Source organism: Periplaneta americana, chromosome 8 (genome assembly GCF_040183065.1).
Source record: "Periplaneta americana isolate PAMFEO1 chromosome 8, P.americana_PAMFEO1_priV1, whole genome shotgun sequence".
Classification (NCBI taxonomy): domain Eukaryota; kingdom Metazoa; phylum Arthropoda; class Insecta; order Blattodea; family Blattidae; genus Periplaneta; species Periplaneta americana.
In genome coordinates, this window is record NC_091124.1 from 155,922,343 (window position 1) to 156,066,521 (window position 144,179).

The 144,179-nt window shown below is 36.6% G+C and overlaps 1 protein-coding gene and 1 non-coding gene across 2 annotated transcripts; both read left to right on the forward strand.

Moving 5' to 3' along the window:
- Positions 1-5,962: 5,962 nt before the first annotated feature.
- TRNAN-AUU (transfer RNA asparagine (anticodon AUU)) lies at positions 5,963-6,035 on the forward strand. The gene has a single exon. It is a non-coding gene; the product is annotated as a tRNA-Asn (tRNA).
- A 14,795-nt stretch (positions 6,036-20,830) lies between these two features.
- Positions 20,831-109,978, forward strand: LOC138705176 (juvenile hormone esterase-like). The gene is made up of 10 exons (XM_069833881.1): positions 20,831-21,051; positions 35,684-35,812; positions 35,909-36,065; positions 39,520-39,705; positions 70,801-70,982; positions 85,535-85,694; positions 86,064-86,251; positions 96,877-97,033; positions 102,131-102,260; positions 109,525-109,978. Exons 1-10 carry the CDS (start codon positions 20,860-20,862, stop codon positions 109,742-109,744), a joined length of 1,701 nt encoding a protein of 566 aa, XP_069689982.1. The 5' UTR covers positions 20,831-20,859; the 3' UTR covers positions 109,745-109,978.
- The last annotated feature ends 34,201 nt before the right edge of the window (positions 109,979-144,179 follow it).

Below are 144,179 nucleotides of genomic sequence, written 5' to 3' on the forward strand. Positions count from 1 at the left end.
ATAACTAGGAATGACATTGGAGTTAGGTTAGTCAACTTTGGCACATCAAAAAATTTAATTGTCAAAAGTACAAAATTCCCCCATAACGATATAAATAAATATACTTAGACTTCTCCAGATGGATTGACACATAACCAGATAGATCACATCTTGACAGATAAAAGAAGACATACTAATATAGTAGACATTCGAACCTTCAGGGGGGCAGACTGTAATTCTGACCATTATTTGGTAATGGAGAACTAAGAGAAAGACTATGAGTAGCCAAGCGAGTAGAGCAACAAGTTAACATTAGAATATTCAATATTCCGAAATTAAAGGATGAGGAAACTAAGCAAAATTACCAGGTCGAAATTTCAAATAGGTTTGCCGTATTAGCAAATTCCGTCTAAAATGAGGACGAGTTAGATGTTAATGTCATGTGGAAAAATATCCGTGATAATATCAAAATTGCAATTGTGGAAACTATAGGTTATTATGAAACTAAGAAAAAGAAACCGTGGTTTGATGAAGATTGTTTCATGGTAGTAGAAAGAAGGAAACAGGCAAAATTGAAATTCGTACAGGGTCCAGTTGAAGCGAATAGAGATAATTATTTCAATAAAAGACGGGAAGCAAATCGTACACTTAGGAATAAAAAGAGAGATTACTTGAAGGATAAACTGAATGAGGTAGAAACAAAATAGTAAAAATAAAAACATTAGAGATTGATATAAGGGCATAATGGAATTCAAAAATAGATATCAGGCAAGGGTAAACGTGATCAAGGATGAGAATGGTGACTTGCTTGCAGACGCTTATTCAATCCTGAACAGATGGAAAAACTATTTTGGGTAACTACTAAATATATGTACGTAGGCCAAATAGAAATGATCGGGACGAAATTCAAATACAAACTGTTGAGCCATTTATACCTGAACCCACACTTTCTGAAGTCGAAATTGCGATAGGAAATCTTAAAAATTATATCTCCAGGTATTAATCAAAATTTCAGCACAATTAATACAAGAGGGTGGAAGCGCATGATCTAACGAAATTTTATAAGCTTGTACTTGCTATTTGGGAAAAGGAAATTGTACCAGAACAATGGAAGGAGTCCATAATCGTACCTATCTTTATGAAGGGGGACAAGACTAACTGTAGTAACTTTCGAGGAATATCACTTTTGTTTACGTCGTACAAAATTTTGTCCAATATTCTTTTGAGAAGATTAACTCCATATGCAGATGAAATTATTGGGCATCACCAGTGAGGATTTAGGCGTAATAGATCAACTATTGACCAGATATTTTGTATTCGACAGATAATGGAGAAAAAATGGGAGTATGAGAGTACAGTGCATCAGTTATTCATGGATTTAAAAAAGGCATATGACTAGGTTAAGAGGGAAGTATTATATGATATTCTTATTGAATTTGGTATTTCCAAGAAACTAGTTCGATTAATTAAAATGTGTCTCAGTGAAACATACAGCAGAGTCCTTATAGGTCAGTTTCTATCTGATGCTTTTCCAATTCACTGCGGGCTAAAGCAGGGAGATGCACTATCACCTTTACTTTTTAACTTTGCTCTAGAGTATGCCATTAGGAATCTCCAGGATAACAGAGAGGGTTTGGAATTGAACGGGTACATGAGCTGCTTGTCTATGCGGATGATGTGAATATGTTAGGAGAAAATACACAAACGATTAGAGAAAACACGGGAATTTTACTGGAAGCAAGTAAAGAGATAGGTTTGGAAGTAAATCCCGAAAAGACAAAGTATATGATTATGTCTCGTGACGAGAATATTGTATGAAATGGAAATATAAAAATTGGAAATTTTTCTTTTGAAGAGGTGGAGAAGTTCAAATATCTTGGAGCAACAGTAACACTTAATGCTCAACAAAATTTCGCCTCAAAAAGCTAAGATTTCTATCAGTAAAGCTAAGCCTGTATGGCGACTACAGATGTATCTAAAATTCCAAAAACATTTCCTAAAATTTCATGAAGATACAATAAATCTTTGTACCAGATATCATATGCTTACCTTTAGTAATAAGCCTGTAATGTAATTACAAACATCCACAAAATTTGTATGCTTGAGAAGTCGACGCCAACTTGCTCTCTCCAAACATAAAAGCTCACTGAAAGAACTACAATAGTCACACAAAGCTTAGGTGTATGTTTCTGGAAACTGGACAACATATGCAATCCCTTGTCGGAAATTTGGATCTCGTAACGCCATTGGTTAGTTCACAAAAGAGGAAAGAAAAAGTATCACGAAATAACCACTGCCACGAAATTACCAATGTTTACCCTATTTAAAATATTGCACTTGTTCTAATACATAATCATATATTACTATCTTAGTCTTTACGGGATATTTTTCTTTCAAGGCATGGTTTTTTATTTTTATCGATATTCTAAAAACATATATCTTGCTGTTTTATTTCAGATATGTACTTATTTCAGGAGCTTGTCTTCACCGTCTTGAATTTTTACTTTATCAACTGCGTATAAAAGGGAGATTAGGAAAGTATTTTTGTGGTAAATTCCTCGGTCAGCATAAGATTTTCATGTCCGAAACGTGTCGTCAATGTATATGTTAAAAAGGGTTGGCGTTATGCTGCAGCTCTGTCTCACATCTTTGTTTGTGGGATTTTCTTGTCAGTTTTCCTTCTAAGACTAGTCTTATGCAAGTTTCTTTGTAAAGGCTTTTTATAGCTTTCAGAAGGTGTTTAGGATATCCTATTTTTGCAAGAATGTCCTAAAATAATTGTTACCCTTTCGTTTAGCATTCTTGCATAAATCTTATAGGTTGTATCTAACAGGGTTATTCCTCTACAATTATTTGGATTTTTACTATCTCCTTTCTTAAAAAGCGAAATGACCTTTGCTTGGCGCCATTTTTCTGGAATTTGACAATGTTTCCAACACATATTATAGAAACAGAAAAGGCAAAGATGAAATATTGTGTTTGCATATTTCAATAGTTCGTTATTTATGTTGTTGATACTAAGGTTTTTCGGTTATTTTTACTTCTGTAGCTCTTTTAGACGTTCCTCTATATTTGTTCATACGTTTCAGTTGTTTCTACTATTCCCTCCTTATACCACAATTTTTGTAATGTTCTAACCAGACCTTCTTTTCGATGGCGTTGATTTCGACATTATCTTTTTCACTTCTATTAAGTGATTTTGTTACTTTATAGACTAATGACTGTCGGCCGTACACGTCATGTTCAATATATCCTATAAATTATTCGCACGAGTCTTTATGTGCTTTCTTAATCATCGTTTTTGCTTTGATCCTGACTTGCTTGTATTCTTCTCTGTTATCTGCTGTGAGATTATTAAGGTTTTTAGGTTTTGTTTTTATATTTACATATTCTTCTATTTCTTCACTCCATATCTTTAGTTCTTTTTTTATATTTACATATTCTTCTATTTCTTCACTCCATATCTTTAGTTCTTTTCTTTTCCTAAACTTTTTCTTCAGTCCCACAGCTTCTTGTGCTGCCAGACTCACTATTTTCTGGATGTTTTTCCATTCTTCCTCAATGTCATCACTTGTAGTAGCTATAAGTTTGAGTGAATGAATTGATTCTTTGCTAGTAGAGATTTCGTATACTTTCATTTTCCAATAAAAAATATATATATATATATATATATATATATATATATATATATATATACATATATATTATTAAAAACTTCGTCATCGTATTTTTCTTTTGCTTGTGAATACATTCTAAAGTAAAAATATATTTAGGCCCTATCGCCGGTAACAAAAACGCAAAATTGAAGAATAAGCAATACACGAAATTTTACATAAAAAAGCAATACGACCGAGTTCATGTCTTGTGATAATGGAGAACTAAATTTCAGAGCGAAGCCTTCTTGAAAATATAAGTGTTTATGTTCCTATCTCACTAGTTTTCATACAATTAGAACAAGAAAATAATATTAAGCAGTCTCTAATTTATCTTATTTTCGTGCAAGTCCTTCAATCTCATGTTACAGACTATATTCATTATCACAGAGATAAAATCTGTCACTTGTAGGAGGGAGAAGATTAGGCAGAAGTGTAAATATGATGAAGGAAACAATCTTATTTTTACCTCCGAGGTTTACAGTATCGAATTGAAATATTCTAATAAATGAAGCGACATATTTCAGTGTGTAAATAAATAAATTAATTAATTCGATTTATTAACTTATGGTCTAATTATAAGTTCTTATCCATATATAATAAAGCATCGATGCTGTTGATTTCAGGTCTCCAACTCCACCTGGTGGTGATGTGCCGCAAGGTGTTGAGTGGCAGCCAATTGATGTTAATGACACTCACACTGCGTACCTGGAGTTCGGCAATGCTGCACCACCGTCTGTTCCATCGTATGGAATTATGCCTCTCAACATCAGTATGCAACAAGATATGTTGAAAGAACGTATGGAATTTTGGGGTTCTCTTCCTCTTAAAGAAAATGAAATGTCAGAGATTAATATAAGTGCAGGGTATTTCTAGAATGTACGGTTTTCCCCCCACTATTGCAGTAACTATTAACAACTTTTGTTGGTAATAAAATCATAAATAATTAATGTAGTATTATGTATGGCTGAAATAGTATTAATTCTGAAGGTGACTGACACTTGTAATTAAAGGCAGCTTGAATAAAAAACTGTGTAACTTCATGATCATAAATAATTATTCAATGCAGAGAGCGTAAGTTCTTAGCTGTCAACAGAGATGACAGTGGTAAATAAACCTAAACATAAGCATCATGATTATCATCATCATCACTTCACTGGCCGTCCCTGCCTTCTCATTCTTTGTCATCTTCCTTTCTTTCTTTAGGTAGTCCATTATATTTTTGACAGAGCCGTGTTGTACCTTATGTGAATTATTTTAGAACATTCCACATTTATAAACGCTTATGAAAGAAAAGACGAGAAAGTTAATGATTTGCTCAAATGAAATCTATGTGTTACCTTTTCCTATATTAGTGGTTGTTACCTATTGTAAATAGGTAGAAGTAAAACTTTCTCGTTAATTGCAATTGAAATTTCGCTATCAATAAAATTGTGTGTTCATTTCATTTACTCGAACCAAGTCATATTATTAGCAAGTGCATTTAATTGACGTATATATAACAAAAAATTAAAACTAGGTCTGTGTGTGGAAATATACTGTAAAGTGGGGCTACATTGATCATACAAGAAAAACATACGATGGTACCTATCAGGCGTTAAGCAATAAAGAAAGATAATGAACTCTAAAAATATACGAAATGCATGTGATATCGTGGTTCAATATTTTGGGGGAGAGTTAAGTTTACCCCAGCTGTCAAATTTATCCTAGTTTATGCATGAAAAATATTTCATTTGATAAGGAATAGGAAAGGAGTACGAATACGATGTCCGGTACCCTGTAAGTCCTTGCGTAATAAATCTTGTTCTTCCACGTAAAAATTAAAATTGCGCCCCTCATTTTTTAGAATCTAATGTCTATTCTATGCATATGATCTCTTCCTTCCTTTAGGTAATTTATCTTTTTAATAAGAAGGACACTATTTGAGATATTTTCTAAAGATATCAAATTGTTAGCGTGCACTCGAAGTTGGTTGCTTGACGGTTGTCAGCCCACTATGAGGTCTGTGGATATAGAGGGAAAAATTGGATCGGTGTCGGGTAGAGTTCTCGGGTAGCTCAGTTGGTAGAGCGTTGGTACGTTAAACCAAAGGTTCGGGTTCGATGCCCGGCCCCGGAACAATTTTTCCCTCGAAATTATTCAAATCAACTTTACAGGGAGTTATGCCTGAAACCTTGATTTGCATAATACACGTCACTGTCGTTAACAGAAAACCACAATTTAAGTCACACGGAGTTAGTGTGCACTCGAAGTTGGTTGCTTGACGGTTGTCAGCCCACTTTGAAGTCTGTGGATATAAAGGGAAAAATTGGATCGGTGTCGGGTAGAGTTCCCGGGTAGCTCAGTTGGTAGAGCGTTGGTACATTAAACGAAAGGTCCCGGGTTCGATGCCCGGCCCCGGAACAGTTTTTCCCTCGAAATTGTTGGTATTGAAATAACCCTGCAGATTTTCAGAGCGAATAGCTCATGTTGCACGTAACAAGAAAGCGTAATACCATATTATGGAAAGTTCATAGTTTTCTCAGAAAAACAGTATTTTCCCAAATGTTTAACATCCTCTTATTCGGTAGCTATTGTGAGTAGGATCGTGACTTTTGTCCATATAGATAGAAAATCCAATAAAGAATAATTTATCCCTTTGGCATATTTTGATATAGAGTGAATGGTTTTCGTGTAAATTTAATTTAAAAACCACTAATTTCAAGTTACTGACCGATGCAACCAGATTGCAACACTGTAGCCAGAAAGAAAGGTGGGAGGTAGTTCACCTAGGAAGACGGACCTGAGTTCGTTGATGTCTTAAATCTGTAGTTCGAGAAGAAAGAGAAGTGTGTTACCAGCGATATTGTCAGACTGGTGAAACTTCCAACTCAATTCTCTAATTAACTCACACAAAATGTAATGTAGGTTTTATATTCATTTAAGTGTACCCTATCGTTCACTTCCATTTGCAAAATTATTTTACCTTCATCCTGCATATGCACATGCACATATATACGCATGTATAAACACACATTCTTATATATCGTATACAAACTGGTTCGGACTGTCGCGGAATATGTTGAATAGACATAGGAGTATAAGCACTTATTGTTACCATTTTTTAAATATCACAATAAAAGTTGCTTATACAATACCGATGTATTTAAAAGTAAATGGAGCAACGAGTGCAAAAAATCAGTGCCTTCTATGTACAATATTATTGAAAATATGAAATAGTTTCTATTGCCTAGTTTTACAGTTTTATAGTCGAACAACAATGAAACAGATCCAGAGCTTCACTCGGACGTAAGTTCGATTCCCGCTTGGGCTGATTACCTGGTTGTGTTTTTCCCGAGGTTTTCCCCAGCCGTAAAGTGAATGTCAGGTATGGCAAATTCTTGGCCTCAACTCGTCAAACACCATCTCGCTGTCACCAATTTCATCGATGCTAAATAACCCAGTAGTTGATACAGCGTCGTCAAATAACCAAGTATAAGAAATAAAACTTGAAATGACGTTACCTGAGGAGATGAAAATGTTTCCAATATTTAACACATGAAACACCCAGTCACTACTAAAAATAGAAATATTCCTTTTATCATGTTAAGCCAGGCCTGGCCGCTAATAACTCGATTGAGTCACTGCAAACCACCCATTAACTCCCCACTCCACCTTCCCCGGCTGAGACAGTTATGCTTTGGTGCGGTATATACAAGCAGACAGAAAGGTCAGTGCCGGATTGTATCAGGAGGGTGTCATATCTTTTACGAACTTTCGGCTCTCGCTGGTTGCCTAAAATCCACCACTGATGCACAGAGCCATACTGTGTTTGTTTATAAGGCGGAATTAGCGAAATGCACATGCCCTGGGTTGTGCTGAGTTATATTAATAATGCTTAATGTAAAGCAACAGGAATGCTAAGATAGGAAAAAAAAAAAAAAGAGTCACCATTCGTATCCTTCGCAATCCTACTTAATTATTCAGTATCATTTTCCATATACTATGAGGTCATTTTTCTAGAGCTTTGTATATAGAGAGCAGAGAAAACAGTTGCGCTACTCTCTACATAAAGATCTCTTCATTTTTCACTCCGCATTTTCCGCGACAGGCTGCCATCTATTGTAGGCCTATTCGTGAAAGTATTTCTACTGGAAAGCGTGTCCTCTAGCGGACATGACGGAGAACCACAACAATATGGAGAAATAAAAAAAATCATTTAATTATAGTATTAACTTCACGTTATGAATTTATGGTTCAAAGACTTTACAGGCAATATCAGAAGTATGGAATGAAAATTAATGCACTAAAACAGAGTTAATTCAGATGACAAACCTGAGATTTTCATATCTCTAAAATCAATCTTTTGCGATAAAAATTTTTCTAGAAGAAATCCATGAAGGCAAAGCACTGATCGAGACTGTTCTATGTTGTAAAAACTTATAACTTAAGGCCAGTGAAGGAAAGAGGTTAGCTGTGCTATGGCGTGTAGATGATAGCACACGCACACGGTACGTTCGATATACGAGTAGTCAGCGCAGAAGATAATAGAGTACCTATGGCAACATAGTTAACTGTCGATTTAGTAGTCTGATTGAAACTGCTCTTAGCCGATCTGTATAGGAAATTGAAACATAGAATTAAAAACACAAACACGCAACCCACCCCACCTCATTTGACTCAATTACAATTAGTAAAGGTTTGCATGTTTTTGTGCACGAAAATCATGCCAATACACGCATCCATATATCACATTTTCTTTCTTTTTCAAAATTATAAAGAATCTTACATTTTTTTCCTTAAAATAGCTATAAAAATTATAATTTCCTGAAACAGTGTCCTGCAGACGAATACACTAGTTTCTTTCGTAAGCTCATTGTACAAGTTTATATACACCCAATATCAGAAGCTGGAACCTTGCCGTTTCGTTCGTTGCACAAACTACTGGAGAGTATAGGTATGTTCACTAAACACTGGGCCAGAGCGTTTAGAATAGAAAGTGTGGTAACTCGGCAAGGGTCTAATGGGACTTTTAAACCCCCTAGCGTCGCCACGGGAACTGAGCGAAACATTGGCGTGGCGATAGTTCTAAGACTCCAGTTTTACTCTTAATACAGTGGACAGAGCAGATAGAACTCGTTCTGTTATGGAATTAAGGAGATATTTGTTGTGGTGTTCGGATGATTTTTATTGTGCCGTTTATTTCAGCGAGTAGTAATAAGCCTAATTTTTTTGTTCTTGATGTAAATCCGATTATATAATCTGTAAGGAAGAGACGTTTCTTTTATCCACCCAAAGACTAGACTATTTTTCAGAAGTGGTGTAGAGCAATTTCACGAAGACAGAAAACTGTATGCTCATTCATCTATCTGTGATATCCATTTTTCTGCGGTTTTATTGTAAGAGCCGATAAATTTATTATTTCCGGTAAAGAGTTAGGACTTCCACGCAAGAACTGGCGACCAAGACCGTATGCCATAACACATAATTTCCCAAACTTGCCTCGATATCTTAAAAAAAAGAAAAGAAAAGAAAATATCCAACCGAGAGGACAACAATCCTTTCTCATAACAATGTACCCTTACCAAATACCATCTGGCTATGACCAATTCCATTGACGCTAAATACCCCAGTAGTTGATACAGCATCGTTAAATATCCGAGTAAAAAATTTATTGGATGTGACAACCGAAAATCAGAAGAACACCTTAGCTAATCTTGCGCTTGTGTGTATTTATGTGCCATTACTCCACACCTGAATGCCCAAAATTATATCTAGTTACATTGACCGTAATTCCTTCCAGCGAATGAACCCCAGACCAGCATTTCAGCTGTTTAGTGTGAGTTTTTCAAAATCGATACATTTTTTAGAGTCCTAAACTCTGATGTGTTCGAGGGAAGTGAAAATACAATATAATTTACAAGGTGAACGAACGACCTTACAGATACGCTGAACTCAAAGACTCCCACTTTTCGCTGTACAAAGGATCCTAGCATTACATGATTTTAGAAAATATATTACACGTAATTGGCAATAAAAAGAACCATTGAATTATGTATTTAAAGTGACAATTCAGAGCACTCACGAAATACATTAATTCTTGTGGGATAGCAGATTTAAATATATTCTGACAGAAAAATTTAACCAGGATCCTCTAGAGCGACATTTTGGAATTAGAAAATGATTATCTTGTGATGGTCACCATAGACTTTCTGCATATGAACATTTTTCAATCTATGTGCCGGTTAAAAATGTGCTGTATTAAAGTGCTAATTGTGAATTCCTAATTGAATCCAAGCACTTAGCTTCTACTTTATGAAATATACATGTTAATTATTAATTATTTTATTTTTAATAATAGCACTTTAGTCGTAATTAACATAATAGTTACTTCGGTAACAAAAGTACAGTATAATTCTACTTTGCATCTAGGCTACAACTTAATCTGGTTTACAATTTTATTACATTTGTTTATTACGTTTCCACATCATAAGAGGTTTCTAATCGAGCATATGAGAAAGTAATAGATCTCATGGAAAAGTCGTTAATTTAATATTCTCCAATAAGTAGCATACAACCAATTAATACCGTGCTACTAAATTGTTTTAATTTTACAAAATATAAAATAATCTAGGTATTTCAAAAGAGCAAGACTTATATTAGCATAGATATAATATCGAAGCTTAATTGATGAGTCTAAGTTGCACGTAATATTTCTTGTTCCCCTGAATTACGCATAAACCAGATACAACCGCAACTAAATAATAGTAAATAGTAATAATGGCAATAATAGTAAATAAAAACTATAGGTGAAAATAAAATGTCTCCTTTATTATATTACATTTTTCTTGTGCATAAAAACTATAATTTCATATCAATGCGTTCTTTATAGTGCCATAAAAATGTTCAGTTTTGTGAAACTGTACTTTCTTCGGTTTATTATTATATTTACTATTCAGGGCTGTGTTATATAACTCATAATTTGTTAATGTAGTAATATTACATTTTTAAACAAGTGAAATATTTTAATAAAGTACTCTACAATGCATTCTTATCTAATGGGTTACTTTTGAAATCCTTTTGCATTCGCTCGAATAGCGATCCTGAAACTGGAGACGGGATATATGGCTAGCGCCACTCGGCGACGAACCACTGAACTAGAGGAAGTAACGTCACTTTCTCTTCTACCCGCTCTGACTGGGCTCTGCTTATAACAGTGAAGTATAGACACTGAATGCTGATCGCAAACGAATATTCTTGGCACTGGGAATGGATTATTTAAGAAGAAATGAAACGGTGTCACGATTAGAACAGATTAGGAATGACGAGATTAGAAAACGAATCCATCACTGTGGAATAACTGTTAGCATGCCTGACCGTAAAACAAGCGCGATCGAGTTCAAATTCTGGTTGGGACAAGTTACCTGGTTGAGGTTTTTCCACTGTGGGTAACTTTCGGCGGTGGATCTGGATTCATTTGGCCGGCATTATCACCTTCATCTCACTCAGACGCTAGATAACCATAGGTGTTGCTAAAGTGACGTAAAGTAACCAAATTAAAAAAAAAAGAAAGCGAATGAATGCTGAAGAGACTGTAATTGATCGTATAGAGGAAAAGCAACTTACAAGCAAACATTCCCATGGGGAAGATAAAACAGTTAATCTTTTTTTCTTCCACCATGTTAATAATGTGAAAAAAATTGCTTACACAAATTTTGGCCACTCGTGCGTAATTATTATGGCCGTAAAAAAGTAAGTTTTCTTGGGATCGTTTACAGAAAGAAAACACAATTTAATGGAAAGATTTATTGAGAAATATGCAACAATTGTTGAGCTATTTTTCAACATAATTGAGACATTTGTCATATTGTGGGAGCAATTTATGTATCCCTATGTCATAGAAAGATGCTGTCTGGGATCGGAACTAGTGTGTTACAGCGGTATGCACCTCTCTGTTTATCCTATAGTATGAAAAATGTTTCAATTTCAGTGGGGAATATGTTGAAAAATAGGTCAACAATTTCTGTGTCTGTTCAAGAAATTTTTCTGATAAAATTGCGTTTTATTTGTGTAAAATATCCCGGGAAAACTTATTTTACGGTCTCGTAATGGCGCTCGAGTGACCAAAATTAATAACATGGTGGAAAAAAAAAAAACTTTTTTTCTGTGTCCCCACGAGAATTTTCGCGTGTGAGCTGGTTTGGACAACTTATAGGGATGAAACAACTGAGTTGGCCTACAAGAATGTTCCAGTGGATTCGAGATAGCAGAGGGTTACGGAGAAGACCCAGGAGAACATAGTTACGGTACGTGGTTTGAGTGAATCAGATGCGCCATGATTGCCAGGAATCTTCATGAGAAAGATGATCTAGATCAGTGGTCGTCAGCACTCGCTGAAATGGGCAAAGGGTAAGCGGAGACGTGCCGTGTGCACCGTCGTGCAGCAGGAAGAGGTAGAGAGCATACCCGCTAGCAGCTACGAGTGCACCATAGTGCATTGTATTCTCCGCGGGTAAGAGACGGTAGCCCAGGATGCTCTCTGCTGATGATGGCTGCTCTAGATAGAGATCAGTGACGATTAGGGACAGGAAGGCGGCAGCAGCTGCAAAACACCTGAGATGTAGTTATATAAACTTAAGATAACCTGTTCAATTGTCTTACATAGGAAGGTGATTGCTATCATCTATAGAAAACTGCAAACATATCGAACGCAGCCAGTTAACTTTAATCTTTATCAATTAAATCTACTGTTTCTGTTCACTTCGAAATGTACCAAGTGGTTCGTAGAGGCAAATGCGCAGGCAAAATTTGTTGTTTTGCTTTGTTTTGTTTTCAAAACCTGACTGTAAAACAAAATTTTAATGTGTCATTACTTATAATTACAATTTGAATTAAACAGAACTCATTATTGGACTAAATATGTCACCAACTAAAGGAAAGAGAAAAACATTTGTCGTTGAGTCCATACGGCTACAAATTCAGCATTATGCTATCTCGGCAAGGATACAGTAATGCATATTCGCAATGCGTTATCAACACATGCCAGTACAGTTAAAAAAAATTTGAGATCAACTTTCATACCACATATTTCGTTATTGTTATTAAATCCAAGTGGTATTCCTGTTGTTCACCGACTTACACACACAGACACACGAAAAAAGAGATGTAGACACACAATATCGGTGCATGTGAGAAGACTGTTTGGCTCACTGAAGCGTGAACTATTGACTTGCAACTTGGCGAGCTAGTATGATCGATGTATACCTAACTTGTAATAAAAATAACCAAACACAAGACTCTACTCATTATATTCTCGAATATTATACTGAAACATCAACCTTCCTCCTTGAATTATGGGCTGAAGGAACAAAATCTCGAAATATACGAATTACAAGCGCTGCAGAATGTTACAGCTGTGGACTGCAGAATGAATTTTGTGACACGTTTATTACATCTATCTTCATTCTCATAGAGGTATTGGAATAAAAACATAGCCTACATGTGAGGTAGGTCTACTAAAAATGCAATAAACAGAAATGGGTACAGTAAAAAAATTATAATATGAAGAAGTGGTATGGACAAACACGCAAGAAACTATTCACCTTGAATTAGTATGAACAATACACTTCGAACGAATATCTCGTATGCAATACTTGAGGAGCATTAGAAGAAAGAAGAGTGAAGAAGGACAACCTAGTATTGAAGAAGATGCAGGAACCAGTGAAGATGCTGTTTGGGGAGCTGAGGCACAGACTGAGAGAACAACCAGTGAGGGTAGGCTGAGGCGCGCAAGTGAAAACTCAACAAGGAGAAGCGATTGTGGATCAACCGGCAAAGTCAGCGATCAATTTATAAGAATGCCACATGCCGTTGGTAGTCCGGAGTGCGCGAGAGGAAGTGCTACAGTATGGAGGAACTGTGCGTTACCGACCGATGGAGTAGAAGAAGGTGACGAACAGTTATTAACAGGTAAATTGACAAATAGAAACTCTATCAGAAATAAAGTAGATTCAATCAAAACTATAGATACTGAACGAAACTACCTACTAAGAGATAGGCATCAGCTAAGACTAAATTTTCCTAAAATTAGAAACACATATTATTAATTAAATTAGATAAGCAGACAGGTTTTGTAAATAAGATAGAATTACGTCAAAGTTTTAAAATAATAAAAATTGAAAATAGAGAATTAAGGTAGTTATTAATGTATTCCGATAGCTATATTACTCGTATTTAGTAAAGGTTCAGAAGATAATTTTGACTTTATAAACTGCTTTACTAATATGTTTTAATTTCAATAATACTGCATTTATAATAAATTTAGTAGGCATTATAATAGTAATGAATTGATAATGAGTACATGAGACACAATTATGAAACTAAATTGAGGTTGATTATGTAAGCAACTTGGCAAGTTTGTGTTTAAGCTGGTATGTGATAGTCTTCATTGAAGTTACGCAAACGTTTCTGCTGACAAGGAAATATTGTAAGAAATAAAGATTAACCTACATATAGAATGTATCGAGTCAGCTAATTCAGGTTCATGACTTATATTATGTCGACATCTGATCACATTTTTTTGGAATAATAAGTTATTATGTAATGTAAGACCTAAATAATTACAATTAAATTGTGAAAAGGAGCAGATAAATAAGGTTTAATGTCTTAATGGTTATCATTATTGGTTTAAACCTGCACTAAAACCAGACGTAAGTGCAAGTTTGAACCAATAAATTATTGAGATTTGCGTTAAAATAATGAGTCTAGGAAATTGTATATTTAGTATGTAGAACTACATTTGTTTATAGATCTTTTGTTATATTATTAAGTTTTTTACTTGTGAACTATATCAATAAATCAATCAATCAATCAATCAATCAATACTTGAGGAGCATGGGATGTCAAGAATAGGCGAGCATATTATATTTAAATTTTCATTACATTCATTTATGCGACGAAATAAAATATACATTGATTGTAAATAAAGTAGCGGCAACATTGCCGTGAATGGGTCATGCGCATTCGCATCCGATACGAGACAACTGGTGATCGTAATTGGAGATATTGTCAATGTATTGAATGATAAAACCGGTTGCTATGAGAACAGATATTATTGTGTAGTTAAATGTAGGGCATTATTTTTAACTGCTCTAAAGCATGTTTATTAAACTTGAGCAGCGATCGTGGATAAAAATCGAGGTAGCCCGTGGTAGAAATGCACGTCAATGTCATCAAGGGTTACATGAAGCTGGTGGCAACGATGCACTATCGTGTCGGACGGACGAGTCTCTGCATTTCGTGCCGTTCGGAATGAGACGGAACATGTAACTCGCACAGGTCGCCCGTTCATTTGAAACGAACAAGTGGAGTTAGTGCGAGGCCTCCTTGCTGTTGACCATCGCTGGACTAAATGAGAATTATCCATCAAGGTTGGACTCAGTCATCAAACTGTGTGGCACATACTGAAGAAAAACCTCCAAATAAGAAAAATTGCAGCACACTGGGTTCCTCATAACCTGACAGAAGCACAGAAGTGGCACCGATACTCAATAGCTCAACTCCATCTATAGAGATACCACAACAAAGGAGATGTATTTCTGCAACGTATTGTTGACGAGACGTGGGCATGGGAATACGAGCCTGAACTAAAGCGTCAAGCTAATGAATGGTACTACAAAAGGATAACCAAGTCAAAAAAAAGGTGATATGAACTCTCTAGAGCAGGGGTCGTCAGCACAGAGCACGCTGGGGCTAGCCTCTCTTACCCGCGAAAAACGCAGGGCACTATAGTGCTCTCGTAGCTGCTAGCGGGTATGCTCTCTATCTCTCCCTGTTGCACGACAGTGCACACGGGAAGGCACCGCGTACCCATTGCACAATTCAGCGAGTGCTGACCACCACTGCTCTATAGTGAAAGTCATGCTGATAGTGGCATACGACAGTGAAGGTGTTATCATTAGCCATGCCATACTTCAAGACGAAAATGTCAATGCAGCGTAGTACCAACATTTTCTTGAACACAGCCTACAGTACGTTCAGCTATGCAACGCAAACGTCACATCTCCTGAGAGATAATTTACCTTTCATCTTGCATGATAATGCTCGTTGTCATGTCGCAGGAGCAGTGGTTAAATTGCTACAGATATGGGATTGGAAAGTATTGGAACATACTCCGTATTCCCCTGACATGGGTCTTTGTGACTATGACTTGTTTCTACGGTTGAAAGAACCATTTAGATGTAAGAGGTTTCCAGATATTGCATCAGTGTTTCCTGTAGTAGGGCAGTCCATCAGAGAGATCAACCGAAACAACCTCGCTAATGGCATTCAACGGTTACCACGGATTTGGTAAAAGATATAGGAAGGGATGCAGTGGCGGCCGCTCTTTATGTGCTGCAGTGCTGCAGGACACAGTTAATTTTCTGTCCCTATCATAATCTTATTTGAGTTTTCTTTCTTTCATTCGTGTTACGGGTTCCAATGCGCGAAGAATCAGGAACTACTGGGTGTTCATTTCAAAGTGTGTCATGACGTCACTGTTGTGAGTCAGCGATTTGAAGCGAGTTTCAGCTTTTATGTCAGAGAAGTTGCCTATTAATCAAGGCGTTCAATCTGAACTTGAGAACGTGTACGGTATAACTTGAATGTCGTAGCAACAGATGGCGGTCTGTAAAGTCTGTGTGCTACCATAACCCCTTTCGAACTGTATTTTGCGCGGGCAAGTCGTATGCAGGGTATTTGTTATCATCGATTGCGTACGGCAACATTCCACAACACAAATCAAAATGCTCCGTGTCCATGTTGACCGTCCAAGTTAACAAATACGTAAGTAATCGTCTTAACCCTTTCCCCATATCCCGACAGTAAGAAAAAAAACTCACTTCAGTACGTGTTTCCAAACAGTTCACATTCTTGCCACTACTGGCGTTACCGTACGTATCGGTAAGTAATCTTCAGAATGAACGCCGTACTTGTTAGGCAACTTCTCTCGCATTTAGGTAATACGCCTCTGCGTAAGTGTAGGAAGATTGAATTTTCTAGGCTCATCGGCTAGCCACATGACGACATACAGCGAGCCATGAAACATTTTGAACTGAACACCCAGTATTATTGCCCATACCTTGTGCATCGTCTGCAAGTCCCAGTCGGTAATGTGTGCTGACTTCCTTATCGCAATGAACTGCAGTGATTTGCGGCGAAACTTGCACATGCGCACAGAGCTTACATTCTCTTTATGTATGACGTAATCTATGGTTTCCCATTATAAACAGTGTGAACTGCAAGGAAAAGCAGCGAGTTGAAATGACGCGTTCGCATTAGCGTTTTATAAAATCTACAACCAATCAGGAGTGAGTGACTATTTGTATAAATGGGTTGTGCAATCTACAAACAATTTCGCGTACTTCACGACATCTCTGAGAAGCAGTAGTGTAGTATGTGTGAGTTGTATCAATTTTACAAGTCCTGATCACAGAATGTAGGGACGACCATTTTATTTTTATGCTATTAATTATTAAACTTTCCTGTAAAACTGAAACCTATTGTTTATAACATTTATTATTAGCTAATTTATATGTACTATATTTAATACAATTAATTAAAAGATGCTGTACTCCTATTCTACTTCTTCAAACTTCCGACAGACGGCCTAAATGCACCGGAATGCCATAAGAATTTAAAATTTTGTTTGGTGGTTGCCGACATGGAGGGATTCAACTCCAAAGTAACTGGCAGCAGTGTTGCCAAGTGTATGGAAATTCCGTCAGTTCAGTCAAAACAGACGAAATTTAAATTTAGCGGACGGAAAAAGATTGGCTTTGACGGATAACGGATTTTCTGGGGGAAATTACGATTTACATCATCTTTTGATTTTTTAGCTGCTATCATTTTTAATTGTTTAATTTTTGGGGGAGCGCAGACCAACCCAGCACATCAACTGCAGAACTAGAGGCAGATGATGTGGCTGAATTATTATTATTTTAATCAAGATTAGTAAGGAAGTTTCGTTAATATTTGCTTTCATTTGTATATAGATATATCGAGTGGGTCTTTTTTTTAATTTTGACGGATTCTGACGAATTTCCAGATGTTAGACTGACAGGGAAACAATTTATGTGTTAGAAACACTGATTGACAGCTTCTGCAGCGTGGACTTCACACTACTCCACTGGTGAGTAGATAAACCAAATTTTAACGACTTTTTAAATGTGAATTCCCCATATTGTAGCACACTCTCATTTCCAGCCACGAACCACCACTGAAGGGATGTAAATATATTTTCCGTGTAAGTTCACTACTATGTTCGTATTATCTATGTTGCCACTACTTTATTTACAACCCTCGTATTTATGCGCTGAAATAAAAAAAAATAAATTGTGACGAAATAACAGAGGCCATTTTTCTTTTATACTTTTAAGCCGGATAGCGTACAGTGTATTTCAAACATCTGCTTTTCTTAGCCAGTTCCTTGACCACATCATTTTCATTTGCGGAACTTTCTCATGTACGATTGTACTGTATGCACTTGACAGTCATTCAATTCAGAGGCTCCTCCCCTGAGCTGTTCCTAAGATACGATTTCTTAGTGATGACAATGACCTTCCAGAAGTACGAGAATTGACATTATTGTGAACAGGTTGCATATTGCTCGAACTCACTGTTATCATGTTGGAGAGTATCGACAGCGTTTGTTTGTTTGTTTCCTGTGGGGTTCTGGGAGTTCGAGCTTGACGCCATTGCTCTATACAGATTTTTAGATTCACTGTGAACAGAATTCATAGATAACTTCTTCCATGCGATGGCAGGGTTCGAATATTGGTCATGTCTGATTTTTTTAATGAAATATCCAAAGTTAGCTACGCTTGTGACGGCTGAGATCGCAGTTGCGATTTTCTTTGAATTCTCCCAATTCCACATGTTAGTTATCAACAACATTTTGTCAGATCTCCATTATATTATCATTCCATAGCATTCCGCAATTGACAGTTGACGACGCACGGAGCGGTCTGGTTTCGCAGAAGGGGCGCCATTTCAGTTTTTGCGCCAGGGGGAGAAGGTTTTTTTTACAGAAGAGTTTATAAGGTATATTGCATAGCATACTTCTTCCCTTTTTTCTTAAAATGGACTATTTTTCACACCGTAAACTGACATCTTGACCACTGGGATGAACTTGCTCATAAAAAAATTAATCGAACGGCAATATTGCTATGAGCAAGAATATTTTTCTTGTGATTGGCTATATAATTAACTGAATTATCAACATTAGTAGGACCTATATAAAAATTTTTCTAATTCATTGGGTAAATTATTTTTCTGGCGAAGCCTAAATATTTCCGTTCCCACGGGTGACTTGACCAAATTTTAGCTTTAGAAACATAGAAATTAATACAGAAACACTGCCTTCGTTTTAAGCATTAAACATTTTTTATGGTGTAAGGAAGCTCTGGGCCAAGTCTCATGACTTATGCCTCTCATTTGCTTGTTACGGTGGCCATTTTTAAAAGGCTACGTGTTCTGTGTAGGTATTTAAAATTGAAAACTAATTTTTCTCAGTTTTTAATTTTTGCACATTTTGTGTTACTAAAATTGCTATTTCTTCTACAAATTTTGTACTACATGCATGATTTTTGTGAGAATTTTTGAACATGTGTGTAACAAAACTTACTATCAGGATTTTCTTTAAGTGATAAAATATTAATTTGTTTTTGCAACAGTTGCTAATTATTTTACTGTTTTTAGGATGACAATACAACATATTTGTTATTATTTTTGGGAGAAACTAATAAAAAAACCTGGATAGTAAGTTTTGTTTGGAAAGGTTTAAAAGTTATAAAAATGAAATTTCAGGCAAAAATGTTAAAATTTGTGAAAGAAATAGTGATTTTTCAAGTCATTTAATTTTACAAAATTGTTAGTAACTTAGACATTTTTAAACTAAATTTGATCAAATTTTATATAGGCCTACACACTATTTATGTACAGCATAATAACAGTACAAAATTTGAGACTTCTTGTTGACTAGTTTAAAAAATTGAAATTTCCCCTCGTAGTACCCTTAAAATAGACCGCTTTTGGCCAAGTTTTAACCCACGAACCTCTGACTAGCATAGTAACCTCAGTACCGCCGACGATGATGGCGCTTCATATCCACTTTACATAGTCGGATGTTGTTGTTTAGTTAACTGTCCGAAGAGGAAGGGTGGCCAGTTCCTTTTCTCCTCCATTGCATACATCGCCGACTAGCTACGAATTACACTAGTCAGACTTCAGATGCATAAAAACAATAATTTTATTGTTCTCCCTCTGACGCATATCTCCAAGTGAGATGTACTGTCTGAAAGTAGATGCACATATCAGCCAGAATCTCAATCAGATGATATAGTAGGATGGCATGAGAAATAAAAAAGAAAGCAAAAGTGTCACATGTTCTTCGAAATGGATGGATATGAGGTATTAATCATCTCTACCGCAGTAACCGTCATTATCATCGCCATCATTATCATCATAATCATAGTTTCTTAAAGATTCAGTCGTTTCTCCTTTTACATCCTCATACTTTTCAAGGACAAGTAATAACGGGATTCTGTGGTCATATGATCAGCATGGTGCAGGATAACAGAGGATAAACTCAAGATAAGCTCTCGGCCCTACGAAATGAAGATAATTCTACAGTTATCTTCCAGGGATCGAAGTAAATCCCCTACATTTAAAGTCGCTAACGCTCAGTCCATAGTAGCGTATGTCTTTATAATTACATTAATTGTAAATATGTATACTGTATATAATCAAATTTTTTCCATATTTCTGTACACTTTGTGCATAGACTTCAGTGTTTATTTTGCATAATATGCTACCAAAGTCTAGTATTATCTGTGCATTTCGAACTGGCGGCTCTAGGTCAAGCAATGGACTGCATTTGCCACGTGTGCTTACCCCAATCCTGGACCATTCTCCTCACTTAAAGTCAGCTGGGACAGCCGGAATTACCAGTACTTCAGTTCAGTGACTCGTGCATGGTTTGTACATTTGTACGTTTGTACGTGACCTTGATCCGCCAGTTCGAAATACGCAGATAATAGTAACTCAATTTTATCCGCCAAATACAGCGATATCTCCACTCATCTGGCAACCAAAAAAGTTGTCGCCACTTGAACGTACAATCAAGTGGCCTACGTTTGGTGAACTCGTAATGGGCGGAGTCTAAGGCGCACTCTGTGTGCTGCGACTATCGCCACAGATACACATTTGCATGATGATGCTTCAACTGTGGTGTTGCTGTCTCGCCGCTCTGCTCTTCTACCAGGCGCAGGGGCAATGCCTCGTCTCCAAGCGGCATGGATCCGTGCAAGGCTCCCAGATGACGTCGAGGAATGGACGAAATTTCTGCTCATTCAGGGGAATGCCGTATGCTGCACCTCCGATAGGACCACTTCGATTCAAGGTAAGTTACATCATCAGCTATGACAACATAGTAGTCTACATTTCGCAATTCTCTATCAGTCGTCTCTAAACACACACCTTCATCTCAAACAGCAGAAATAACTAAAATGCTCTCTCAATTAATATCACTCAATAAAAGAATTATATTCCAATCGATACCATCCCATTGTGGAATCCTGGGATGCTTTAGCAAAGAAGGGCAACACTGCTACTTACAGACCTGTTACTAAATCTACGTATTACTCTGTGAAGAGATTTATTAAATCTACATACTTAGACTTCAACAAACAAAATTTGATAACACAATCCCAAGGGAAAAATGGAACTCTCTGCATCAAAATCCACAGTTAATTCCCGATTTACCACGAAAATCGTCTGTAGCTGCATTTAGATTGGCAACAGGCCATGATTGTTTGGCTAAACACCTGCATAGAATTGAAATATATCAGTCCCCTAACTGCCCATTGTGCAACTCAAACCAAGAAATGGATTCGGAACACCTCAAAATCTGTGCTTCGTTGGCTGGTCATGATAAAATCTTTGAAAAATATTGGAGTGCAAGAGGTCAAATAACTTTATTGTCAAACGCCTGGCATTAGAAAACAACAACAACATTTCGCAATTCACTTCAAGGAAATGGAGAAGTTGGAGCAGTAAAATATTAATATAATTATGAGTTTATTAAGTATATATTATTACAATTTATATAGTAGTAGTAGTAGTAGTAGTAGTAGTAGTAGTAGTAGTAGTAGTAGTAGTAGTAGTAGTAGTAGTAGTAGTAGTAGTAGTAGTAGTAGCAACATTTTATGTAACGACCTTTTAAAATACAGGTATTATTCAAAGCCGAAATTCAAAGTGGGCGAGAAATGACAGACTTTCTTTTTGGAGCGCTCTTTGAGGGACAGGGTTCTTTCATGTGACGTAAATACTGCATATTAACACTGAATCAATAGCTTTACTTTCCTTCCAAAACAAGTCATGTTCAGGACTTTATCGCCCTTTAAACTCCATCGCGATACCCTTGAATATCTTAACAGCAACCACACCGCACTAGCGATAGACCTAAATAAAATTTAGGTTATAAGTTATAACAGGATTATCTCTTTCAATTTTTATGTACTATATTTGTTGCATTTATAGGTCTAATGTTCTTTGTATCGTAGTTTTACTCCTAGTTGAGTGTTAGAAAAGGTCCTATGACCTTAACTCTGTTAGGTTAAATAAAATTATTATTATTATTATTATTATTATTATTATTATTATTATTATTGCACATTGACGGTGTGCCAATCGTTCTTGAAACCTATGGCATCAACATTGCTTCTGTAGTACCATATCATACATGAGAATAATTTTGTATTGATGCAGTTGTGACTTGACAATTTTATTGTAAGTAATTAGAACTGAGTTCAGAACTGGCCTGTATTTTTACAGTAGTGGCTGCGTTGCGTGTTATGTGTGAATGATTTTGTAATTGTCCGGTCGTGAGTGTGTTGAGTATTGTTAGTATTATAACTGATTTGTGAATAATATTGATGAGGTTTTGACAACTCTGTGAAATGTTAATAAATTATAAATGAGGTGTGAATAACTTTTTATTGGTGTTTATGTGTTGTTTGATTATTATTGTTAGTCAGTGGCGGTTCGTGCCTAAAATGACAAGGGCTTCATTGCTTTTATGATATTACATAAATTTCCAACAATTTAAAGAATATGTCATTTCTGATAATTAAAAAAAATACTACACTTCTTTAAAGTAGATAATGACCTTAAAATGAGCCAGATGATGATGATCAATTATCTTTGAAAGAACATAGCGATTTTTTCTTACGTTATTATTCTGTCTTTCAATACTCTGCCTCTAAGCTGAGGTAAGCTGTTATCTTATTTCTCTTCTTCCAAGGACTGATAAATCTAGGCAAGCATCCTTATGAGCAATAGATTCCTCATGCTTCTTAATTTTCTGTGTTAAAAGGCTTAAATCAAAACATGGAAATTTTACTTGAAGCAAGTAAAGCGATAGGTTTGGAAGTAAACTCCGGAAAAAACAAAGTATACGATTATGTCTCGTGGCCAGAATATTCTACGAAATGGAAATATAAAAAATAGACATTTATCTTTCAAAGAGGTGTAAAAATTCAAATAACTTGGAGCAACAGTAACAAATATAAATGACACTCGGGAAGAAATTAATCGCATAATAAATATGAGAAATGTGTGTTATTATTCGGTTGAGAAGTTTTTGTCACCTAGTCTGCTGTCAAAAAATTTGAAAGTTAGAATTTATAAAACAGTTAAACTACCGGTTGTTCTGTATGGTTGTGAAACTTGGACTCTCACTTTGAGAGAGAAACAGAGATTAAAGGTGTTTGAGAATAAGGTTCTTAGGAAAATATTTGGGGCTAAGAGGGATGAAGTTACAGGAGAATGGAGAAAGTTACACAACGCAGAACTGCATGCATTTTATACTCTTCACCTGACATTATTAGAAACATTAAATTCAGATGTTTGAGATGGGCAGGGCATGTAGCACGTATGGGCGAATCCAGAAATGCATATAGAGTGTTAGTTGGGAGGCCGGAGGGAAAAAGACCTTTGGGGAGGCCGAGACGTAAATGGGAAAATAATATTAAAATGGATTTGAGGGAGGTGGGATATGATAATAGAGACTGGATTAATCTTGCACAGGATAGGGACCGAGAGTGGGCTTATGTGACGGCGGCAATGAACCTGCGGATTCCTTAAAAGCCATTTGTAAGTAAATAAGTAAGTAAGTAAATGGCTTAAATTTGACACATGAGTGCATGTCCAACACGTATCTTTACCCTTAGCAAACAGCAGGCACGCTTCACAAAAAAATTAAGTTGAGATTCACAACCGCAAATCCAGCCATTTCTTTTATATTTTCTTACATGTTTTACCTCCGCTTGCTTGTGCTTGTTTTAAATCGAGTTGAGGTAACGGCCTTCCAAGCATATTTATTTTACACTTATCTTCCAAGATTAAAACTGAAAAATTTGTTTGTAAAAGATATTGAGCACTATTTATTTTCTTTGGAAACGAATACTGGTTACACACAGACGAAAATATTAAGACTAAACACCAAGAAAGACTAAATCGACATTTAAAGGATTGTAAGAAACCATTAATAAATACAACAGTCAATAACACACACGTACACGTGCTAAACACGTTATCTCAGCTACAGACTGGAGCTAACTTCCAGTTTGCATCACGAAGTTTTTCGCGTGTCGATCTCACGATCAAATGACCACAGCTGTGTTGGTCCAAAAAACAGCGCAACTATAAGTTTGCCATGAAGCATTTCCCCCCTTGACTCTTGCCCCGCACTGAAGTCCAGAAGCTGACTCGACGAGGTTCAGAGAGAAATTGAACCTCGGAAGCACTCTAAGATTTTCATACGAAAAAAATACATCAGAGCGACAAGTAAACTTATTAAAGATGAGCAAGAAACAAAGAATAATAGTGTAAATTATAAATAAATATATTTAAACAATTAATTTTTTTTCCTAGAGGTTCTCTGAACCATTGAACGCATAGGACTTACCGCCACTGTTAGTACATTATACTGTATTTGTGTCATAATTCTGTTTTGTGCGGTTGTAAGTTTGTTGAGTGTTGTTAGCATGATATCTGTGTTTTGAATAAATTCTATATTTATGCTGTTATGAGTGCGTTGAGTATTTTTACTAATTTATAACTCTATTATGAATATGCCTAATTCTGTATTGGTGTAATTGTAACTGAGTTGAGTATTGCCAGTCAATTACATCTGTGTTGTGAATAATGTTGTACTGCTGTGGATATAAATGTATTGAATATTGTAAGTAAATTTAAACCGTGTTGTTAATAATATTATAATCATGGGGTTATGAGCGCATTAAGTATTGTTAAAAAATTGTAACTGTATTGATGTGGTTACTAATGGGTTGTGTAGTATTACATCATAGGTGTATTGTCAAATTTATATTGTTTCAGTATTTTTAATGTTAAAATTGAGTTGTGAATAATTTTGTCTTGGTACAGTTGAGAGTGTGATTATTATTGTAAGTCAATTTTAACTCTGTTGTGAATAATTTTGTATTGCTGCGGATGTGTGTGTGTTGAGTACTGTAAATAAATTTTAACTTTGTCTTGCATATTTTTCTATTGCTACGGGTGTGAGTATGTTGAGTATTGTAAGCAACTTTTAAATGTGTTGTGAATAATTTTGTTTTGATTTTGTTGCGAATGCGCTGTGTATTGTTATTAAATTATAGTTGTGATTAGATTTGTATTGTTGCAATTATAAGTGCGTTGAGAATTGTCATTATGTTGTAAATGAGTTATGAACAAATTTGTCTTGGTGCGGCTGTGACTATTTTGGGTGTTATTACTAAATTTTAAACGAGTTGTGACAAATTTTTTATTGATGGTGTTGTGTGTGCGTTGAGTACTGTTTCTAAATTATATCTACGCTGGGAATAATTTTGTTTTGATGAAGTTCTGAAGCCTTTGAGTATTGTAACTACTTATACAGAGTGATTTATATAGAACTGACAAATTTCTTTCTTTAATTATTCCGTTAGAAATTCATTCAATGACCCAATTTTAGCACCAAATTAAACAGAATGTTCTGGAGTTTCGATTCCTCGTCACTAGATGCGCAGATGTTTGTTTTATTCCTATTGTTGGCAGCACTGACCCAATTTTAGCACCAAATTAAGCAGAATGTTCTGGAGTTTCGATTCCTTGTCACTAGATGCGCAGATGTTTATGTTTTATTCCTATTGTTGGCTGCACTAGATGCGCAGATGTTTATGTTTTATTCCTATTGTTGGCAGCTGTTTTCGACATTTTGTATCAACGTGAAAATGCAGTACACATTAAATCAACGACTCTTCCTTGTGAAGCAATACTGGATTACGAATTCAATTACAGCTACTTAAAGGGCATACCAGAGAGAATTTGGTGTTCGCAATCCTCCCAAAAGAAACACAATACTGGGACTGGTAAACAAATTGGAAACAACTGGATCTCTGGTGAGTGAAAAGGGCCAATTTTTTTTAACCAGACTGTGAACACTGCAGAGTACCGACTGATTTTCATGGAGTTCGTTGAGCAACTGGACGATGTAGAGCTGAGTCAAGGACATTTTCAGCAAGATGGCGCTACATGCCATACATCAAATGAATCCATGGAACTAATTGCAAGTTTCTTTGTCGACCGAATAATTTCCAGGATCCTGTGGCCACCGAGATCTCCGGATTTGACAACGCCGGACTTCTTTCTATGGGGTTACTTAAAAGACAGAGTTTACGCCACATGTCCCCAAACATTGACGATCTGAAGCACAACATCACACAGGAGATTCAAACTATTGACAACAGAGTCCTCTAACAAGTGGCCAGTAACATAGAACGACGTGTTGAGTTGTGCCTTATGCAGGATGGAGGACATTTTCAACATTTGCTATAGAGGTAAATAATCTCCCAAAATTCCTCTACATTTTAGATATAATAAGTTGTCGCTAGCACAATTCGTTTTGAAACAATTAATGAAAGAAATGTGTCAGTTCTATATAAATCACTCTGTATTATAAATCTGTTTCGAATGATTTTGTATTGCTGCGTTTGAGTGCTTTAAGTGCTCTTACTAATTTATGACTCAGTTTTCACTAATTTTGTATTGGTGCTGTTGTGAGCAGTTTGGATGTTAATACTAAGTTACAACTGAATTGTGAATAATTTTCTGCAGTATTTGGGCGGTTGTGATTCATTCATTCATTCATTTATTTTATTCCATAGATCTTACATGAGCAATGAAGCTTTAAGATGTGGAACAAGTCAACATTTTACAATATTACAATTACAATTTTTACAAATTTTTATAGTTTTACAATTTAGTAATTTTCTACAATTTTTACACAATTTTGTGCAATTTTTTTACATTTTTTTTTTGCGTTGAATATTCTTCATAAATGATAACTGAATTGCGAGGGTTTGTATTCTTGCGGTTGTGTTTAGAATAATGTTAGTAAATTAAAACTGAGCTGTGAACAATTTTGTACTTATGCATTTTGAGTGCATTGGTTATGTTTACTAAATTATAACTGTGCTCTGAATAAGTTTATGTTAGTGAAATTTGTCTGTATTTCTTGTCACTGTATTTTCAATAACTTTATTTTTCCTTTTGTGAGTGTGTTGAGTTTTGTTAGTTTATTATAACTCAGGTATGAATAATTTTGTACTGATGCATTCTTGAGTGCATTGATCATTCTTACTAATTATGGCTGCTCTATAATTATATGCAGTTTGAGTGCTTTATTTCTTGTTACTGTGTTGTAAATATTTATTTGTGCGGGTCGTGAGTATTTTGAGTGTTATTAGCAATTATAAGTGAGCTGTGAATAATTTTGTATTGATGTGTTTGAGTGCATTGGTTATTGTTACTAAAATGTAACTCTTTTCTAATAATTTTATAACAGTGAAGTTTGTGTATGATGCCTTTTGTTACTAAATCATAACAGTGTTGTGAATAACTTTTTATTTATGTGGTTATGAGTGTTCTGAGTATTGTTAGTAATTTTTAATGATGTTTTGAATGTTCTCTTACTGATACATTTTAGAATGCACTGGTTATTGTTACTAAACTGTAACTTCTCTGTATAATTTGATACTAGCGAAGTTTGAGAGCGTTGTTTTTCGTTACTAGATCATAGATCATAAATGTGTTTTGAATATTTTTTTATTTGTGAGTGCGTTGAGCATTAAAAGTAAATTACAACTGAGTTTTGAATGCTTTTATATGTCTTAGGTTATAAGTACTTTGAGTTTTGTTAGTAAATTTTAACAGTGTTTTGAATAATTTTCTATTACCTACTACGATTGTGAGTACATTTAGCAGAGTAAAAAATTTTAGCCGAGTTGTGGCTAATTTTGCATTGGTTGTGCGTTGTATACGTTCATGACTCTCATCTGTATCATAAATGGAAGTGAAAATAAATATAATACTGATAGCGTGTATATCATAATAAGCAGAAGAGTGATTACATGTCATCGAGGGTCGCAAATCGTTGTTATGTGTAAAATTTCTATGAATTGTGACCTTTATCTTCTTAACATACGTCATGATTTGATTTCGCGCGTCATTTTATCAAGTGTTGACAATTACCTATATCACATTGATAAAATAAAGAAGCTCTCATGTGATAAGTGTTATGTAGATGATAAAGATTAGGCCTACGTCTAAAAATCTGATTGAAGTTCAACAATATACTACACTGGTTCGTTTTGCATTCTTCAGCTACAAAGATTATTTTTGAAAATGTAGAAGTCAAAGAATGAAACATTAACCGTGAAGCAAAGACCGATTTTTAAGAGCAATTAATTACTACTACATAAGTTACAAAATTATTCATACTTCATACTTTTGTTGAAAAATTAGTCTTAGGTTTCATCTCTGCGGTCACATTACTGCTCAAGTAAGGGTACGTACAAGACGAAGCCTGGCTGGTATCTGGTAGCCTGACAGGTTACCTTGCTGGAAGGAATACCTCAACGTTACGCAATGGAGACATGCAAGACGAAGACTGTTCGGTCGATTTCTACCTAACCTGTTAGCCCGTTGATAGCTGGTAGAATGGATCCCCTCATTTTTTCCAGCTACCGGCGACCTAAATGCTTTTATTGCGCATACGTCCTGCGAGTCCGTACAAACTTCCTCACATGCTAAACGCCTACTGCTATTCATTTCGACGCATATAATGCACCGTGAAAGACTAATTTCAAATGTTTACAATGTTTGGAGTCAGGCTCATCCCGATCACTAAAGCCGATATTTTATTTTGAAATTGTGAGATGACGTTGAAATTGAAATGGATACTAAGGTAGCCCATTCACATGCCACAAAGGCACTTGGGGAGCATGGAGGTAGAGTCTCATGCTTTCTTGACCTCGGCATTAGAATGAGGGGTGTGAAATGGATACCAATACTGAGGACATTTGTAAATGAAAAAAATATTTTACAGAAAGTGAAGATTTTAGAAAATTGATATACTAATTATTATTGCTACTGACCTTTTGACAATACATATTATTTTATCAATGTACTATATGCATTATAATTAACTATATGGGATTTAAAGAAAGGGTGTTATTATGGCAGCAGGCGGTTTCCAGAAAAGTGCAAACATTTACGTGGTTATTTCCGCACTGAAAGTGTCAAAAATATCTAAGGTACACTTAAGAGATCCTGAAGACCAATACGGTTCATCCTGGCACTTTTACAAATTGTTATTGTTTTTAAAGACAATTTTGAAAAGCAGAGTCAGTTCAGCTGCACTGACTGGCAGGAGAAAACAAGCTTCGTTTTAATGATCCCGACTTTCTACCCAGCGACCATCTAGGTTGCCAGCGACGACTGTAAAGGAGATACTTTCCTGAAGAATTGTTGTTTAGTGAACTGTCCTCAAGCATTAGCTGTCATTAATTGGAAAGTTCCATTAATTCTGTTAAATTTCAGCCATAAATAACAAGGTCTTATAAAATGTCAAATAAATAGAAAGAAATGAACTTAAGCTCAGTTATATGAAGCAAATATATTTCAATACATACCACTTTTGTATTTCGATTTTCGTAAGCCAAAAATAATATTAGAGCTGCTTACCGCATACAAATGGCTTCTGAATGTGAACTTGTGCAAAACTGACATACTTAGGCTATGTAGTACAGCTTATGAATAAAACAAAGTGCCCTGATTTCGAGGCCATAAGGAACACTTTTTGGATACAATCCAGAAAGAAAGTTGTTAGTTTCTAATTCTGGGCATTATGAGTAATATTGCTCATATCTTTAAAAAATATTTCAAGAAAATAAAATATGAACTCATGACCATTGAATTTTCTGTGCTTGCATGACAATCCAAGGCCGTATATCAACAAAGTTTTTCCAGATTTCATTAACATACAATATTACAGCCTTTTTAAGGTAAAGAATGATCTAATTATATCCTGTTCTAGATTGCCGAATTTGTTACGCAAAGAAAATGTAGGCCTATGCGATAAGTCCAAATGACGGCTGAGAGATTATACGAACCACAGTAAGCCGGCCAATGCTCATGAAGGTTTTCAGTCGCTTGTTTGACAGCGCTGTATCACTACAAGCTTATTTAACGTCAATATACTAGGTGATAACAGGAGAGTACTTTACGATATGAGATCATGAATTCGCCAAGGAATTACCTGAAATTAACCTTACAGTTAGGAAAACCTCAGTAAATATCCAATCTGGTAATCAGCCTGAGCTGGAGTCGAACGGGAGATACCGAGATACGCCACGGTCACCTCAACTGACCTTCGACATGGCGCTAGTTGCACCATGATTTCCGGCCCGAGACAATGTTAGATGGGTCAAGATTCCTAGTTCGAGATAGTGTTAGGTGCGGCAAGGTTTATAACTTCCTAATATTATTTCCCTTCCAACTTTACCACACTTAGGACTAACTACGAAATTGCGTAGGAATGATTAAGAATGATTGGTGAACTCACTTTATCAGTATCGGTTACAATGCTTCAGTGAATATATTTTTGTCCATATTAATAGCCTATGTCATTTATTACCATTTGTTAAATTTTTAGGGCATCTCTTTTCATAAGATGATTTTTAAATAAAATCTGCTCGTGTTCTTTTGTTTTCAGCGTACTGTTATTTCAAAATCATAATACGCTTGTACTTGTCACACATTTTACGAATCCTTCTCAGTGGTTCATTCTGATGACTTATTTGAATTTTTACGTATTATATTAAGGTTTGGAATTCCATTATGGTGTCGTTGGAGGGAAATACTGTAGCCTATGTTGGAATGGTTATGATCAGAGTGCGGCGCAGGGTACCAAAACGTATTAAGTACGAACGCACTGACCATTGTGTAGATTGAGGGGAATGGGAGATTGAAAGTGCAGTTACTCCTTGCCTCAACATGTAAACATTCAGTCACAGTAGGACACAAAACAAATGTTCACGTTTACAAATATAATATATAGAGCGCATTTCTAGTACAAAAATAATTGCCTAACATTATATGTTTCAATTTACATTATACTGTACAAGTTTTAACAATATAAAATAACCGTTTGTATATGAGCAGAAAAGAAAAACCATATTCAGTACTTACATAAAATATATTTCTTCACAATTTAATGCACCCAATTACAAGATACATTCGCAACATATCAAAAGAAAAATATCTCCTACTTTCACTTAAAATAACTTTTTTCAAGAAACTCTAAAGGAATGTTAGTATTACCAACATTATACACAAATCTCGATTAAATTCTTTGTCATGGTTTATGTCTGATTTTGATGTTGAAGGCCAATTTTGACTGTATAATTAAATATTTTCCATGTGTCTTTTGCTATTACACTACTTTTGAAGGAATCGAGTTCCATCTGACCTTATACTTTTTTAACAATTTACAAAATCCAGTGTTTTTCCCTTTAATAAGAAAATATTCCTTTCCGTATTCATTTATACGAGTAAATTCGTTCTGAAGAGAATGCTTAATGCTCTCAATTTTTGACATATTCCTCAATAGTGTGAATTGTAAAACAGCTAAATTAACAGTAACACAAATATGCATGTAAAAATAATGAAATAAATAAATGAAAAAAAAAAAATAAACCATACTTATTTACTCACAGGATCTCAAGCACGTGTGGTGATTGCAAGGACCTACGCCAAGCAGAATTAGAAAGGCGGTAATGTATTTCTTACGAAATCAACTGTACTTTCAAAGTGCTATCCCACCCCAAGGGTATAATCAGTGTGTTCCAAACTTCAGTCTCGCGAATTGGTGATCCTAAGCCGCAGTCTGGTTATGATGAATGAACTTTGAATGGGGAGCCACCGGCATAGCTCTGGAGGTAGCGTGTTTGCCTGCTGATCCAGACTTACGCGTTTTTCCGAGGTTTTCCCAACCATAAGGCGAATATCAGGCAATTTATGGCTAATCCTCGGCTTCATCTTGCTAAGCATACACCATCTCATTGTCACCAATTCCATCGACGCTAAATAACCCAGTAGTTGATACAGTGTCCTTAAATAACCAAGTAAAAAAGACTTTGAATGGAGCGATGCTACGACATCTGTGGTTTATTTCATCTCTGTATAGCAGCTGTCGGTAAATTTGTACTCACGATGACATCACTGGACGCAAGCCGCAATACATAAGATATAATACTGTATCAATCGAGAAGTATAGAGCGCTCCGTTCGGATCCCAGTAGCGGACTCTCAATGCAAGCATTTGATGTATTGATTTACAGATTGACAGATTATATTTTATTTCACCAAATTTTTACTCTGCTACAATAGCCTAAAGAAATACGTCACAAATTATAATAATAATAATAATAATAATAATAATAATAATAATAATAATAATAGCCTAATGTGTCCCTTGAAGGGCAAAGGCCTCCTGCTAGAGGGTAGCTCTGTTTCACTAACGCGGTGAGCTACTCCGCGTTAGGTCGTGTCTAGTGTTTCTTTGTCTGGTTGGAGTTGATTTCGCTGTCACTTTGACTAATTTGATTTCACTAACACTTTTATTATATTGAATGCACTTTCACTGAGTCAACTTGGGATGTTGTTTGTGGCTGGCACTGTCTTCGTTTGTAGTCGACTTCCAATTGTTCTCCATGTTCCCCTGCTTCTTGCTATTCTGGACCATTGTTGGCCTGCTTGTGTTGTGTAGAAGTCTGCCCACCTCTTCCTTGGTCTGCCTCTGTGCCGGTCTCCTGTGCGCGGGTCCCACATGGTGGATCTGTATGTCCATCTTTCGTCTTTCATCCGCGCGATGTGGCCTCCCCACTTCCACTTCAATTTGTTTGCTCTTTGTGTGACGCTTGTTGTTGATGCCATTTGGGACAGCGAATCATTGGAAATTCTGTCTCTCATAGTTATTCCCAATATCTTTCGTTCCATTTTCCTTTGGCATATTTCTAGCGCGTTCATCTGTCTGTTTGTTGTCGACCATGTTTGGCATCCATAAAGTAGTGTTGGGTAGACGCAGGTTTGTAGTACTTCGAATTTGAGTCTTCTGATGATTGTCTTATCCAGAAGTATGAACTGGAGGGACAAGAAGGATTTCCAAGCTAAGGATATTCTTCTTCTTATTTCTTTTCCAGTCTTGTCTTTAAAGGAAATTAGTTGGCCTAGGTATGTGTATTCCGTTGCATATGGTAGCGATGTTCCGTCAATTGAGATGGCAAATTGCCACTCGTAAATTTTCGTCTGCTAGTCACGATCTTTGTTTAGGTATTACAAGTTTTCGTTCAGAAAACAAGTGTTCCGAAATATATTGAGTATATATCCAAAGCATCTATGTAGGGTAGCGGCAGGCGACCAATGTGATAGGACTACACATATTTTCTATGGAGAGCATTTTAAATAAATCTAAGCCAATCTGGAGTGTCATACAATGGCAACGTTTTATATCCACTCTTATTTCCAGTTCTTTTAATAACACATTACCCCTCCCCCTTAGTAGACTCTTTGAAGTCGTATTTCGAATCCCGTATGTTACTACAGATATTTTTATTTTTTTTTTTATTTCACTTGGTTATTTAACGACGCTGTATCAACTACGAGGTTATTTAGCGTCGATGGGATTGGTGATAGCGAGATGATATTTGGCGAGATGGGGCCGAGGATTCGCCATAGATTACCTGACATTTGCCTTATGGTTCGGGAAAACCTCGGAAAAAACCCAGCCAGGTAATCAACCCAAGCGGGAATCGAACCCGCACCCGAATGCAACTCCGGATCGGCAGACAGGCGCCTTAACAGACCGAGCTACGCCGGTGGCCCGTTACTACAGATACAAGTTGCTTTATGTTCAGATTCATTTCTTCTATATAATTTCTACCTGTTGTATTTCCTTTAAGTGCAATGACTTCGTAACTCCGCGGATGAGCATTACCAATTCTACGGTATCAATATCTGTGTTTCAACCTAAAGCGAGAGATTATACCACTGTTTATGCATCTTTGATTTTATTTCTCGTTCAGCAAGTATTTCAATATCCATTATCCTCCTTTGTATTGTTGTGTGGATAACTTCATACTCTTAAAAACATCAGATTATTCGTGGCAAATAATTTTGCAATTTTATTCAAACATGTTTTAATGAACTGTCCTTCATAATAGCACTTCAATGATTGTGCGATTTCCAAAGCAATAACATAACTAGCATGGGGTTCCCTTTGACTCATAGCTTGTTTCATCATATTTTAGTACCGAAACAGCCACCGGCGTACTTCAGTCGCCTAAGGCGCTTGCCTGCCGATCCGGAGTTGCGTTCGGGCGCGGGTTCGATTCCCGCTTGGGCTGATTACCTGGTTGGGTTTTTTCCGAGGTTTTCCCGAACCATAAGGCAAATGTCAGGTAACCTATGGCGAATCCTCGGCCTCATCTCGTCAAATATCATCTCGCTATCACCAATCCCATCGACGATAAATAACCTCGTAGTTGATACAGCGTCGTTAAATAACTAATTAAAAAAGTACCGAAACTGTTATTTGAAATGAGTTTGTTTATGTTTTAATTGCTTGTCCCGTCCAGTCCTACGAAAAGACAATTATTTTTATCCTTATTTTCTACTGTATACATTTCCGCTTTCAATTAAATTGGCTATGTTCATACTTACCTATGATTTCGTGATAATCTTATGACATGTCCTAATGTCGCTAGATATTTGATTTATACGTGCCTATTAGAATTTTTAGAACACAAGAGGCGTCTACATCGTCACCATATGCACAAGAAATGCGTTCCTCTCACTCTTCGTTAAACATACTTTTCCGAACAGACGTTGAAGGTTTTGAGAAAAAAGCAATCTAATTGTAATCAGGTAACCCGCCACTGATAGATGCCTGCGTACTGGAGTTGTAGGGGAGGTGGACGGAAGGGACGGGGTGAACACAGACAGTTTTACTGCGCTGCCCCTGCGACGTCACTATTGCTAGTGACCACGATGACATTTTTGCCGATCCTGCTATATAGTATACGTTAGCCAATATTCTTGAGGTGGGGGTGAGCTTGGTGTTTGAATAAATAAAGTTCTTGAATATATTTTCGCAAAATGAATTTATTCTGTCTCCTTCATATTTGCTAGCCATCAAGTCATGTGTATATGAAGCACTCATCTTTGTCTACAATCTGAAGAAATGGAAGCCCAAAATAATATCCCTATAAATTAGTAGACTCGTCCAAGTAAAACAAATTTAAGTGTCATGGCACACTTAGATATTCTATCTGTAGTAATTGCAGTAACAGGCAACGCGCCTACCACCTTACCTCCACAGGTGACATGAAATCTGAGCATGGGTGAATGGTGATGTATGGATGGCTTTATTACAAGACACTACTAAGGAAAAATTCAATGTCCAGGCGAGTAAAGGAGATTACAGAAGCGGGAAGAAGCATATTCTTTATTAAGATAGTCAGATGTAATGTTTGTTTGAATACAACCTAATAAATACATCCTGCAAAAATAAAAAAGCTGAACTAGAATCGTTCATACTGTTCTGATTTTCATGAATATGTATTCATATTTTGGACTGATGTTCTGTCGCAGGCACCTGAACCCGTAGATTTCTGGACTAAGACAAGGGATGCTACTGTAGATGGCCCCATGTGTATTCAGAATGTTGGACAAATAATTGGACAGGAGGACTGCTTGTACCTCAACGTTTACACTCCACAGGTGATGAAGTTTGTCGCTTACAAATTTTAATAATTAAAATCTCAGATGGTTAAACAGTTTTTTGAACAGAGATTAATATTAATTTCTTGTCTACAGACCACTTTCTCCCGCCTCCAGTCTTTCCCCGTGATACTATTCTTGCATGGGGGTGCCTTTGACTTCGGATCGGGGGTTAGTACTATGTACAACCCCGAATATTTCTTAGACAAAGATGTTGTGCTTGTCACTATCAACTACCGACTTGGAGTTTTGGGTAAGTTTTGGTGTAGTATCTCTTTTTTTAGTTCTTGTTGCTGTTATTTTGTTCTTACTTTTCCTCTTTACCTTTTAATCCCCAAGTTCATTCCCCCTGCACCTGTTCGTTATAAATATTTTATTTCATGGCATGATGAAATTTTAAATAGGCACGTGAAGGGTTCAGAGCCATAGTGGGCCAAGCGCCACTTATTAAGAACGGAGAAAGCAAGGGTTAAAGTTAAGTGAATACCATAGTTTAATGAAGATTTACATATCATTTAGTTTTAATGTGTATACTTTATATTACTTGTTTGTTTTCTACGGTTTTATTAAATGGCGCTTGGCCCACTATGGTTCTGAACCCTTCATATGTGATTATTTGAAAGTTAGGATAGCTTTGAAAGTTCTCTAACATTTTTAAGGCTGGTATTCATAGTCGACACTTTATATCACCACTTTGCAAAGTGACACTTTTGACGAAAGTGGCTCTTTCATATTAGTGGTATTCATAGACGATTCAAGAAGTGCACTTTTACAAAGTGTCACTTTACGCCAGCAAAGTGTAGAGTTACAATTTGGTTGGTAACAGAAGTCCCACAATGCCTTTCAAAACAAGTGAACAAACAATAAGAAATTAATGTGTAACCCACAGATTATAATGCTTGTGATTTGAGTTGGGAGCCTAATTGATCGCGCGAGAAAGAAAATATATATTTAAAGTTGTTTTGTTTCAGTTGTTGCCGATAGTTTAGATTATTTCAGCCAGTTCAGATATATAATGTTTTATTAGATAGGTAGTGATATTGCTAGTGAAATTAGGTTAGGTTTTGTGCAGTACATAACTGATCCATTGATTTATATAGTTAGATTAGGTTTTGTACATATCTTTTTCATTGATTTATATCGTTAAGTTAGGTTTTGTATTATCTGTCTCAATGATTTATATAGTTAGGTTAGATTTTGTACATATTTTCTATTGGTTTATGTAGTTAGGTTAAGTTGGACTGAGTAGGTTAAATTTTGTGTGTGTGTATGTGTGTGTGTGTGTGTGTATTTTTTCATTTATATCGTTAGGTTAGATTTTACACGTATCTGCTTCATTGATATATCGTTTTATTCCCTTTATTTTCATTTTTGTATTTTTCGTGAATAGTGAATAGAAGTCGAGAGAATGAAATAAACACATTAATACTGCTATTATTATTATTATTATTATTATTATTATTATTATTATTATTATTATTATTTCTCTCTCTTGTTTCCATTATTGCCTTCTCTTCAGGAATGCCAAATTTTTCTACAATGCAAAACAAAATAGGCCTAATGGTATGAGATCTCTTTTCATGGTGAGGTTATGACTGCACATGAACTAGAGACAATATGTCATCAGAAGCAGCCACATCAGATGTATTGCTTACCGGCATGAAAATATATGTTATCAAAACAGTAATGATTATATCAACATCAAGATAAATCTTATTTCAAAATACGGGTAGTCAACAAAAATCAAAATATTTTAAAACCAATATAATTTTATGGAATCTGCTTAGAAAGCAGGCACGTGAGGTCTCTCAATGCTAATTTAAGATAGTTACGCCTACATTAGATTGAAGTTAGTTTAATATTATTTAAATTAAAAATTTCGTTTCAGTAATAAAAATAGGTTATATAGGCATATCTACCTACATATCACTTCATCGAATTGAGGTTATAAATATACGAATGTTATTACAGAAATATCTGAATTATAATATTATAGATATTAATGTAGGTACCGTACATATCTGTAGCATAGAATTTTAATGCAGTCAATAACTGTATTATTGAGGCACTGGTAAACCTCTATTATTCGTTTTTGTCAACCAGTCATCGAAAAGATGAGCAATCTCAATAAGTTTCTTTTCTAATTCTATATCATTATAAAATTCCACGGGATTGTTTTTAGGCCTATCCCTAATGTAGCGCTTTCGTACATTGTTCGCTAATTGTGCCACCTCTTCCGCACGTTCTAATAAATAACTCGGCAACCTCCAAGACGTCCGCCATTTTTCTACAAAGTGACACTTTCGGCTCAAAGTGTGGTCGGAAGTACACTTTCATCCAAAGTGTTCCTTTGCACCAAAGTGTCGACTGTGCAACGGAAAAGTGATACTTTGCGTCTTCCAAAGGACACTTTAATCGAAAGTGTCGGCTATGAATACCAGCCTAAGAAATAATGTTTTTAGAAAAAAAGACATTTTCTTCAGACATGACCATAATTTTTCTTCTCTATTACTAACTCTGTTCTAAGCAAGGTACAGCATTCAGAAAAAAAAATCGGATAATCTTCTAATTTTTTACAAGGTTTCACAATGACGACAAATTATAACTTAATTCAATTCATTTACAGTTCTGAACCATATCAGTGCGCTGAAGCAATCTCTATTAATTTGTAGAAACACTTAATAAAGCCAATTAGCATTTATCAAGTCAAAATCATTTTTTGGTATAAAACTCCAAGGCAAAAAAACATTAACTCAGTCGAGAATTGCTTGAATTGCTACTTACGTATTTCATTTGCTGGAAAAATATTAGTGAAACAATTGAAGTCATAAATGATGTGAAAGGAAATAATTTCACCTCACTTTTGAACAACGCTAAATATTATATTTTAATACATGTTATATTTTGTAACCTGCTCCTTGTATATTAACTCTGCAAAAGACAAGTTGTCGTAATAATGCAAAACTTGCTATAAATCGTAACTATTATACGCCGATTGATATGTTGTGTAGAAAATAATATCACACTTAATTTCAATGCATAAAATTATTTTATATTAAGTACGGTATCTCTCAAGAAAAAAAAAATATTTATTTAAATATTACATAATTCGTTCAATTACGAATATCAAGAACTTGAGAGGTAAAAATTTTAACTCTAAATTGTGACATTTATAGCTAATCGATATTTTAAATAAAACTAAGGGAAAAATAAGATCTAAACTGTAACCTCATTTCTTAAATTTAGTTGAGAATTAAAATTAATAGCTTTCGTCTGAAAATAAAGAAAAAATAAATACAGAAGAAAGAGAGGAAATGAAAATAGAAATAACTAAAAATATGAGCGTTTGCGCGTCCTTGCAATGTTGTCAAAATGTATATCTGTGTGAGCTCCATTTGTCTCGGTCTTTATTCGTCGCTCCATTGAAGGAACTTACAGAATTTTGAATTTCGTCTGATTGGCGAAGAAGAATGAAATATATTGAAAGTGGCCTTGAGGATTATGGCGATAGAAAAAAAATGACAAATAGGAGGAAAATGGAAGGTCGTGAAAAGCTAGAAAATTATTAACAGAAATACGTCTTAGTCCTAACTATTTCTTTACAAAAAAATAAAGTACTCTTGGTTTTTACGAACTCAGAAGAAACTGTTGAAAATGTACTGTATAAATAATTATAATTATTATTGGTGTGCATTGGTTTATCGCAGGCTTCATTAGCACAGCCGATAATGAAGCTCCAGGAAATTTTGGCCTCAAGGATCAGGTAGCTGCTCTGAGGTGGGTTCGCGACAATATAGCAGAGTTTGGAGGGGACCCCAACAAGGTGACGCTACTGGGACAGAGTGCTGGTGCACAGTCTGTCAATTATCATATGTTCTCACCACTAAGTAGAGGTACAGTAGATTATTGAATTATTCTTAAAATGTACATAGAACATGGCAATTATGATGTTCATTTTATAAGCAGTAAGATACATGGGTGGTGCGATATTGTGACATCATAATAATATATACAGATTGATTACTATCTTTACAGTGAACTCTGGGTAACTTACGTTGCAAGCAGCCTTTTACAACTAATCAATTGGACCTTTCATGATAGTTTATCATATAAACCATACTATTTCGTTTAGGAATTATTTGAAGCACCGCGCAAGTATAGTAATCAGTATTACGCTATTATTATTATTATTATTATTATTATTATTATTATTGCTATTACTAGTATTATTATCATTATTATTATTACTAGAGCGGTGCAGACGGAGCACATGACAGACAGAATGGCATCATAGCAAGGGTTCCGACGTTACTCGGCGTGTTCCCTGTGTACAAGCGACGGTCAAGTACACGATGTGTTGACGTACAGACGACACAATAGAAATGACACAGTTCTCTCACGTTTCTACAATTAATTTCCTACAGATACTTTAGTAAGATTTCAAAATTACAAAACTAATTAACCATTTCATCCTAAACAAATAATATACTGTATACATGTATGATTTCATACAGAACGCAAACAAAATCACTGTTTATTTGTAACGGGATCATGATATTCTATTCGCAAAAGCACTTGAACAATTGTTTTTTGTTTTTCCTTTTCTTTACAATGAGTGTGATTTATTAATGCACATATGATACGTTATCTGATTTCTTCCAAATATTGTTACAGTGCACAACAAATGACATTTGTACGTTATTAACAGAAAACGATTTTCGTCTATCTGATAGCATGGCCTTATATGTGGAGAAGCTTCTTTCTACGTCTGTTGAGATAACTGGGGCATACGTAAAATCCTGTAAAACATTTTTTTCAACTTCTCTTAGTTCTTCAAAGGAATCCTTATCTCCAGAAATACTGTCACTAATCTTTCAGAGTTTATAATATCCACCATTTTTTCCAACTTATTTGTTATTTTCGCAGATATTATTTTACCAATTTTATCGTCTACTTGAGTCACTTTCTTCCAGGTATTTCGCAGTAGGGAAATCTGATCAACCAGTTTTGTACCAGACTTTTCTAAAGCTGTTATACAATCAGGACTAAACCCATAATTCGATTCAATGTATTCCAATTTGTTTTATGCTTGAATCAATTAACAAAAATATCACCATATTCGGAATTAAGTCTCTTAACTTTGCCGAACGAATTTGCTCCGCCTTAGGCATCGTAACACTAGAACCGAACTGTTCTTATGTTTCTTCAGTACTGACGTTTGCTTCACTACGCTGTACCTACTGCTTGGAGCTATCCGCAGACCTCTGCAGTACACAAGGTGAATTTACAACCCTTGCCCTGTTGCCAGTGTGTCGAACAACTGCTCCCTTTGCACTGCTCTAATTATTACATTGCAAACACTACATCTCCACACATAATGTCATAAATGTTGACCATGAATTATTTTCAATCAGATTTTCACAAATTCTCAGTTGACGGTACACTCCGGATCTCAGCAATTTATCATGATGTTCAAAGGAAAATTCGGCCTCGGTAGCGTAGTTGGTATAGTGCTGCCTTATATGCTCGAGGTAGGTTCGATCCCGGCCCAGGTCGATGGCATTTAAGTGTGCTTAAATGTGACAGGTTCATGTCAGTAGATTTACTGGCATGTAAAATAAGTCCTGCGGGACAAAATTCCGGCACACCGGCGACGCTGTATAACTTCGGCAGTTGCGAGTGTCTTTAAATAAAACATAACATTAAGGCCGTAACACGATACTACGAGAGGAGTTCGGCCGGCGTCGTGAATCGGGTCCCGGCATAGCTCAGTTGGTTAGAGAGCACTCAGCGCGCACAGCTGAGAGGTCCTGGGTTCGATTCCCGGTGCCGGTACGAACTTTTTTCCTATTAAAGAGTAATAACGGTAGGTTTTGTATACTCTATAACAGATTAGAGTGCGCATTTTGCTCGGCAAATAAAATAGTATTAGAACTAAAGAAAATGTAACAAATATAATTTAAATAAATATATGATATTTTGTATGTAATGCATACTTACATACAAGTGGCTTTTGCGGAACCCGGTGGTTGCCGCCCTCACATAAGCCCGCCGTCGGTCCCTATCCTGTGCAAGATTAATCCAGTCTCTGTCATCAAATCCCACCTCCCTCAAATCCATTTCAATATTATCCTTTCATCTACGTCTTGGTCTCCACAAAGGACTTCTTCTCTCCGGTCTCCCAACTGACACTCTATATGCATTTCTGGATTCTCCCATACGTGCTACATGCCCTGCTCATCTCAAACGTCTGGATTTAATGTTCCTAATTATGTCAGGCGAAGAAAACAATGCGTGCAGTTCTGCGATGTGTAACTTTCTCCATTCTCCTGTTACTTCATCCCTCTTAGCACCAAATATTTTCCTAAGAACCTTATTCTCAAACACCCTTAATCTCTGTTTCTCTCTCAATGTTTCACAACCAAACAGAACAACCAGTAATATAAGTGTTTTATAAATTCTAACTTTCTAATTTTTTGACAGCAGACTGGATGACAAAAGATTCTCAACCGAATAATAAAGGGCAGTTCCTATAATTATTCTGCGATTAATTTCCTCCCGGGAGTCATTATATTTGTTTTGTATGTAATGCAACAAAGAAAAAATATCTTATTATTCGTTGTAAAGATTTATTTGAAATAAGACTGTTAAATTTTAATGGAAAATAAACTCTAAAAAGGAATATTAATAATTCGCTACATAAGAAAATGGATTGTTGGGAAAAGTGTAAAACATTTCAGCTTCGTGAAAAAAGAAATAGAGTGACCAAAACGTACTTGTACACCCATTCGAAAAAATTAGATCTTTGGTTACTATGTAACATAAAAAATGTTCAACAAATATTTGCTGTCAATTGCATCCCATTCCATACTGCACTTTCCTATCGTTATGTGCCGTTGCTGCAGACACTTGAATACTTTCGGTGCCAATATTGACAATCCTCAGTACTGTAGGCAGAATTAAACTATTCTCAGGGTATCCAAGGAGTGTCTGGTGTCCGTTACGTTTGAAATTAGAAGCAGGAAGTACAAATAACACTCACAATGGGGAAACTCGTTGAGTTCTACAGGCTGGGTTCGTTCTCAAGAGATATTCATGAGTTTGGTCTCTTAGGTGTAACCCAAATCATACACAGAAAAACAGATTTTGAATATATATGTTCTTCCAATTTGATTTCCCTAACCAAAATGTCATTCTCTATAAAACTTTGCCGCTGCAAGTTCCGCAAGGATTATGTAATATCACAAACCTGTTATTGAGAATGAATGATACTACTTTAACAGACAGAAAACATTGATGTTTAAGCGCAATTTCAATTAAAATCACGCAGATCACAAGACATTTGCGGAAATTGCAGGGACTCATCCTGATATTGGCTTTGGACTAATTAATGTTTACAGAATTTAAGGCACGAATATAAAGCACTCATGATCTGAGATTGAACCTGTTTTATAATATTGATAATTCGTGTAATTTTATTCATATATTGAAGGATGTGTCAAGTGTCCAAGACGAAGTCCGCCATCTGTGTAATTCTAAGTGGACCTCGAATTGAGGAATAAGTTTCCAACAAAATAGGACTAATTGTTTAATAAACATGTTAATTAATTACATAAGTATTGTAATACAGTCACTGCTAAATTTAATTTAACAATCAATATTTATTAATTCATAGCGAAGTTTAAGTTTTGCCAGTTACTCGTTTATTGAATCTGTTACACCGCCCCATCTCTGAACTATTACTCCGCCGCTTCTCACAGGTTTTACTTCGCCGCATGTCTCAACTGTTACTCCGGCGCTTCTCACAGGTTTTACTCCGCCGCATGTCTCAAATGTTACTCCGGCGCTTCTCACAGGTTTTACTCCGCCGCATTTCTCAACTGTTACTCCGCCGCTTCTCACAGATTTTACTCCGCCGCATGTCTCAACTGTTACTCCGCCGCTTCTCACAGATTTTACTCCGCCGCATGTCTCAAATATTACTCCGCCGCTTTTCACGGCTTTTACTCCGCCGCATGTCTCAAATCTTACTCCCCCGCTTCTAACAGCTTTTACACCGCCCTATGTATCAACTGTTACTCCGCCGCTTCTCACAGGTTTTACTCCGCCGCATGTCTCAAATGTTACTCTGCCCTTTTTCACAGATTTTACACAGCGGCCTATGTATCAACTGTTACTTCGCCGCTTCTCACAGGTTTTACTCCGCCGCATGTCTCAAATGTTACTCCGCCGATTCTCACAAGTTTTACTCCGCCGCATGTCTCAACTGTTACTCCGCCGCATATCACAGGTTTTACTCCGCCGCATGTCTCAACTGTTACTCTGCATTTTTCACAGTTTTACACCGCCCTATGTATCAACTGTTCCTTCGCCGCTTCTCACAGGTTTTACTCCGCCGCATGTCTAAACTGTTATTCTGCCGCTTCTCTCTGCTTTTACACCGCCCTATGTATCATATGTTACTCTGCCGCTTCTCAGAGGTTTCACTCCGCCGCATGTCTCAACTGTTACTCTGCCTCTTTTCACAGCTTTTACACCGCCCTATGTGTCAACTGTTACTCCGCCGCTTTTCACAGTTTTTACTCCGCCGCATGTCTCAACTGTTACTCTGCCGCTTTTCACGGCTTTTACACCGCCCTATGTCCCAACTGTTACTCTGCCCTTTCTCACAGGTTTTACTCCGCCGCATGTCTCAACTGTTACTCCGCCGCTTCTCACAGCTTTTACACTGCCCTATGTATCAACTGTTACTCTGCTGCTTCTCACAGTTTTTACTCCGCCGCATGTCTCAACTGTTACTCTGCCGCTTCTCACAGCTTTTACACCGCCCTATGTGTCAACTGTTACTCTGCCGCTTCTCACAGCTTTTACTCCGCCGCATGTCTCAACTGTTACTCTGCCGCTTTTCACGGCTTTTACACCGCCCTATGTCCCAACTGTTACTCTGCCCTTTCTCACAGGTTTTACTCCGCCGCATGTCTCAACTGTTACTCCGCCGCTTCTCACAGCTTTTACACTGCCCTATGTATCAACTGTTACTCTGCCGCTTCTCACAGCTTTTACTCCGCCGCATGTCTCAACTGTTACTCTGCCGCTTTTCACGGCTTTTACACCGTCCTATGTCCCAACTGTTACTCTGCCCTTTCTCACAGGTTTTACTCCGCCGCATGTCTCAACTGTTACTACGCCGCTTCTCACAGCTTTTACACTGCCCTATGTATCAACTGTTACTCTGCTGCTTCTCACAGTTTTTACTCCGCCGCATGTCTCAACTGTTACTCTGCCGCTTCTCACAGCTTTTACACCGCCCTATGTGTCAACTGTTACTCCGCCGCTTTTCACAGTTTTTACTCCGCCGCATGTCTCAACTGTTACTCTGCCGCTTTTCACGGCTTTTACACCGCCCTATGTCCCAACTGTTACTCAGCCGCTTCTCACAGCTTTTACTCCGCCGCATGTCTCAACTGTTACTCTGCCGCTTTTGACGGCTTTTACACCGCCCTATGTCCCAACTGTTACTCAGCCGCTTCTCACAGGTTTTACTCCGCCGCATGTCTCAACTGTTACTCTGCCGCTTTTCACGGCTTTTACACCGCTCTATGTCCCAACTGTTACTCAGCCGCTTCTCACAGGTTTTACTCCGCCGCATGTCTCAATTGTTACTCTGCCGCTTTTCACGGCTTTTACACCGCTCTATGTCCCAACTGTTACTCAGCCGCTTCTCACAGATTTTACTCCGCCGCATGTCTCAACTGTTACTCAGCCGCTTCTCACAGGTTTTACTCCGCCGCATGTCTCAACTGTTACTCTGCCGCTTTTCACGGCTTTTACACCTCCCTATGTCCCAACTGTTACTCAGCCGCTTCTCACAGCTTTTACTCCGCCGCATGTCTCAACTGTTACTCTGCCGCTTTTCACGGCTTTTACACCGCCCTATGTCCCAACTGTTACTCAGCCGCTTCTCACAGGTTTTACTCCGCCGCATGTCTCAACTGTTACTCTGCCGCTTTTCACGGCTTTTACACCGCCCTATGTCCCAACTGTTACTCAGCCGCTTCTCACAGCTTTTACTCCGCCGCATGTCTCAACTGTTACTCTGCCGCTTTTGACGGCTTTTACACCGCCCTATGTCCCAACTGTTACTCAGCCGCTTCTCACAGGTTTTACTCCGCCGCATGTCTCAACTGTTACTCCGCCGTTTCTCACAGCTTTAACACCGTCGCATCTCTGAACTGTTACTCCCCCCATTCTCTCAAGATTTACTCCGCTGTATCTCTGAACTGTTACAGAGTCTCTTCTCTCAAGTGCTACTTCGGCGCATCTCTCAAACTTTACATTGCTGCTTCAGGCAACCGCTGCACCGGAGCATCTGGTAACGCCGATTCCGTTGCCTCTGGCTACACAGAAGCCGCTGCCTCTGGTAATACCAAAAAAGCTGCAGCTAGCATTGTCGAAACAGCTGCAGCTAGCAATACCGAAATAGCTGCCCCTAGCAATAGCGAAAAAGCTGCAGCTAGCAATACCGAAAAAGCTGCAGCTAGCAATACCGAAAAGGTGCAGTTAGCATTACCGAAACAGCTGCATGCACCAATACGAAAACAGCTGCATGTACCAATACGAAAACAGCTGCATGTACCAATACGAAAACAGCTGCATGTACCAATACGAAAACAGCTGCATGTACCAATACGAAAACAGCTGCATGTACCAATGCGAAAACAGCTGCATGTACCAATGCGAAAACAGCTGCATGTACCAATACGAAAACAGCTGCATGTACCAATACGAAAACAGCTGCATGTACCAATACGAAAACAGCTGCATGTACCAATACGAAAACAGCTGCATGTACCAATACGGAAACAGCTGCGTCTGACGACACCGATGACACTGCCTGCGGCTACACCGACACCGCTGCCTCTGCCAACTCTGATACTGCTGCCTCTGGCAAATGTGACACCGCTATCTCTGGCAATTGGAGAACCGCTGTTTGGCGCAAAGTTTTCGCCTCCTGACTGGGATTGAATATTGAAACATGTGTCGTCACTATCTTGAATTGAAACCTGTCATTGTACATTTGAACTTAATTGAAAATTGAAACAACATTGTCTTTGGTGATGTGAATTGAAATATCTATCTTTAATAATAATAATAATAATAATAATAATAATAATAATAATAATAATGGCTTTATTTAACCTGGCAGAGTTAAGGCCGTAAGGCCTTCTCTTACACTCGACCAGGATAAAACTTGCTTACATAGTTGAAAATAAAACTGGATCAGAATTAAGTAATTACATACTGATACGATTTAGGTACATAATGAGATCAAAAGAGGCAGTTACATAAAAATTTACCTTATAAAATAAAAATAAACATAGTGTGAAATACATATTAAGGTTGTTGGAATCAAATACGAATCACATAAAGACAGAAGCCGATAATTCAATGAAAAAAAAATGTACGCAGTAAAAATAAAAATAAACACATTAGTATACATATTAGTATTAGATTACAGTTAAGTAGGATTCACATAATTAAACCATAAACCGACAATCGAATAAAATGTACACAAAATTAGATTAATAATAAAAATAATAACACATTGGGATACATATTGGCGTTAAGTGTTATAAATAAACACGATTTACATGGTTACACAATAAAAATAAGAAACAAAAATAAAATTTAAAAAAAATAAAAATAAATACATTTCAACACATTCTATTAAATATTTGCAACGCGTTAGGTCATCATAAGATATTTTTTTTAATTTACATTTAAAGGAAATTAAAGTTCGGCAGCCCTTGAATTCAGGCGGCAGAGAATTCCAGTGACGAGAAGTAGCAACAGTGAAAGATGAAGAACAAAGAGATGATGTGTGGAATAGTATTTCTAGCGTGTTATCATATTGTGACCGAGTATTTAAGTTATGAAATCGAGAAAGACTGTGGAATCGGACAGATAAGTAAGAGGGAGTAGAGGTGTGCCAAATTCGATATAAGAGAGAAAGGGAATGTAACTTCCTCCTCTCATTTAACCTGAGCCACAATAATTTATCGAAAGAAGGCGAAATGTGATCGTAGTAGCGGACATTACAAATGAAACGAACACACGCATTATGAACACGTTGCAGTTTCTTGGAAAAATCCACCCCGAGATCACTGAATAAAGCGTCACAATAATCGAAATGAGGCATTATAAGAGTCTGTACAAGGGTCTGCTTTAATTTAGCTGGATAGTGGTACAATCTTTTAAAAGGTGAAGAGTGGAAAATACTTTCATGTACGTGTGTTTGATATGCGTGTCCCAGGTAAGGTTAGATTCAAAATGAACTCCCAGGTTTTTTACAGTTGAACTGAATGGAATGATCGCTTTATTCAGAGTCACAGGAGGAAGATTCAGCTTATTAATATCGGGGATTAATCTTTTATTCGAAAATAAGATAGCCAGTGATTTATCTGTATTTAAGTTAAGTCCGAATTCTTGAGACCAGATGAAACGGATTCGAGATCTTTATTGAGTCTGTTAATACAGTCACTTAGTCTATCAGAACTGGCGGAAATGTATAATTGAACGTCATTTGCATAAATATGATATCTGCAATATTTAAATGACTTGGCGATATCGTTAATATAGAGACAGAAAAGCAATGGACCCAATACCGAGCCCTGGGGAAATCCTGACTACTCTCTGCCAGGAGGAGAACCGATTATTAAAGACAACACGCTGCTGGCGGCCAGTGAAGTAGGAGTGCATCCATGTGATAACGCTGTCAGAAAAATTTAACACTCGAAGCTTAGTTAATAGTAGATCCATGTCAATAGACTCAAATGCTTTACTTTATGCTCGACCATGCCGAAATGTAGTAATTATACACCTGGTAGCAGTCCTTTAATGCATGTCATTAAAGTACACCTACTCATTAAAGTACAGGTGTTCAGCCAATGACAACTCAGCTTACAGGTTTTCAGCCAATGACAAGTTAGCTTTGTACCGTTATAAAACCGCAAGTATCGATTATTCTCGGATATGCAATCCAAAGAGAATTAGCGAAAAGTCACGGAGGCTGGAAATCCAATACTGTCGCAGAATGCTATGTTCTGTTACTATAATAATTAGCGTTAATTGTAAATAATATTCAAATAAATTCAATTAGTCATCTCGTTTTTCAATGTCGAATTCAATAATCAAGGTTATATCAAGATTAACGGGATTACATCAAGGTCAATGACATTATTGTTCCTCGGAAAAAATCAATACTTTCGCGTCTGCGCACATCTCATAATTCACGACCTAGAACAAGGTCACTTCCGATCTTGTCAGATGCAAATAAAATGTATACATCTGAACAATTTGAAGTTAGAAATATGGTCGAGCATAAAAAGTCGTATGAAACTCGCCTATAATGGTAATTCAGAAGCTCGCTTGCGCTCGTTTCATAAACATCCATAGTCGCTTCTTAATTACCGTCATTATAGGCTCGTTGCATAATGTACTATTAAATGGGCTGTAAGTTTTACGGGCTTAAAATAACTCTCGAATTATATTAGGACAGCTGGTTATTTAACCGATCTTTCATTCTGTACTGTAATATAGGTGTATCAAGAAGAGTTGTGTTTGTTCCATTAGGGAGGTAATGGTCATACGTTGATTTAGAAGAAATACTTGTATAGATTTGAATTCAAGTGCCTAGATGTGAACACGTGATTGAGTATAGGCCAAAAATATCGTAACTGTATAAATATATTCGGAAGGCTTTTTTATTTTTACCAAGTTCTTGTCACCATTGCGGCATTTTTTGATTTGGAAATATTTATCGTCTTGGTATTGGACGACCGTCGAGTCACCAGTGCGCCCGCCTGGGGTATAGCACAACGAGTGATGTATTTGTAAGCAAAATGTGCCCTGGTTCTGAAATTTCGGTAGTATCGGTAGTTGTTGTTTATGTCGTCACCACCACCAATTTTTTTATTTTTTTAGAGCAGATTTACTTTACATTTTTATTATTATAGACAAAATTGAATGTATTTTTATGGTATTTATTGTTATTTTTGCGATATTTACGAGAATATTTATTATTTTATTTGATATTGATTTTCTTAATATTTATTAATTTCAGACTAGCATTTACGCAGGAATACTTACGTAATATGAGACGAAAATACATGGAATCAAATTCAGGTTGTTCGGTCTGCGGAGTACATTTCACTGTGAAAATGTTTAAATGTGAATAAAATACAACTTTTGGCAAAAGAAAAAAAAAATAGAAACAAAAAAATGTGTCCCGGTGCCAACTCTCCTCGAAAAATATACCTTGACGATACCTGGGCCAGCCACGTCTGAAATACATCCCTAAGTACAACTAATGATGTCCTATCAGTGTGTTAATGTTAAGAAATGTTTACTTACTTACTTACTGTACTGGGTTTTAAGGAACCCGGAGGTTCATTGCCGCCCTCACTTAAGCCCGCCATTGGTCCCTATCCTGAGCAAGATTAATCCAGTCTCTACCATCATATTCCACCTTCCTCAAATCCACTTTAATATTATCTTCCCATCTACGTCTCGGCCTCCCCAAAGGTCTTTATCGCGCTGGCCTCCCAACTAACCCTCTATATGCATTTCTGGATTCGCCCATACGTGCTACATGCCCTGCCCATCTCAAGCGTCTGGATTTAATGTTCCTAATTATGTCAGGTGAAGCATACAATGCGTGCAGCTCTGCGTTGTGTAACTTTCTCCATTCTCCTGTAACTTCATCCCTCTCAGCCCCAAATATTTTCCTAAGAACTTTATTCTCAAACACCCTTAATCTCTGTTCCTCTCTCAAAATGAGAGTCCAAGTTCACAACCATATAGAACAACCGGTAATATAACTGTTTTATAAATTCTAACTTTAAGATTTTTTGACAGCAGAGTAGATGACAAAAGCTTCGCAACGGAATAATAACACGCATTTCCCATATTTATTCTGTGTTTAATTTCCTTCTGAGTATCATTTATATTTGTTACTGTTGCTCCAATATATTTGAATTTTTCCACCTCTTCGAAGGGTAAATCTCCAATTTTTATATTTCCATTTCGTACAATATTCTGGTCACGAGACATAATCATATACTTAGTCTTTTCGGGATTTACTTCCTACTCTATCGCTTTACTTGCTTCAAGTAGAATTTCCGTGTTTTCCCCAATCGTTTGTGGATTTTCTCCTAACATATTCACGTCATTCGCATAGACGAGAAGCTGATGTAACCCGTTCAATTCCAAACCATCTGTGCTATCCTTAACTTTCCTAATGGCATATTCTAGAGCAAAATTAAAAAGCAGAGGTGACAATGCATCTCCCTGCTTCAGCCCGCAGTGCCTTGGAAAAGCTACCCTGTAAAATTTAAGATTAGTGAATTGGCATGTTTTTTGCGTGGATCCTTCAAATATAAAAGTAACGGATAGAGACTGGACAGTCATAGCCTTCCGAAAGCAGTACTGGAAGTATCAGCCTAAAATTAGTTTAGGAAGGTGAAGAATGTTGGACCGGAGTAGGCCGCGTGGTCTAAGTCAAGATGGCGGCGGTGTTACACCGATACCCGATCGTAACTAGAATTTAATAATGTGAGGAACTCTAATGTAGCCCCATGGAGAGAGTTGAGTGGGACGACGGGTAACTCACCTTCTATAATACGAAATTAGCGATCTTGCTTGATTGTCTTCCAAGAACATCACGCCTCAGCTTACGTTTGTCTTGAAATTTCCATAGAAACAGCCGGCATTGTGAGATATTTATTATTACGATTGATTGATATGGAAACATTTGTCATTCTTTACACACACGACACACACAAATCCCGTGTAGTTTGACTTACTTTTAGTTAGTTACAGTTCGAAGTGACAGTTGTGATAAAGTGAAAAATATCTAGTTCTTATATCAGCATTGCTTTGTTAGAAACTTAGCACTGTTTTGTCTTTGTAAATTGACTTTAAATGTCATCACATTTAACAAATTATAGACCTTAATTTCGGAGGATTTTCTCCGTGAATTTGTTGTGTCGTGCAGAATAAACTGACAAATATGACTGATAGCTTAATTATGGAATATTCATTCCTGACAAACAATTGATTTGTATAAATTCATGAATCAGTTTAATTCATAATTTTATTATTGCTTATGTTGTGCCAAGTAATAAAATAAAAAATAATTGATTTTATTTTTTTATTTTTTTTTATACCATTTAGTACGAGAAAAATTCGTACCGGCATCGGGAATGGAACCCAGGACCTCTCAGCTGTGCGCGCTGAGTGCTCTCTAACCAACTGAGCTATGCCGGGACCCGATTCACGACGCCGGCCGAACTCCTCTCGTAGTATCGTGTTACGGCCCGGTGCCGGTACGAATTTTTCTCGTACTTAATGGTATAAAAAAACAAACTGACTAGTCATACTAGTCGAGCAAAATATAATGAGGTGGGCGAGACCTCATTCATATTTGATACATATATGATGTTAACAGTTTAAAGAAACTGTTGTTGAATATGGCCATAAAGTCATGTAATATGCGCTCCTGTACATATATGACGTGTATCGTCTCAAGTGCAGGTAGTAGGGCCGTAACACGATACTACGAGAGGAGTTCGGCCGGCGTCCTGAATCGGGTCCCGGCATAGCTCAGTTGGTTAGAGAGCACTCAGCGCGCACAGCTGAGAGGTCCTGGGTTCGATTCCCGGTTCCGGTACGAATTTTTCTCCTTCTTAATGGTATAAAAAAACAAACTGACTAGTCTTACTAGTCGAGTAAAATATAATGAGGTGGGCGAGACCTCATTCATATTTGATACACAATTAATTTTATGTTAAATAAAGGAGTAATATGTGATAGAATATTGTGAAATGTTTAATTTTATTGGATGAAAAGTGAAGTATGAACCTGACTATGAAATATATTTTTCATGTAACAATATCCCCATATAGGCCTATTTATTTAAAATTTAGAAGTACAAGACAATTTTATTAGAATGTACTGTAGGCTACAAGTACAGTATTTGTTACCGAAAATTAGGCGGAAATAGCGTCAAAACATGTATAGAACCTGAAGTTTAACTTTATCTTAACTGAATACGTTGAGATAACTGTTGTGTGTGAAATTTTATGATTTCGATGGTTACTGTAAACCAGTGGTCAGCGAAGATTACGTCATATAAAGTATAGCCCACATAAACAGCAAAGGGGAAGATTGGCGGGAGAGTATATCCAAACTGCGTAACATTGAATGAACAAGTGATTAGTAATGGGACGGAGATCATGTCTTACCCCTCCGCCCTTCTGGCCTAATGTGGGATTGAAACGCGAGTCAAGTAATGCCGACCACTGTTGTAGAGCTATATTTAAATGTGAGCACTTTACGAATTGTAACTCATTTGTCTATCTCTTTAAACCTAATGATTAAGAAAAATAATTCGTTCATTCAAAGTGTTCTGCACATGGGCAGGTCTGTCTTTCACTGCAAACCCAGCATTCTCCAGTCTTTCCTATTTTCTACCATCCTCTTTGTCTCCTCATTTGATCTATACGGTATATCTTAATGTCATTTACCAAAAGTATTTTCTTCTGCCCCGAACTCTTCTCCCGTTCACCATTCCTTCCAGTGCATCCTTCAGAAGGCAGTTTCTTCTCAACCAATTCCTTTTCCTCTTTCTGCTCAGTTTCAGCATCATTCGTTCTTCATCCACTCTTTCCAACACAGCATGGTTTCTTATTGTGGCTGTACATATGACATGCTCTATCCTTCTCCAAACTCACATTTCAATTGCTTCTAGTCGCTTCTCTTCACTTCGTCGTAATGTCCAAGTTTTTGTTCTATACAATGCTACAATCCACACAAAGCACTCCTCATTCTTATTTCTTTCTCCAGAGATCCGCAGAAGGTCTCTTTTTTCTATGATAAACTTCCTTTGCCATTGCTGTAGGCCTACTCCTTTTTAGTTCTTGGCAGCACGTAATGTACTGCTTATACTGCACCCCAAGTATTTGAAGCTGTCAACTTGGTCTACTGCCTTATTTAGAATTCGCAAGTTTACCTTCTTTACTTTTCTTCCTATGGCCATGGTCTTCGTCTTGTTGGCATTTATCTTTATTCCATACCGCCGTCGACCTCGGTAACGCAGTTGGTATAGCGCTGGCCTTCTGTGCTCGAGGTTGCGGGATCGATCCCGGTCCAATCTGTGCTTAAATGCGACAGGATCATGTCAGTAGATTTACAGGCATATAAGAGATCTCCTGCGAGACAAAATTCCGGCACACCGACGAGCTGATGTAAACTCGGCAGTTGCGAGCATCCTTAAATAGACCGTAACATAAAATTTTCCATACTGTCGACAGCCGTCATTTAGCTCTAGTAGCATATCCCTTAGTACCATCTTCTCTTCTGCTAACAACGCCATATCATCAGCAAATCTTATACACATCATTCTTCTTCCTCCCACTATCACTCCTCCCCTGTTCTGAAAACAATTCTTCACTAAACCCTCCAAGTAGATGTAGAACAGTGTACGTGATAAAGGGCATCCTTTCGTACTGCTGTCCCTGTTTAACTTCTTCTGTTGTCTCGTCTCCTACCCTGTGAATTGCTGTGTATAGGTTTCATTAAAGTAATTGTCTTTTCAGTTTTCTTAGTTTCGAAAGACTGAGGCTGTAACACGTCACACATTCATTTTGTATGAGGTCTCGCCCACCTCATTGAATACTACAGGGCTACTATGAAGTAGCCAATATTTATTATTTCTATTTAATACGAGAAAAATTTGTACCGGCACCGGGAATCGAACCCAGGACCTCTCAGCTCTGCACGCTGAGCGCTCTTTCCAACTGAGCAGTCATTTAAATATGCGCTCCTGCATATATGATTTGTATCGTCTCAAATGCAGGTAGTAAGGCCGTAAAAGCATTACGAGAGGTGTTCGGCCGGCGCCGTGGATCGTGTCCCGGCATAGCTCAGTTGGAAAGAGCGCTCAGCGTGCAGAGCTTAGAGGTCCTGGGTTCGACTTCCGGTGCCGGTACGAATTTACTCATATTAAATAGTAATAGTACATATTGGCTACTTCATAATAGCCGTGTAGTATCCAATGAGGTGGGCGAGACCTCATACAAAATGAATATGTGATGTATTAACTGTTAGCAGTTGTCACAAACTGATGTTGAATATGGCCACCTAGACATTTATATATTCGCTCCTGCATATACTGCGTGTTCAATTCAAAGTATGTCATGGCTCGCTGTATGCCGTCATGTGGCTAGTCGATGAGCCTAGACAATTCAATCTTCCTACACCTACGCAGAGGCGTATTACCTATGTGCCAGAGAAGTTGCCTAGCAAGTACGGCGTTCATTCTGAAGAGTACTTACCGATACGTACGGTAACGCCTGTAGTGGCAGGAATGTGAACGGTTTGGAAACACGTACTGAGATGAGTTTTTTTATTACTGTAGGGATATGGGCAGACGATTACTTACGTAGCCTGTTCGTTGACATTAACTTCGACGGTCAACATGGACACGGAGCATTTGATTTATATTGTGGAAAGTTGCCGTACGCAACCGATGATAAATACCCTGCGTACGACTTGCCCGCGCAAAACACAGTTCGAAAGAGGTTATGGTAGCACTCAGACCGTACAGACCGCAATCTCTTGCTACGACGTTCAAGTTATACTGTACTCGTTCTAAAGTTCAGATTGAACGCCTTGATTAATAGGCAACTTCTCTGACAAAATCTGAAACTCGCTTCAAATTGCTGACTCACAACAGTGAGGTCATGACACACTTTGAAATGAACACCCAGTATGAATAGTATCGTCTCAAATGCAGGTAGTAAGGCTGTAAAAGCATTACGAGAGGGGTTCGGCCGGCGCCGTGGATCGTGTCCCGGCATAGTTCAGTCGGAAAGAGCTCTCAGCGCGAAGAGCTGAGAGGCCCTGGGTTCGATTCCCGGTGCCGGTACGAACTTTTTTCCTATTAAAGAGTAATAACGGTAGGTTTTGTATACTCTATAACAGATTAGAGTGAGCATATTGCTCTGCAAATAAAATAGTATTAGAACTAAAGAAAATGTAACAAATATAATTTAAATAAATATATGATATTTCGTATGTAATGCATACTTACATACAAGTGGCTTTTACGGAACCCGGAGGTTGCCGCCCTCACATAAGCCCGCCGTCGGTCCCTATCCTGTGCAAGATTAATCCAGTCTCTGTCATCAAATCCCACCTCCCTCAAATCCATTTCAATATTATCCTTTCATCTACGTCTTGGTCTCCACAAAGGACTTCTTCTCTCCGGTCTCCCAACTGACACTCTATATGCATTTCTGGATTCTCCCATACGTGCTACATGCCCTGCTCATCTCAAACGTCTGGATTTAATGTTCCTAATTATGTCAGGCGAAGAAAACAATGCGTGCAGTTCTGCGATGTGTAACTTTCTCCATTCTCCTGTTACTTCATCCCTCTTAGCACCAAATATTTTCCTAAGAACCTTATTCTCAAACACCCTTAATCTCTGTTTCTCTCTCAATGTTTCACAACCAAACAGAACAACCAGTAATATAAGTGTTTTATAAATTCTAACTTTCTAATTTTTTGACAGCAGACTGGATGACAAAAGATTCTCAACCGAATAATAAAGGGCAGTTCCTATAATTATTCTGCGATTAATTTCCTCCCGGGAGTCATTATATTTGTTTTGTATGTAATGCAACAAAGAAAAAATATCTTATTATTCGTTGTAAAGATTTATTTGAAATAAGACTGTTAAATTTTAATGGAAAATAAACTCTAAAAAGGAATATTAATAATTCGCTACATAAGAAAATGGATTGTTGGGAAAAGTGTAAAACATTTCAGCTTCGTGAAAAAAGAAATAGAGTGACCAAAACGTACTTGTACACCCATTCGAAAAAATTAGATCTTTGGTTACTATGGAACATAAAAAATGTTCAACAAATATTTGCTGTCAATTGCATCCCATTCCATATTGCACTTTTCTATCGTTATGTCCCGTTGCTGCAGACACTTGAATACTTTCAGTGCCAATATTGACAATCCTCAGTACTGTAGGCAGAATTAAACTATTCTCAGGGTATCCAAGGAGTCTCTGGTGTCCGTTACGTTTGAAATTAGAAGCAGGAAGTACAAATAATACTCACAATGGGGAAACTCGTTGAGTTCTACAGGCTGGGTTCGGTCATAAGAGATATTCATGAGTTTGGTCTCTTAGGTGTAACCCAAATCATACACAGAAAAACAGCTTTTGAATATATATGTTCTTCCAATTTGATTTCCCTAATCAAAATGTCATTCTCTATAAATCTTTGTCGCTGCAAGTTCCGCAAGGATTATGTAATATCACAAACCCGTTATTGAGAATGAATGATACTACTTTAACAGATAGAAAACATTGATGTTTAAGCGCAATTTTAATTAAAATCACGCAGATCACAAGACATTTGCGGAAATTGCAGGGACTCATCCTGATATTGGCTCTGCACTAATTAATGTTTACAGAATTTAAGGCACGAATATAAAGCACTCATGATCTGAGATTGAACCTGTTTTATAATATTGATAATTCGTGTAATTTTATTCATATATTGAAGGATGTGTCAAGTGTCCAAGACGAAGTCCGCCATCTGTGTAATTCTAAGTGGACCTCGAATTGAGGAATAAGTTTCCAACACAATAGGCCTATTTGTTTAATAAACATGTTAATTAATTACATAAGTATTGTAATACAGTCACTGCAAAATTTAATTTAACAATCAATATTTATTAATTCATAGCGAACTTTAAGTTTTGCCAGTTACTCGTTTATTGAATCTGTTACACCGCCGCATCTCTGAACTGTTACTCCGCCGCTTCTCACAGGTTTTACTTCGCCGCATGTCTCAACTGTTACTCCGGCGCTTCTCACAGGTTTTACTCCGCCGCATGTCTCAAATGTTACTCCGCCGCTTCTCACAGGTTTTACTCCGCCGCATGTCTCAAATGTTACTCCGCCGCATGTCTCAACTGTTACTCCGGCGCTTCTCACAGGTTTTACTCCGCCGCATGTCTCAAATGTTACTCCGCCGCATGTCTCAACGTTACTCCGCCGCTTCTCACAGGTTTTACTCCGCCGCATGTCTCAAATGTTACTCCGCCGCATGTCTCAACTGTTACTCCGCCGCATGTCTCAACTGTTACTCCGCCGCTTCTCACAGGTTTTACTCCGCCGCAAGTCTCAAATGTTACTCTGCCCTTGTTCACAGATTTTACACCGCCCTATGTATCAACTGTTACTCCGCCGTTTCTCACAGCTTTTACTCCGCCGCATGTCTCAAATCTTACTCCCCCGCTTCTAACAGCTTTTACACCGCCCTATGTATCAACTGTTACTCCGCCGCTTCTCACAGGTTTTACTCCGCCGCAAGTCTCAAATGTTACTCTGCCCTTGTTCACAGATTTTACACCGCCCTATGTATCAACTGTTACTCCGCCGTTTCTCACAGCTTTTACTCCGCCGCATGTCTCAAATCTTACTCCCCCGCTTCTAACAGCTTTTACACCGCCCTATGTATCAACTGTTACTCCGCCGCTTCTCACAGGTTTTACTCCGCCGCTTCTCACAGGTTTTACTCCGCCGCTTCTCACAGGTTTTACTCCGCCGCATGTCTCAAATGTTACTCTGCCCTTTTTCACAGATTTTACACCGCGGCCTATGTATCAACTGTTACTTCGCCGCTTCTCACAGGTTTTACTCCGCCGCATGTCTCAAATGTTACTCCGCCGATTCTCGCAGGTTTTACTCCGCCGCATGTCTCAACTGTTACTCTGCATTTTTCACAGTTTTACACCGCCCTATGTATCAACTGTTCCTTCGCCGCTTCTCACAGGTTTTACTCCGCAGAATGTCTAAACTGTTATTCTGCCGCTTCTCTCTGCTTTTACACCGCCCTATTTATCATATGTTACTCTGCCGCTTCTCAGAGATTTCACTCCGCCGCATGTCTCAACTGTTACTCTGCCTCTTTTCACAGCTTTTACACCGCCCTATGTGTCAACTGTTACTCCGCCGCTTCTCACAGGTTTTACTCCGCCGCATGTCTCAACTGTTACTCTGCCTCTTTTCACAGCTTTTACACCGCCCTATGTGTCAACTGTTACTCCGCCGCTTCTCACAGGTTTTACTCCGCCGCATGTCTCAACTGTTACTCTGCCGCTTTTCACGGCTTTTACACCGCCCTATGTCCCAACTGTTACTCTGCCGTTTCTCACAGGTTTTACTCCGCCGCATGTCTCAACTGTTACTCCGCCGCTTCTCACAGCTTTTACACTGATCTATGTATCAACTGTTACTCTGCCGCTTCTCACAGCTTTTACTCCGCCGCATGTCTCAACTGTTACTCTGCCGCTTTTCACGGCTTTTACATCGCCCTATGTCCCAACTGTTACTCAGCCGCTTCTCACAGGTTTTACTCCGCCGCATGTCTCAACTGTTACTCTGCCGCTTCTCACAGCTTTTACTTCGCCGCATGTCTCAACTGTTACTCCGCCGCTTCTCACAGCTTTTACACTGCCCTATGTATCAACTGTTACTCTGCCGCTTCTCACAGATTTTACTCCGCCGCATGTCTCAACTGTTACTCTGCCGCTTCTCACAGCTTTTACTTCGCCGCATGTCTCAACTGTTACTCCGCCGCTTCTCACAGCTTTTACACTGCCCTATGTATCAACTGTTACTCTGCCGCTTCTCACAGCTTTTACTCCGCCGCATGTCTCAACTGTTACTCCGCCGCTTCTCACAGCTTTTACACTGCCCTATGTATCAACTGTTACTCTGCCGCTTCTCACAGCTTTTACTCCGCCGCATGTCTCAACTGTTACTCTGCCGCTTTTCACGGCTTTTACACCGCCCTATGTCCCAACTGTTACTCAGCCGCTTCTCACAGGTTTTACTCCGCCGCATGTCTCAACTGTTACTCTGCCGCTTCTCACAGCTTTTACTTCGCCGCATTTCTCAACTGTTACTCTGCCGCTTCTCACAGCTTTTACTTCGCCGCATGTCTCAATTGTTACTCCGCCGTTTCTCACAGCTTTAACACCGTCGCATCTCTGAACTGTTACTCCGCCCATTCTCTCAAGATTTACTCCGCTGTATCTCTGAACTGTTACAGAGTCTCTTCTCTCAAGTGCTACTTCGGCGCATTTCTCAACCTTTACATTGCTGCTTCAGGCAACCGCTGCACCGGAGCATCTGGTAACGCCGATTCCGTTGCCTCTGGCTACACAGAAGCCGCTGCCTCTGGTAATACCGAAAAAGGTGCAGCGAGCAATGTCGAAACACCTGCAGCTAGCAATACCGAAATAGCTGCCCCTAGCAATAGCGAAAAAGCTGCAGCTAGCAATACCGAAAAAGCTGCAGCTAGCAATACCGAAAAGGTGCAGTTAGCATTACCGAAACAGCTGTATGTACCAATACGAAAACAGCTGCATGTACCAATACGAAAACAGCTGCATGTACCAATACGAAAACAGCTGCATGTACCAATACGAAAACAGCTGCATGTACCAATGCGAAAACAGCTGCATGTACCAATGCGAAAACAGCTGCATGTACCAATGCGAAAACAGCTGCATGTACCAATGCGAAAACAGCTGCATGTACCAATGCGAAAACAGCTGCATGTACCAATACGAAAACAGCTGCATGTACCAATACGAAAACAGCTGCATGTACCAATACGAAAACAGCTGCATGTACCAATGCGAAAACAGCTGCATGTACCAATGCGAAAACAGCTGCATGTACCAATGCGAAAACAGCTGCATGTTCCAATACGAAAACAGCTACATGCACCAATACGGAAACAGCTGCGTCTGACGACACCGTTGACACTGCCTGCGGCTACACCGACACCGCTGCTTCTGCCAACTCTGATACTGCTGCCTCAGGCAAATGTGACACCGCTATCTCTGGCAATTGGAGAACCGCTGTTTGGCGCAAAGTTTTCGCCTCCTGACTGGAATTGAATATTGAAACATGTGTCGTCACTATCTTGAATTGAAACGTGTCATTGTACATTTGAACTTAATTGAAAATTGAAACAACTTTGTCTTTGGTGATGTGAATTGAAATATCTATCTTTAATAATAATAATAATAATTATAATAATAATAATTATTATTATTATTATTATTATTATTATTATTATTATTATTATTATTATTATTATTATTATTATTATTATTATTATTATTATAATGGGTTTATTTAACCTGGCAGAGTTAAGGCCGTAAGGCCTTCTCTTACACTCGACCAGGATAAAACTTGCTTACATAGTTGAAAATAAAACTGGATCAGAATTAAGTAATTACATACTGATACAATTTAGGTACATAATGAGATCAAAAGAGGCAGTTACATAAAAATTTACCTTATAAAATAAAAATAAACATAGTGTGAAATACATATTAAGGTTGTTGGAATCAAATACGAATCACATAAAGACAGAAGCCGATAATTCAATGAAAAAAAATGTACGCAGTAAAAATAAAAATAAACACATTAGTATACATATTAGTATTAGATTACAGTTAAGCAGGATTCACATAATTAAACTATAAACCGACAATCGAATAAAATGTACACAAAATTAGATTAATAATAAAAAAAATAACACATTGGGATACATATTGGCGTTAAGTGTGATAAATAAACACGATTTACATGGTTACACAATAAAAATAAGAAACAAAAAGAAAATAAAAAAAATAAAAATAAATACATTTGAACACATTCTATTAAATATTTGCAACGCGTTAGGTCTGGCAACTCATCATAAGATATTTTTTAAATTTACATTTAAAGGAAATTAAAGTTCGGCAGCCCTTGAATTCAGGCGGCAGAGAATTCCAGTGACGAGAAGTAGCAACAGTGAAAGATGAAGAATAAAGAGATGATGTGTGGAATAGTATTTCTAGCGTGTTATCATATTGTGACCGAGTATTTAAGTTATGAAATCGAGAAAGACTGTGGAATCGGACAGATAAGTAAGAGGGAGTAGAGGTGTGCCAAATTCGATATAAGAGAGAAAGGGAATGTAACTTCCTCCTCTCATTTAACCTGAGCCACAATAATTTATCGAAAGAAGGCGAAATGTGATCGTAGTAGCGGACATTACAAATGAAACGAACACACGCATTATGAACACGTTGCAGTTTCTTGGAAAAATCCACCCCGAGATCACTGAATAAAGCGTCACAATAATCGAAATGAGGCATTATAAGAGTCTGTAAACCGTCTGCTTTAATTTAGTTGGATAGTGGTACAATCTTTTTAAAAGGTGAAGAGTGGAAAATACTTTCATGTACGTGTGTTTGATATGCGTGTCCCAGGTAAGGTTAGATTCAAAATGAACTCCCAGGTTTTTTACAGTTGAACTGAATGGAATGACCGCTTTATTCAGAGTCACAGGAGGAAGATTCAGCTTATTAATATCGGGGATTAATCTTTTATTCGAAAATAAGATAGCCAGTGATTTATCTGTATTTAAGTTAAGTCCGAATTGTTGAGACCAGATGAAACGGATTCGAGATCTTTATTGAGTCTGTTAATACAGTCAGTTAGTCTATCAGGACTGGCGGAAATGTATAATTGAACGTCATTTGCATAAATATGATATCTGCAATATTTAAATGACTTGGCGATATCGTTAATATAGAGGCAGAAAAGCAGTGGACCCAATACCGAACCCTGGGGAAATCCTGACTACTCTCTGCCAGGAGGAGAACCGATTATTAAAGATAACACACTGCTGGCGGCCAGTGAAGTAGGAGTGCATCCATGTGATAACGCTGTCAGAAAAATTTAACACTCGAAGCTTAGTTAATAGTAGATCCATGTCAATAGACTCAAATGCTTTACTTTATGCTCGACCATGCCTAAATGTAGTAATTATACACCTGGTAGCAGTCCTTTAATGCATGTCATTAAAGTACACCTACTCATTAAAGTACAGGTGTTCAGCCAATGACAACTCAGCTTACAGGTTTTCAGCCAATGACAAGTTAGCTTTGTACCGTTATAAAACCGCAAGTATCGATTATTCTCGGATATGCAATCCAAAGAGAATTAGCGAAAAGTCACGGAGGCTGGAAATCCAATACTGTCGCAGAATGTTATTTTCTGTTACTATAATAATTAGCGTTAATTGTAAATAATATTCAAGTAAATTCAATTAGTCATCTCGTTTTTCAATGTCGAATTCAATAATCAAGGTTATATCAAGTTTAACGGGATTACATCAAGGTCAATGACATTATTGTTCCTCGGAAAAAATCAATACTTTCGCGTCTGCGCACATCTCATAATTCACGACCTAGAACAAGGTCACTTCCGATCTTGTCAGATGCAAATAAAATGTATACATCTGAATACCGGTAATTTCAAGTTAGAAATATGGTCGAGCATAAAAAGTCGTATGAAACTCGCCTATAATGGTAATTCAGAAGCTCGCTTGCGCTCGTTTCATAAACATCCATAGTCGCTTCTTAATTACCGTCATTATAGGCTCGTTGCATAATGTACTATTATATGGGCTGTAAGTTTTACGGGCTTAAAATATCTCTCGAATTATAATAGGACAGCTGGTTATTTAACCGATCTTTCATTCTGTACTGTAATATAGGTGTATCAAGAAGAGTTGTGTTTGTTCCATTAGGGAGGTAATGGTCATACGTTGATTTAGAAGAAATACTTGTATAGATTTGAATTCAAGTGCCTAGATGTGAACACGTGATTGAGTATAGGCCAAAAATATCGTAACTGTATAAATATATTCGGAAGGCTTTTTTATTTTTACCAAGTTCTTGTCACCACTGCGGCATTTTTTGATTTCGAAATATTTATCGTCTTGGTATTGGACGACCGTCGAGTCACCAGTGCGCCCGCCTGGGGTATAGCACAACGAGTGATGTATTTGTAAGCAAAATGTGCCCTGGTTCTGAAATTTCGGTAGTATCGGTAGTTGTTGTTTATGTCGTCACCACCACCAATTTTTTAATTTTTTTTAGAGCAGGTTTACTTTACATTTTTATTATTATAGACAAAATTGAATGTATTTTTTGGTATTTATTGTTATTTTTGCGATATTTACGAGAATATTTATTATTTTATTTGATATTGATTGTCTTAATATTTATTAACTTCAGACTACCATTTACGCAGGAACACTTACGTAATGTGAGACGAAAATACATGGAATCAAATCCAGGTTGTTGGGTCTGCGGAGTACATTTCACTGTGAAAATGTTTAAATGTGAATAAAATACAACTTTTGGCAAAAGAAAAAAAAATAGAAACAAAAAAATTTGTACTGGTGCCAACTCTCCTCGAAAAATATACCTTGACGATACTTGGGCCAGCCACGTCTGAAATACATCCCTAAGTACAACTAATGATGTCCTATCAGTGTGTTAATGTTAAGAAATGCTTACTTACTTACTTACTGTACTGGCTTTTAAGGAACCCGGAGGTTCATTGCCGCCCTCACATAAGCCCGCCATTGGTCCCTATCCTGAGCAAGATTAATTCAGTCTCTACCATCATATTCCACCTTCCTCAAATCCACTTTAATATTATCTTCCCATCTACGTCTCGGCCTCCCCAAAAGTCTTTTTCGCGCTGGCCTCCCAACTAACCCTCTATATGCATTTCTGGATTCGCCCATACGTGCTACATGCCCTGCCCATCTCAAGCGTCTGGATTTAATGTTCCTAATTATGTCAGGTGAAGAATACAATGCGTGCAGCTCTGCGTTGTGTAACTTTCTCCATTCTCCTGTAACTTCATCCCTCTCAGCCCCAAATATTTTCCTAAGAACTTTATTCTCAAACACCCTTAATCTCTGTTCCTCTCTCAAAATGAGAGTCCAAGCTCACAACCATATAGAACAACCGGTAATATAACTGTTTTATAAATTCTAACTTTAAGATTTTTTGACAGCAGAGTAGATGACAAAAGCTTCTCAACGGAATAATAACACGCATTTCCCATATTTATTCTGTGTTTAATTTCCTTCTGAGTATCATTTATATTTGTTACTGTTGCTCCAATATATTTGAATTTTTCCACCTCTTCGAAGGGCAAATCTCCAATTTTTATATTTCCATTTCGTACAATATTCTGGTCACGAGACATAATCATATACTTAGTCTTTTCGGGATTTACTTCCTACTCTATCGCTTTACTTGCTTCAAGTAGAATTTCCGTGTTTTCCCCAATCGTTTGTGGATTTTCTCCTAACATATTCACGTCATTCGCATAGACGAGAAGCTGATGTAACCCGTTCAATTCCAAACCCTCTGTGTTATCCTTAACTTTCCTAATGGCATATTCTAGAGCAAAATTAAAAAGGAGAGGTGACAATGCATCTCCCTGCTTCAGCCCGCAGTGAATTGGAAAAGCTACCCTGTAAAATTTAAGATTAGTGAATTGGCATGTTTTTTGCGTGGATCCTTCAAATATAAAAGTAACGGATAGAGACTGGACAGTCATAGCCTTCCGAAAGCAGTACTGGAAGTATCAGCCTAAAATTAGTTTAGGAAGGTGAAGAATGTTGGACCGGAGTAGGCCGCGTGGTCTAAGTCAAGGTGGCGGCGGTGTTATACCGATACCCGATCGTAACTAGAATTTAATAATGTGAGGAACTCTAATGTAGCCCCATGGAGAGAGTTGAGTGGGACGACGGGTAACTCACCTTCTATAATACGAAATTAGCGATCTTGCTTGATTGTCTTCCAAGAACATCACGCCTCAGCTTACGTTTGTCTTGAAGTTTCCATAGAAACAGCCGGCATTGTGAGATATTTATTATTACGATTGATTGATATGGAAACATTTGTCATTCTTTACACACACCACACACACAAATCCCGTGTAGTTTGACTTACTTTTAGTTAGTTACAGTTCGAAGTGACAGTTGTGATAAAGTGAAAAATATCTAGTTCTTATATCAGCATTGCTTTGTTAGAAACTTAGCACTGTTTTGTCTTTGTAAATTGACTTTAAATGTCATCACATTTAACAAATTATAGACCTTAATTTCGGAGGATTTTCTCCGTGAATTTGTTGTGTCGTGCAGAATAAACTGACAAATATGACTGATAGCTTAATTATGGAATATTCATTCCTGACAAACAATTGATTTGTATAAATTCATGAATCAGTTTAATTCATAATTTTATTATTGCTTATGTTGTGCCAAGTAATAAAATAAAAAATAATTAATTTAATTTTTTTATACCATTTAGTACGAGAAAAATTCGTACCGGCACCGGGAATCGAACCTAGGACCTCTCAGCTGTGCGCGCTGAGTGCTCTCTAACCAACTGAGCTATGCCGGGATCCGATTCACGACGCCGGCCGAACTCCTCTCGTAGTATCGTGTTACGGCCCGGTGCCGGTACGAATTTTTCTCGTACTTAATGGTATAAAAAAACAAACTGACTAGTCATACTAGTCGAGCAAAATATAATGAGGTGGGCGAGACCTCATTCATATTTGATACATATATGATGTTAACAGTTTAAAGAAACTGTTGTTGAATATGGCCATAAAGTCATGTAATATGCGCTCCTGTACATATATGACGTGTATCGTCTCAAGTGCAGGTAGTAGGGCCGTAACACGATACTACGAGAGGAGTTCGGCCGGCGTCGTGAATCGGGTCCCGGCATAGCTCAGTTGGTTAGAGAGCACTCAGCGCGCACAGCTGAGAGGTCCTGGGTTCGATTCCCGGTTCCGGTACGAATTTTTCTCCTTCTTAATGGTATAAAAAAACAAACTGACTAGTCTTACTAGTCGAGTAAAATATAATGAGGTGGGCGAGACCTCATTCATATTTGATACACAATTAATTTTATGTTAAATAAAGGAGTAATATGTGATAGAATATTGTGAAATGTTTAATTTTATTGGATGAAAAGTGAAGTATGAACCTGACTATGAAATATATTTTTCATGTAACAATATCCCCATATAGGCCTATTTATTTAAAATTTAGAAGTACAAGACAATTTTATTAGAATGTACTGTAGGCTACAAGTACAGTATTTGTTACCGAAAATTAGGCGGAAATAGCGTCAAAACATGTATAGAACCTGAAGATTAACTTTATCTTAACTGAATACGTTCAGATAACTGTTGTGTGTGAAATTTTATGATTTCGATGGTTACTGTAAACCAGTGGACAGCGAAGATTACGTCATATAAAGTACTGCCCACATAAACAGCAAAGGGGAAGATTGGCGGGAGAGTATACCCAAACTGCGTAACATTGAATGAACAAGTGATTAGTAATGGGACGGAGATCATGTCTTACCCCTTCGCCCTTCTGGCCCTAATGTGGGATTGAAACGCGAGTCAAGTAATGCCGACCACTGTTGTAGAGCTATATTTAAATGTGAGCACTTTACGAATTGTAACTCATTTGTCTATCTCTTTAAACCTAATGATTAAGAAAAATAATTCGTTCATTCAAAGTGTTCTGCACATGGGCAGGTCTGTCTTTCACTGCAAACCCAGCATTCTCCAGTCTTTCCTATTTTCTACCATCCTCTTTGTCTCCTCATTTGATCTATACAGTATGTCATTTACCAAAAGTATTTTCTTCTGCCCCGAACTCTTCTCCCGTTCACCATTCCTTCCAGTGCATCCTTCAGAAGGCAGTTTCTTCTCAACCAATTCCTTTTCCTCTTTCTGCTCAGTTTCAGCATCATTCGTTCTTCATCCACTCTTTCCAACACAGCATGGTTTCTTATTGTGATTGTACATATGACATGCTCTATCCTTCTCCAAACTCACATTTCAATTGCTTCTAGTCGCTTCTCTTCAGTTCGTCGTAATGTCCAAGTTTTTGTTCTATACAATGCTACAATCCACACAAAGCACTCCTCATTCTTATTTCTTTCTCCAGAGATCCGCAGAAGGTCTCTTTTTTCTATGATAAACTTCATTTGCCATTGCTGTAGGCCTACGTGCCACTGTCATCTAATAAGTCAACTTAAATTAGCCAGTCACAAATATCGCATTTAACCACGAGAACTATCAATCTTAGAATTAAATGATTCCGATGCTTTAAGAACGATCGAGATAAAATCTGATGGATGTATTTTTATTTTTAAGAGGAACTTGGTTAAGAGCGATACCATCGATGAGCTCATCAATTCCTTAAAAAAAGCTTCGGCGACTCACGTACTCACTCCTCCTGAACAGCTGAGTTCCGTCGCTTGCACTGCAATAGGGTTTCCAGATTTTCTAATGAGAGAAAATAACGATATGTGAATAATTTCGAGGGAAAAATTGTTCCGGAGCCGGGTATCGAACCCGGGACCTTTGGTTTAACGTACCAACGCTCTACCACTGAGCTACCCGGGAACTCTAACCGACACCGATCCAATTCTTCCCTCTATATCCACAGACCTCAAAGTGGGCTGACATCCGTCAAGCAACCAACTTCGAGTGCACACTAACTCCGTGTGACTTAAATTGTGGTTTTCTGTTAACGAACAGTGACGTGTATTATGCAAATCAAGATTTCAGGTATAACTCCCTGTAAAGTTGATTTGAATAATTTCGAGGGAAAAATTGTTCCGGAGCCGGGTATCGAACCCGGGACCTTTGGTTTAACGTACCAACGCTCTACCACTGAGCTACCCGAGAACTCTAACCGACACCGATCCAATTCTTCCCTCTATATCCACAGACCTCAAAGTGGACTGACATCCGTCAAGCAACCAACTTCGAGTGCACACTAACTCCGTGTGACTTAAATTGTGGTTTTCTGTTAACGAACAGTGACGTGTATTATGCAAATCAAGATTTCAGGTATAACTCCCTGTAAAGTTGATTTGAATAATTTCGAGGGAAAAATTGTTCCGGAGCCGGGTATCGAACCCGGGACCTTTGGTTTAACGTACCAACGCTCTACCACTGAGCTACCCGGGAACTCTAACCGACACCGATCCAATTCTTCCCTCTATATCCACAGACCTCAAAGTGGACTGACATCCGTCAAGCAACCAACTTCGAGTGCACACTAACTCCGTGTGACTTAAATTGTGGTTTTCTGTTAACGAACAGTGACGTGTATTATGCAAATCAAGATTTCAGGTATAACTCCCTGTAAAGTTGATTTGAATAATTTCGAGGGAAAAATTGTTCCGGAGCCGGGTATCGAACCCGGGACCTTTGGTTTAACGTACCAACGCTCTACCACTGAGCTACCCGGGAACTCTAACCGACACCGATCCAATTCTTCCCTCTATATCCACAGTGGTAGAGCGTTGGTACGTTAAACCAAAGGTCCCGGGTTCGATACCCGGCTCCGGAACAATTTTTCCCTCGAAATTATTCAAATCAACTTTACAGGGAGTTATACCTGAAATCTTGATTTGCATAACGATATGTGTTAATATTTTCATTTAATTTGTAAAAAAAATTCAGGAAATACTAAATACACTTATAAAGTAATGATCAGGTAATAAAAATTCTTCTTCTTTCTTGTTTAAAACTGAAGAATCCCTACCATTAGAAGTTTATTTTTTATTTTACTGGGTTATTTTACGACGCTGTATCAGCATCTCAGGTTACTTAGCGTCTGAATGAAATGAAGGTGATAATGTCGCTGAAATGAGTCCGGGGTCTAGCACCGAAAGTTACCCAGCATTTGCTCGTATTGGGTTGAGGGGAAACCATGGAAAAAACCTCAACCAGGTAACTTTCCCGAACCGGGATTCGAACCCGGGCCACCTTGTTTTGCAGCCAGACGTGCTGACCGTTACTCCACAGGTGTTGACCCATTAGAAGCGCGACAGAGAACCAATAATTTCCTGTGGACCTCAACACGCACTCCTTCATGGCCAGGAGGAGGAAGAGGATGAGGACAGTGCTTATGATGATAAGTGATAACGATTAGAGTGACATCTAGATATAATGAAAAAGGATAGAAATGTTTTTTATTACTTCATATTTAAAATGTCATAGAAATTAATGTAATTATGTATGTAAGCTAAGAAATTCAAAACATTGATATTTAGTGCAAGCAATTTAACAATTTGCGGTACCAGTGCATTAGCAACAATTCGAGCAAAATACATTCCATATTAAAATTATTTTTTTCCCGCCAGATTTGAGTTCTGGCCCATAGTGCATCGGCTTGAGTTTGATCTCTCCAGAATTGAGGTCCACGAGCCGCCACTCTACTTTTTGGAACAGTATTCTACACTGTGGAAAATATTGCAACTGACACTTATTATCACATGATTTCTATTTCTTACACTCTTGTCTAATGTATTTTATATATCTGAATTTTTTCAAGAAATGTTACGTTTTCAACTTGATCAATGTTTATATACAGAGTGGAAGAGATATAACTGTGCAGATTGAAGGGATAGTAGAATATAATATAATAAAGAAAAATCTATTATGCGTTTTGTAATTAAGTGCGTGGTTAATTAGAAAATTGAGTTGAAATTCTGCGCAGTTTGGTCATAGAGCATCGGCGGCTCACGTACGAAAGCACACACGGACTCGTTCCGTCCCTTACACTGCAGTAGGGTTTCCAGACTTCCTAATGACAGAAAATAACGATATGTGTTTAATATTGCCATTTAATTCGCAAGAAAACCGTACATTTTATTGAAAAACTGCAAAGGAATAAATCATTCCTTATCAGTTTTTCTAATGATAAGAGTAAACATCAGAATCGCACGGATAGTCCGTTTCGAATGAAACAGTGTTAACATTGAGCGGAAAATTACATTTTACTGAGAAAATTATAATTTGGGATCAATTAGAATTATTTTCTTTTGTATTCTATCCTAGGAATAAGCTGCTAAAACCTGCACAGTTACATTAATTCCACTCTGTATAATTATATTCAAAAACTCGTCCCTCCGTTTAGATTTGTTTCATGCTGCCATTGGTGAGAGCGGATCTGCTTTCAAGGCTAACATGATCCCAGAGGTAAACCCTCTGGCCCTGGCAAAGCGACAAGCTGAATTAGTGGATTGTCCAGTGGACAACTCATCTGCTGTTATCAACTGTCTGCGGAATGTGGATGTCACCGTGCTCATTAATAAACAGGTAGGCTACATCACAATTTATTTTTAAAGTAGGTTCGTTGGCTATTTATATAACTTTCAATTTTGATTATACGTATGTTATTAGAAAACAATCCACTGTTAACAATGATAGTTTTTTCTTCTCGTTATATCAAATCAATAACAACTTTTCAGTGTTCTCAAACCTGGTACTGTTAAAACTGCAGTCGGCATCTTTTCCTGGGATATCTTTTCCATCTTCATGAACAAGTCACATTCGACGTTCAGAGGGCATTCTGTTATTATTATTATTATTATTATTATTATTATTATTATTATTATTATTATTGTTATTATTATTATTGTTATTATTATTATTATTATTATTATTATTATTATCCTCATCATCATGAACCAGATTAACAGGACCTATGAGGAGGGCGAGATGTAGATGGAAGAATAATAATAAAATTGATTTGAGGGCGGTGGGTTATGATGCTAGGGACTAGATTAATCTGGCTCTTGCTTGGCTCTGCTATAGAATAGTTATTAATATGTTAATATTGAATTGTGAAAATTAAGATTAGAATACCTTGATAAATTTATATTTCTACCAGGTGTTTCAGACCACTCATATCAGCTTTTTTCTCGAAAACTATGTGACACTGGTTCTACATAAAAAAAATTTGATAACCGAAACCTATTAAAAATCGATTGGTGGTAGTACCATTTCCCTTAACAAACCGGAAGTAGGGGTACCTGTTGTCAACTTCGAAATTCTAAATGAGAACATGGGTCATTGAAGGTACCATTGGAAACTACTTTTAAAAAGAAACAACTTTTACTGAAACTTTTATTGTTTACTCACAAAGCAACAAAAATGGTATCTTCTAAGAAATGCTGTACGTTGTTGATGTACGTACAATCTTAATAGTAACTGTTCAAAATGTACGCCACCCTGTGCTAAACAATATTCTGATCACCTCCTAACATCCGTCATTGCACTTCAGCACAGCTGAGAGACCCCACAGGCTTATCTAATTCTTTGTTTCATATCTTCTCTAGTTGTTAGACGCACCTGGTAGAACATGTCTTTAATTCACTCCCATAAGTAGAAGTCACTTGGAGCGAAATCAGGAGATCGGGCTGGCCAAGCTAATGGTCTTCATCGTCCAATCCACCGTAGGGAAAATAACTGGTTAATAACTCGTCGAGCCCTACGTGAAAAGTGAACCACTCAGCCGTCTTGTTGAAGCCGCATCATTAATCGAAACGCAAGGGGAACATCAGGAAGCAACTGCTGCATAATGTTTCGGAGGAAGCGTGCGTTCTACCATTCAATTTGTCCCCAAAAACGTATGGTCCTATGACTCGGTGTCCGAGGAGGCCACACCATGTATTGAGGCTCCACACGTGCTGGTAATCCACTTCAAGTAGCCAGTGTGAATTAACCGGAGACCAGTAATGGGCATTGTAGAGATTCACCTGACCGTTACTTTTGAAAGTCGCCTCATCAGTTCACAAAATTCTGAGCTCAAAATCACAGTCCGTATTTAGAAACGAGTTGCAGAAATCAACACGAGCCTGGAAGTCATGTTCCCCCAAGTTCCTGATGGAGATTAATGTGGTATGAATGAAACTGGTTGCCTTTCAGAATTCTAAACACTGTATTATGGTGCAATCCTGAGTCCAATGACAAGCCTTCTTGTGGGGGAGAATTAAAGACATGGTCTATCAGGTGCGTCCAACAATTAGAGAAGACATGAAACAAAGAATTAGAGAAGCCTGTAGGTCTCTCAGCTGTGCTGAAATGCAATCATTGATATTAGAAGGTGATCTGAACATTGTTTAAGCACAGGGCAGCGTACATTTTGAACACTTATTAAGAAGAGTATACATACATAAACAACATATAGCATTTCTCAGATATACCATTTTTGTTGCTTTGTGAGTAAACAATAAAAGTTAGAAAAAAAAGTTTCAGTAAAAGTTGTTTCTTTTTAAAAGTAGTTTACAATGGTACATTCAATGACCCATGTTCTCATTTGAAATTTCGAAGTTGACCACAAGTACCACCACTTCCGGTTTCTTACGGGAAATGGTACTACTACCAATAGATTCTTTATATAGTTTATGGTTATCAAAATTTTTTTATGAACAACCAGTATCATATAGTTTTCGAGAAAAAAAGGCTAATGAGGTCTGAAACATTCGGCATAAATATTTTAAGAAATTTTTACTACATTAACTTATAAATAATTGTTCGTTGATTTAAAAAAATAATATATTGCCTGCTAGAGAGTATTGTTTCCTTTTAATCACTTATCTATCAATATCCTGAGTCTGTCTGTATTTCCTTTCCATATTTTAACTTTGTCTATACTAATAATAAATCTGTAGCCAAAATTCTTCTGGTAATTTTCGTTTTCCAAAAATAATTGGTGTTAACATGTATAATTTACCATCCTGAAACCGAAAATAGCTTTTTTGAAATTTTTGTTTGTATGTATGTCTGTCTGTCTGTCTGTCTGTATGTTTGTTACCTTTTCACGCGATAATGGCTGAACGGATTTCGATAGAAATTGGAATATAAATTAAGTTCGTTTTAACTTAGATTTTAGGCTATATGGAATTCAAAATACGTTATTTGAAAGGGGGGTTATAAGGGGACCTGAATTGAATAAATCGAAATATCTCGCTTATTATTGACTTTGTGAAAAATGTTGAATAACAAATGTTTCTTTAAAAATGATTGCCGATAAGTTTTATTCTTTGCAAAATTTTGATAGGACTGATATTTAATGAGATAAATGAGATTTAAAATTAAAATAACTGCCATCTAAGGCGGTGTATTGAAATAAAAACCAAATTACTTCGTCTATAAGGGGCCTTGGACAACAACAATCGAAATCTATGAAACATAGCCTACAGAGAATGTTTCTGTGTTTGTATGAAGTAATATCGGAAGCTAAATTAACCGATTTGTATAATTAATTATTATTTCACCATTGGAAAGTGCAGTTTCTCTAGATGGACATAATGCTATAATGTTATTACAGTAACTTCTAAGTGAATCGAGAACAGGTAAGATTAAAATAGCTTCTTATGCACAGAAAACTTGTTAGGCTATTCTGAATATTCGTTTCCTGTATATCTTAAAATAATGTTTATGTACACATTAAATCTAAATGATGTAAATCTTCATTAAACTATGGTTGCATGTAATAAAAATTAAGAAACATGTTAAAAGAAATTGTCATTGCACCAAATGTGTGCTCTCTGGACCAAATGATCGCAATTTAATTATTTAAATACAATTTAAATTAAGTGACATATTAAACGATTTATCCTTCTATCAAGCACGAATGTTCCCTGGATCAAACGTCCTATTATAATTATGTAATTACTTTATATTTATTTCTAACGGGTGCAGCGGAGTGCACGGGTACGGCTAGTTTGTAAATATATTTATGATATGAAGACTCGATACAGTGTTTTGTTTATTTCCGTAGCATATTTTTGTAAGTGACAATCCTATTCCTTTCGTAATAGACAGTATTTGTCAACATTTAAAATCACAGTGATATATCACTTAATGAACACCCTGGAACTTACTTTTTGCCGCAAGAGCTCTGTGAATTCTTTTTCTCAGCTTTTAAGTCGAATAGCACAGTGGTTCCCAAACTTTTGAGTGTCACGGATCCTTTGTTGCACATACTTCATTTTGGCGGACTCTCAAAATGTTTCGCATAATTTAGGCTGGTAATCATACATTATTCATTACATTTTTGTTCAACGTAGTGAATTAAATTCCCTTAATAAATTGGCGGCGATATTAGATTTCAGTTTTCGCATCTGGATATAATATACCTCAATATTAAGTTCGCCTCTACCACTATATCTGTTCTTTAAGAATACCAGAACATAAAATGTAGTCTAACAAAAGCATGTTCATGCAAATTGTATTAAGTCTTACACTGCATTCGGGAAACATTGGGATATATAAGTGATGCTTGCAACCGAGACTGCAAGAGAAAGATAGTAGCAAACACGATTTTTAAGCTCGAATCGAAATATAATTACATACATACATACATACATACATACATACATAAGTGTTCTGCCCCACACTGCAAACCCAGCATCCTCAAATCTTTTCTATTTTCTACCTTCCTCTTAATCTCCGCATATGATCCATATATCTTAATGTCGTCTATCATATATCTTCTGCCGCCCCTAACTCTTCTCCCGTTCGCCATTCCTTCCAGTGCATCTTTCAGTACGCAGTTTCTTCTCAGCCAATGACCCAACCAATTCCTTTTTCTCTTCATGATCAATTTCAGCATCACTCTTTCCAATACAGCTTCATTTCTTATTCTATCTGTCCATTTCACACGCTCCATTTTTTCCATATCCACAATGCAAATGCTTCTAGTCGCTTCTCTTCACTTGGTCATAATGTCCACGTTTCTGCCCCAAAGATACGCAGAAGATGCCTCTTATTCTATTAAATGTTTCCTTGGCCATTGATATCCTCCTACTGACTTCCTGGCAACAGCTCATGTTACTGCTTATAGTACATCCCAAGTATTTGAAGCTGTTCACTTGCTCTACTGCCTCATTTAATATTTGCAAGTTTATCTTCCTCATTTTTCTTCCGACAACCATGGTCTTCGTCTTGTTTGCATTTATCATGTTTGCAATTCTTCTTGAGAAAGATAAATGCTTTAGTTTCCCGTTGCTTTCCGCACACCACCCTCTCTTTCGCATCTTTAAAAATCCCAGGGCCTCAGCGTGGAGGTGAGGAGAGTGGATTTGACTAATTAGGTCCTCAAGACTTCACCGAAATTCACCGCAAGAATTAAAAATAAGTTCTATCAGGGTCTTTGGTTCGATCATGGACTGGTAAATCCGAAAATAATTTATTCTGTCTCTTTTCTTTTTTTTGGCGGGAAAACTGTTATTTGTCACCAACAAGAGGTTTTTCATACAATTATTTTTCAATAATAAACCTTGATTTTAATGGCAATCTATGGTGATGTTGTCTTTGATATAAATGAATATATCGAATGACAGTTCATCATGAGTTGTTAGAATGGAAAATTAATCGAATCTTCGACAGATAACTCTGAGAGATCACAAGTTTATTTTTTTTATCTGTGCTTCAATCTTATTCTGAACTATGAACGCTGTTAAATTTGGACCATAAAGATTAGAACTTAACAAACTAAAAATACCGGATAGGAACGGAAGACTTACAAGCCACGAGAAATCCCTCAGGCGAACTCATTCCTGTTAAATTCTGTCTCTCAGAAGTGTGATAAAAATCAGAGAACGTATAAAGTTAATCTGAGTTGAAAGACCTTTTGAGAACACACCTTTCTTCCGCGGATCATTTTGAAATCACTCACGGACCCCCAGGGGTTAGGGGCCCGCGGACCACAGTTTGGGAAATCCTGTATTATATAGCATATTCTTAGTTAAATATCATTGGTTTAGCCAGCCCTGGGCACAATGGGGAAGTGAACGGTACTCAGAAAACCCCTCCCATGTTCATTTTGCTTACACTCCCCTATAAAGAAACACACAGTAGCCACTGTGAAACAGTAATGGATTTCAGGCGACCAGCGGGAGCCGAAAGTTCATAAACGCCTTATAGAATCCGTCACCGAGCAATACTTACTTCCTGTGTATTCGATTCAGTCGGGGAAGATGGAGTGAGAAGTTAAGCGAAATCTGCAGTGTCTTAAATGAGTTGATAGTGCCCAGGCCTAGTTTAGGCCATGTGTTTTAGAAGATACGGATGTCATTGTGATACAAAAACAAAAATTCCGGAAATGCTATGCTTTTCTTCACACACACACACACACACACACACACACACACACACACACACACACATACACACACACGCACACACATACACACATACACACACGCACACACACATATAAGCCTGTGCTAAAATTAGACAATTTTCTTTTGTTCTTCTTATATTATCCCCGAGACTGCTCAGCGCGCTGTAGGAGTTGGTAATGAGTGGATGCTGGACTCGACGTGTCATAAAATCCGCTCTCTAAGACCTTCTCAACCTCATGTAATATTACATGTACAGACCCAGAAAAAAAATTTGGGCTACCTGAATTTCCCTAGTTTCAGTTATAACATATTGCGCATGCTCAGTGCTTCAAAGCGGTGGTACACACGCGATCGCTTTGGCAGCTGTTGAGGATCATTTTACCTCGATTGTTGTCGCAAGCCACAAAGCATTTTAAAAAATGCGAAGAAAAGTAGCCTATTCCTAATAGTAGATGAACATTTGTAAACCTTGCAATGAAATATAATGATGGTAAACGAAATGAAACTTGCATAATGAAAAAAAAAAAAATCTTCCGCGCCAGGATTCGAACCCTCTGGTCTGCGAGCAAGCACGATAGCACAGAGGTTTCGAAATGATGAAGTATAAATGTCATACTCGAGATTATCACATTATACTGCTCGCGTTCGTTTACTGAACAGATTTTCGTCATTAATTTCACCTTACTTTCAGATTAATCTCGTGCTTCTTGCATTAGTTGTGAAAGTATACCTTACTGTAAAACTGTTAAAATAATACTGGGTTGAAAACCGTTGTTAAATCGTGGTTATTATTATTATTATTATTATTATTATTATTATTATCGTTACCAACATCATTATTGGACGTGCATAAACATTAATAGTCGTTACGTCGATATAAGTGCTGGAGTTATGTCTATTTTACAATCGCGTACCAGAGAGTGCGGAAGCATCAACTAATAATAATTGTTGTAATCCAAAATGGCTTTTCACCTTCAGAAGCGAGCCGTAGACTGGGAAAAGGTGGTTCTACGGCTAAAAGGTGGGCTAACCGTTATCTGTATCATGGAGAGGTCGGTAGACGTTTGGTTCTGAACATCCGCGTGTTTCAACCAGGAGACAGGACGAAGCCTTGGGCAGGGCGTGTTTTGAGGATCTCTTTCTCTTCGTTCGTCAACTGAAGGCAGTCTTGTTTTCCGGTCTGTTTACGAACGGTTTTTAACCGTCTGAGAACAGATTATGATATTACACGCTACTGGGCAGAGACTAAAGAAAAAATGACTGCGGAACAAGCTGTACACAGCCTCGCCTTTGTAACCGGCCTAGATGATGGTTTCGATTGGACGAAAGTCATTTTCTTCGACGAAACTGGCTTCTCAACCGCTTACAGCGGACCTGTTAGGGTCTATGGGAGCCCCACCACAGCACAGGAGGCTAGATATGAAATCTGACGGGAAAAAATTATAATGAAGTCACAAATGCATCTGATAGGCATTATATTAACTAATATGTTATTACAATACGATGAAAGAGTAATGGAACGGAGAAAAATTCTCTCCGGCGCCGGGACTTGAACCCGGGTTTTCAGCTTTACGTGCTGATGCTTTATCCACTAAGCCACACCGGATACAACCCCGGCGCCGAACAGAATTGTCTCTGATTGAGTTCCAACTCTTGGGTTCCCTCTAGTGGCCGCCCTCTGCACTACGTATCCGGTGTGGCTTAGTGGATAAAGCATCAGCACGTAGAGCTGAAAACCCGGGTTCAAGTCCCGGCGCCGGAGAGAATTTTTCTCCGTTCCATTACTCTTTCATCGTATGATGACGTAGAATATCTGCATGGAAATATCGTATGTACTTCGGTACATGGAAATAATATATGTTATTACAAATTAATATATACATATTTGTTGCTAGATAGAGGTAAAATTAATACAGGCACGGAACTTGTTATTTCTTGAATTATGATTTCTTAAAGAAGAGCTTAGCTATAAAATTACTTTATCTACCACAATGTTTCAAAAATAAAACTGGCATGTCAAATGTTTGTGTTAATCAGTTCTAAAATCATAGTCATAATCATAATCATTATCACCACCACCATTATCACCACGATCTTCTTCATCGTCGTCACTGCTGTGTTGCTGTCATTTTATGCTTTGTCACGGCATTTGCTCGTCCCTTGCGATCTTTCCAGACTTTTTGGTTCGCTTAATAAGCTTAATTGTCGAACTGCTAAGAGCAAAGATTCTTGTTTTTTGTGTGGAAAAGGAGAAGCATTTGAGATCACAGAATCAGAACTTAATAAAAGAAAGTTCAACACATCTCTAATATTGTGTTGTCGCGATGTTTTTTCGTGCATGTCCTCTATATCTCCTAATTTGTTTGTTTCTAGCTTCTTCAGCTGCTTCAGAGAGCATTCCAATTGGTAATATTGCAAATCTAATTATTCTTCCCTCATGTATAAGCACTTTGTGCACACTGACCGGCATGAAATACCACGAGTAAAGTTTGAGATATAAATCTCTTGTTTTAAAAGTAAATACATCAAATTTCCCTACATCAACTTAAAAACCACTCGATATTGTACGCAGAATAACAGAGAAGTGTCTGATTAATAATTGTTCATGTATTCTTATTGATGCAGATTTAACTGGCTCACTGAAGAATCGCCGAGAGTATTCCCGTCATTAGAGTTTCCAACACCTCCAGGCTTTGGCTGGTAAACAATCAGTCACATTTCAGTATGAAAGCATTGTATTATCTCCTGTTTTCCTAAAGTAGCATCTTCTTTTTCTTCTCGTTTTCTCGTCTGCCACTTTTGAATGTCAAGTCGATAAGCGATATGTAAAAAACATTCAACACACCTGATCCAGGCATGCAAGGAAAAAAGTCCAAATCCATAGCGGCTGCAGTCCTCTATTCCTGTCCTACAACGAATGTTCATCGTTTTGGGGGTAGCACCATATATGTAGCACTTTTGCGCTGAATTTTCCGTGACAGAATTGCACATTTTACCGTCAACGATTGTGAATACTAGTTCTGAAAATACATGAAGTTCTGTGCCACACACTACAATTTTGGTAAGCCTTAAAGTTTGTATTTGCTCTTCCATCAATTTGACTTCTCTCTTGGTCATAGCAGCTGTTTCCTTCTCGTACAATAATAATAATAATAATAATAATAATAATAATGATTTATTTAACCTGGCAGAGTTAAGGCCATACGGCCTTCTCTAACACTCAACCAGGAGTAAAGACTGCGTTGCAAAAACACTACAAATTTACAAATTACACTACAATTTTACACACAAAACTGAATAAGATAATAATAATAATAAAAAATAAACAACAAATAAGAAGAAATCAGACATAATATATAACATACAGAAAGAAAGAAAAAAGCATAATAATATGTGAACAGCAGGTCAAAATAAATTAGGCATACAAAAAAAAGACAATTATTCATAATAATAATAATAATAATAATAATAATAATAATAATAATAATAAAGAAGAATAGTAATAATGATAATAATAATAATACTAATAGTAGTAATAAAATAGTGCAGTACAAAGTATACAGTGAATACAATATTTCTAAGTACACACAATAAGGAAAATTAAGATTATATATAGCTCAACTTATCACATTAGAGATATAACATTATCGGAAAATATGAAAACAAAAATATAAAATAAGTTGAATATCATTAGAACATAAAAAAATGTGAATACGTGGAAACATGCAATACAACACTTGTCATAATAGTAAGTTAGTTTGGCAACTCGTCATAAGATAATTTTCTAACTTGGATTTGAAAGAATTCAATGTTCGGCAGCCCTTGACTTCAGGCGGCAGAGAGTTCCAGTGACGAGAGGTAGCAACAGTGAAGGATGAGGAATACAGAGACGATGCGTGAAGTGGAATTTCTAGCGTGTTATCGCGTTGTGCTCGAGTATTAATATTATGATAGCGAGAGAGAGTATGGAATCGAGCGAATAAATAATAGGGGGATGAAGAGTGCATAATTCGATATAAGAGAGAAAGTGAGTGCAGATTTCTCCTCTCATGTAACCTAAGCCATGATAACTTCTTGAAAGAAGGTGAGATATGATCATAGTATCGAACATTACAAATGAAGCGGACGCACGCGTTATGAACACGCTGTAGTTTCTGAGCGGAATCAATCCTGAGATCACTGAACAAAACGTCGCAATAATCGAAGTGAGGTAGAATGAGTGTCTGTACCAGCGTCTGTTTTAATAGTTTGATTGGTCGGAAAAATCTTGGCGAGGAGGGTCGAGGGTTTTGCCACAAAACTTTCCTCATTGTATCAGTGTCTATGGTGCTATATAGTTGTAAAGGAACAAAGCAGATTATAAACATATCGGAATCGCTGTATTCGGCATTTTCAGTTTGAAATGCCTATTTGTATACACTATGACTGCTGCTCCCATCACAACCCCACTTAATTACTGCTTTTATAGTTTCATCACCACCAACACGTTGTCTAAATACATCTTCTTGCGCAGCCACAAGACATTCGATAGTATGATCAACAACGATTGCACATCTATTTCAGCGGAAATGTCAATCACTTTTATACTCTCTCTTGGCGGGTAGCACTGCAGTTTCGCTTGTCTTACGATATTATATGCGGGATAAATGTCACACCAGTGGCGGCTCCTGCATATTTCTTAAGAGGAGGAAAGAAGTTAACAGCACAAAATGACACCTTCTTGAGAGAAACATGCTACAAATTAGCCTACATGCATACATGTAAGACCAGGTAGTGTTGGGGTTGGCCTTCCTCCCTTTTGTATAGCAATAATCTGTTTTTGTAAACTGAGTTTCCTAAATTGCCCAAAATATAATATGTTTTCATTTCCATTCATTGTTGAATAATTGCACAAATTAACAATTGCAAGGAAATTCACAACCTCGAAGCATCTTTCACGCACACTACAGCATCTCAAGTGTTGGAAGAGACCAGCTACTAACACGTAACCGGAACCGTTTTACGGAAATGAGAATGAGAAATAATCTGTTAGGAAAGCGAGAAAACTGCACCCACCCACGTGGTCTGTGTTGTCACATGTACATTTTACAAGTTCAGTATCACATGCTTTTGAAGAATGTCAGTTCTTGTAAAGTCATACTACCATTATTGTTCAAAGCTGCCGGTGGCCGATTAATTTTTTTATGTTAAAAATAATGTAGTTTGCAGTACTTTCAATTTCAAAGATATTTGTGCAAAACTAACAACTTGGCGATTGTCCTGTCTAGTAGACAATGAATGGAAGTGAATTTCAGGGGCCAAAAAGATCTGCGATACTAATGTAGAATTACTTCCTCTTTGTTTTATATAAATCCAACTTCAACTTTCAGATATCCTCGAAAGTTTCAAACCATAAATAGTAGCTTTTATAAAGTGCAATGAATAATATATTTTGATCTATAATTAAAAAAAATATATATGGTGTCTTTCATAGCTTTGCGTTAAAACTGTTTTTATTGTCTCTCCTCCTAGATGTATTGTAGTCTGGTTGAATGCAGCATCGTTAGATGGCAGCGGTAGCGACCTTGCTGCACGACCAGTCGGTTTCTATTTCCCGCCCATGCGCTGATTCAGAGGAGGATCTCCTCCCTATCCGTTCATTTACTTGCTTTAAAACTCTGCTTCTTTCTTTGGCCGCTAGCGCGCTGTTGTCTATGTGTATTAACTGCAGTAAAGGAGGAATGGATTGACATTCCTCCACACAAACAATCTCGCATCCTTCTCACATAGTAGCACATGAGTGCGCGTCGTTAAAAACTTGATCAACCGAGGTTTTCTTATAGCTGTGAACTTAAAAATTATCGAATCTTCCTCGAATTTCAAGGCATATATTTAATTTGGTATTTACTTTCAAAAGAAGAAAAATGTGAGGAGGACGTTCCTCCCTTCCCTCCCCCGAGGAACCGCCACTGTGTCAGATCTTCTTGCTTTAGTTCCTTTCCTTATATTAGTATATTGTCTTTTTGTTAAATTATTATCTACAATAAATGCTAAAGCCTCTTCTTTGGAGTTTGGTACTAACTTAAATGCAGACGATTTAAAGGCTCTTTTATATTTTTGGCCCTACTGGGAGTAGTCTCCGTAATTTTCTTAATGATTCCTGCCGCATCCCTTTTTCCAGAAGCCCTCAAAGAAACCTCTGCAGCTAACGTAAGTTCCTCATGCGAACGATCCTCTGTTAATGGCTGTATTAATTTCCGTTTGGTTTTCATTCCACTTTCTTCGAAAGTTTTCCGAGGTCACCCTACCCTAGTAGTACAAATTTGAGGCTGTTGAACTGCAATAGACACTTTATAAACATCATAAACCTTCTCGGGAAATGTAATTTCTTTTTCCAACCAAGAACTGCAATTTTTAAAAAAGCTGTTCTTCTTTCGACTGCACTGCTCCCAGCGCTTATCGAATTCGCACTTAAATGCACTTAAAGTCAATTGAATGCTGCGCAATACATCACTAGCACAATGTTCTAACTCATATCTTCTGAGAACAGACTCATACAAGACTTTATTTGAAGATTTAGCACGAAGTACTTCATACAGCTCTTGGCGAGTCACAACGAAATGCCCCGGCCGCTGACTCCAATAATAATAAAAAAAAAAAACAGTTTTACTCAAAAGGCGAAAACATGCCATAGACGTTAAAACGGAATATTAAAATGTACACATGCAGCTATGTTATCATAGCAAAATCAAAACTTAGACAGACTTATAATTTTTTTGAAGTCTAAATGAATATTTGAAACTAAAATTTTTAGAATAGTGCACACACACTCTGAAACGTTACGTTTTATTATAATAATTAGGTGTACATACATTTTTAAATTTATTAAACAATAATGTCGTACCCATGAGCTTATCCTGAAGATATATAAGTGATATTCACTATGTTTGTGACAGATTCTTATAACAGCAACGTGATTATTTAACACAACGTGCGAACAGAGACTGTTGACTCGTGTGTTTGGGGCTGTCCCTTATTATCGTTTAGGGAGGAAGTTTATTTTGATACCTCAATAAACTATCCTTAAATATACTAGAACATAAGTGAGAGGTTACAAATGGATTTCACAACTTTAAAAAATAACATTTTTTCCCGTCAGATTTAACAACTGGCCCACTGTGCACAGGTATGATCCGCGATATGTGAACCGACGTGGCAGGCTGGGACGCATTAGCGTGTCATGCTGGGGCTAGATGTCTCGGGATGGGGCAGGTGTTCTTCCCAACCGTCCGGGATCGTTATCCCCAAGGAAAATTATTGTTCCAACAGGATAACTTTTCAGCGCAGACAGGCCGTTCAAGCCTGGTTCCAGGCCCGAGATCGAAGTGATCGCCTGGCCGCCTAAGTTGCCAGATTTGAACGTAACAGAAGTTGAAAGAGAGAAGGCGTGAGTTGTTAGAAAACGAGCTGCGGGGTCAAGTTCTCGACGCTTGGGAAGGACTCGCCCAGGATCAGCTCGTCGATTCCATGCCTCGTAGGATCAGAGCAGTTGCAGAAGTAGACGGTTGGTGGAAGAGGTATTGGTTCATCATTTTTGTATAATTATTTTCTTTCGTTATTATGATTATTTTTATTTATATGACAAATTGGATCTTCCAATTGATTTTTCTTTTCTTATTGTTCTCTGCTGCAGGGTCAAGCCAAATGAAATTTAAAATTATATGGTAATTAAAATGTCAAAAGATATGGGAAATAATTATTCTACATACGAAAACAAACGAAATTAAACTTCGCTTGCAAGTGTCTTAACAAAAATTCATGTAAAAAAATCCTACCGCCAATGTGACCCGAACCCATACCCTTCTGCACAACAGTCACACAACGTAACAGTCTGAAAGCTATAACGACGAGACAAGAACTCTCTCCTCTCCGCGGCATGTCCATCTTCACAAGATCGACGGTCCGAGTCCAATGTTACACTGATGGGGAACGTTGTGAATCGCGCTCTGTAAGGATGATTAAGACTGGGGCCAAAGTTTGTTTCTGGGTAGTATAATAGTTAAAATAATTACAACAAATAGAAAAAAAAATGCTATAATAATTATAACGAAAAATTCACTCTCTTGCTATAATTATTAATACACAAATTCTCAGTACCAAACAATATTAGTGGTAACATTGGTAACACTCAGCACATTACATATCTAAAAGTGTGATATTCCAACATAAAAAAATATTACGTAGGCTGCATCTACAATACATGGCCTAACGAAATCTAGCGAAGGATATACTAATAGATGTAAGTGCTCAGAAAAAAAAAAACGCTCTTGCGGCAAAAGTTTAAATTCTAAGTGTGCTGTTTTATTAAATGATATTTCAGTGTGGTCGTAAACCTTCACCCGATACTGTAAGTTTTCCTTAATTTTTTTCTGTTTATCCCTTTTTTTCTTTTTTTGTGTCGCACGAATAATGTATGTTCTTGAACTCTTCAAGTCGTAATTAATACAACTGTTCTAACCTACAGAAGAACAAGAAAAAATTGAACCGTAATAAGAACTGTATATATTTCGAATTGTTCGATATAAATTAGTACATTTTAAGAAGTATCTTATGTTTCTTGAAGAGTTGTAACACTGTATAAGGTTATTTCTTCTTACAGAGATTGAAATATTTTGCTACAAAAGTTATTTAAATGTTTTACATAAATAAAATGATTTCATGTCTCACAAAACATAAAAAAATATGTTTCATTCATAGCTTGGAGGGACATTCAAACCAGTGGTTGAAGAAAAAAATGCAGGCAACCCTGAGCCTTTTGTCACGGCTTCTCCACTCTTCTTGGTGCAGTATGGAGATTTTTATCATGTTCCGTGGATGCTGGGATGTAACTCTGAGGAAGGCATCGCTTTCACTTCTGGTATATGATCTTTATGGTGAAAATAAGCAATTAAATCATGTCGCTGTTCGGGTCTAAACAGAATGAAATAGTTCAATCGTCGTTAAACTTCGTATTGTCGAGTTTATTTTCTTCACAAGTAACTTCATTTTTTGATCTGTATAATTTTTGTAAAGAAATGTTAAAAAAAGACTTAATTGTTACGAGAATCATGAATATCTAGCTTTGTACCATAAGTTAGGCGTATAACATTATCATTACTTTTGTTAGTATACAGTGATCTAAATGCTCTAATACTCCGATTAGGTCTATACTGATGACGTGAATATCAATTGTATTAACAATTTTAATTGTTTATATAAAAAATTGGAGGTGTTTCTTGTATTACAGATTTACTTCTCAGTCAAGCGGATTTGGACAAACTGAACTCAAACTTCAACGCTGTGGCCTCTACTTATTTATTCCTGCCATTAAGTATTGATGAGTCGTTCATGTCATTAATATGGACAATGATCACCCAATATTACTTTGGCAAGGACCACATAGTTACACCAAATAACGTAGGAACATTTGTTAAGGTATGTATCGGAAACGGTATCAAATCACAGTTACATCGCAATGCAAAGGCCTGTCAGAAAGTACTAGACCTACGCCTCAGACCCATAAGAGCGTTTTAAGTTTTCCAGTTCGCAATTTAGTTCAACTCAATTTATGTTCCTTTTTGATTGGTTTATTTTACGATGCTTCATCAGCTGCTATGGTTATCTGGTGTCTGCGAGAGATGATGGTGATAATGCCAGCGAAATACGTCCAGGGTCTAGCGCCCAAAGTACCCAGCATTTGCTCTAAAAGGATTGAGGGAAACCCCGTAAGAAACCTCAACCAGGTAACAAGTCCCAACCAGGTTTTGAAACTGGGCCCGCTCTTGCAATTTATACTGGCTAACAATAATAACACAGGCCTGCGATGAAAAAACTTTTTAGAAGATTTTAGTTTTCCTTTATGTATTTTTGCTTCCTGAAGCCTGAAATGACCTCAAAAATGGCACATCACGCACCATATTTACACAAAACTACATTTTATGTTTTACAGTAGCCTATTAAAATATTGGTCATTTTGTTGCATCGATAATCAGTGCTCTAATATAAAAATTGAAGAGACCACTGCAAGAATGATAGATGAACCAAGACTGTCAATGTATAGCTTAAGGCTATAGAATGTACACAGAGAGTTATATGGCATTAACACTGATAGTCATTGTCCAGTAATGATCGGAAAATCACAGTTAATTTTTGAGCGCTAAGCATTTCAAACTTTCAATTGCTTCTCCTGCAAAATGTATTCCAAATGACATCCATCATTCTTGCAGTGGACTCTTCAATTTATACTAACCTGTTAATCTAGAAGGCCGTGCGATGTAGAAAGTGGAATTCCTGAAGAGATCATCAGTTTTAACTCAGTGATTTAATAAGAGAGTTAGTAGGCTATTACCCAAGAAAAAATGGAGTTCTCACTCTACAGATTAAAAGAAATGAATTTCTGTCACCAGGAACATTACATTTATTCATTGGTAGAGGAGTAGAGAAGAGGAATTTACTCCCTACTTTTCAGAAGATGATGCCTTAATATATCACAATGATATTCCTGGTTTGATATAAAAGTTTAATGTTCAGTACGAAGTGGATGAATGGAGATCGATTCCTCCAAAAGAAGTCTAAAGGCAGTGCTTTGTTACCTGTTGATCATTCGGTACACCTTAAAGAAATTTATGAGAATCTTGAACTGGTTCTTACAAAGATAAAATATGAAGATCATAATTGGATCATCTATGGAGATCTGAGAGAGTTGTACATGCTTATTGGTCGGCAGACTGGGTGTACTCTGTGAATGGGACAACAAAGCAAGAAGCAATCATTGGGAACAAAAACAATGGCCACAAAGAACATCTCTTGAATGTCACACAAGAGGAAAAACAACAAACGCAATTTTACCATGAAGAGAAAAAGGCGGTATAAAGTATTTTACTAAATGTGAGTTGTTAATTATGACAATCTAATAGTTTTTATAAAACAGGTATGCCTTTAATATTTGCCACAGGACATGTATCATTTCATCACTTTCTCATATTAAATTCAATGACGCTATATTCACATTGCTAAAAGTGCCAATGCATGTTGCGGGAATGGTACGTGATAGAGGTAAACTGAACTCAGATTTGGATTCAGCACCGCAAGAAACTATAAATGTAGCATACATTTTTCGAAAAGTTTTTATGAACCGTAATTTTGCAGGCCTGTATGTAATAATAATAATAATAATAATAATAATAATAATAATAATAATAATAATAATAATAATAAAAAAAAAAAAATAATAATAATAATAATAATGATAATAATAATAACAATAATAAATATTAATAGTGATGATATTAATACATAGCTAAACATATGCATGGGTGCGCAACTCGTACTCTCAAACTTTCAACACAATCTCCGTGCAGGCAAAACGATCTCTATGCTAGCTATAATGAAGTTCGCTCGTGTCTGCAGTAAGTGGTGGCTCGTTTTAAGTGAAAAACAATAAGGTAAAGTACCCAAATAAGAGACACTTTTTTAACTGCTTATAAATGAGGATGGGAATAGATATTTTTAATCTGAATGAGTGGGATACATACAGCATTTCGTCTATTTTTAGAATTGACAATACAAATTTTAGTCACTTTTTATTATTACTTTCAATTATAAAAAAAAGTAAAACTTGGAAATACTGATGTTTTGAAAAGGGGTTCCAAATAAGATATACGTATGTTATTTAAGTTTATTTTTGAACATGGACAAAAATTTTCATAATTTGGCTGAAAACTGAAGCAATATATAACATTGTGAAGTCATGTTGATACTTTAATAAATTCAGGAACATTTTAAAATTGAAGAGGTCAGTGCAATAGTGACCTAACTCCTCTCAACAGAAATTCTGTTGTTTATTTGGCATTTTTTCCAAGTGAAATTAAGATGGTCTACGAAACGAACACAAAGTCGGTCAAATCGGAGATGAATGTACTAATCTTACTTAGGCTACTATTGCTAGCGTTAATATTTTGCTAGAGAAAGAAAAAATGGCAGAATATTAAACTTCGATCTCCATATTTTAATTTTAAGTTGATCGCACTTATTTTGCTTACCCCTTTGACACAATTCTTATTTCGCTGTATTGAGCAAGTTGGACAAACGAAATGTTCGTCATCAGTGCTGCAGTCTTCGTGTGCCTAACGACGACATTTTTAACACTGAATCTATTTCTCCCCTCTGAGCCTTGGTGTCCTCTGAAAAAAATTCAGTGCAAAACATGCACTTCTCATCAACATAATTTTCTCGATATTCCGAGTCACTAGAGTTAATTAATTCCATTTCCACATCGGATTCTTCATCACTGGACGAACTCAAGCAGTGCTTCTTGTACTGAGTTTTTCTGTGATTTTTGTTGTTTTTCGAACAACTTCTTGCGAGCTTCGTCTTTACTTTGATTTTCCGTATTTAAACTCTCTCTCATTTTCTTCTGATCAGAACTGATATTATGATAGCTACTTTTCCTGCCCTGGTTAACTTTAAATGCGACTACCCACCGGTTGAAGCTTACAGCTCTTGAGGTGGTGGTTGTTGCTGCTGATGCTGTTGCTTCTGTAGGCCTAACTGTGGTATAAACAGAGTCGCCGTTTCTGGCGCGTGAAATAAGTAATGGGAACGTTGAGAGCGAGTAACTTATCTTTCTCATAGTCTGTGGGCATTAATGCTGACAACTGTGATTCGCAGATTGCTTACGTCACATCTGTTTAGGAGGTGGTATCACTCTCAGCCGAAGTGGTAACAGATGCCACAGATCCTTGAGTACACTGACGAGTCAGTGGACTGGTCAGTGTACTCAAGGACACATCCCAGAAACGCAAAGTGCGAGTGTCTTGCCTTTGACGCAGTCAGTGGGCAACAAGACTGACAACTGTGATTGGCAGATTGCTTACGTGACGTGTTGGGTGTTACCGTTCTCGGCTACACTGGCAAAAAGTGCTCACTGATTGGATTTTTACTCAAGTACACGCGCCACAAACGTTGGCACTGGCTGTAGTGGCGATATATACACAGGTCGAACGAAATTTTCGAAATCAGGAATCACAATTAAATATAATAGTTTTAATAATTACACAAGAATTTTATTTGAAATGTATAGAGAATATTTTACGGATTAAGCAATTATGTTTTGATCTTTTGATATTGTCGGACTGGCTGATTTTAATTGACTTTGGCTATTGATATTATTGCCATCTTAATTAATAATTAATTTTAGTCATTAATAATGATAAATTAATCATTTCAATTAGTAATTTTTGTAATGAATAATTGAGGACAATGGATAATTAATGATTGACCTAATTTGTAATTAATTTTAATTAACATTTCAATTAATCTATCATTGGTTCTTATGTAGTTGCTGGCAGACACGACTAAAAGCATTAACGCTTTTCGTAAACTCTCAAAGGTGAGCATCATAATAATACCAAATAAGGGTTTTAAATAAGAGATACTATCTCTTAATAGGACCCATAGGTATCTCTTATTAGCGAACGGAGTAAATAAAAATGAATAGCTACCCAAGGTCATAAGTTATTATCTTCCTTATTAGCAATCTACCTTATTACGAGTATATGCAACATTTTGCTAGCAATTTTATAAAATTAATAATAAATTTGTTGTAGCTTACATTACCTGCTGTTCTCTTCCTCAACAAAAACCAGTAAAAAGTTCAAAGTGTGAAAAATTACTTTTGTTGCTCTCAGCTTCGTTGCTTACTTTCAACTGAAGTTAGACAAAGAACACGATGCCTTAGAAGCACAAACATTGATTTACCATAGTTGTCGAGAGATGGCAAATTATACCGGAGAAGTTAACAAGGATACTCTTATTAGGGCCCTGTCTCTTATTTGGGTACTTTACCTTATATTCAATTTTCCTTTTAGTGACGAGCGGGGATTTTTTAAAGAAGGAAAATAAAGCTTATATTATGTTCTATTACACTTCCTTGCGCATTACATTTTAATATCATGAGACATCTTACAAATAAACATGATGAAGGTTTCGGTAAATAAATACTGCCTGGGCCCGTTTTAGAAGAGCTAAAGCAAAATGGGATATCAGCAATGTGAGAGTGATATCACACATTGTCAGTACGCTTGTGTTACAGTACTACACATTAGATAGGTAGATAGGCAGACAGACAGACAGACAGACAGACTGACAGATACTTTTATTGCTTTAACATACATAATATGTATAGCAAAGACAGAAAACAAGATCATATAAATGTATTTGCCAACTTAACATTGATACTATACAATCTATGTTCATAAAATTTTTGTTTGATTAACGATTTGAATAAATAGTAATTTGAATTCCTAGTTGACCTCTGTAACCTATTACACAATTTCAGAGACACATAGTCAAAGTTATTTTGTGTAGTTGGTAAACCTGCATAAGTCAAGTCTTATAATATTACAGCTCCTGGTATGATGCTCATGAAAAGTCAAGTTCAATGGAAAATTGTTAATATTAAATTTAATATACAACAAATACTGCAGTATTAGAGCGATGGAAGAGTAAGAATATGACAAGTATGAAATAAAGGTACATAAAGGTTTGGACTAACACCAGAAATAATTCTCATTGTTTTCTTTTATAATTTAAAAATATTAAAACGAGAAGTATAATTCCCCCGTAATAAAATACCATATTGAAGATGACTATGAAAATATGCATAATATATGGCAAACATTGGTAATTTCGTGATAATTTCATGAAAATTAATTTAAAATGCAAATGTGTAAATATATCCTTATTCCGATTTTTTTCATCTATAAGACGATAATTTGCTGTACAAATCTGGAGACATAAAAGATTGGACACGTTCTTGAACAAGTGCCAAAAACCATTTTACATCTTAAACTAATAGGTTGGTTATTTCGTGATAACATTGGTAATTTCCTGATATTACATTGATAATTTCGTGAGAGGTAGAAGAATTGTTGAAACATTCATTAAAGTCAAATGAAATTCTCATTTATTGTTACAAGACTTCAAACATAGTAATTCCGTCTAATTTTCATAGCAAGAAAATACAGAAATACATAAGAACACATAATAAGAATGAAATCAAAGTAAAAATTGAAATTGAAAAGGGATCTCTTTGCCCTGAAAGGGTGAACACTTTTATTACGGACTTTACTATAGCCTCTTACTAGGATAACTCCAAAAGTAATGCATAACATTTGTTTAAAAATTATATTTTTATCCTACAGCTTTGATTTTTAACAGAATGTAGATACATCCTTTAGGAACAAAATGTCACTTTTCCACATACTCCCCGTCCCTTTCAACTGTCTTACGTAACCTAAGAACGAGGGCCTGTAGACCAGCACGGTAAAAGTCTGGACCAACGCACACGTCTGAGCCATTGTTTAGCAGCGTGCACAAGGGAGTCATCTTCTAACCTCGTTCCGCGAAGGGATCCTTCAGTTTTCCAAAGAGATGGTAATCGCATTGTCCAGTTCAGGACTGTAAGGCGGTTGTTTCAGTGTTGTCTCACCGAATTTTCTGATCTGGTCTGTGGTCTTGTGACTGACATATGGCTGTGCGTTGTTGTGCAATAGCAGAATATCCTGCTTCTCCCGATGTCATCGAACACGACTCAGTCGAGCTTGAAGTTTCTTGAGAGTTGCCACATACGCGTCAAAATTAATGGTGGTTCCGTGTGGCATGATGTCCGCAAGCAAGAGTCCTTCTGAATCGAAAATCACTGTAGCCATAACTTTTCCTGCCGAAGGTGCACTTTTGAATTTCTATTTCTTTGGTGAATTTGCATGATGCCACTCTATTGTCTGCCTCTGTCTCCGGTCCAAAATGGTGGAGCCATGTTTGATCTTCTTTCAAAATTCTTGCAAGTAAGTCATCTAGCACTTATCATTGGCACTTAGAATGATAACAAATCAAACAGAAGTTACACTGAACCCATTGCGTCCCCCTTTTTCTTTTTCGTTATCACATTTTATCTTCAGATTTCTAAAATTCGTATTGTAATACAATTTTTAAAATAGTATAAAATGTAACGTTTAATGCTCAACAAAATTTCGTCTCAAACAGCTAAGATTTCTATCAGTAAACTAAGCCTATAAGGCGACTACAGCTGTATCTAAAATTCCAAAAACATTTAATAAAATTTCATTAAGATATAATAAATCATTTTACCAAATATCATAAACTTACCTTTAGTAGTAAGTCTGTAATGTAATTAGAAACATCCACAAAATTTATATGCCTGAGAAGTCGACGCTAACTTGCTCTCTTCAAACATAAAAGCTCACTGAAGAAGCTACAATAGTCACACAAAGCGTAGCTGTATGTTTCTGGAAACCGGACAACATATGCAATCCCTTGGCGGAAATTTGAACCTCATAACATCATTGGTTAGTTCACGAAAGAGCAAAGAATAAGTATCACGAAATAATCACTGCCACGAAATTACCAATGTTTACCCTACAGTTAATAGCACTTTTGTATCCACAATTTTAGACAAATATCTTAACATGATTATACTTTTGGATATTTTGCCAGAAATTATATTGATGTGACTATCCCAGCCTAAACCGCATTCAATGAAAATGCCCAAAAACATAATGTTTTATTAAAATAATCACATTTCCTATCAAAGCCAAATTTAGGATCTGTAACTTTACTTGCATTAATACATAAATAATTAGAAAGCAACACTATTTAATTAAAATATCATGCTCATTTAACAAATCTTGAGAGTCAGAATGACAATCAGCAGCTAGCTGAATAGCCACATCATCAGGAAATAAATAAGTATTAACACAGTTATTCTTAACAACACAAGGTAAATCATTAACATAAATAATAAATAATATAGAACTTAAAACAGATCCCCGAGGTACACCGTATACTAACGACTTGAACTCCGATAATGACCCAGTATAAACTACACCCCGTAATCTAGAGTATTATATAAGTAAGAATTTATAAGATTCATTGCCTCTGAACTAAAGCCATAAAACATTAATTTGTAAACTAGCATGTCGTGAGATACAGTATCGAAAGCTCTTGTCATTTATCATAAAATTTACATAAAACAGATTTTTTCCTTATCAAGACCTTTGAAACATTCACCTACTAGTGAAAGAACTGCATCAGAAGTATTACCATTTTTACGGAAACCGATTTTCTAGTAGAAAATAAGTTATTGGATTCAAAATAATTAATAATCTGATCATTAATAAGAGATTCAAATACCTTGGCCACTATTAGTACAACAATCATTGGCGTATAATTTTTCATACCTGATTTAGCACCTTTTATAAAAATCGGAATAACGTTAGAATACTTCAAGATTTTAGGAAAATAGACATTCTGGTACATTTGTATCACTTAATGGATCACAAATATAAGTCGAATCTAACTTAAGTGTTACAGAATTAATGCCAAAAAATGTCCAAACTTGTATTATTATTATATAAGGATAATATTTTTATACACATACTCAACTTCAAATTAAATGAATTACAGGAATCACTTGCTTTATTTGAATCTAAAAAAGTACGAAAATCATTTGCACTAGGGTCAATACCTTTAATAATATCACTAAATTTATTAATAAAAAAATCATTAAAAGACTCAGCAGATAAATTATTTTAACACACAGAAGAAATGCCATTTAAACTCGTTAAATGTTTTATTACAGACCATATTGCCTTAGATTTATTAGTTGCTTGTAATATGAAATCAGAACTATATTTTCTCTTCGCTAATTTGATTCCATAATTGTATTTACGTTTATAATCCAAAAAGAATTCTTTGCAATAACCCTTTTACTCATTTTACACAGATCATACAATTTAAATTATTGACATTTCATCATATGTAAATTATTATTATGCCAATGTTTACTTATAGTAATTTTATTAGTACGAAATTTGAAAGGTAAAGATTTATCTAGAGCATTAATTATCAAATTAATTAAACCTGAAAACTTGTCATAAATACTAGCTAAAGTATAGAGAGGAAGGCAATTAATTTGAGACAGCAAGAAAGTAAAATACAGCTTACCCTAGTTACTAATGAACCTATATGGAGTATAGAACATGTACAGTAATTACTCTTTTCATTATTAGTCTGATCAACCTTCTAAGCAAAATAGCATCATGATCAATCGAACAGTATGGAGAACAGATGCAGAAACCTTATACTTGACTTGGCCTAATTACTTCATTAACTATGGTTCTAAAGACCGAAATTAGTTAAAATATTGCACAATTTATATTTATATTGATCGACCAGTTAAGAGCATACATTAAAAATTTAGCAGTATCAAGTGGAACATAAACAACGTCACCACTTTCCTTGACTAGAAACTGTCTTGGAGAGTGATGAAGAAAATCTGCTTATCAAATATAAGACCCTACTTCAAGACCTTACAAAAGAATTCTCTGGTAGGTTTGGAGAGATAGTGACAATTGACAAGAAATCGAAATTTTTTCAAATCCTTTTGGTTTACAGCCGATAGACATCCTGAAAATTTGCAGATTGAATTGATAAATTTACAGAACAGCACGCCACTCAGAGCTTCGACGAAATCAGGACTCGAATTGTTCGTAATGCTCCCTAAGTCAGTATTTCCAAATATATTCTCATTTGCCACCCGCATAGTAGGCTAACTATATTTGTTTCCACATATGTGCTTCCAAACTTGAAGCAGAATCTAATGCAAAAAAGAAGTGTAAGACCTCTAAACATTGTATAGAAAGAGCTCAGGAGTAAGTTTATTTCATTTTCCGTAATATGTAAAACAAATTACTTTCTAGAATTTGTGGTTGTTTACGAATATAGGCTAATAGCTTTCTGAAAGCAGAGAAATATACTTTATAGATATTCGTCTGTAGAAAATAAGAGGAAGACAAGTAGCGAAGAAATTTGGTATGGAAAAACTGAAGAACGAAGAGGAAAGAAGAGAGTTTCAAGAAAATTTTCAAGAGAAAGCCGTTGCATTAGAATCCACACCTGAGAATAGTAATGAGAAGTGGACTCATCTGAAAAACTGTATACAGATAACAGCAAAAGGAACAATAGAATACAGAGAAGGAGTAACAATGAAGAAAACTTGAGTCACAGGGAAAACATTGGAGAAGATGGAGGAAAGAAGAATATGTACAACATCAACACGGAAGAAGGTAGAATAAACTAGAGGAAACTAAACAACGAACTAAGAAGAGAAACTGATAAGGCCAAGGAAAACTGGATATGACAGATATGTAAAGGAAGATATCAGGCGTTCCGTAAGAGAAGGGCGAATCCGCCAAATGTACCTGCAGAGGTAATCGATGTTCAAATTATTTTACCTGTAAACGATATAAGGGCGAAGCCGCCAAGAACATGTCTGTAAGTAATATTACTTTGTACACTGAAAAATGAATACCCTTATTTAAAATTGTAATAAAATGTGTAATTTAATATTCCAACTTAATAGTGATCATTGGTGACATTATGAATTCATGAACATTATGGGAATAACTTGAAAACAGTATATTAGAAAAAGCAAAGGGCATAGAATGAACTCAGTAGTGGCAGACAATAATAATAATAATAATAATAATAATAATAATAATAATAATAATAATAATAATAATAAACACTTAATCTCACTGTGATGTGACATTTACAAAGTGTTATGAATATGATTACGTAAATGAAGTTATTAGGACCCTTAGCCCTTAACTGGCATCATGACGTCTGTGAGACGGCTCCAAACTTTTCCATTGCCATTTCTCCTCCTATAAAGTTTATTTTGCTTCCTCCTTGTACCTTCCAGTTGGAGTATTGGTTCTGTGCTGTGAAAGTCGCACGCTCCTCGCTGTGTTTGGCCTTGAGTAAGTAAGTGCGTAGTAAAATCGACACGCCGTCTCACAGACGTCATGATACCAGTTAAGGGTTAATCATTATCGTGAAACATGGCATGTCCAAAGGTAATTATTATTATTATTGATCTAGAAGTAATTCAAATTTAAATTAGGCTTAAGAACATTTGTTACAAAGTGAACCATGCAACTGTGCACGTCATGGAGACATCTATTTCTCTCTCGTTTCAGATGGCATCAGATCGAATCATCGCACACTCCATTCACAATGCCGCTCGGCTACACACGAAAGCTGGCCATAGTCCTATTTACTTGTACAATTTTGCTTATCGTGGAAAATATTCTTTCACACCAGAAGCTGATTACGGAAATGGAAAAGTTGACCTGGGTGAGTTAATAAGTCATATCAAAGATTTTGTATGTAATTAGTGCACCACAAAGTAGTAAACTATACAAACTACACTGATGTATTTTTTTTAGGCTCAGACGACTACCTGTGCAATGATATCCTACCTTAATATCCAAGAGGAATGCAGTTTTTCTTTTTTTAATTTTCCACAGCATTTGAATTAATGAATGAATAAAGGGGAGGGTAATGAGAGTGGAAACTTTAAAAGGTACGTACGTGAAAACGCGTCCTCGCAAGGGAGTTCGGTGTTGAGAAAAACTGAACATGTCAGCTCCAAGCCTGTTGGCCATTTGTCTCACTCCGGATTTCGCTGTTCCACTGAAGGGGCTCTAGTAAATTTTCAAGGGGGAAATGCCGAAAAATGGACGTAACCTAATAGCTATCACATAAAGGGGAAGAGGGAGGCGGTGGAGAAGCTGACTGCCGGATCGGAAGAAGAAAAGCCGCATTAGGTGTAGTTCTGTACACTGGAAGGTGCTGTGCCCTTTCGCATTGCGAGTGGAATCGAGTAAAGTCGCTCTGTTCGAAGGCTAAGCCAAGACCGCCAGGAGTTGGAAGTGTGCACGTTGAAAGGTTCACTGTCCTTTCGCAGTACAAGTAGAGTCGAGTAACCTTGCTCATGTAACAGGGCAATGTAAATCTCCAAACAGTGTACTATAGCTACATTTTAAATCTCTTTCCGATCACACTTCAATATTATAAACCAATGATTTTATCGGCACTGAAAGATATCAATACATTGTTAAGTAAACTGTACGGCTATAGTAATAATTGCATCGGTGTTGACATTACTTATTTCTTAAAAATTCTGCATTTTTCGAAGTTATTTAGAAAAAAAACTATAATCACAGTAGTGTTGCACCAAATTAGTATATGATTATGTTACGTGTACAAGAAACATGAGAAATGCGGATCGATTTTTTGAACTGAGAAGTTCAGTCAGGCCAAAAGTGATGAAGATATGAATAATAAGATTGGTCAAGGAAAGCGGGCCATAAGACAATTAAATACACTCCTGTGGAATGACAAGGTAACAAGGAAAACCAAGACAAGTATATATAAAACTATAACAGAAAGTATATGTACCTATGGCTCTGAAACTTGGGAAATGAGAGACAGGATGAAGAAGAAATTGTTGGCTTTAGAAATGGATTACTGGCGCCGTAGTTGTCAAATTTCGAGGATGGACCACATTCGGAATCAGGATGTCCGTAATATAATGCTAAACGCCTGATATGGTATGGGTATCTCCAGAGAATGTCAGCCGACCGCTGGCCTAATAAGGTCTTCAACTGGACTCCCCCGGAAAAAAAGAGAAGAGGAAGGCCAATGAAAAAATGGAGCAAGGAGGTTCAGGAGGATATGGTCTGCAGGGGTCTACAAATGGGCGATTGGCATAACCGGAGTAACTGGAAGTTGAGAAGCGGGAGACGGCGACAGCCGTAAATTACTCGCAATACATACATACATAGTTACATTGAAGCTTCATAAAATTCACCTCTAAAAACTACTCTGACCTGGAATACAACATGGAAATACAAGCCACGTCTAAAGCCAAGTTTCCACTTTTGTGACTGCGCAAGAATAATGAGAGGCAAACAACAGTTGCCAGTTAAAACTGCAGATTCTCTTGTGCACAAATTCTTGCAATTTTGGATACAGTCCGAAGAGCAATATTAACACTTGATAATGTGCGTAGCTATCACTGCAGCTAGTTAGATTATTGTTACCGATCAACCACAACGGAAGCGAGTAAAAAGACCTTCATTTTGAATGAGCAATTATCACAAAGGAAGGGAAGAAACTAGAATCATGATTGAGGAAGTGAAGCCGGCAGAAAAATCACTTTTTATAAATTTACGCGGATGTCAAGATCAGTTTTTCAAATAGTATTACGGTCGATTGGACCAGAAACAAGTTTTTTTTTTCGTCAAGCGGTTTCAGCAGCCACCAGACTGGCTATTATGTTTAAGCCACTGGTGACAGCTTTCCAGATTTAAGATTCTCTTTCAAATTGACCAAATTATCAGTTCCCACTCTTTCGCGCTATAAAAAAAAATCCTGATGTTTGTGAAGCTCTCTAAACTCACGTAAAAGTAATTTTTTTTAATTTGGCCTATTTGTGTTACTATGTAATTTAACATACCAATAAAAAAAATAAATAAGACAGTAAAATAAAAATTTTTTTCTCTAAACAAGCTCTTTTTTCAGAAGGAGCCCAATAATTATTTGGTTTAAATTATTTATGATTAATTGGATTATCGGTGCACAATATAATAAGTAATGGTAGGGATAGGAGGGCAAATAAACTATGAATTAATAACTTACTGATTTATGGCTTTTAAGAGACCCGGAATTTCATTGCCGCCATCACATAAGCCCGCTATCGGTCCCTATTCTGAGGAAGATTTATCAAATCTCTACCATCACATCCCACCTTCATCAAATCAATTTTAATATCCTCCCATCTACGTCTAGTCTTTTTCCTCCTGCCTCCCAACTAATATTCTATATGCACTTATTGATTCTCCCATACGTACTACATACCCTGCCCATATCAAACGTCTGGATTTAATTTTCCTAATTATGTTAGGTGAAGAATACAATGTGTCCAGTTCTGCGTTGTATATAGTCTTCTACATTCACCTGTAACTTCATCCTTCTTAGCCCCAAATAATTTCATAAGCATCTTATTCTCAAACAACCTTAATCTCTGTTCCTTTCTCAAAGTGAGAGTCCAAGTTTCACAACCATATAGAACAACCAGTAATATAACTGTTTTATAAATGGTAACTTTCAGCTTTTTTGAAAGCAGACTGGATGATAAAAGCTTCTTAACCGAATAATAACACGCATTTCCCACATTTATTCTGCGTTCAATTTCCTCCTTAGTGTCATTTATATTTGTTATTGTTGCTCCAAGATATTTGAATATTTCCACCTTTTCAAAGAATAAATTTCCTATTTTTAAATTTCCATTCCGTACAAAGTTCTCGTCACGAGACATAATCGTATATTTTGTCTTTTTGTGATTTACTTTGAAACCTAACTCTTTATTTGCTTCGAGTAAAATTTCCGTGTTTTCCCTGTTTTTTCGTGTTTGTGGATTTTCTCCTAACATATTCACGTCATCCGCATACATAAGCAGCTGATGTAACCCGTTCAATTCCAAAACCCGCCTTCTGCTCCTTACTTCATAACTCCAGTTATTGTCCATTCTAATGGAAATCCTCCCTAGCGATCTTCTGTTTCTCACAGTCTTATCCTTCGTTATGATGCTCTTCAATTTGACTGGATTAAGATTATGATTTAGATTTATTCTCCATATTCTAAATACTGCCACAATTTGTCCGTCCCTCAAATCCATTCCAAATCACTCCCAACACTTCTCGTATGTTTCACCACTATGTTCTTTTTCACTTTCTTCTACTCCCAAAAAATATCAAATTTTTTCTCCTTTTCTCCTCCTCTAAGTGCTCCCATTTGCTTTTCAAACCTTCATTTTCGTGTTGCATTTTTCCATCTTCTCCCTCAACTTCGCTATGATCTCCTTCAATGCTACTAAATCTTGTTTCATTTCCTCCATTTGATTCCGGCTTCGTTCATTTAATACACAAGTCAATACCTTTTCTACGTTTACTTCCTCTGACTTGCACAAATGAACTTTCACACTCGGCTGCTTCTTAAGACCGATGTTGACAATATACAGTATATTTCTATAATTCTCAAAAATTCTCGTGTATATTTCATTTAATTTTGGGCTTTCATTAAGGTATTTGCATTTCCCATGCATAAAATTAAGTTTTTAACACATTTCGCGTATATCGTTAACACTAAAAAATCACACTCCTACTAATGAGGCAACTGGAAATGTGGTTTCATAGTGGGGGAGAGTCGGGTAGTATCGGACATCGGGTAATATCGGACAGTGAGTTTCTTTCATGTACCACACGATGATAGTACCTGATTGACTTGGTTACGTCTCTGTGATGTCGCATGGAGGATCGTAACCATGTCATTCAGGTACTACCATATGGTGGTAGATGAAAGAAACGCACTGTCCGATAGTACCCGACGTCCGATACTACCCGACTCTCCCCTATATAATCCACACTCATGAAGCACCTGCCCAACCGCTGTAGTGCCTGTGTGGCCTATGTCATTAGCCCGTCACAAAGCGGCCCTTGCAGGGCCAGATACACAAGGTCGGAATTGGTGTTCTTCAGTTCTCCCATATTAGGCATCATTATTTGTCCCACGTTAGGCATCAGTATCACTACGTTCGAGCACTATTCCATTACTAATCCACAGCATTTCCCAATCACCGGCGCATGGAGAAGACTGCCTACTTCGAAACAATCGAAGCCTATATAATGTATGCACACAGCGAATCTTAGCTTAGTCCAGGGTTGCAGAACTGGGGAAGAGAGGGGTGAAAGCATGGGGAAAGCGTCTGTTCTCCCGTCCACAAGGCCGGAGCTTTAAATGATGTTTCTGTGATGTTTGGCAAGTATATTGAATGCAGCTCTCTTCTCCCGCTGCCCTACAATGACGCGAGGGTTCAAAGGAAGAGATGGGTTACGTGTTTCGGTTTGTGACGTCTGCCTCAATTGTAGCACAGTTTTGCATCCCTGGTGTAGTCAGTTGGTGTGGGTCGAAGGCTAGAACTATCTACAAGGTCGCTGTGCTGGATCCAATACTAATCCGTATTAGCAATATAGTGTAGCTATAAATGAATGTTGCTACTGCTGCAGCTACTTCCATGTTTTAAGCAGTACTTGAACAGTGTTTGAAATTACGAACGTGTTACGTAATCTACTCCCGTTTTAACCTAGGTACACACCACGGTTACAGAACGGGGTTCGGCTCGCATGTCTGTAAGCACAATAAATTTTAACCATACAATTACTGTTAATTCGTCAATTATGATGAAACTAATGATAAATTTTTGGTAAGAGAAAATGTGATAGTAACGTATCCCGATTATTTACATGAAAATTATTTGACTATCTATACATAAACCTGTGCAATCTAGGATACATATATGAAGTTATGTATTTGTTGGCTATGTTGCAGGTGTGGGACATTCTGATGAGTTGACCTATCTGTTTAAGCAGACAGGATTCCCAGAAGTACCAGAAGATCATCCCGACGTAGAAGTTATCAATACGTTGATCACTCTGTGGACTAACTTTGCTACATATGGGTATGTCTCATCACAGAGGAGGTGACGTGATTGATTTTCTAAAAGGAATATGTTTTAATGACACAATACTACAGAAGCATATAGGCCTACTTTAATTATATTTAATGTAAGTAAATAATTTTCATTCGAAGATCTAAATTCATTAACAATTTCAAGACTTGGTGCTAAAGCCGATGCAAACTCAGTTCGAATAAACCAAATTAGATTCTTAATTAATCGACCAGGACCCCATTCCACAAAAGTATGGTCTAAAAGCAACATAAAAGTGTATTGAGCTGTAAGTAATAGTTATTAGTAGAATTGTGTTCCACATTTGTATTTTATTACTCTATACTTACAATAGTAGATGTAATTTTTCATCGTTCTGTTCTACGTAAGTAATAGTATTTTTTTATTTCACAATTTCTGTACATTGGTACTTAAAAAGTATTAATATTAGTCAGTCTGTTGCAATTTGTAAAGATTTCTCTACAATTGAAGAAATGCTAATAACGTCAAAAAAAAAAGATATCGGTTAACTTTTTGTGTAATTCAAGGAACTATTTCACTAAAATCTGTAGTCTAATAGTAGTAAAAGTAATGATAATGATAATGATAATGAGAATGTCCCGGTACAGAAAGGAAGAATAATTTTCCATTTTAACTCTATATTTGAGTACAATGAACGTTTCAGGTTAAGTGCACTTGACAAAGAAGGACTTTTAATTAACATTAGACATAGATTAGAACATCCAACAAATAGAAGTAAATCATTATCAGCTAAGCATCAGTTACTAAATACACTTCATGGTTAGGGTAATGGTAGCCAATATCATGACATAACAGATATGCATGGAATGTCACATTTTTTCAGTGTGTAGATGAATTCACTCTGTGATAGCAGCTATAAATGACAAACAATTTCAGTAAAGCTCCTTACTGTGTGTTTTGTTTTTAGATTTTCGCTAAATGTACCGAGAAGAATGTCCTCCCTTGCTTCTAGCTCTTTTAAAATAAATAATTTAGTTTCTTTCAACATTATTTTCACGAATTTTTCTTGTTTACAAAACAATAACAAACAAATTAACGTGCGCATATGGAAAGATCGACACTTGCACAATCTCTCCACTGAAATTGGTGCTGTTAAGCAGGGAAAATTACGATGGTCATCTTAAGGTGGAAGATTGCGTTTAAATACTGACAGATACAAGATAAAGTATTTGAATTATCGTTATTCCTAATTAAATAATTCAGACATACTGTGAATTTTTATTTCACTCAACAATAGGATTTTATTTTTCCAACAATAATTTCTTTCTACAATTCACCTTAAACGCTCTCGTCAACAATTGGATTTTCACTCAACACAGTATTCGTTATAGCACTCCACCGACGACAATGACAATTTACTTGGACTAGTACGAACAACAATGAACTGTTAATCTTAACTAATATTTACAAAGCACTATTTACAAATCAGAACTATCAGTTCTCAGTTCACAGTTCTTCTAGCTCAGTCACTCGAGTTCACAGTATCTCGAACCACAGACGTTCAGAGACAGTTCACTGTACTCGAACTCAGGTCCCTCCAATTGCGGTCCACTGCACTCGAACTCAGGTCCCTCCAACTGCGGTCCACTGCACTCGAACTCAGGCCTTCGGATGCTCACGCAGATGCGGACGCAAACTCGAGTCGAACTCCGGCACACAAGTCTGGCTTGCTTGCTCTGGCTTACTCACTGACTGAATAACTGAAAACTCGAACTGCTCGAGTTCGCTGGCGTCTCTTCTTTTATAGCGAAATCATAGTTGCGAGAAATTTCTACAGGTGTGCAGAGAATTATCTGGATATCTTCACTTCGACGCACTTCTGGAAGAGTCGGGACGGTCCGCCCCCCTACTCCGTACGCAGCAGTTGCGCGCGCACTCTCCCTCGTCGCTTAGGCCCCTTTCCCCTTCTCTCCGCCGCGCGCCGTCCCACAGTGCTTCGTGAAGCCCGCGCGGTCTGCTCTCTTGCGGGACGCTGGTCGTGAGTTCGAATGTCACGTCGCTGTCACAATACTATAGGAATGATAATGACCTTTCTTGCACCCTGAAATACGAATCTATTACCAAGGAGCTGGATATAACCTAATTCAAGGTATGACGTCATGTGGAAAACAGCCGTTCCTCCACCATACACTTTTATGACGTTACTAATAGCCTAACTTCTTGCTAATACAATACAACTGTTGTACATTATTTTGTGGAACAGAAAGTTTCAACTCCATAATGTGCGAGAACTTTTACTAATAACCAGACAGTGAAACTTGTTGCCCAATGGGAGAGGGGCAAGTGGTTTCGGGTTAAATGTGTCCTTGAGTCCCTATACCAGCGGTGACGAAATTTCGAACTGCAGTGATTACATGCGACAGATAGCCTATGAAGTAAGGAGGCGAAGGAAAGGTACCTGGTATGAAAACTACTATCAGTGGTGGTTCCTGTACTAACATCTTGATCAATCCCGCGTATAAAAATCTCAAGCTTTGCTGTATCAGTAATGTCACTGCTGTCATCAAGAGCCAGTGAATAATATACGATTTTTTTGCTTCTTTTTTTTTAACCTTCCTCTTGAATATAATCAGATCTAAATTCTTCTCGATACTTGGTCGAGAAATTCATAGTTTTTCAAAATTAAAAACTTCTTATGGACAAGTTATTTAAGCTATTTTAATCATTACTCTTTTGAGAAATTCTGTTCCATTAAAAGGCTTTAGAGCAAGAGATATTTCAAACCCCATTAGGTAGCTGACCTCCTTACATTTATTTATGCCATTTTTAAGACATGTCAGTTCCTGCAGTTTAACAGTTCGTTGGCACATAATATTGACTCAGTCTTTCTACAATATTATTATTAAATGAATAAGTAATAAATAGTTAACCTCATCTAAAGATTAAGAAGATTAAAATTGAGATGAAACCTAATAATTTTATTCTTCTAGGGAGAAGATCTAAAAATATCAATATTCATACACGTACAGAAGAATTATAGAAAAACAGTAATAATAATAATAATAATAATAATAATAATAATAATAATAATAATACATTAATCAGCGGGCAATTAATGTTTCTATATACTCCTAATTGAACCGTTGAGCAAAGTAAACATATTACATTTTGTCCGACAGAACAAAAAAAAAAAAAAGTTCTCTTTCTCATTCTTTACGAAACCATCTCTTACTGCTTGTAGAGGCAGAGTTTGTAGAGCGACATGATACCGCCACTGCTTGGCTTCAGTACGTGAACGAAACACACAGCAATGTACAGTAGTGGCAAAAAAACCGGACCGATGGAATAAGTCCCCGAAATGAGCCAGTGCGCATGCCACGCCCGCATTCACAAGATAGCGATAATCCATTGAGATTGTTGTAGTTTCGACTGCTGACGTAGCCCATTTCGAAAGCCATTAGAAAATAAGCTGGTAAAATTCATGTCCTGAGAATAATAAGTTAATTAAGTAGTAAAATATCGCTGCAATCGAAAAGTATTGGGAACAAATTTTAATAAGGAACAAAAAAAAGTTTCTTCCCAGACAGGATTCGAACCACGAAAGTCTTAGTTATGCTGTCACTGTGAACGGCTCTGAAATCAGCTAGAAGTGTCGGTCCGGTTTTTTTTTTTTGCCACTATTGCACAGGAAACACCTCGTATTCGTTTGAATGTGTGTGATTAGACGATGTAATCACGACACCCGCGTTGGTCACCGCTGCCCTGTACTATTACAATAAAAGGCGGCGAGTCGTGCTCCGTTGAACTACTGTGTCTTAGTTGTTCGCTATTTACTTTCTTTGTGTTGCAGTCGATAAGTAACTTTTTTTTAATTGGTTATTTTACGACGCTTAATCAGCTACAACGGGTAACTTACATCATGGACTAGAGACACAGAATTCCGTATTCATTTCTAAAAAAAAAAAAATCGTGATAAAATATTATATTTCGTGCTTTACCTCTAATTAATTGTAAGATAATCCCAATAATTTCGTATACATTCGAAAGAAATTTTTACGTAAAAATAGCCCTATATTACGCATTAGACGTCAAATTAATTATAAAAAAGGCTTCATCCATCGATTTATTCAACAGATGCACTAGGAACCCAGACACATTTCAACACAGCAGATGTAAATTCAGAGTCATTCAACGTAAAAGCTCTTAATGCCTCAATTACGTCAACTTTAACAATGAAAGTGTTGGATGACTGTTTCAATGTGAGAAATGCTACTCTGCAACCAGTAGTCTATTTTTTATATCCTTGAAGTAACTCATTGTTTTAACCCTTTCTGTGAGTGTATTATAGTACATTATGCAACGAGCCTATAATGATAGTAATTAAGAAAGCGAGTATGGATGTTTATGAAACGAGCGCAAGCGAGTTTCATAATTTTCATACGAGATTCTTAATTACCATTATAGGCGAGTTTCATACGACTTTTTATGCTCGACCATATTTCTAACTTGAAATTACCGGTATTCAGATGTATACATTTTATTTGTATCTGACAAGATCGGAAGTAACCTTGTTCTAGGTCGTGAATTGTAAGATGTGCGCAGACGCGAAAGTATTGATTTTTTCCGAGGAACAATAATGTCATTGACCTTGATGTATAATCCCGTTAAACTTGATAATATTATAATATTATAACCTTGATTATTGAATTCGACATTGAAAAACGAGATGGCAAATTGAATTTATTTGAATGTTATTTACAATTAACGCTAATTATTATAGTAACAGAACATAACCTTCTGCGACAATATTGGATTTCAACCTCCGTGATTTTTCGCTAATTCTCTTTCGATTGAATATCCGAGAATAATCGATACTTGCGGTTTTATAACGGTACAAAGCTGACTTCTCATTGGCTGAACACATGTAAGCTGAGTTATCATTGGCTGAAGACCTGTACTTTAATGAGTAGGTGTACTTTAATGACATGCATTAAAGGACTGCTACTAGGTGTATAATTAGTACATTTCGGCATGGTCGAGCATAAACATTTTTAACATTTAGCTGTACAATATTTGCTGGCTTGAATAAGTCATTTAAATTTACAAACAATGAATATGAGTCGTGTAACGCAAAACTGAAATGGTTTCATTCTACGATTAATGTCGTAATGCCGAAATCAGTAGACTAGTCTTTGCCTATCTCTCTCTCTCTCTTTGACCATGACTACTCTTAAACCTGTTTCACAGCAAACCTGTTTCATCGGGCAAACAAGTTTCGCTCCCTGCTAATAACTGATAAGAGTAATAAGGCAATAGACCATACTTTCGTGGAATTAGGCCCTGGTGTATTATATTATGATCAATGTTCTCAATCTGTCATTTATCATAAAGTTAATCTTAAATAATTACAGATATACGAAGTGAATTTCATTGATGCTGATGGGAAGTCTAGACTTGTATTATTATGACATTGATCAGAAGCGATTATTCTCGTTTGAAGCGTATATTCTTTTAAGACATGTTAGGATTAACGTTTCGGCAAGTGGTTATAATAATACTGATATTTTAAAAGTCACGTTTTATATTGTTCAAAGATCTTCTTCACTGTTTCTCTCACCAATACTCGTAGCTGCACTCACTCTCAACAGATAACTTCCAATGGAATCAGCACGAATTTTAAATTTAAAATAAAATATACATATATTGTGAAAAAGCTTGTTATGCCACAGTTTAAATTTCCTACGTATTACGGACGAGTCGTCACTGCTGTTTGCTTATAGAGAAGTAATTCTTCTGATTACACCGAGTTAGATACCGTAAGTTATGTGGTGTTGCTACACAAACAGCTGGACTATTTTTGTCCAACACAGAAATCTTACATTAATTTAATTTACAGTAGAATATTCCGAAGTGATGACTCCCTTATCTGATTTATGCCTTTCATTTTATATTTAAAACATACCATAATCTTGTCTGTGAAGTAGAAGACGTACAACTCATAACGAATGCTTCTTTAGAATAGAAGTGTGTAATGTTTCATTTTCCACCATTTGTCATCTAATTCAAACAAGAAGATAATTTTAATAAATCATATCTTTGTATCATATTATATAAAATCTTCAATCTCTTGTTACGTTTTCAATAATAATTATATTTCACATGCTTACTTCTTGGACAATTGGACTTTTAGGCGTTGAAAAAGAGAAATACCTGTCTGATACAGTATGTACAGTACGTTAAGAAAAAAGGCCCTTGATCAATGAACTGTGAAAGTGAGGAAAAAAAACAGTTGGCTGTGTCAATTACTACGCTAAATGGAAACCACGTGTCTTTTTAATTTGTGTGATTCAATCCGACATCGGAATGGAAATCCGGTGTGGCTTAGTGGATAGAGCGTCAGCACGTAGAGCTGAAATCCCGGGTTCAAATCCCGGTGCCGGAGAGAATTTTTCTCCGTTCCACTCATCCTTCATCATATTTATTCACTGCATGATAAGAGATGATTCAAATGGAAATGTCCGTGAGTTCTTAAAGAAATACTCTAGAAAAGATGCAATTGATAACATTGAAAATGCTTGAAATAATGTATCCAGGGAAACTATAAAGAGAAGCTGCAATAAATTAAGACCCAGTTAATAGTTAAGTTGACTGTAAGATATCTGATTAACCTTCAGAGATTATTATGTGATCGATTTTATAAATATTATGTCACGAAATAAGTGATAGAACAAGTAATGGAAATATATTTGTAATTGATTCATTTTTGTTGAAATTACTAAAATATTATATTTATGTTTTATTCTGTTTAAAGATACGTATATTTTATTTATAGAAGGAATTTAATTTTTCTTATGACACCTATAAGGGAACAGACTGCTTTGGTACTGTATATTTAACTACATACTAATAATAATAATAATAATAATAATAATAATAATAATAATAAAGCAGGTTTGTATTAATAAGGAAGGGGTTCGTTTTAACAGTTTTCTTATGTACCTCTTTACTTTACCTACAATAACACTTGAAGGAGTGCAGAGGTCTTGGTGCGTAAAGTGCATCGTCTCGGGCGGACTTAGTGTTTGCACGCTATTCCTCTAAATTGGAGTCCTACTGTAATAGTGAAAAACATTCTTTCTATCTCGAATAATTGACACACTTAATACCAAATATTCTCATTATTGCAGTCATATTTCTTAGTTTGTAAAAAAAAGTCACTTAACTGAGTTCTACGTAGTACTCATAATAAAGTATCGTCGCTGTTGACACAAGGCAACGTTGTTGTTAATTTCAGATCTCCAACTCCGTCTGGAGGTGATGTGCCACAAGGTGTTCAGTGGCAGCCAATTAATGTCACTGACAGTCAAATTGCGTACCTGGAGTTCGGCCATGTTGCACCGTCAACTCCGCCACCGTATGGAATTAGGCCTCTCAACATCAGTATGAAACAAGATATGTTCAAGGAACGCATGAAATTTTGGGATTCTCTTCCTCTCAAAGAAAATGTATTGTAAGAGAATAGCACAAGCGCAGTTGAATTCTGAGAATGTTGTCTTCTATTACTTTCACGGTTACTGTAATTATTGTAAATATTTTTGTTCATAAATAATGATACATTTCGTACACATTTCAATATAGAATATAGGCTACTCTGTAACTGAACTGGTATGAATTTTGAATTTTTAAAATAGTTGTAATTGATTATAGTTTGATTTATGACAATAAAATGTATCTTAATTCATAAGAAATTTTTTCGCACAGAAAGAATATGTTATTATTCTTACAGTGAATTGACAGTCATAAATGGAGTTAATTATCATCATATTCATTTCATAATACAATGAAATATCCCTTCAGGCCTCAAAAGGTCACTTATCCCTTCCTCTAACGTCCCTGGCTTCTCATTCCTTTCTGTTGGCAGTTCATTGCTTTTTGGAAGGTCTAGGACGTTTCATCACAAATGTTTCGTCACCGGCAAGTTTAGTCACTGACAATTCGTCACAATACCTGTTCGTCACAATGATAAGTTGTTAACAAGTATTTTTTCGTAACATGTGACATGTTCGTTACATTGACAACTTGGTCATAGTATTACTTGCTGCCAATATGAATGAATGAATATTGCAATCTTAAAAATGTAATTTTTTATTATGTTTTAAATAAATAAAAGTCGAAAATTTCCTACTACGTTATGTCCAAGAGACCGTAAGTACCCCAATATATTATAGTTATCCTTGTACTCCCCATATTTTTCACAATTCTCTGAATTTTGTTATCTAAGTTAACGTATGTTTTCATTTCTTGCGTGGAGATATGTCACTTGCCGTTCTTTCTATTTCCAGGTTGATTTCTCTCCCAGAAATGATATAGTGAGGAGTGCGCTTTTCACGTTAAAATAATAAGTCGTCTATGCCAAGCTTCACAGGTATTTGTTGTTCTTGGTAATAAAATTAGGCGCTACAAAACTCGTCTGACAACGTCCGGGATCGCATCCTAGTACTGGACCGAACTTATAGAATATTCACATCAACACAGTGGATATAGCACACTTAGTGATATTTCAAATGTGTTATGGAACATATAATATCCTAATGACGTCGTTAAAGATGTACATTTAAGTGACGTGCCTAATTCCAAGATGCAACTGTGTTAGTCAACGTGGAACGCAGTTTTTCTATGTGTAAGCCTAAGTTCTTTTCTTCTATATAACCGAGTGTCGAGAAAGTATAGGCCTATGTCTCTCTCTCTCTCTTTTTTTTTTTAAGGGCATGAGCCAATTGATGTAAATTTAGGAAAAACTATATTAGGAGGTTTAAAAAAAATGCATTTTTTCTCATTGTTAATAATTGGGGCCTGGAAGTTTATGACCTAAAAATGGTGAAAATATGACCTATAAAAATTGACACATTTTTAAAATCTTACCGTTGCTAGAATTAAAATTTTATTGATTCTTTAAAAAAACTAACACATAAATAAAAATAATATTAAACTTTATTAATAAATTTTTGAGTTTATGTAATCAAACAAGATATAACACTCGACACTACACAAAACGAAAGAAATGTTTCATCATGAAGGACGGTCACAAAGAATTACAATAACAAATCACAAAAAATTTTAAAGTTTTCAAATAAAAACGATCTCCTATTTTCACGTAGCATTGACTTGTATCGGGAGAAAGGTTGCTCAATATAGCAAGATGTTATTGGGGCATATTTGAAATTAGTCAAATCATTACCTTCCTCGAACGTCGCCGGCTTACCACTCAGAATGTCACCAATCTTGCAGAGTATAGAGCACCCTTCGTTCCGACCTATCACACTGTAGTTTTCCATTTACACATTCATCAACTTTACCATGTACAGTCTTTAACTCACTTTCCACATTTGTCACGAGTTGAAGAGCATCACAGAGTTTAACACCAGTTCCTTCTAATTCTGTGATTGTTGTTCATATTATACTGAAATTTGACTTAATATAATCGAGGTCCCCGGTCAGTGTAGAAGTTGAAAACATCATCTTGGCAGTTTTGGTAGAGGAAGCTTCGCCTTCGTTGACAACATCTTCGATAACATTGTAGTTGGTACAGTAGTAGTTTGCAGCATTAAGCCACGTTTCCCTATGGGCTTTGCAGGCAAAGGAACAGAAAAGGCAATTTTCTTTAATTTCTGCACTCGAAGTGGAGCTTTGATGAAGATCTTCTTCACTGTTGCAATTAACTTGTCCACATCAGGATAATTTTCCCGAATTTCTTCTTCAACCCTATGTAGTGCATGTGCAATGCATGTTATATGTATCATTACAGGGTAGAGAAGCTGCAGACCTTTGCCAGTTTTCACCATATAGCGAGCTCCATCAGTTACTAGAAGAAGAAGAAGAACCTTTTCTCTCTTCACTTCCCCAGGCCACAACAGATTCAATACGATGTCAAAGATAACAGCAATATTTGATACATATACAGAGTGGAAGGGAACCTATTGCATTAATTCACAGAGGAAAGTCAACGCGAACAACTTTTGTCAAATAAGTTTTTGATACGTCCAATAGTTTTGAGAATACGAAATGCAACGTGTTGCAACGCTACAAAGATTACCAGGTCTCCTTGAGGTCATTGTTCCACAGTGGGGTACCTCCACTCCGCAAGACTTGCGAGAGGATAATGTAAACAAAAGTCTCATCAGATACGTTTCGGATCAAATTACTGTAGATCGAAACGTAAAGTATTCAATGAATTAATTACGCAAATTGTTTGGTTTTTAATATTCTTTATTACGCTATGATCTCTAGAACACTAAATATAATAGGCCTACAATAAAACTCATTTAACATTGAGTGTATCTGTTAATTTCTTACCTTTTCGCGTAATTACAAAATAGTAAAGAATGTAGCCTACATTCTTATGAAACAAAACTATTTCCAAATATTCCTTTACATGCGATGTAAACTCAAAATGACATTGTTACGAATACACATCCTGTAACTGAATCTCATTTAAGTTATCTTTGAAGCAATTAAAATTAATTTGGAAAAGAAATTAAGTTTACAGTAGTAATGTTAAGTAATGTTTTAAGTGTTACGTATCTACAGTAATTTTTATCGGGGTACTCCCGTTTCCCTCTATCATTTCACCAAAATTCTCCCACCTCCACATCACTCCTCATTTCATCTATCATCTGCAACAGTACAAATAGGCTGGAATGAAGTCTTGGAGATAGTACGGGTTTCCAATGCTGATATAGGAACGACTTGGGACTCCGGGTCCCTGGGGCTTATCAAGCTACTCGTATGCGAAGGGGACCTGGCTGTATCAGGGGCTGAGGCAAGATGACCCATCAGTCAGCATCGGGTGATCAGGAAGGGCTTGGGGTCCCCCCCCCCGGTGCTTATCAGGCTACTCTTCCGCGAAACGGGACTTGCCTCTGCCAGAGGCTGAGGCAGAATGATTCACCTGTCAGCGTCGGATTCACGAATGCCACCCCAGGCCACCTATCGGACTTGGACAATCATCTCATATAGGGACACACAATGGGCCAAACCATGCCTAAGTGAACGGATCCGTCCCGGGTCCAGCCCACGTAAAACACTCAATCCACTTCGGACAGAAATAATAATGAATATAGGACGCACACTAGGCCATTGTAAGCGTAAATTTAAGGACCCGGACATGAGGTACATATACAGAGAATTTGTTGAGGGATACGTTCTATCTGTCCTTCTAGCATGTGTTCCTAATTAAGTTTTTGGCTGTATATATGCTGTAAAAATTGTTATATTTATTTTGACTTTTTTCAATTAATTTATTCAGTTTGTTGTTGTTGTTTATTCAACTGTCCGAAGATATATCTGAACCCCATAATTGATACCAAGAAGGCACCACTTATGAGGCAACTAGACCAGGAGATGATGGTGTGGAATGGCCAATTTCTTTCCCCCTTCATTGCATACATCGCCGACTAGCTACATATTACATTAATCAGACTTCAGATGCATACAAACAATTTTATTTTTCTTCTTCTGACAAATATCAAGTGAGATGTACAGTTGTCAAAAAAAAAAAAAAAGTGGCCGCACTCGTGAACAGCGAATATTTTCAAAGTCCACTTCGGGTCGCGGCGATGTTACACGATGCATGTGCTTGTACAAGCAGTTCGGGAACTATGAAAGTGTTCCATATCTGAGCCTCGTAGACCAGCGGGAGAGTGCTTGTTTAGTGATTCGAAGGTTGTGGGTTCGGGACTTATTCAAGTTCTCATTTTGTTTTTTAATCGTTCTTTAGCGATGTAAATGATATTCAAGTTATCATTTACATCCAGTTATCGTTCTTTATGGATATCACGTTATTTATATTTTGTTATCGTTCTTTAGAAATATGAATAAAATTCAAGTCATCATTTGTATTCTGTTATCGTTTTATAACGATATGAATCATAATAATTATTATTGTATCTCCAATGGGGTTAGCCCTATTTTACATATGTATGTTAGGGCTATAGTTTTATACACAAAAAAGATAAGCATTAAAAGAAATGGAAAAGAAAATTAAATTAGCTTACGCCATGTAAACAAAACATAAACAATCCGTAAATTAGGCATTGCGATTGCAAAACAAATATCAGTTATCAATTTGAAACATACAATAGTAATATGCGTTACAAGAACGGTATGTTGATGTTTTCATGTTCTCGGAAATTAAAAAAGCTCAACTACGTTTCGCTTTTTCAATCTTTTCCTCGAACATGAAAACAAACATACCGCTCGTGTATCGTACATTATTTTGTGCGAAGATCGTTTATTACATACCTGAAAGACGAATTTCTAATTAGTTGCAATGACATCTCCATCTTGGTTTCTGTTCAATGGCGGCAACTTTTAAAAACTAAAATATCTATCTTCAACATTGTTGCTATAAAATGTTTTCTGTGTTTACTATATTCAAGCAGGCCGTGATATACGTCTGTCTTTTTTTCCCCCCAGTCTGTAAATGCAAACTTAAAACAAACGGTAAGGTTATGTAATGATTTATTTTTCATTTTAATATTTTAACAATATTATTTATATAACATATTGCAGTAATAACATCGGCATCTGGAATCTTGTTGATTTTTTCACGGCTTCCTTAATGTTACTTGCATTACAAATGCAGTAACTTTTGTGGTGTTGTAGAGTTTACTTAATTTTTGCAAAAATTTAAAAACAATAATTAACCGTGCAATTTAGGTGAAATTGCAGTGGTAAGTTTCCAATTTATAATTATTACTATGTTAAACGTCTCAAAAATAATATGTTAAAAGCCTAAAGCAGTAAAATGAATATGGCGCTTAAGCGGTAAGAAAAGGGAAACTGTTATGTGTGTTACGTTGGGAATACTGAATGTGGTATTTCACACTTACCGCGTATTGGTTTTGTGCGGAAAGCAAGCAAATACGCACGATTTCGCACAAAAACATTAACAACACACATACGTAACACTTCTATAACACAAATATGCAGCTTTCCGTACCATACATAATAAATTAATACACAATAGCCACACAAACACAATCAAACTATAATTACGACATTGCGACGACATCAAGCATCCCATAACTGACTCACATATATAACAAATCAAGCATCCGTTGCAACACATACACTTCAACATAGTAACCACACTTTTAAAAGTTACAAATTTGGCTCCAAGAAGAATAAATAGGACACTGTTACTAATTACTATTCTTCTACAGTTTCTTAAATACATCTGTAATAAATCTGTGAAATTCCCATATGAATAATATTCACGTTTTTTATATTGTTATCGTTCTTTAGCGATATAAATAATATTCAAGTTATCATTTATATTCGGTTTTCCTTCATTAGCATTATAAAATAATTTTCAAGTTATTTATATTGTTATTGTTCTTTCGCAATATAAATAATCTGTATTTTATGTAAGTAATTATTATAGGACAAATAACCATTTTTCTTTGTAAAATAGGTTATTTTATTTAGATAATTAAATACATATTATATAATATATTAATTAAACAAACCAACATTTATCATATATATTCTGTTATCGTTCTTTAGTGATACTGTATAAATAATATTCAAGTTATTTATATTGTCATCGTTCTTTAGCGATATAAATAACATAAATTTAATATTAGGTTTGGAAAAATCCAGTTGCATAATACTGCTATTAGTTTTTCTTTTTGTATTATTACATTATACTATCTTGAACCACAATAAAATGAAAAGGAGTAACGAGGAATTGAACCTGAGACGTTGACATCTAAATTCCGACGTTCGTCCGCTGAGCTACGAGGGCAAAAGTGTGGAAACATTTTCTGAAAAATTGGCCCAATCACACTCTAAGATTTTCTGATGATTCGTAGAAGCTAGTCCAGGATGCGGGGGGCAAAGGCTAATTGAGATTTCCCGGTCTCTGATCGGGTCAAACATCCCGATACAATTAATATTTAACCCTTGCCATGACTTTCGGTGAAGTCCGGAGGGCCCAATTAGTCAAATCCACTCTCCTCATCTCCACGCTTGGGCCCCCTGGAATTTAATAAGATGCGAAGGAGATAGTGGTGTGCGGAAAGCAACGGGATGTTACCGCTTTTAGGCCTATCCTTCCCAAGAAAAACTGCAAACATGCACAAAGGAAGCTTTTAATACAAGAAGAAGGATCTTCTGCGGACCTCTGGAAGAAGAACTAAGGAAGAGACTAGTGAAGTGCTTTGTGTGGAGTGTGGCATTGTATTGGGAAAGGATCATGGACATTACGACGAAATGAAGAGAAACGAATTGAAGCATTTGAAATGTGGATGTGGAGAAGAACGGTGCGCGTGAAGTGGACAGACAGAATAAGACATAAAATTGTGTTTGAAAAATTGAGTGAAGAAAGAATGATGCTGAAACTGATTAGAAAGAGAAGAAGGAATTGGTTGGGTCTCTGGTTGAAAAGAATAATAGACGACATTAGGATATGTGGATCATATGCAGAGACTAAGAGGAAGACAGAAAATAGGAAAGGTTGGAGATTGCTGGGTTTGCAATGAAAGACCTGCCCATGGACAGAACACTTATGTATATATGTTCAGAATTCCTGGAATATCGTGTCTAAGAACGGTCGCTATTTGCAAAGACTAGTCAATTCCATGCCCACTCGACTGCAAGATGATCGAGATAAGAGGAAGATAGACTAAATATTGAATTGTGGCTTTTTGTTTTGTTTTTTGAACGCTTAATTGTTTGAATGTTTTAAGGACGACGCCAGTAAATTTGTTATGTTTATGCCACGAAAGATATTTTATTGAGAATGAAATCTTTTTTCTTTCCATTTGCAGCCACAATATCATAATGATAATGATAAAGTCATGGCATAATATACTAATGAAGCTGATGTTAATTACTAAAATAATCGTAAAAGAGAAAGGAGCCTTTATGTATAGTTTGTATCTCTCAAAAACAGAACAAAAAAGAACATAAAAAGCACGAGGTTGTTGTCGAACGCAGGACCTCATGAATAAGAGGCCTGAACGCTACCATTATGCTATTGAATAACACCAAGAATATTTCAATTATAACCTTAGATATCAGGCAACGTGGTCCAACAACATGTAACATCGCCTGTCTCCGAATTGTAGCGAAGATACCCGAATGGAACTTTGTTTCAGGAGAGCGGTAACTTTTTCTTTTGACAGCTGTACATTTGGGGGGTTCGCCCTTCTCTTACGGAACGCCTCATATGTACTTTAATTGTTATTAGGTGTTTTAATATACATATTATTTTAATTAGGATGCTCCCTTCATATACAATTATTCTTCTAAGTTAGGTTTCATATTCTATTATTATTATTGTTATTATTATTATTATTATTATTATTATTATTATTATTATTATTATTAATCGTACTATGAGAGTAATGTGTTACTACTGCCACCGGATGTTCACTAATGTCGTGCATTTCATGCTCAATGTTCGGTTCAAGTTTGTCGAGCGTGACAAGATTCTTGAAGAAGCGGATCTGTCTCGCTCGCTCGGTCTTGTCCCTTGTATGATCTATGCTTTTTAAGTTTGCTGGCCTCTCCTACACTCCTCTCCCAACCCTTTATGCTTTTAGCTGAGTAAGGATTTTAGAACACATCTTGTGAAGTTTAATTTAGATGTAAGGACAGGTAATTTTTTTTATAAAAATATGATTAAACTTCGATAGAAATATACGTACATATACGTATATCACATTATGTTTTTAAAATACATGGCAGTTGTTATTATACCCACTACCGAAAGAAAATGGCTATAATTACATTCTTCACATAATATTTAAATAAATCACAGTTGCTTGGTAACAATATTTGTGTGACTATACGAATCTTCAAAGTATTACAGGCACCATGTTCGATTCAAGTTAGTCGATTATGACGAAGTTCGACATTCATCGATGTTCGCTCTGCAGAAGAAGGCCTGTCGTGTTTGTTCCAATTTGTTATAAAATATTCGCTGTTCTCCACTCTCAACCTTTCATGTTTTAGCATAGACCTTGCGATTAGTTTTTCATATAAAATAAGACGAAGTTTGTAATATCTTGGTTGCCACCCTCATGTTCGAACATTGCAGGACACTATTTCAAACCGCTTAAGGATTTGAGCACTTATCTTGCGATTAGTTTTTTCAAATGGTATAAGACGAAGTTTGCAATGTTTTGGTTTCCTCTCTCATGTTTGAAGTTTGCACATACTAGTCGGTACTTTAAACATATGCGTTTTCTAAATATATTTTGTTTGATTTATTTATACGTATATTTATGTGATTGTTTAGTCATATTAATAACAAAAATATTTCCTATACTCATTACTATGCGTAACTTCGCAAGATATGTGCCTGACATCCTTATGCAACTAAAATATAAAAGTACAGGGTAAGGAGGAACTAAGAAGAAAGGCACCGAACATATGTAAGGAAGGGGAAGATTGAACAAACGCAAAGGAAGCTTCAGTTCTACAAAGACTCGGCAAATATGAACCGAGCATAAGGGCTCTTATTGGTTTTTAATGACTCGGTTATTTTAGTTTACATGCTTCACTTCCAAGTACTGTTGGGATGCCTATGGAGTAGGGCGAAGTTTGTAGTATCTTGATATCCCCTCTCATGTTCAAACACTGCACGACACTAAATGTTTACCCATTTACATTGTGGATAAATACATACATGCAAATCTGCGTGATAATTCTGAAAACAAGGTTAAGCAACCTGTTTCAAAACGGGGAAACCAATCTTCATGGCGATTAACCAGCGTGTTGACCAGGTAACAACGTTGAGAATCCAGCTTTAAACCAGGTTGTCGAACCTTGTGTCTAATTTAATCAGTGGCATATATGAGATTTGGAAGCCACTTTGACTTCTTTTAGAGTCCGAAGCTTCAGGATCTAATCAAATAGGGAGGGAAGTTGGTAATATCACCAAAGCAAGTTTTGACTATAAACCCCAAGGAACAAAAGCACAAGAAGAGGAAGACCTAAAATCACCTGATGCCAATACACTCAAAAATGAACCCGAACAACAAGGAAGGAGCTGGAATGAGATCAAGACGTAGGCAAGAAACAGAATTCTCTGGCGAGCTCTGATCAAGGCATTCTGCTTCCCAGAGGAGTGACGGGACTGAAACTACTAATTTCGCTGGCCATCATTGGGACCTGGAAGCAACTTTGACTTCTTTTGAAACCCGAAGTTTCAGGGTCTAAAATTACTTTCCTTACAGAGGAATTCATCCATTTTGAAATTATTTTATACTGTTTTATTTAATTTCTTTCAGAATTTTTAAATAGTCATTTGGGCTTATTAACCGGCCACAAAGAATCAGCGGCAGCTGATGACACCCGTTCCATGACGGCTCATTTCATACGTAAGCTACTATGGACTTAATGCAGCTTCTCGCTATACTCTCTCCTACTTAGGAATAGGCGTATTGATTTTGGTTGAGACTATTTTTTTTCTTATAATAATCCGAAGTTAATATATGCAACTCTTAGTAATTGAATTAAATTAATGATATTAAACATTTTAACAAAGGAAATTAAAATATTATCACATGTTATGAAAGAACAGTGTCCATAAGACGATGCAAATATTTAATTATGTAGTCTAATATGTTAAATGCGTAATATGTCATGCATCTACTTGATATTATGTTTTAGAGGAAATCAACATAATAATCCTCGCCCATCTGAAGATACAAGCGTTGCATGTGCTGTACTTGGTTTACCTGTGCAATGTATTTTATTTGTGACTGAAAGTTGTTAGTGATGAAGGAAAGTGGCTATACAAACAATGGGATGCGTTAAGATAGTGAAACGGACTTTTCGAAATGTGTGCAGAATGTGTTAACTACAAAATTTTATTGATAAGAGATTAATCGTAGCTGCGTGTATTGCACTTTTGCATCATATCTCAAGCGAATATACAAGAAGTGTTTCCAACTCAAAGTTGTCAACAAAACGAGAGTCGCAGTGAAGTAATTATGTCGGAACTTTTCTTCCCGTGGGTTGGATTGGACTTGTAGGACCAACATCTTTTCCTATGGAACTATTCAAAGGATTTCTAGATTCAAGAGCACTGGAGCAAGTTATAGTAGCTAATGCAGTGAACAGTATTGACACAAGAAATGTTACAAAACATCGGGCAGAAACTGGAATACCAGTTGGACATAGCCTATCAAGAACGGCTGACGGTGTCCGTATTGAGATCATTAATGAATATGATGGGTTACACTAACTATCCTATAGGCCTATGTAATTCTTGTATATTTTATACATGATAAACACTTACACGCAAATATAAATTTGCATGGGCTTGTGGAGAACCGTGCTTCGAACAGAAACTGTTTTAAGATCATAATTACCGGCCTGGGTGGCACAGTCGATAGAGTGCTGGCCTTCTGTGCCCGAGATTCCGGGTTCGAGCCCGGCTCAGGTAGATGGCATTTAAGTCAGTAGCATGTAAAAAATCTCCTGTGGGACAAAATTCCGGCACATCGGCGATGCTAATATAACTTCGGCAGTTGCGAGCGTCGTTAAATAAAACACAATTTACAAAGATCATAATTTATTCTTAGAGTGTAATTGAAGTAAATTCGCTTAAAAGTATCAATGTTGTTCTATTTTTCATCTGAGCTTTACTAAGTCTTTTATATATGGGTAATTGTTGCGTCTATATTTTTGTCTACATTAACGTATCAGAACGATTTCGATTCTACAAATATTTAATTCTATAGATGGAAGCTAAAGAATTTGTATGCGTATTGAATTACTTAATTCTTTTCAAATTATGTGTTCTACTTAAAAGCGACGAAATATTACGAAAATAATACACCAATTATTTCTGGAAAGATGAAAGTACCCCAGTAAAATGTCAATACACCGTATTAGATCAGTACAGTTAATATTATTGATCTCGCTGACATCTGAACTGAGCCTTCTAGAGCGGAATTACAAATAAAAATAATTTCCTTAATTAAATCTGAATGCTACTCGTATATATCAATACAATTCTTGAATTTATATTACTGTAATTTCGCTTCAGAACTATCGATAATATTGAAAGTAGCTGAGATAGGGTGAGTAGGATGAATTGCTAGGAGAAGTGGAAATACTCGGGGAAATTGAACCAGAATATGCTGTATCATTAAAATATTAATGGAATTATTATTTTCAAAATAAACAATAATTATGAGACGCTATTTTGGCATATAATACATTCAATTATAACTAATATATTTCATTATAAATAACACAAAATAATCATGCGACCCACAGAGAGAGTTATAGCTTGACGTTGGGGGACCGGATGCTGTATAACCCAAGTGATATATTCATATTTTATCTTCTGAAGATGATTCGAGAGAGTAATGAAGATCAGGTAAGTAAATTCAGTTAATATGCTTAACGAATAATTACATAATTATTTTTGATACAATATCCATGTTCATATATGACAGTATATCTTGGATTGTATTATCAATGGTAGTGGTAGTAGCAGTAGTAGTAATGACAACATTTGTAGTAGTACTGACGATATAGTAATAATATTAGTGATTGTAGTTGTGAAGCAGTAGTGCGCGGTAGCGTCGCGGTAACACTGCAAGCCGTAAGGTCACGGATTCGATTCCCGACAGGGTCATAGATTTCCTTTAATGATCTAATCCTTCCGGCCGCACTATCTCCCTGGGGTTTACTCAGCCTCGAAAAGAAATGAGTACCAGGGGCAATTCCAAATATTTTTTAACTTCTCTCATTGCAATTCTTTTTAGCTATCTTTCATTCTGATTTCTTGCCTGACCCATGGGTTACCATCTTGGAAGAAAGTGAATCGGCAGTGAAGAAAAAGTCTCAAGGGAGAAGAAGAACCATGAGTACTCCAGTCAACATTGCTGCATTTTGGTTTCCTGCTCCGCCCTATTAACTATGTACAGCTGTCAAAAAAAAAAAAGTGGCCGCTCTCGTGAACAGCGAATATTTTCAAAGTCCACTTCGGGTCGCGGCGATGTTACACGATGCATGTGCTTGTACAAGCAGTTACGGAACTATGAAAGTGTTCCATATCTGCGCCTCGTAGACCAGCGGTAGAGTGCTTGTTTAATGATTCAAAGGTCGTGGGTTCGGGCCTTCTTCAAGTTTTCATTTTATTTTTTAATCTTTCTTTAGCGATGTAAATGATATTCAAATTATCATTTATATCCAGTTATCGTTCTTTATGCATATCACGTTATTTATATTTTGTTATCGTTCTTTAGAGATATGAATAAAATTCAGGTCATCATTTGTATTCTGTTATCGTTTTATAACGATATGAATCATAATAATTATTATTGTATCTCCAATGGGGGTTAGCCCTATTTTACATATGTATGTTAGGGCTATAGTTTCATACACAAAAAAGATGAGCATAAAGAGAAATGGAAAAGAAAATTAAATTATCTTACGCGATGTAAACAAAACATAAACAATCCGTAAATTAGGCATTGCGATTGCAAAACAAATATCAGGTATCAATTTGTAACATACAAAAACATTAACAACACGCATACGTAACACTTCTATAACACAAATATACAGCTTTCCGTACCATACATCATAAATTAATACACAATAGTCACACAAACACAATCAAACTATAATTACGACATTGCGACGACATCAAGCATCCCATAACTGACTCACATACATAACAAATCAAGCATCCGTTGCAACACATACACTTCAACATAGTAACCACACTTTTAAAAGTTACAAATTTGGCTCCAAGAAGAATAAATAGGACATTGTTACTAATTACTATTCTTCTACAATTTCTTAAATACATCTGTAATAAATCTGTGAAATTCCGATATGAATAATATTCACGTTTTTTATATTGTTATCGTTCTTTAGCGATTTAAATAATATTCAAGTTATCATTTATATTCTGTTTTCCTTCATTAGCATTATAAAATAATATTCAAGTTATTTATATTGTTATTGTTCGTTCGCAATATATTAATTAAACAAACCGATATTTATCATTTATATTCTGTTATCGTTCTTTAGTGATACTGTATAAATAATATTCAAGTTATTTATATTGTCATCGTTCTTTAGCGATATAAATAACATAAATTTAATATTAGGTTTGGAAAAATCCAGTTGCATAATATTGGTATTAGTTTTTCTTTTTGTATTATTACATTATATTATCTTGAACCACAATAAAATGAAAAGGAGTAACGAGGAATTGAACCTGAGACGTTGACATCTAAATTCCGGCGTTCGTCCGCTGAGCTACGAGAGCAAAAGTGTGGAAACATTTTCGGAAAAATTGGCCCAATCACACTCTAAGATCTTCTGATGATTCCTAGAAGCTAGTCCAGGATGCGGGGGGCAAAGGCTAATTGAGATTTCCCGGTCTCTGATCGGGTCAAACATCCTGATAGAATTAATATTTAACCCTTGCCGTGACTTTCGGTGAAGTCCGGAGGGTCCAATTAGTCAAATCCACTCTCCTCATCTCCACGCTTGGGCCCCTTGGAATTTAATAAGATGCGAAAGAGATTGTGGTGTGCGGAAAGCAACGGGATGTTACCGCATTTAGGCCTATCTTTCCCAAGAAAACTGCAAACATGAACAAAGGAAGCTTTTAATAGAAGAAGAAGGATCTTCTGCGGACCTCTGGAAAAAGAACTAAGGAAGAGACTAGTGAAGTGCTTTGTGTGGAGTGTGGCATTGTATGGGGAAAGAACATGGACATTACGACGAAATGAAGAGAAACGAATTGAAGCATTTGAAATGTGGATGTGGAGAAGAACGGTGCGTGTAAAGTGGACAGACAGAATAAGAAATAAAATTGTGTTTGAAAAAGTGAGTGAAGAAATAATGATGCTGAAACTGATTAGAAAGAGAAGAAGGAATTGGTTGGGTCTCTGGTTGAAAAGAATAATAGACGACATTAGGATATGTGGATCATATGCGGAGACTAAGAGGAAGGCAGAAAATAGGAATGATTGGAGATTGCTGGGTTTGCAATGAAAGACCTGCCCATGGACAGACCATTTATGTGTGTATGTTCAGAATGCCTGGAATATCGTGTCTAAGAACAGTCGCTATTTGCAAAGACTAGTCAATTCCATGCCCACTCGACTGCAAGATGATCGAGATAAGAGGAAGATAGACTAAATATTGAATTGTGGCTTTTTGTTTTGTTTTTTGAACGCTTAATTGTTTGAATGTTTTAAGGCCGACGCCAGTAAATTTGTTATGTTTATGCCACGAAAGATATTTTATTGAGAATAAAATCTTTTTTCTTTCCATTTGCAGCCACAATATCATAATGATAAAGTCATGGCATAATATATTAATGAACCTGATATTAATTACTAAAATAATCATAAAAGAGAAAGGAGCCATTATGTGTAGTTTGTCTCTCTCAAAAACAGAACAAAAAAGGACATAAAAAGCACGATGTTGTAGTCGAACGCAGGACTTCATGAATAAGAGGCCTGAACGCTACCACTATGCTATCGAATAACACACAGTATACTTCAATTATAACTGTAGATATCAGGCAACGTGGTCCAACAACATGTAACATCGCCTGTCTCCGAATTGTAGCGAAGATACCCGAAGGGAACTTTGATTCAGGAGAGCGGCCACTTTTTCTTTTGACAGCTGTACGTCCCAGATGAGGAATGTGTACGCTTGAATGGTAGTCACTTAAAGGACGTCCTTTCCAAGAAATAAATTACATAATATGAACTTCATGATCTCATGTATGCCACTTTGAAAAAATAAATTCTTGAGTTGATAAACAACTTATTAATAATCGCCCGTTCCCTAGCCGAACTCAATATAAGAGGGAAAATTGCAAGCATCCGGAAATATAACTTATGCGTGTAAGTAACAATTTCATGAAAATATGTGAGGACGCAAATGGAAAACACTTTGAAAACTCCTGTAAAACAGGTTACTACTCATATTATTAAATAAAAATTATTATTTTCATGCTATTGTTAACCAAATTTATATGAGTAAAAATACGCGAAAGTTAAGGATAGATAATGACACAATCTACGCCGGCCATGCAAGTATGTCTGATGTACGTCATCTCGGCTGGGGGCATAGCAGAAAGCTCTTCATTATGTAAAGGTTATTCTGTATCTAGGCTCTTATATCACTTCTATCCCCATCTCGTGCACTGATCATCCGTGTTAACTTTGCAAAATATGCATGTAAGTCTAGATATTTTAAGTTCTAAACCTTGATGTGGAGGAATGTTTTAGTTTTATAAATAATTATTAGAAGAAAATTGTTACTCAGAGAGAAGAATTTTTTAGAATATCGAAGCCCTGTATAATATTTCATTTGACATAGCTTCATATTTAAGAATCAAGGAGACAATGTAATAGGGGAGAGTCGGGTATTATCGGACAGCGGGTAATATCGGACAGTGAGTTTCTTTCATCTACCACACGATAATAGTACCTGATTGACATGGTTACGTTTCTGTGGTGTCGCATAGAGAAACATAATCATGTCATTCAGGTACTACCATATGGTGGAAGATGAAAGAAACGCACTGTCCGATATTACCCGATGTCCGATACTACCCGACTATCCCCTAAGTGACAGTTTTATGGTAATTTTATCCCGTCTTATTTTTTCTCACGAATACAATTTATTATATTTCACACATATTTCTTCAACACTTTGACTTGAAGGAATTGCATATGAACAAAATCTTCAGTACATCTGCACAATACAATAGGAGAAAAAAACTGTGAACCAATTATGGAATAACAATAACAGAGACAGGGTGTCAGTCAGTATAAGATGTACTGCCCTTTGTGTCAGAATTCTTGAAATCTTGCGCTTCCATGACACTATGAAAATCCATTTTTTTACAACTTTGTATCATAAGAATTTAAGAATCGTAATCAACTTGTTTCAACAATGTAATTGTATAAAAGTATTACTAAACTTAGGAAGAAGATTAAGTTAAACACTCCTCCTTTTCTGTCAATACAAGGAACACACAAAGTTTTCTTTAAACCTCACATAACCTGCATTTATAACTGAAATATAATTTTGTTGTATGTGAAACGTCTTCAATCACTATGAATTAAAAAATTTCGAATAAAAAAGTTACAAATTTACATTACTCACTTACTGGCTTTTAAGGAACCCGCAGATTCATTGCCGCCCTCACATAAGCCCGCCATCGGTCCCTATCCTGAGCCAGATTAATCCAGTCTCTATCATCATATTCCACCTCCCTCAAATCCATTTTAATATTATCTTCCCATCTACGTCTCGGCCTCCCTAAATGTCTTTTTCCCTCCGGCCTCAAAACTAACACTCTATATGCATTTCTGGATTCCCCCATACGTGCTACATGCCCTGCCCATCTCAAACGTCTGGATTTAATGTTCCTAATTATGTCAGGTGAAGAATACAATGCGTGCAGTTCTGTGTTGTGTAACTTTCTCCATTCTCCTGTAACTTCATCCCTTTTAGCCCCAAATATTTTTCTAAGCACATTATTCTCAAACATCCTTAACCTATGTTCCTCTCTCAAAGTGAGAGTCCAAATTTCACAACCATAAAAAACAACCGGTAATATAACTGTTTTATAAATTCTAACTTTCAGATATTTTGACAGCAGACTAGATGATAAAACCTTCTCAACCGAATAATAACAGGCATTTCCCATATTTATTCTCTGTTTAATTTATATTTGTTACTGTTGCCCCAAGATATTTGAACTTCTCCAGCTCTTCAAAAGATAAATTTCCAATTTTTTTATTTCCATTTCGTACAATATTCTCGTCACGAGACATAATCATACACTTTGTCTTTTCGGGATTTACTTCCAAAACTATCTCTTTACTTGCTTCCAGTAAAATTCCCGTGTTTTCCCTAATCGTTTGTGGATTTTCTCCTAACATATTCACGTCATCCGCATAGACAAGAAGCTGATGTAACCCGTTCAATTCCAAACCCTCTCCGTTATTCTCGAATTTCCTAATGGCATATTCTAGAGAAAAGTTAAAAAGTAAAGGTGATAGTGCATCTGCTTGCTTTAGCCCACAGTGAATTGGAAACGCATCTGACAGAAACTGACCTATACCAACTCTGCTATACGTTTCACTGAGACACATTTTAATTAATCGAACTAGTGTCTTGGGAATACCAAATTCAATAAGAATATTATATAAAACTTCTCTCATAACCGAGTCATATGCCTTTTTGAAATCTATGAATAACTGATGCACTGTAACCTCATACTCCCATTTTTCCCCATTATCTGTCGAATACAAAATATCTGGTCAATAGTTGATCTATTACGCCTAAAACCACACTGATGACCCCCAATAATTTCATCTACATATGGAGTTAATCTTCTCAAAAGAATAGTGGACAAAATTTTGTACGACGTCAACAAAAGTGATATTCCTCAAAAGTTACTACAGTTAGTCTTGTCTCCCTTTTTAAAGATAGGTACGATTATGGACTCCTTCCATTGTTCTGGTACAATTTCCTTTTCCCAAATAGCAAGTACAAGCTTATAAATTTCGTTAGATAATGCGCTTCCACCCTCTTGTATTAGTTCTGCTGGAATTTGATCGATACCTGGAGACTTATAATTTTTCAGATTTTCTATCGCAATTTCGACATCAGAAAGTGTAGGTTCGGGTATAAATGGTTCAGCAATTTGTATTTCAATTTCGTCCCGATCATTTCTATTTGGCCTATGTATATTTAGTGGTTGTCCAAAATAGTTTCTCCATCTGTTCTTGATTGAATGAGCGTCTGCAAGCAAGTCACCATTCTCATCTTTGGTCACGTTTACCCTTGCCTAATATCTATTCTTGAATGCCTTTATGCCCTTATATAAATCTCTAATGTTTTTATTTTTACTATTTCTTTCTACCTCATTCAGTTTTTCCTTCAAGTATTCTCTCTTTTTATTCCTAAGCGTACGATTTGCGTCCCGTCTTTTATTGAAATAATTATCTCTATTTGCCTCAACTGGATCCTGTAAGAATTTCAATTTTGCCTGTTTCCTTCTTTCTACTACCATGCAACAATCTTCATCAAACAACGGTTTCTTTTTCTTATTTTTATAATAACGTATGCTCTGTTCAGCTGCAATTTTGATATTATCTCGGATATTTTCCCACAAGCTATTAACATCTAACTCTTCCTCAACTTCATCGGAACTTGCTAATACGGCAAACCTATTTGAAATTTGTACCTGATAATGTTGCTTAGTTTCCTCGTCCTTTAATTTCAAAATATTGAATCTTCTAATATTAACTTGTTGCTCTATTCGCTTGACTACTGATAGTCTTTCTCTTAGTCCTCCAATTACCAAATAATGGTCAGAATTACAGTCTGTCCTCCTGAAGGTTCGAATGTCTACTATACTAGTATCTCTTCTTTTATCTATCAAGATGTGATCTATCTGTTTATGTGTCAATCCATCTGGAGAAGTCCAAGTATATGTATGTATTTCGTTATGGAGGAATGTTGTACTTTTGACAATTAAATTTTTTGATGTGGCAAAGTTGACTAACCTAACTCCATTATCATTATTAGTTAGGTGTAGGTTCTCTTTTCCACTAGTCGGTTTAAAAATATCCTCCCGTCCTACTTTAGCCTTGAAATCTCCCAATAAAATCTTCATGTGATATCTAGGTAACTGTTCAAAACTGTATTCCAATTCCTCACAGAAGCTATCCTTTATATGGTTGTCTTTCTCTTCTGTACGGGAATAAGCATTTAAAACTACGATATCGCACCATCTACCCTTAAGTACTAAATACGATAACCTATCACTGGTAAATTCGACCTTTTTCACTGCGGATTTTATTCTTTTATGAACAAAGAATCCTGTTCCTAATTGGTGATTATCGTTTCCTTCCCCATAATACAACAAATAATCTACTATTTGTGTTATGCCGTTCCCATCTAACCTAACCTCCTGTACTCCCACAAAGTCTATTCTATATCTAGCTAGTTCTTCCGCTACTAATGTTACCCCTCCTGTTCTATATAGACTTGTAACATTCAAGTACCAAATCTCAAAACCTTATTTCTTTGCTGTGGTCGTGCCAGAGAATCAGTCCCATTCCGAGGCTTATTTGAAGGATTCGTAACAAGCTGTTTTACGGTGATGGGTTGTTAGCCCTTCGCCTAACCCCCAAGCTGGAGGACCACTCTCATCGGCTGTCCGCGACTTCTTATTCAATATATTCACTGCTACCCTCCATATCTGGAGGCCGTCTCCTCGATCCGCAACCTGAGGACGCGCCATGCCGTGGTGATAGGGACCCACAATACAATAAATTTACATTAATAAAATTATCAAAACTAATCATTATAATTAGTACCTTATCACGTATATCAATCGGTGCTGTTACTTCTGTGACAGATAGAAACATCTTTGGTAGAATGTGAAGCATTGGGACTTGAAACTTTCAGCCTCCTATTCAGAATAATAAACATTCTAATGTAAAATCTCTCTCTAGTCTAGTCACAAAGTGTCAGAATCAAAATAATGTAATTTAATCGGTATTCTTGATTTAAAGGATCTCAGTTCTAAACATGGAAGCAAATCAGATAGTTACTTTTGACTTCAGATCTCCAACGCCGCCTGTTTCACCAATGCCACAATGCGTTGAGTGGCAGCCAATTAATGTCAATAACAGTCACACGTGTACTTCAGTTCGGTCATGCCGTATGACATTATCTTCTTAAAATCAGTAGCGAACAAGATTTATACTGGGTCATACATATCCCGGAACCGGAGTTACGTGAAAAGCCTCAACCGACACTTCAGCAAAGCTTTTGTCCGAGCGGGAGGGGAGCGGGGATAACTGGTTTATTCAAGGTCTCGCAACGCAATTTGTTCCATGTTTCAGTGGCAGCAACACGTGAAGTGATAGCAATGGCAAATAATAGGCCTAATTATTCTATTCCACATCGGGTGTTTATTTATGATTCGTACGTCCGTACAGAATCTGCTCGTGCAGTCAGGAGATTATTTCAAGAGAATTTCCCAGGTGTTCGAGTCCGAAGTCATGGGACGATTCATAGATTAGTTAAGAAATTTAGTGAAAAAGGAAGAGTTCTTGATACGAAGCGAAGAAGGCGACGTACAGTGCTTACAGAAAAACTCTTGATAACATTGGACAACGGTTTGAAAATTCCCCTAAGAAATCTCCTGCCGTCTCTCTCTCAGCAAACGGGAATTTCTTACAGTCGTGTACAAAGCGGTACGAAGTTACTTGGGTTAAAAACCTTATAAATGTACAGTGGTGCAAGAACTTAAAGCGAGTGATCCTGTATGTAGGATTAGATTTTGTGAATGGATTTTGAATAAAATGCATGACGGAGAAATTGAGCCTAATCTCATTCTCTTTCCACAAAAAGCGTGGTCTCATTTATGTAAATTCTCAAACTTCCGACATTGGAGTGCCGAGAAACCTAATCTGCTTCATGAGGAACCTCTTCACGACGAGAAATTAGGAGTGTGGTGCACAGTTTGCGGTGATAGAATAATAGGCCCTTTTTTTTTTTTTTTGAGGACACAATTAGCAGTGATAGATATCTGAACAACATTTTGAAACCCTTTTTTGCTGAATTAACCGAGAGGGAACGTAGTTTCGGATTGTTGCATACAATTGTGCAACATTAGGCTGCACCAAGATAACAAAACTAGTGTACGATTACCACAATACTGTACGTCTGGCAATACCGGTTCTATTATGTTTCAACTGTTCCCGGCTCGAGGATGTAACAAAAATTGTTTGAAACTTGTCACATTATCAACTAGCTTTCGTAAGATCACAAACAACAAGCGTGTGCAGGTTAAATACGTCGTTAAAAACAATACACGTTGAGAGATTCTTTCGTCACATTTTATTTCAGTGAAATCGCATGATAATAGATTGCCTGACGTCACTTTTTGAGGAAAACAATAAACAATAACAATAAAACTGAGATAAAGAAACCGACGCCTAGGTACGTAATTAAATTTTATGTAACAATATTACCTCCCACTAAATTTCTTGATATAATTTTAGAAACGCTGTCTACTTACCCTGACGAGTAATTCCTTTAATTTGAATTGTAAATTAGTTTATGGTACTTTGAATCGTAAAGATTGTTTAACAGAGATTGATCTATGTAGATTACGCAAAGTACGTCTTAACAGGCTACCATCTTTTATTTTACACTTTATGGGCTACAGAACCGTTAATTTATCATCTCAATCACCACCTTCTTCTTTCGCCATTTATTAAATAGTGATACCTACTTACAACATCGATCTCGCTGTGTTTCGCTTGCTTGTTCTGCTTCTACCTATATTTCGATAGCAATTTTAATGCAATCCATTTCTACAAATTAATCTCAGACAAAGCCATTTTAGTAAATACATTTGTTATATTTTCCTACCATTATGATGTTTCCCCGATCATACTACATGATTAAGAAAGACGTTTCTCAATTGTTATTTTATCTACATATTCTCAATAATTTCTGTTCCAACAACAAGCAAAATACAATTATTAATTTATTTTCTCTTAAGATATACGATTCAAAATACCATAAAACGTTGTACAATACACGACCTTTATAAGAACTCAACGTGCTCACATGGATAACTAAACTCGCTGTCCCTCGTTTAGTTAAATTCCATACTCGCATGTTAAGTCTTATAACATAATGGCCTTGTAACATAAATAACTATTAAAATAGTTTGTAGGAGGGCCCTAGACTAGGAATTTTAGGTTATATAATATTTATGCTGCGGAATAATTAGGATGTAATTGTTTGCTTTATTTGAAGTGTTGTACCAGTAAAGCGTGTTGTGTCAGTGAAGTTATGGTTTACGGTGGCAATAAATACTGTAATTTCGATCGTTGAACATTTAGGGTAAATTAGGGTTGTTGGACAGTCGGGCATGTTGGACACTTTGTACTTTAACGTGTTACCTCGCCACTTGTGGGCACCACATTCTGCTAGAAGTCAATGACGGAAGTAGCCACATATATACCGTGTGTGTATATACATTTGAATCGCTTATTTAAGAAAGGCCCTTTGTCCACAAAATAGGCATTTTCATTTTATTGTATGAATGGAATCCTTATACCAAGGCGCTTCATATAGGCAAGAAAGGCCGCATGTCCAACACATTGTGTGTGTAATATGGGGTTTCGTAATAACTGTTTATTTACGAATGGCCCTATGTCCTGGAGTAAAGATCTTTCAGAATTAAACTTCGATTGTAATGGTTCGTGAACTGAAATTGGAAGTATGTAAGAAAACAATCATGAGTCTGTTAGCAGTTGGTGAGAAGAAGATGTGGTTACAAAAACTCATTTTATTGGATAAATCCCCAAAGGACAACAGAGGCAAACAACAAAACCGGAAGACTATTTCAGTCACTACAGTGATGCAAGTAAAAGTTCACATTGCAAGTTTTCCCTCGAAAACAAGTCATTAGTCTTCCAAGGAAGTACACTATCTTGATGCAGAGTTAGACATTAAAAAATGTATACTCTTTTTAAGGAGAAATATCCAGATTGTTCTGTAAAATATAGTTTTTCTATAATACTTTTAAAGAGCGTTTTGACTACAGGATTGGTAGACCGCCGCTAGATACATGCTGTGAATGCGAGGAACTTCAGGTCCATGTTGAAAGTCCTACTCTTAATGAAACTGCTAAGAGAGTGGCAGAAGGTCAATTAATTGTTCACAAAAGGAAGAGCAATAAATTTTATGCATCACTGAAGCAAATGAAGGAATACTGCAAAAATAAAGACAATGTTTTATGTTTAACTGTTGATTAAATGCAGAATATATATCGGCCCCATATTCCAATCCAGCACTGACACTGAATGTATTTTCTATTCACAATGTTAAGTCTGGTGACTTTTTTATATCATGAATATATTGCAAGGAAAAGAGTAGTAATGTGTGCTCTTTCTTGCTCACATATGTGAGAGACGAGGTGTCGAGCAACATCGATGAGCTGTATATTTACAGTGATAACGCAGCAAAGCAGAACAAAAATCATTCCATGATTTGCTTCTTGATGACACTTGTGGATACGGGTCGCTTTTCAAGAGTTGTGTACTGATAACGCAGCAAAGCAGAACAAAAACCATTCCATGATTTGCTTCTTGATGACACTTGTGGATACGGGTCGCTTTTCAAGAGTTGTGTACAAACTATCAATACGTGGACATTCATACCTGCCAAATAACTGGGATTTTAGTACGGTAAAAAGAGCAGCCTAAACAAAGTGGATAGGCATTATACAGGCAGAGATGTGATAGAAATTATTGCAAGTGCAAGTCAAAAATTTCGTGTAAGACAGGAAAGAGAAAAGTCTTTGCAATATCAACATACCACGACTTCATCTGGACAAAGAAGAAATGGATACATAGAGTCATTACCTTACATGGAGGATTACAAACCAAGCACTTTCTATTTGCATTTGGAGCTGAAATAGCTTTGCCAAACCAAAAGGCTTACACTGATTGTCAACCAATTACAGAGGACAAAGTTCGTGACCTGAAATCGCTTTTGCCCAACTTTCCCAAATTCATTCACATCTTCATGGCCAAAAAAGCAAAGTAAGAGGCAAGTGCAAGCAACATAGAAGGGAAGGGTAAAAAAATAAGGAGACACAGTCCTACATCTCATGTTTACTGCTCATTTTTGTATTAAATGTTTCATTGAAGGATGGAAAAATGTGTTTATTTAAGAAAGACCCTTTGTCCATCCTTTTCAAAAAGCTGTATACTTGACAATTTTGATGATAGTAACTGAAAATTTCCTCAACATGTTCCCTTTATTTTATAGTATAACATATCATGTTTTGAGATTTTTTAAATATTTAGTATTTTCAATAAACAGTTTTTCTTAATTTCCCACAAAAATATGTTTTTTGACAACGGGCCTTTCATAAATAAATGATTCATTTATGTACTGTGTGTGTATGTATATATATATATATATATATATATATATATATATATATATATAGACACACACACACATACACACACTAGTGGTTTGTGCAGCAAATGCTGCAAAATAAGTTTATTAGAAGTTCAAATAAAATTTTCAGATTCATTTTCATTGAAGAATAGCAGACATTTTGGAAGTTATGAGGAATTTATTACCGATATGCTGAAAATGAGGCAAATGTTATATCAGAGTTGTAGATATGCGCCCTAAATAAAATTGTTTATCGTAAATCATTAGAAGTTTCAGTGTTTTATTTGTTGCTGGTTGCGAGAATAAACTAACTCTTCACGATAGCATCTCCATAAGGGAACAGTAGTGGATATAACATGGGGTCACAGTGAGGACTCAAAACAGACAGTAATTTTGTTCGTTCACCCTGCCAGTTGTGAACAACAACATGACCAGCCAGTTCCCCTTCTAAAGAACTACTAACTGCACCTGCAGTTTCACTTGCTGTGGATTGATTGAATCGCCACTTATCCACAGAAACGTTATCAACAAAACGCAGGTTCAGGGTTTCCCCTGCATTTTCATTTCTCCTGATTTCAGCTGCATTGTTATATGTTTGCGCATAAGGATTATTAGCCAGAATACCTGAAAGGGATGTCAGTACTGACTTTTTCATTATTTTCAGGACGACTTATACTTCTGTTAGTGACCTCTAAGGAATCTACAAAGTACAATAAACCATACGAAGGTTTTCTGTATCGGTATCGGTCCCTTGATTTTAAATAGTATGAATCATTACTTAGAATATCTTTTTTGCTGGCAGAGAATGAAGCAAATGCCACTGCAGTGTTATACCGACGAATATTCTTTACATAATTAGAATTGTTAAGTAATTCTTTCAGTTCCTCATTTATTGCTGGTTCTGGTATAAAAAGGTGTCCATTTTGACACAAAGAACTAAAATGACCATTTGTTTCCTCATCTGCATAATGGTAAGCATGATAGTGCACACACTGGATATTAATTCCTCCTATGCTATGTTCAGTTACTTAATTTTTTTCCAATAACATTTTTCTGAACTTTAAATTATCTGCTGGACCGTTATGTAAATTTGCAACATGTCTGTTCTCAAAATGTATTTGGTCTTTCACATTCCGAAATACGACGCCTGCTCTTGCTTGTCTTCCTCTAAGGCCACTCATTATGCACTACACTATTAATTTGTATTAAGTTTAAATTCCCTTCTGGACCGTTATATAAATTTGCAACACATCTGTTCTCAAAATGTTGTCTGTCTCTCACATTTCTAAATAGATTATGCACTACATTTGTAGGCCTAAATTGCTCTACAGTATGCCATTAGGAAAGTCCAGGATAACAGAGAGGGTTGGAATTGAACGGGTTACATCAGTTGCTTGTCTATGCGGATGAAGTGCTTATGTTAGGAGAAAATCCACAAACTATTAAGGAAAACACGGAAATTTTACTTGTAGCAAATAAAGAGATAGGTTTGGAAGTAAATTCCGAAAAGACAAAGTATATGATTATGGCTCGTGACCAAAATATTATATGAAGTGGAAGTATAAAAATTGGAAATTTATCCTTTGAAGCAGTGGAAAAATTCAACTATTTTGGAGCAATAGTAACAAATAAAAACGACACTCGGGAGGATATTAAACGCAGAATAAATATGGGAAATGCGTGTTATTATTCCGTTCAAAAGCTTTTGTCATCCAGTCTGTTCTCAAAAAAGCTGAAAGTTACAATTTATAAAACAGTTATATTACCGGTTGTTCTGTACGGTTGTGAAACTTGCACTCTCACGTTGAGAGAGGAACAGAAATTAAGGGTATTTGAGAATAAGGTTCTTAGGAAAATATTTGGGGCTAAGAGGGATGAAGTTACAGGAGAATGGAGAAAGTTATACAACGCAGAAGTGCAGGCATTGTATTCTTCACCTGACATAATTAGAAACATTAAATCCAGACGTTTGAGATGGACAGGGTGAATTCACAAATGCATATAGAGTGTTAGTTGGGAGTCCGGAGGGAAAATGACCTTTGGGGAGGCCGAGACGTAGATGGGAGGATGATATTAAAATTGATTTGAGGGAGGTGAGATATGATTGTAAAGACTGGATTAATCTTTCTCAATATAGTGACCGGTGGCGGGTTTATGTGAGGGCGTTAATGAACCTCCGGGTTCCTTAAAAGCTGTAACTAAGTAAGTAAGTAAGTAAGTAAGTAAGTAAACTACACTTTTAAAAATACAAAAAAGCTGATGTGAAACAATCACATTACCTTCTTTAGCCCGGTATTTTAAATATAAACTTAATTGAGGTTTAAATGTATCCTCGAATAAAAAACGCTTCAAATAAAAGTTGTAGTTATTTAGAGGAAAGTTACAAACTCTTTTCACTTCACACTGAAATCTTGGTTGTGAACAACAGTTGAATATGGTGATAAATATGTGCAAAGCACACTTTCATTATTTGAACCACAGCCTTTTCTATAGCTCTACACAAAATCCCAACATTACTGACACTACTCAGAATCTCTAATCCTCTAATGAAGCCATCTGTACCATTTAACTTGCTATGGCTTCAAAAACCCCAATATCAATAAACATACTTACTTACTTACTTACTGGCTTTTAAGGAATCCGGACGTTCATTGCCGCCCTTACATAAGCCCACCATTGGTCCCTATCCTGAGCAGATTAATCCAGTCTCTACCATCATATCCCACCTCCCTCAAATCCATTTTAATATTATCTTCCCATCTATGTCTCGGCCTCCCCAAAGGTGTTTTTCCCACCGGGCTCTCAACTAACACTCTATATGCATTTCTGAATTCCTCCATACGTGCTACATGCCCTGCCCATCTCAAACATCTGAATTTAATGTTTCTAATAATGTCAGGTGAAGAGTATAAAATGCATGCAGTTCTGCTTTGTGTAACTTTCTCCATTCTCCTGTAACCTCATCCCTCTTAGCCCCAAATATTTTCCTAAGCATCTTATTCTCAAACACCCTTAACCTATGTTCCTCTCTCAAAGTGAGAGTCCAAGTTTCACAACCATAAAGAACAACTGGTAATATAAGTGTTTTATAAATTCTAACTTTCAGATTTTTTGACAGCAGACTGGATGATAAAAGCTTCTCAACCGAATAATAACAGGCGTTCCCCATATTTATTCTGTTTAATTTCCTCCCGAGTATCATTTATATTTGTTACTGTTGCTCCCAGGTACTTGAATTTTTGCACCGCTTCAAAGGATAAATTTCCAATTTTTATATTTCCATTTCGTACAATATTCTGGTCACGAGACATAATCATATACTTTGCCTTTTCGGGATTTACTTCCAAACCTATCTCTTTACTTGCTTCAAGTAAAATGCCCGTATTTTCCCTAACCGTTTGTGGATTTTCTCCTAACATATTCACATAATGCACATAGACAAGCAATAGTAGTAATTAATAAATGAAATTATTGCTGTTTAGTCAACCGTTCGAAGACAGGTCTGAACCTCAGAAGTGTTACCAAGAAGGCACCACTTATGACTACTAGCAGGAGATAATTGGTTAGGGTGTCAGTTTCTTTCCGCCTAAATCAAATTAATATACTACAAAATATCTTGCTAAATAAGTTAGATGAAGTAAATTTAACAACAACAAAAATTCACTAATCAGTATTCGAACTCCAGTCCTGTGTGTAGAAATCCAGTATGCAAACGAATACACTACCATATAAATTTGGAAAATGTGCTTCCATGTATTGCTTATGTATCATTTCCGAACGAAACCAAAGCCTTCTTGATACGCACTCATATTAACGAAGAAAACTGAAGCCTTACGTACGAAACATGAGTCTTCTTTATACGCATTTCTTATTTATATTTGTTATATTATAAAATATATAAACAAATGTTTCAAGTTTTTAGTATTTTTGCAAATTTCTTGAGTTACCTAATAACGAATCGAATGAGACATTTCCGATCGTGATAGGTGCTATAGTTATCTCAAAATTTTGCTTAAACAACGAAATTATATATAGATGTGTGTCTTGTAATTAGGTTCATTTATTAATTAGGTTATTTTTGCTATTATTACTATTAATAGTAATTTTATTGTGCCTAATTACTACTACCTCCGGGTGTTGGCCATTTTCAGAGCAAATAAATGCATACATACAACAATATTAAGAAGAAAATTGTGTTTCCTATTGGCAACCCTCGTTATTAGATTACCAGATATACTAGATACGCAACACTGGAAACCGCTGATTGATAAAATTAAAAATTATTATGAAGTGGACATTCTGTATTTTGTATTATATAACTACACCATCGGTCTGTTTCGGTAAAGTGCAGGCAGTTCATTATCATCCCTGGAATTTTACTTAGCATAGACGTTAAAATTCGGACCCATTATCGAATCTTTAAATAAAGAGAGAAGATAGTGATGTACAAATTTGTAGATTAATAAATCATATTGACTTTTATTTGAATGCATAACAATATAGCCTATCAGAAGGATTTTTTTTTAAGTAGTTACTTTAGGTTTCAGGATATTTTATATTTACTACATTATGAAAGCAAAGAAGTTAATTAATGTACTTTTATACTCGACCATGCCGAAATGTAGTAATTATACACCTGGTAGCAGTACTTTAATGCATGTCATTAAAGTACACCTATTCATTAAAGTTCAGGTTTTCGATTATTCTCGGATATGCAATCGAAAGATAACGAGGGAAACGTCACGGAGGCTGGAAATCCAATGCTGTCGCAGAAGGTTATGTTCTGTTACTATAATTAGCGTTAATTGTAAATAATATTCAAATAAATTCAATTTGTCATCTCGTTTTTCAATTCTAAATCAATTTCCAGGTTATACCAAAATCAGTTCATGTTATTCTCTACATTACCTCAAGGTCAATGACATTATTGTTCCTCGGAAAAAATCAATACTTTCGCGCCTGCGCACATCTCACACGAGCTATACACAAGGTCACATCCCATCTTGAGTCAGATACAAATAAAATGATCCTTCTGAATAATTTCATGTTAGAAATATGGTCGAGCATAAAAAGTCGTATGAAGCTTGCCTATAATGGTAATTAAGACGCTCGTATGAAAATTATGAAACTCGCTTGCGCTCGTTTCATAAACAAACATACTTGCGTCTTAATTACTATCATTATAGGCTCGTTGCATAATGTACTATTATGCCATCTTATTTCCCACATTTTAAAGATAAAAGTAAAGTCCACCGCTGTGGATTAGCGGTTAGCCTGTCTGACCGTGGAAACTAACGGGTCTAAGTTAAAATCCTTGTTTGGGTTAAATTACCTGCTTGGGGATTTTTCTTAGGTGTTCCCTCAACCATTTGAAGCAGAATTGCTGGATAATTTTCGGCATTGGACCTCGCACTCATTTCGCCATCATTAATTCAAATGGCATTGTCAACATTGCCATTGCCTGTAACGATGCAGCGTGCTGTGTCCGTACAAGAGAGCGGTTGTTCGGCTACAAAATAATTCACTGAACAGGAGTAGTAAGCATATTATAACATGCCTGAGGCTGCAGCGAAAGTCTTCGGTCTTATGGGAACCCTATACATAGGATTGTATGCAGTAGATCAGTTGTCTGTGAAGGCGAAGCAGGAGTCGTGTTTTAAGTTCACATTCGTACTGTTGTGTTATTTGTGTTTTTAGTAGGTTATTTTACGACGCTTTATGAACATCTTAGGTTATTTAGCATCTGAATGATAATGCCGGTGAAATGAGTCCGGGGTACAGCACCGGGAGTTACCTAGCATTTGCTCATATTGGGTTGAGGATAAACCCCGGAAAAAACCTCAACCACGTAACTTGTCCCGACTGTTTTTAAATCCATTCCTTCATTCATTCGTAGTGTTCTGGTCAAGGACAGGTCTTTAACTGCAAACACAGCATTCTCCAATATTTCCTATTTTCTGCCTTCCTCTCTGTCTCTGCATATGATCTATATATCTTAAAGTCATCTATCATCTGATATCTTCTTCTGTCCTGAACTCTTCTCTCTCTCGTCATTCCTTCCAGTGCATCCTTCAGAAGGCCATTTCTTCTCAACCAGTAACCCAATTCCTTTTCATATTTCTGATCAGTTTCAGCATCACTCTTTCTTTATCCACTCTTTCCAACACAGCTTTTTAATGCATATTTTTTATTGTTTTATAGTCTAGTTCAGGCGCCTAAAAGTTTGTTAATGGCCTAAATGTCCGAAGTTTGGTTATAACTTATAATGTATATAAAATATAATGTATGTCTTTTTTCGGGATTCATTACGGCATTAATAGGTTTTTTTTATCATTTAAGCTGATTCGTCATGCCTATCTTGTGCGATAAACTTGCGAGAAGACTGTACATTACGTGTTAGGAAGAGAGTGAGACAGAGATACTATACCTTACTCTTTCTTGTAACGGAAGCACCTTGCGGCAATAGTGTACTAGACAAGGCCCATAAAACCAATGATTTTTTTAACGTGGAATGATCTATAGTCGGCGATGTATGCAATGGAGGGGGAAGGAACTGACCACCCTACACCAGTATCTTCTGGCCTAGTTGCTCGTAAGTGGTGCCTTGATGATATCACTTGTGAGGTTCAGTCCTGTCTTCGGACAGTTGACTAAACAACAACAACTGACAGTAGTTGTTTGTGATATTTTTGTATTCTTTATAAGTAGTTATTATGCATATTTGACGAATTCAAGTAATCAACCGCACTTAGTTTCAATATAAATGTTGGAATTGTATTATTTGTAATAAAACGTGTTATGTTATGTTATGTATTAATTAGTCAACCCGATGTGAAGCGCAGTGGAACAGGGGCTTAGGATATCAGGTAGAGTTTGTCAAACAGATGTACTGTTTCCTCTATAGAACACTTACGACATGGACGACCACTGAAAGTCAGAAAAAGAAAAAGTGGATAACGACTGCTCATTCACTTCATCTAGTAAGATTCCCTACCACCTATGTATCTGGCTACGGACTGGAAGGTCCGGGGTTCGATCCCAGTGGTGACAGGATTTCTTCTCATTGCCAAACTTTCAGAACGGCCCCGAGGTTCACTCAGCCTCCTATAAAATTGAGTACCGGGTTTTTCCCGGGGATAAAAGGCGGTCAGAGCGTGGTGCCGACCACACAACCTCATTCTAGTGCCGAGGTCATGGAAAGCATGGGGCTCTACCTCCATGCCCCTCAAATGCCTTCATGGCATGCTACAGGGATACCTTTACCTCTACCTTTTACTACCTATATATACTTTTCGGAGGTTGCGTGCTGTGGCTGGTCTAGTCTAATGATGTGCAAATGGTTTTTTTGTAGATGTGTCCACATTCAGGGGTAGCCTACTTGCTTGCACAAGAATTGTTTTTAGCGTAATTGCTCAATGCCCTTCTTTTTAACCTCACTATCTGAAGTTGATTATGCTCCTCCACACCTAGATCATATTATCTGCACTTAATTCCCTTCTATCACCTCTTCACTTTCTCAGTAATACTGGTTCCAGCATATCGCATCGTCACATATGCAATTAAAATATAAACTTACTTTATTTCTTAGGATTTTTCCAACTCCAAGATGATTGTCAGATAGTCACATACATGGTGAATCCTTGGCTTTATTTCGCCATATACCACCACGCTATCACCAATTCCTTCAATGCTAAAATAACCTAGTAGTTGGACAGCGTCGTTATAGGCCGACCAAAAATTCTGTTCATAACGCTGTAGACCTCATTTGACCTCTGGCTAAGGAAGTAAGGAGGGGTTGTGGGTTCTTCTAACCCAGGCACGGTGGCTTAAAATTCAACCTAGAGTCCTACACGAGTTACAAAGGCAGGGAATCTAAATATGCTATGTGGTCAAGACAAGTGTTATTGAATTCAAAGTAAAGGAAGCTTTCGTAGAACGCCCTCTCTTAAAATCTCTTGAAAGAAAGAAGAACTTCAAGTGATTAGGGATCTAGTTGGGTATTATATCGATAGTGATGCGAAGTTTCCCCTGATTTTGTGGGCGTCAGAAGCATGATATTCGACATAATACAACAAATCCTTGTGAAACGTTTCACACCCAGTTTAATAACAATTTCACTAGCTCTCACCACAAAATTTATATATATTTTTTTTTCAGAATTCTGGAGGGTATCCAGACTGGAATATACAGGAGACAGGATTTCCTGGTCTCTGATCGGGTCAGAAAGTCTGATAGAATTGATATTTCACTCTTTTGATGAATTTCGGTGAGTCCGGAGGGCCTAATTAGCTAAATCCACGTTCTTTATCTCCACGCTGGGATTCCCTGGGATAGTTTAAGATGCAAACGAGAGAGACTGATGTACAGAAAGCAACGGGAAGCTACCACATTTAACTTTTCAAGAAAAACTGCAAACATGACATGATGATTCACCCTTAGGAGAAGGAATGTCAGAGGCAAGTCGAATGGGAGAGATGTCCTTTATCACCTACGCTATTCAACACTTACTTGGAGGATTTAGTGAAGAATTGATTGCAGAACATGGGATGGGTGACAGTAGGAGGAAGAAGAATAAAGTGAAAAAGATTTGCTGATGATATGGTGTTGTCAGGAGAAAAGAAGACGAAACTAAGGGATATGCTACTGGAGCTAAATGACAGCTGTGAGTAGTATGGAATGAAGATAAATGCAAACAAGGCGAAGAGAATGGTTATGGGAAGAAAACTAAAGAAGATAAATATCCGAATTCGAAAAGAGGCAGTAGAAGAAGTGGACAGCTTCAAATACAGGGATGTACTATAAATGGTAACATGAGCTACTGCCAGGAAGTCAAAAGGAGGATAGCAATAGTAAAGGAAGCTTTTAATAGAAAGAGGAGCATTTTCTACGTACCTCTGGAAAAAGAACTAAGGAAGTGATCAGCGAAGTGCATTGTGTGGAGTGTGGCAGTTTATATGACAGAAACATAGACATTACGACGAAGTGAAGAGAAATAACTAGAAGCATATTAAATTTGGATATGGAGATTAATGGTGCGTATTGAATGGACAGACAAAATAAGAAACGAAGCTGTGCTAGAAAAAGTGGATGAAGAAAGAATAATGCTGAAACTGATTAGGAAGAGAAAAAAGAATTGATTGAGTCACTGGATAAGAAGAAACTGCATACGGAAGGATGCACTGGAAGGAATGGTGAACGGAAGAAAAATTCGGGGCACAAGAAGTTAAGAAATGTTAGACTATATTAGGATACAGTACATAGGTAGTATGCGCACACTAAGAGGGAGGCAGAAAATAGAAAAGATTGGAGAATGCTGGGTTTGCAGCGAAAGACCTGACCTTGGGAAAAACAATATGAATGAATTAATGTTCCAAGGAATCACAATAATGTAAAATTTAATGGAAAATACGCCAAATGGTAGAGATTCAGGAAAAATATAAAAATAAAGAAATTTCGTAGCCTGAATATATTCGTATCACTACCAAAATCACCAAGGAAAAATGAAACATACTTAAAGAAAAAAAGAATGGTCCAATTCATATTTTATATCACGGGTGCCCAAGCACTGTCAAAAAAGGGGGGGGGGAACTCACCTCCTCCTATTCGTTGCAAGAGAATACGAGTTCATGCATGTTTAAAAACGTCTCAACTAAATCCTTTCTTTCTGTGGCGAATCCCCGGTTTTCAATGTCATTCTTGATTTATCAAGAGACAATAATTGATTTTCCAAATTATTCTGTTTCACTAACTGGCTTTTATTTTTATATTAAGTTCCGAAATACTATATGAACGCTCGACAACATTCTCAATATTAAGAAAAATAATAAGCTTGTGATTTCAAATCTTTAAGTTTCTGTGATCTGGCTTCGCCCGGAAATAAACAATCCCGAATAATAATACAACTATTATAAATTAGATTAA

Excerpts from the sequence above, each read along its gene's own strand:
- LOC138705176 (XM_069833881.1), top strand. The coding sequence starts at position 20,860 with ATGATGATGCTTCAACTGTGGTGTTGCTGTCTCGCCGCTCTGCTCTTC. Across the intron at positions 39,706-70,800 it reads GTTCTCACCACTAAGTAGAG|ATTTGTTTCATGCTGCCATT; the intron begins GTACAGTAGATT and ends CCCTCCGTTTAG. Across the intron at positions 70,983-85,534 it reads CCGTGCTCATTAATAAACAG|CTTGGAGGGACATTCAAACC; the intron begins GTAGGCTACATC and ends TTTCATTCATAG.